Consider the following 136,943-nt stretch of genomic DNA (forward strand, 5'->3'; position numbering starts at 1 on the left):
ATTAATAAACTTACACCAAATGAAAAGAAATGGGAGACAGATGGTGTCTGGTCTCAAGGCCATAGCCAGTCCGCTTCATATTGAAAGTCCACGGACATATAGGAAGTCCCTGGAGTGGTCAAATTTATAGAGAAAGAAAGTAGAATGGTGGTAACGGGGGCTGGGGGTCGGGGGATGGGGTGCTGTTCTTTAATGGGTATAGAGTTTCAGCATGGGATGGTGAAAAAGTTCTGCAGACAGATGGTGGTGATGGTTGCACAACAATGTAACTGTACTTGAGAATGGTTAAAATGGTAGATGTTACGTAATGTATATTTTACAATAAAAATGAATGTTTTTAAAGTCCACGACCACTGGAAAATCCATCTAGCAGTTCACCTAAGTGCACCTTTCTGCACCTATGTTATACTGCAGTGACTTTTAAATTTTTTTTAATTTTTTACACAATTTTTAAAGATTACTTTATAGTTACTACAAAATATGGGCTATATTCTCTGTGTTGTACAGTGCGTCCTTGAGCCTATCTTATACCCAATAGTTTGTACCTTCCACTGCCCCACCCCTATATTGCCCCCCCCACCTCCCCACTGCTAACCACTAGTTTATGGTCTATATCGTCAATGACTTTTATATATATGTATATATGTGTTTGTGTGTGTGTGTGTATATGTGTATATATATTATATATAATACATATTTTTTTTTGTTGGTTTGTTTGTTTTTAAATTTTGGCCACACCGCCTGGCTTGTGGGATCTTAGTTCCCTGACCACGGCAGTGAAAACGCCAAGTCCTAACCGCCGGACCACCAGGGAACTCCCTTCAATGACTTTTTTAAACAGCAGAGAAATACGAGAAGGAGAGAGAGAAATACGCGCAGTGAAGACAATGAAATCAGTTAAAACAACGGAGAATGAAGCAGAGAGAGGCAGGGCTCAGGACACAGGGCTTGCTAAGGCTATGCAATGGATTTCATTCTCTCTCCTAAGAACATCAGGAAGCAATTTTATACTTTTCTTTTTTTTTTCTGGGAGAAATTAGATTGAAATTCAAGTACGTAGTACAGCATGCCAAACAGTTACCGCTCCATAGATTTATCTATTATATCAAAGAGGACAATATTAACTCATCCAGGATAAATCAAAGCCTTCTCATTTATAATTGAAATTCCATTTCAGCAAAATTCAGGGCTTTTTGCTTAGGTATTTTATTTATTCCATTTTTAGTAGCTTTTTTAAAAATCTGGTTTTGTCTGTTTTTTGCGGGGGACGGTTTGGCCACACCACTTGGCTTGCGGGATCCTTGTTCCCCAACCAGGGATCAAATCCAGGCCCTTGGCAGTGAAAGTGCTGAGTCCTAACCACTGGTCTGCCAGGGAGGGAATTCCCTAAAAAATCTGGTCACAAAGTTTTGCATGAAAAACAAATGTGATCAATCTCTGTTAAAAGTTAACTTAAAATATTGACATATATATACGTGTCTACAGATGTGTGTATATACATTTATACATGTCTATGTATGTGTATGTACGTGTGTGTGTGAAAGAAAACAATTTTCCTTAAAATAAAATTATAGGCAATTTTTTTTAAGTTCATGAGCGTAAACTGCTGGATTTTGGCTTTGACTTAGGGCTCAGCTAAAATCAGGCCCAGGTCTTAACTTTGGGGACCGGAAAGGTCAGCAAAAAGTTTGGAGTGAGACCCCAAGGAAGCCAGCCTTGAACCACCATTCAGGGAAAGACAGTTCTCATGACCGCCCTACTCCAAGTTTCCTTGCTTCTCCTCTGTGTTCTGCAACTCACCCCTCTGCCGTAGCTATCATAATCTGGACTATTTTCCTGAGTTAATACTCTCTGGGGAAAAGAAAACATCAAGTGTCTCTCAGGCATCAATATTTCTGCAAGACTGCTCTGAAGTCATTAATTACTGACTTTCAGTCTGCCAAGTGCCTTCTAATACCTTTAATTTATCATCCCCAAAGTCCCCTGCTCGGGGAGGGGTAATATCATCACCCACGGAACTGACAGCCAGACTGAGATAATTGGTCCATCGTCTATCAGCCTATCAGCCTGTCATTGAGGACAAGAAGGAGAGACAGAGAGAAAGAAAGAGAGAGAGAGAGAGAGAGAGAGAGAGAGAGAGAAAGAGAGAACGAGCGCTGACCATGCTTCTGTGGACACTGTTTTAATTCCTCAGGCTCCTGGCTGCTCCTTCCACTTTTACCACTATTTAAAGATGAAAGAAAAGATACTCAGCTGAAGACCCTTCTGATTCCTGGACGGTATATCCTCGGGAGTATCTTTTAACCCACATCCCAAGAGGGCACCATAACACCCTAAAGTTGCTAGAATCTGGGAGGGATAAATTAGGAATTTGGGATTAACAGATACACACTACTATATATAAAATAAACAAGGACCTACCGTATAGCACAGGGAACTATATTCAGTTATCTTGTGATAACCTATAATGGAAAAGAATCTGAAAAAGGATAGATATATGTACATATATAACTGAATCACTCTGTTGCACACCTGAAACACTGTAAATCAACTATACTTTAATAAATAATAATAAAGTAGAATTTAAAAGTTTGCTGGAATCTGTCCCATGGATGAGGGGAGCTTGGAAGAAGAAGGAAAGAAGAAAGGGGGAAACTCAAGGTGTCAGTCTCATGGGTCACATTTCTCAAGGCCTCTGGATGAGCTTTGCAGCCCTAACTTCCATAAAACACAAGTACTTGTCTCTTTAAGGAAAACCTAACCCTGCCAAGAGGTGGAACAGCGGCCAGCAAAGCTTCCGAATGAAGAGTCTTCCTTGATGTCCCAACTCGGGACGGGACGGGGTGTGTGCCCACCAGCGTTGATCACTTTTTATATCCATGTGCTCATCTGTCTGTGTTCCTGCACCCCCCAACCCCCAACCCTGACTGTCAGCTCCCTGAAGACAAGGACTCTATTGGCCTTGCCTGGCATGAAGTAGCTGTTCTATAAATATCTGTGGAACTGAACTAAATTTACATATTCTCCTTATCACATCAACCAAGTCGAGTATGCTCTTTTTTTGCCAGCATTTCGAAAGTTTCTGGGGATGTTTCCAAATAATTAAAGTTGCTCCCACTAGGCCTCAAAACTTGTTATCGTAACACTTTCTAAAATGCTTTGAATATTTCCTTGATTTGTTACCAAAATACAGCAAACGTTAACGTAACCTTTCCTTGATGCCCTGGGTGTATCCATCGGCTTGTGAGTTTGGCTGCTCTAAGAGAGATTTAAAACAGCTTCAACAAGAGAGCTAGTTTCTCTCGCATGTAACAATGCGGCAATGAACGGTCCAGGGTACCCGTGGTGACTCCACAGAGTTGGAGACCCAAGCTCTTTACATCTTTTGCTATAATCCCTGGGTGTTTCCCTGTCCCCTGAGACCGCATCCCAGCCCATGGAGAGGAAAGGCAGAAGGGCAGAGCTTCTATGACCTGGTACATCTCACTTCTGCTCCTGGCCCAAGGGCTACACGGCCACACCTAGCAGTATAAGACCCAGCGGCATGGTCCATGGAAAAGCTGAGGGCTCTATTACTAAGACAGAGAAGGGGAAATTGAATAGCAGGGACAGCTTAGAGTGTCTGCCACAGTCATCTTTATAAATTGAATCATGCTACTCTATCTACTGTGTCTGGTGGTTCCTGCAAGGACAGCTGAAATGTGCAGGACTGACTGCTAGTAAGGACCAGACCGCTTGAGGTTACTGGTTCTCTGTTCCTCAGTCACCACCAGCCCACGAGTCTGCCTCCTGAGGTTATGCATGTGTTTGCTTCTAGTGGCCCCACTCCCTAGTCTGCAGAGAATTAGAAAACCAAATCCAAATATCAGAGCTTTGTAGAATTATATGTGCTAAACACACACACACACACACACACACACACACACTCAGATGGGAGGTGAGTAGAGGTGGTTAATAAGCTAGGCCCTGGAGCCTGGTTGCGTGGGTTCAAATTCCTGCTCTACCACTCACTGTCTGTGTGACCTTAACCAAGTCACTTAACCTCTCTCAGTTTCTTCATCTGTAAAATGGGAATACTAATAGTTACTTATTTCGCTGGGTTGTCATGAGGATTAAATAAGTTACTACACAGAAAGCATGTTACCTGGCATACAGTAAATGCCCGGTAAGGGAGAGCTATCATTATTAATATAAAATAAGTTACTGATTCCACAGACCAAGTGCGTGTGGCAAAGACCCTCCTTTGAATTGAGCCTTTTGAGCTTTACGGCAGCACCTTCACTGCTCAGAGGCTCTCTCCCCTCACTCCCAGGCTCCGGCCTGTGTCCCAGATGGCTAAAGCCGCTGGAAGCCAGAGGACCAGAGAAATGGAGTGTCAGTGTGAATTGGAATCAGCTTGAATTTTGATATGTTTTATCTCACTCACATCCTGCATGCATTTTTAATGGCATCTCAAAGACGAGGGCAGTAAGCTGATAGCAAGTGCAAATTGCATTAATGTTGGGATTCCTAATTCTGTGTTTACTTTTCCACTCTCCAGACATCCTTACAGACAGACAGTGGCCCCATTTCAGGAAGGGATAATGGAAATCTGTGTTAATTTATTAAATACTTATTGCGGAAAGGGCTTCTCATGTGTCTCTAGACCAAAGCCAGAGTGACTATCTCCATCCCTAAAAGCCCAAACGACAAGAAAGAAGGAAGCCGCAGGGAATTCTGATGCTCTCACGAGTAAGCTGATTTGATTCCCAGGAGGCACAGCCATCACAGGATGCCGGCCTTTGCAGCATGTGTTCTAGAAGCCAACACACTTCCGCATCTCCAAATCGCACATATAGGCAGGGGTCTGCCCATATACCTTTGCGAAAGGGTAAGGGGGTGATGACAAACTTACCTGTAGAATACACGCACAAAATACAAAACAAAGCAAAGAGGGGAGTTTCCTGGTGATCTAGTGTCTAGGACTCAGTGCTTTCACTGCCAAGGCCTCTGTTCAATCCCTGGTCGGGGAACTGAGATGCTGCAAGCCATGTGGCGTGGCCAAAATAAAAAAATAAAAATAAATAAAAAAGCAAAGAGAAGTAAAACCAATATCAAAATAATGCACCTTGAAGGCAGAGCCATGTGCACAATACTTAGTAAGACACAGAGTCCCTGATTCTCACAGTGTAGTGCTGGTCTTTATAACTGAAATTCTGATTAATCAGGGAATGCCAAAGCCTTAACATTTCCCATTTTGATGTGTTCCAAGGCACTGGAGAGCATTGTCTCATGTTATCCTATATCCTCTCTTTTTACATTTTACTTACACATTTTTCAATAGGAAATGCATTTATATAGCTTGCAAAATCAAAAACTCTAAAAAAGTGTACGAGGAAAGCCTCCCTCCCACTGCATCCCTGGTTGGGACAGACCCCACCTCCGTCCACTCCTGGCAGAAACCACTGTTCTTCCTTACGTATATCCCTTCCAGAGCACTACAAGCAAATATGGATGTGTGGTTTTTTTCCATCCTTTGTACACAGTAGTAGCATACAATCACACTATTCTTTTCACTTTTGGAGATGTTTTCATAGCATTACATATAGAATTTCTTTAGTCCAGACTCTCTCAAGGAAGGAAAAAACACTCCACAGGAACCACTGCCCTTGGTCAATTCTGATAGGAGAATGGATTCTTTCTCTTTTTAATTGAAGTATAATTGACTTACAATATTGTGTTAGTTTCAGGCATACAGCAAAGTGCTTCAGTTATACATATATTTTTTCAGATTATTTTCCATTATAGATTATTATAAGATACTGAATAGAGTTCCCTGTGCTATACAGTAAATCCTTGTTGCTTTTAGGTATTTTAGGTATAAGTTTGTTAATCCCATACTCCTAATTTATCCCTCCCCCCTTTCCCCTTGGGTAACCATAAGTTTGTTTTCTATATCTGTGAATCTGTTTCTGTTTTGTATATAGACTAATTTGTATTATTTTTTGGATTCCACATGTAAGTGGTATCATATAATACTTCTTTCTCTATCTGACTTACTTCACCAAGTATATTCTCTAGGTCCACCCATGTTGCTGCAAATGGCAATGTTTCATTCTTTTTTATGGCTGAGTAATATTCCATTGTCTACATACCACATCTTCTAAAAGACAAAAACTCTAATTCAAAAAGATACATGCACCCCAATGTTCATAGCAGCAGTATTTACAATAGCCAAGACGTGGAAGCAACCCAAGTGCCCATCAACAGATGATTGGCTTGAGAATGGATTCTTAATTGTGCAGCCCCTGGGAAAGCTACCCAGACACTTCCCCCAGTGAGCACTGTTGGCTAGTCAAGCACACTGCCGAGCCACAGGGCTGGGCTCCTTGACACACTCTCCATACGTCTTACCTGCCCTTCCCTCCCCTCACAGCACCAAATCATCTCAGGCCCATGACACAACCCCATCACTCACAACCACGCTTAAATGAAACTACTTAATCTTCAGCTTTTTTACAATACACATGCTCTTCTTCTGAAATTAGAAAAATGTGTAATAAATACTACTTAAAAAAAAAATCAGTATCTAAATGACGGTGCTCTGTTATACATGGCCTGCAAGTTTTGAGTCCTTCTCCCCACTGTCTAAAATGAATACCTCTAAATTCAGCCTATTTCTGATGCATTTCACAGCCAGTTGCAAATATCAGAACGCTTTAGCCCTAAACAGTTCAGCATGCGTATCATCAACTAGATTCAATATTGCTTTAGTTTTTTTTAAATTATACACCATAAAATGTTTTTAATTGAAGTATAGTTGATTTACAATGTTGTGTTAATTTCTGCTATACAGCAAGGTGATTCAATTATATATATATATACACTTTTTCATATTCTTTTCCATTATGGTTTATTACAGGATACTGAATATAGTTCCCTGTGCTATACAATAGGACCTTGTTGTTTATCCATTCTACGTATACTAGTTTGCATCTGCTAATCCCAAACTCCCAATCTATCCCTCCCCCACTCCTCTCCCCCTTGGCAACCACAAGTCTGTTTTCTACGTCTGTGAGTCTGTTTCAGTTCACCATGAAATGTTTTGACATGAGTTTTGACAAACACCTACAATACCTCGGTTAGCCAAGGTAGTGATGTTGTACACTTTTCTATCTGCCAATCAGGTAAAGAATGCTCTGCTAGGGGCTGCAGCTGAGATGATGAGAGAAGATCCCATCAGATTCAACATTAGTGGTAAGTAGAGTCTTGCTTTAGCTGAAACCAAAAATGCATTTATAGGAACAGAGTGCACAGAAAAATGCCACTCTCCAAGGTATCAAAAATGGTTCCAGGACTTCCCTGGTGGCACAGTGGTTAAGAATCCGCCTGCCAATGCAGGAGACACGGGTTCGAGCCCTGGTCCGGGAAGATCTCACATGCCGCAGGGCAACTAAGCCCGTGCACCACAACTACTGAGCCTGCGCTCTAGAGCCCGTGAGTCACAACTGTTGAGCCCACGTGCCACAACTCCTGAAGCCCATGTGCCTGCAACAAGAGAAGCCACCGCAATGAGAAGCACGCGCACCGCAACAAAGAGTAGCCCCTGCTTGACGCAACTAGAGAAAAGCCTGCGCGCAGCAACAAAGACCCAATGCAGCCAAATCAATAAATAAATTTATTTTAAAAATTAAAAAATAAAATGAAGGGGAAGGAGGAGGAATCATTCTTTAAAAAAAAAAAAAAAAAGGTTCCATGTATCAGCTGGGAAGGGTAAGTGAGAGGCATGAAAAACTCATAGGATTAAAATCCAAACAGAACCCATAGAGATCAGAAACCCTGAACAGGGTCTGACTTAAATAGTCTGGGGTACTTAACAGGTTATTTATCTCTACCATCACCTTTTCTACGTTCTTAGCACCTCCTGCCCCCCAACCACAGGTTATTTTATGTACCTCTGACTGTTGCTACAGGTGGCATGCAAAGGTGTGGTTAAGAAGTCATGGAAGGACCTCCCTGGTGGCGCAGTGGTTAAGAATCCGCCTGCCAACGCAGGGGACACGGGTTCGAGCCCTGGTCCGGGAAGATCCCACATGCCACGGAGCAACTAAGCCTGTGCGCCACAACTACTGAGCCCGTGTGCCACAACTACTGAAGCCCGCATGCCTAGAGCCTGTGCTCCGCAACAAGAAAAGCCATCACAATGAGAAGCCTGTGCACCGCAACGAAGAGTAGTCCCAGCTCACTGCAACTAGAGAAAGCCTGCATTCAGCAACAAAGACCCAACGCAGCCAAAAATAAATAAATAAATAAATATAAATTTTTTAAAAAGTCATGGAAAATAGTCATGGGATAATTGACTTGAGATGTCACAACCTAATCCATTGTGTCATATGAAGAAAAGATCTGTTAATAGAAGATGCATGGCGTCTAGAAGCATAAGGTCTAGAAAGGAGAAGACCAAGGGTCAAGAACGCAAGAGTTGGGACCTCCCTGGTGGTCCAGTGGTTAAGACTTCACCTTCCAATGCAGGGAGTGTGGGTTTGACCTCTGGTCAGGGAGCTAAGATCCCACATGCCTCGCAGCCAAAAAACCAAAAACATAAAAAAGATGCAGTATTGTAACAAATTCAATAAAGACTTTAAATATGGTCCACATTTTAAAAAAAAAAAAAAACTAATGAAAAAAGAATGCAAGAGTGTGTCTCCAGCTCTGTCCAGGGGATAGTATATGCTAAGTTTGGCCCAGGTGAACATTCCAGTTGGATTTGCAGGCATGCATCCAGCCACCCGAGGTCAGTGATGTCAGCCACTAAGCCATCATCCTACTCACTCCCCTTGCTACCTTGTTCTGCTCACCAAGGACGCTTCTAAGACATTTGTTCTCATTCCCACGGGAGACAGAATGCAATGGCCATCTGCCTCAAGTGTCTGATTCACTTGGCAGTTCCATGTCTCTTCGTTCTGGCTTGTGTAGTAATCGCCTGTGAAGTGGGCCAGCATGATCCGGGCACACTCAGTTGTTTTTTTTTTTGGCTGTGCCACATGCCTTGCAGAATCTCAGTTCCCCAACCAGGGATTGAACCCGGGCCTCCACAGTGAAAGCCTGGAATCCTAACCACTGGGCCACCAGGGAACTACCCAGATGTTTTAGTTTCTGGATTTGCAATCCTGAGAACCAAACTGTAAGCCCTGGTGCTATCATGTCATTTGGAAATCCTGCCCAATCGGCCAGCGGACTTCCGCTAGCTCACATTGCTATCTTGATTCTCTATAGCTTTAAGTGCCTAAAACAATAGGAAAACCAGTAATATTTGTAATCTCCTTGTCCATATGGAAATTCAAAGGTGGATTCTAATTGCCTTCCCTCTTTCCCACTCTTCATACCTGGTCCCCTTGATCCTTTTACTCTCTCCCCCTCCCACCCCAAAACACATATATACCTGAAGGGTCCGAATTCCAGGCCAGTTGGTTCTACACAGTTTCCCCTTGAGGGCTCGACATTACTGAAGGGGGTCCTTTCAGCCCTTCGCGTCCCACATTCACTAAAGGAATCTCAGTCCTTCAGAGCAAAACTTCTCCAAGACAAAGAAAATTTCATCCCCCAAAAAAGATTGATTACAAAAATTTCAAACATAAAGAAAAGTTGAAAGAATTTTACAGTAAGCACTCATATACACACCACTTAGATTCTACAATTGTTAACATTTTCCTATATTTGCCTTATCACCTTATCACACATCTATCCCATCCATCAATCCAATCCATCCAATTTTTGGTGCATTTCAAAGTAAGGTACAAATATCAGGACATTTCACTCCTAAATATTTCAGTATGCATATCATCAACAGACTCTATTTGTTTAGGGTTTGTTTTTTTTTTCCTAGCATTTTCCACCCTTACCCTTGTTAACAAAAATAGTTCAACTCTTTTTGCATGTTCAGAAGTTGTTGTTGTTTGCAAAATATATCTTTGGCAGCACATACACTAAAACTGGGATGAAACAGAGAAAATTAGCACAGCCACTGCACAAGGACAACATGCAAGTTCTGTGAAATGCTCCATGTTAAAAAAAAATACTGTGATAACACCTCACAACCCACTAGGATGGCTACTATCAGAAAAACAGAAAATAACAAGTATTGACAAGGATATGGGGACCCTTGGTGGGAATGTAAAATGGTACAGCCATACTGTGGAGAACAGTATGGTCATTCCTCAAAAAATTAAAAATAGAACTACCTTATGATCCAGCAACTCCACTGCTGGGTATATACCCAAAAGAAGTGAAAACAGGGTCACAAAGAGGTATTTGTATGCCCATGTTCATAGCAGCATTATTCACAATAATTAAAATGTGGAAGCAACCCAAGCATCCATCAACAGATGAATGGAGAAGCAAAATGTGGTCTATACGTACAACGTAATATTACTCAGCCCTTAAAAGGAAGGAAATTCTGACATATGCTACAACGTGGGTGAACCTTGAGGACATTATGCTACGGTGTGGATGAATCTTGAGGACATTATGCTAAGTAAAATCAACCAATCACAAAAAGACAAATACTGTATGATTCTACTTATATGTGCTACTTAGAGTAGCCCAAATCATAGAGATGGAAAATAGAATGGTGGTTGCCAGGGGCTGGAGAAAATGGGGGAACAGGGAATTATTGTTTAACAGGTACAGAGTTTCAGTTTTGTAAGAGGAGGAGTTTTGAATATGGATGGTGGTGATGGTTGCACAACATGAATGTACTTAATACCACTGAACCATACATGTAAAAATGGTTAAGATGGTAATTTTTATGTGTTTTTTAACCACATTTAAAAAAACTGGAAAAATTACATACTGGGAAATGTTTTGACATGAATTTTGACAAATGCATACAATAGCATAACCCAACTCCTATGAGGAAAGAACATTTCCATCATGCCAGAAAGTTCCCTCAAGTCCTTCCTAAGTCTATGTCTGCTCTACCCTCAGAGGCAACCACTTTTTTAAAAATCAGATTTAAAAAATCAGATTAAGGAATTCCCTGGCGGCCCAGTGGTCAGGATTCGTCGCGTTCACTGCCAGGGGCCGGGTTCCATCCCTGGTCAGGGAACTAAGATCCCACAAGCCTCATAGCACCACCAAAAAAATATATATATATCAGGTTAAAAAATTATTTTCCCTGTTCTAAAACTTTGTAGAAATGGAATCATGAAGTACATATTCTGTGGAAGTCGTCTTTTTTTTTTCTCTTTTTTAAATATCTTGATCTAATTTATTTTATTTTTATTTATTTTATTTATTTTTGGCTGCTTTGGGTCTTCATTGCTGCACGCGGGCTTTCTCTAGTTGCAGCGAGCAGGGGCTACTCTTCGCTGTGGTGCACGGGCTTCTCATTGCGGTGGCTTCTCTTGTTGTGGAGCATGGGCTCTAGGCACGCAGGCTTCAGTAGTTGTGGCACGAGGGCTCAGTACTTGTGGCTCATGGGCTCTAGAGCACAGGCTCAGGAGTTACGGCGCACAGGCTTAGTTGCTCCGCAGCATGTGAGATCTTCCCGGACCAGGGCTCGAACCCGTGTCCCCTGCCTTAGCAGGCGGATTCTTTTTTTTTTTTTTTTTAATTTATTTATTTATTTGTGGTATGCGGGCCTCTCACTGTTGTGACCTCTCCCGCTGCGGAGCACAGGCTCCGGACGCACAGGCTCAGTGGCCATGGCTCACGGGCCCAGCCGCTCCGCGGCATGTGGGATCTTCCCGGACCGGGGCACGAACCCATGTCCCCTGCATCGGCAGGCAGACTCTCAACCACTGCGCCACCAGGGAAGCCCAAGCAGGCGGATTCTTAACCACTGCGCCACCAGGGAAGCCCTGTGGAAGGCTTCTTTCATTCAGCATGTTTTTGAGATTTATCCATGTTGCATATATCAGTAGTTTGTTCTTTTACTGTGCTAAGTTGTATTTCATCACGTGACCATACCACAATTCTCCTGTTGATGGACACCTGGACGGTTTCAAGTTCTTGGCTAATCCAAGTAAAGTTGTTATGAACATCCATGTACAAGTCTTTTTGAAAATGCATGTTTTCATTTCTTTTGGTTAAATATCTAGAAGAGGAATTGCTAGGTCATGGGATGATGTAATTTTTTTTTTTTTTTTTTTTTGGTTGCACTGGGTCTTAGTTGTGGCAGGCAGGCTCGTTAGTTGTGGCATGCGAACACTAAGTTGCAGCACGCATGTGGGATCTAGTTCCCGGACCAGGGATCAAAACTGGGCCCCCTGCATTGGGAGCGCGGAGTCTTAACCACTGTGCCACCAGAGAAGTCCTGATGATATAATGCTTGATAAGGTTGGATTTAGGTCTACCATTCTATTTGTTTTCTCTGTCTCTATTCCTCTATTTGTTCCTCTATTCCTCCTTTCTTATCTTCTTTTTCCATTTTAACTTCTCTATTGGCTTTTTAACTATACTTTGTCCTCTTTTTTTTTTAGGTAAAATTTACATAACAAAATTAACTGTTTTAAAATGTTCAATTTGGGGCTTCCCTGGTGGCGCAGTGGTTGAGAGTCCGCCTGCCGATGCAGGGGACACGGGTTCGTGCCCCGGTCCGGGAAGATCCCACACGCCGCGGAGCGGCTAGGCCCGTGAGCCATGGCCACTGAGCCTGCGCATCCGGAGCCTGTGCTCCGCAACGGGAGAGGCCACAACAGTGAGAGGCCCGCGTACCGCAAAAAAAATAAAAAATAAAATAAAATAAAATGTTCAATTTGGTGGCATTTAGTACATTCACAATGTTGTGCAACCATCACCTCTGTCTACTTCTAAAACATTTCCATCATCCCAAAATAAAACTCCATACTCATTAAGCAGTCACTACCTATTCCCCCCTCCCTCAGTGCCTGGCTACTGCCAATCTATACTACCTCTACGGATGTACCTATTCTGGACATTGTATATAAATGGAATCACACAACATGTGGCCTTTTGGTTTAGCTTCTTTCAGTTAACAGAATGTTTTAGAGGTTCATCCACATTGTAGCATGTATCAGTACTTCATTCATTTTTAAGCCTGAGGAATATTCCATTGGATGTATATACCACATTTTGTTTATCCATTCTTCTGTTTGATGGACATTTGTGTTGTTTTCACTTTTTGGCTACTGTGAATAGTGCTTCTCATTGCATTATTTTTGAGTGTTTGTTCTACAGCAGCTATTTTCAAGTGTTTTGGTTTCAGGCCCCCTTTACACTCTTAAAAAGTATTGAAGACCCCCCCAGAGAGGGGTCTTTTATGTGGGAGATATAGATAGATAAACTAAAAATTTTATTTATTTTTAATTAAAATAAAAATGAAAACCATTACATGCTTGCATAAAAAACATATTTTTATGAAAAATTTATTTTCAAAAATATATTGAGAAGAGAGGCAATGTTTTACATTTTTGCAACTCTTTAACGGCTGGCTTAATAAAAGACAGATGGATGCTCAAATCTACTTCTGTATTCAATCTGCTGGGATATGTTGTTTGGGTTGGCATATATGAAGAAAATACACCTTACAAACATACGTAGTTGGGAAAAGGAGGACCTTGAAGACCTCCTGAATGTGTTTGGGGACCCCCCAAAGTCTTTGTACCACACTTTAAGAACCACTACTCTAGGCATTATGACATATATCCTTAACTTTCCAGAGTCTACCTAGAGTAAACATTATACCACCTCATGTAAATTATAAGAACTTTGCAACTGTATAATTCTTAGTCATATATATTACATAACATAAAGGACAGGAGCAATTAAAAAAAACTATACAATTGCAAAATTCCTTTGCTTTAAACAGTTAAATGTGTTTTAAATAAACTGAGGGAAAAAGATAGCCTTTTATATTTATTCACAGTCACCATCCCCAGTGTTCTCCATTCACCTAAAGACTCGACTTTCTGTCTGGTAGTACTGCCCTTCAGCCTGAAGAATTTCCTTGTGGTGCAGTTGGCTGACAATAAACTCTCTTAGTTTTTTGTTTTTGTTTTTGTTTGGTTTGGGTTTTTTTTGGCCCTGACGCACAGCTTGCAGGATCTTAGTTCTCCGACCAAGGATCAAACCCAAGCCCAGCAGTGAAATCGTCAAGTCCTAACAACTGGACATCCAGGGAATTCCCACACTCTCATTTTTGTCTTTAGCCTGAAAAGATATTCATCTGAAGTAAAGCATTGTTCCATCAAAAAAACCCCAAAAAACAAAAACAAAAGGGCCTCCCTGGTGGCACAGTGGTTAATAATCCACCTGCCAAGGCAGGGGACAGAGGTTCGAGCCCTGGTCCGGGAAGATCCCCCATGCCGCGGAGCAACTGAGCCCGTGTACCACAACTACTGAGCCTGTGCTCTACAGCCCGTGAGCCATAACTACTGAGCCTGCACGCCACAACTACTGAAGCCTGTGTGCCTAGAGCCCGTGCTCCACAACAAGAGAAGCCACCGCAATGAGATGCCTGCACATCACAATGAAGAGTAGCCTCCGCTCGCTGCAACTAGAGAAAGCCCGCGCACAGCAACAAAGACCAAACACAGTCAAAAATAAAATAAATTTTTTAAAAAAGTAAACACAACAGGAAAACAAAAAGATATTTATGCTGCATATGGCTTTCTGGGTTGATAGTTTTTTTCCTTCAGCACTTTAAAGATGACTTTCCAATGTCTTCTGGCCTCTATCGTGACTATCTCTTTAACATAATTTTAAAATGTTACAGGCTGGGCTTCCCTGGTGGCACAGTGGTTGAGAGTCTGCCTGCCGATGCAGGGGACACGGGTTCAGTCCCCGGTCCGGGAAGATCCCACATGCCGTGGAGCGGCTGGGCCCGTGAGCCATGGCCGCTGAGCCTGCGCGTCCTGAGCCTGTGCTCCGCAACGGGAGAGGCCACAACAGTGAGAGGCCCACGTACCGCAAAAAAAAATAAAATAAAAATGACATAAAATGTTACAGGCTAACACTCTCTTATCTCTTTCTCCACCTTAAACAACAAAGCTTCCGAAGGAGGGAGGGTGGGAGGAGCCATATATACATACATATATTTTCCATTATGCTTTTGTTTAAGGTTTGAGTTTTAAGATTTGCGCCAAGATACTAACCAAGGCTGTTGGATGAGATGAGGGCCTGTAGGGATAGTGCTTAGCACTCGAATACGGGCCAAGGTTCAGGACTTCAAACATTTCCCTGCAAACACCCTTACTCATGCCTGCCCCCCTCCCTCCATCACACTCCGATGGCAGAACTGCAGCCTTAATTACACCCAATAATCCATCTGCTGTGTGCTTGCACCTGAGCAGCTAAGCATGGATGGAGAAAATCCCATTGTGCTGATCAGTCTCAGTGTAAATCGAAACCTCAAATCTTAAATGAGCAGCCAATGCTACCAGCTAATCCTACCGCACTTCCCTAGTAAATCTTCTCTCTTTCAAGACGGCAATTTCACCTCTTCACCTCACTGCATATTCATTAAGGAAACAGATGCTTGAAGGTGAGTCCTCCCTTGCCTTCCCAGCCCTAGATCCACTGACCTATTGCATTTGTATCCAGAGCTCCTCCTCTTATTGTAATGGAAGGAGTGTCCTTGCTTGTGGCTGCAGACTATCCCTCCACTTTGTACTGAATTTTTCAATCCCTTCAAGTACTTAAAAACTCGGCTACTGAAATGATCCTCTCATTCTCTTGCTTTGTCAGTTTCTTCTCCATACTGGATCATACCCATCTGCATACAAACAAGACTTAATGTTGCAGTTCTTAAAAATAAATATGCTGGGGACTTCCCTGGTGGTCCAGTGGGTAAGACTCTGTGCTGCCAATGCAGGGGGCCCGGGTTCATTCCCTCGTCGGGAAACTAGATCTCACATGCATGCTGCAACTAAGAGTTCACAGCTAAGAGCCCGCATGCCGCAACTAAGAAGCTTGCATGCTGCAACTAAGACCCGGCACAGCCTAAAAAAGTAAACATGCTCCCTAGAGCCCACAGCTCCTTCCAGACTCTACTTTTTTTTTTTTTCCTGCTTCTCTTTTTCTGCAAAATCCCTCCAAAGTTGTTTCTATTTCCTGTCTCCACCTTCTCACCCCCGCTTCTCACTCCAGCTGGGCTTTCCATCCAACCATCCCACTGAAACTTCTCCCACTTTGCCCAATCCATTCATTAGGTCTCTGCTCTTATCTTGTTCAGCCCTCAGCAGCACTTGATACAGCTACTCCCTCCTACCTGAACATCATCTTCTCTTCCAGTGTTCCTCCTGACCCCCATGGCTTTCTCAGGCTTCCCTGCAGGGGTCTCCTCTTCCAGCTCCCCAGAATACAGGCCAGGACATGACTCTCCTCTCTTCTCCTCCATCCTGCTCTTCCACTAGGTGCTCTCTTCCAGGACCACCAATGTACCAGCGACTCCCAAATCTATAGCTATAACCCTGATCTTGCTTCTGCACTCCTGACTTTTATATCCAACATTGAGTGACATCTCCACTTGGATGTCTAAACTTAATGTGTCCAAAACAAACTCTTGATTTCCCTTCCACGGACCTGCTTCCCCAGGCTTTCTGAGGTCAGTGAATGGAAACACCACCTACCTAGTTTCAGGTCAGAACTTAGAAATTGGTCTTTTCTCTTTCCCTGCATCCTGTCCATCAGCTACATACATATATATATGCATGTATGTGTGTATGTATGTGTGTGTGTGTATATATATATATATATATATATATATATATATATATATAAATGGTAGCTCTATCTCCACATATAGCCTGAATCCAACCACTTCTTGTCTCCACTGCTGCAGTCCTACCACTTCTTTCTTGGAAAACAGCATCCTAATATGCATTCCTGCTTCCCCTCTTGTCCCCATAGTTCATTCTCTCCCAGGGGAAAGATCTTTCAAAAGCGTAAATCAGATCATGTTGCTCCCTTACTTAAAACCCTCTAATGGAACATTTTATCTGTAAATATATATTCTCCCTGTCTGTGTCCTCCATAAAAACCTAGAAACAATGATTAAACCAGTAGCAATGAGCATCCCCAGCACCCAGTTTGTAGTTCTGAACTGTGGTTTCCCACTAAAAGTAACCAGGATTTTTGGAAATGGCTGATTCCAAGTCTGGGGTAAGAAATGTCTGGGGCTGGCAAACTTTTTTCAAAGGGCCAGACAGTATTTTAGATTTTGCAGGCCAAGCAGCAAAATCAAGGATATTATGTAGGTACTTATATAACCATTTAAATGTAACCATTTAAAAATGCATAAGGACAAACCCGAGCATTGCGACCCTCGAAGGTCCACTAATCCTTGAATTTCCGATCCCAGGAGGCTCCGACCCTTCCACCCCGCCATCTGCTCTCCCAGCTCTAGCTGGGCTCCCGAGAGCGCCGGGCGCCGCTACCCTCCCCCGCCGCTGGTCCTTACCGCCTTCGCGTCTCTTAGCAACAGGCCGACGCAACCGCCACCCTCCCTAGACTCCGGGTGGGGAGGAGGGGAGCGAGCACGCATGGGCCCAAGGAGCTCCCGGCTCCACCCACCCTCTCCGGGAGAAAGAGGAGATCACTGGAGCACCCAAGCCCAAGGGCCTAGTCCCAAGCCAAAGTCTGTGTCCACACTCTTCCCACAAGTCCTCTACCACACCCTTGGCCTGGTAGAGGAGAGGCAGCAACAGCACCACCATGGAGCCTGGTAGAAATAGAGAATTTCAACCTCACCCCAGACCTACTGAATCAGCGTCTGCATTTTTAACAAGATCCCGGGAGATTCCTATGCATATTAACGTTTGACAAGCGTTGCTTTCACAATAAAGCGTTGCTTTATTTAAGGCAAAGCCATAAATAAATACGTCGGGGGGCTTCCCTGGTGGCACAGTGGTTAAGAACCTGCCTGCCAATTCAGGGGACATCCCTGAAGCCGATCCCTGGTCTGGGAAGATCCCACACACCGTGGGGCAACTAAGCCCGTGTGCCACAACTACTGAGCCCGTGTGCCACAACTACCGAGCCCGTGTGCCACAACTACCGAAACCTGCGCGCCTAGAGCCCGTGCACCACAACAAAGAGTACCCCCCGCTCCCCACAACTAGGGAGAAGCCCACACACAGCAATAAAGACCCAAAGTAGCCAAAAATAAATTTATTAAAAAATTAATAATAGGAGTTTCTCTGGTAGCACAGTGGTTGAGAGTCTGCCTGCCGATGCAGGGGACGCGGGTTTGTGGCCCTGTTCGGGAAGATCCCACATGCCGCAGAGCGGCTGGGCCCGTGAGCCATGGCCGCTGAGCCTGTGTGTCCGGAGCCTGTGCTCCGCAACGGGAGAGGACACAACAGTGAGAGGCCCGCGTACCGCAAAAAAAAAAAATTAATAATAAATACATAAAAATAGGAACACCTCTTGTAGGTTGAACTTTTAACCCAGACCCTAAAAAACAGCCTTTATGATTTACAAGCAGAAGTTCCCACAGCCGAGTTCCTTATGCTTAGCAAGGGTGAAAATCCCCTCGTGTCTCCTCTGACCATCCGTCCAGAATGGAATGCATCACTGACCTCAGGTTCCTGCTCTCAAAGTCAATGGGGAAATCAGGAAGGCCAATTTCCATTCCCAGTGTAAAGGCATTACTTCTTATGAATAATGTGGAAAGAGAAGGCTCTAAGAATGGGCTCCTTGGGCTTGCCAAGATAAGAAAGTCAGACAGCAACATAAGGGCAATTCCAGCCCTAGGGAAGGCAGTACCCAAACCTTGCTGAACAGCTCCCAGGAGACAGACCCCATTTCCATTTTAAACCCCCAAACGAAATTTCTTTTATAATTAAGACATACGAGAACTCCTAAGAGAAGTTCTGAGGTCAGTAACTTCCCACTCTGGTGAGTTGTCTCCATATTCATCTATCTTGGGAAACTGCAGAACTTAAATTTAACTTCCTCATCAGATGACAGTGGCAAATCAGAATAAACACATCCCAATCCTAGAAGAACCACTTTGCTTCACTGGGGAATATCAAAAAGAAGAGACTGACTCACCAGAGGACACCACAGTCCAAAAAAAAAAAGAATCATTTTTAATGGCAAGGACAAAATAACAAGATGGGGGGGGGGAAACGTTCTTCAAACAGAAAACAACCCAAAATACCCATTTCTAAAAATCCATGATACGTACTACAACATGGATAAGCCTTGAAAACATTATGCTAAGTGAAAGGAGCCAGTCACACAGGACCATATATTGTATGATTCAATTTATATGAAATGTTCAGAATAGGCAAATCTTTAGAGATAGAAAGTAATTAGTGATTGCCTAGGGCTGGGAGGGATGCGGGAATTGGGGGTTAATAGCTAAAGGGTATGGGGTTTCTTTTGGAGGTGATGAAAATGATCTCAATATTCTAAAAGTTAGATAACAACTCTGTGAATGTACTAAAAGCCATTTGAATTGTGCACTTTAAGTGGGTGAATTGTATGGTATGTGAATCGTATTTCATTAAAGCTGTTTGGAAAAAAAAAATCCATGGCTCCACTCTAGATCCACAATAGTCTAAAAACATGGAGTTCCTACTATAATGCAAAGACTTTCTGGGCAAAATCTGAAGGAGAAAAAAAGGTGACGTCAGTACTGGGTAGAGGACATTACTAGATTTCTCTAGCAAAACACTCCCATCTCAATTTGGGGAAGAATTCCACAGTCTTGTCTCGAGATCATGAATCTCACAGAAATCCCCATCTGGCTTTAGGTTCCTGTTCCAAAAATACTGGAAAAACCAACAGGCAAAACACTTTCAAAACAACACCTTTAATCTACGTGGGCAAGGGAAGAAACAGAGGATCACAGGATAGATGCCATGGGTTCTGTCAGAATACAAAGTCAAGAATTCATCATCACTATAGAAACTCAAGTCCAAAAAAAGACTACACATTTCCCAAGGAAACTGTCTTCAAAGTCCCTGAAAAACATAACTCACAAAGAATGGTGGCCAAAAGAGCTCAGCTGGATGACTGAAGCCTTAGAGGTGATCACACTGACCTCAGCTCTGCTGCCCCTATTGGGCTTTAACCTTATCAAATTCTCTTCTCTACCTGCTTAATTTCCCACACCAAGAGCAGAGGGTATCAAGAGAAGCCCGTGAAGAATCTGGCTCCACCCACAAATGCTTGTGTTGGCCTCATGGTCACAGCTGTTACCATGGAGAGTAAGACAGAAAAGGAGGTGGAACAGGTGTCTCTCTTACCCTAAAGCAAAACACACAAAACCCTAGGGCATTGGGAGGCTCTGAGAGAGAGAGAGAGAGAGAAAGAGAGAGAGAGAGAGAGAGAGAGAGAGAGAGAGAGAAATCTCTTCAGCAATCATCCAACAGCTTCGACCTGCCCTGATGGCCTGGAGTCTCTCTAATCCCCAGGCACATTAAAAGACCAAATGTTATTAAGCAATTAATAATGGAACAGATGCTGCTTGGCTTCTGTCTTCGCTAAACTCCTGCTCCAAAGGGCCTGCTTCACTCCCTAAGAACAAAATGGCCATTTCCAATGCCAAGGGCAAAAAGAACCAGGAAGTACACAGCACACTGTCTGACACATAGTAGTTATCAATAAATATTAGTTGAATGGCTCTTGAATGAATGCTGATATCACCTCCCTTGGCCATCTCTGCCTTCTTCCCTCAGCCTGGAAACACACACACACACACACACACACACACACACACACGTATACATACACCACACAGAGTTGAATCCACACCTTTTCACTGCAACTGTATTTGTAACCTTGCAAAATTAATAAACATAACTGTATAAACAACAAGGTCCTACTGTATAGCACAGGGAACTATATTCAGTATCCTGTGATAAACCATAATGGAAAAGAATATGAAAAAGAATGTATACATATGTATAACTGAGTCACTTTGCTGTACAGCAACTATACTTCAATAAAAAATAAAGAAACATAAAAGTAACATGTAAATGAAAAAATTAAACATAATTATCACTGCTATAATATATATTTCTGGAGAGCAGGGATTTTTGTCAATTTTTTTTTTTTTTTTTTTTTTTTTTGGTCTGTGCCCTGTGGCTTTGGGGATCTTAGTTTCCCTACCAGGGATCCAACCCCGCCCCAGCAGTGAAAGCTCCACAATCCTAACCACTGGACCACCAGGGAATTCCCTGTCAGTTTTGTTACTAATGGACCTTAAGCGCCTAAAATAATGCCTGGCACACAGTTACCTCTCAATGAATATTTGTTGAATGCCAAATGAATTAAGGGCCTACTGTGTTCCAGGCCGCTTGTGTTAGATGGACTCTGGCAGGCGCCTCCTTCCCAATCACCTCCACGCGGAGGCAGAAGCTGCTTTGACTCCTCCTGTAGCCAGGCGTCGCTGTAGGAAACGCCTGGTCTCCTTCTCAAGTTACCTTCTATCCCGCACTGCCCTTTGACCCCGTGAAGTCATTGCCCCGAGTTAAGATGGCGGTGTCGGTGGCAGCTGCAGCCGGGCGACTTCGGCGGGCCATTCGAAGGACGCCGCAATGGCGGGGCCCCAGCCGTCGGGCGCTCTCATCCGAGGCCCCTCCAACCCAGGCCGCGGCCGTGCGGGACGCCTTCCTGAGCTTCTTTCGGGACCGCCATGGCCACCGCCTGGTGCCGTCCGCTTCCGTGAGGCCCCGCGGCGACCCCAGCTTGCTTTTCGTCAACGCTGGCATGAACCAGGTAGGGACTGAGCCACGCTGATCCGGGCGGAGTTTATGACTTGTTCCTGAGAGAAAGGCGTTGCGGGATTGGGCAAAAGAAGCGAAGGGCGGAGCTCCTAGCTTTCGGGGGAAAGAGGGCTGTGTGTCGTTAGGCTTCGAGATAGGGGCGCAAATTAGGGCTTGGAGAGGGCTCCACCGGGCAACTTCTGAGTTGAGGTTGAGTTTTAGGTCCAGGAATGGCGGGTGTGGAGTCCCGTGGGGGAAGTCTGGCTTCATTTATTAGTTCTTTAAATAAAGGCAAGTCATTCATTAAAATAGATGTTGAGCACATGCTACGTGCTAGACTGGGTTCTCTAAGCTTTTGACTTTGAGCACCACTTACCCTCTCTAGACTTGCTCTATTTCCAGCCACCAACGCATTCCTCCTTCTTTTACCTTGCTTATTTTACTAGCAGAGTCTCTGTTTCATGATTTATTTACCCCTTGTCTGCCCAGACACACCAGAGATGGGCGCCCCCACGCTCCCAATCTGCCCCCCTGGCCTCTCAGGGGCACGGTCAGCCTTCACTCTGAACTACCATCTCTCTCCACACCCTCCACGTTTCCCTTCTGCTGAGGGTCTGGGATATCTCTCTCGCCCTTCACCTGTTTCCAGTTCAAGCCAATCTTCCTGGGCACTGTGGATCCACGAAGCGAGATGGCAGGCTTCCGACGTGTGGCGAACAGCCAGAAATGTGTGAGGGCTGGAGGACGCCACAGCGACCTGGAGGATGTGGGCCGAGACCTTTCCCATCATACCTTCTTTGAGATGCTTGGCAATTGGGCCTTTCGGGGGGTATATTTTAAGGTGAGTCTCCAGGAAGCCCTGGAGTTAGGAAAGGGTCAGTGGTCAGCCAAGAAAGGGGTCAAGGTTAGTCCTGTCTCCGCTCTTAGAGTCTGCTTAGGGAGGGCTTCAGACCAGACACAGAGGCAAAGTGCTAGATGAACACTTGTAATAAGAATGTGTCTCGTTTCCCTGATTGGGTTGTAAACTCCTTGAGGGCCAGGACTATGCCTCCTGCCTAATGGCTGGTCAATAATTATTGTATGAATAAATGGTGAGACAGCAATACTAAAGTGCAGGAGTTAAAAATCATCCCAGGCTAGGGTGGATAGAGGATTTCATGGAGAAGGTGGGACTTGAAAGAATGTAGGATTCAGAAGAGGGAGGAAACTTTCTATGCAGGAAGAACTCAGAATTAGAAATAGTCATGGCTTGTTCTGGAAACAGCGTGGGTAGTGGAAATGGTTTTGTCTTAAGCTGAGGGCTGAACTCATGTGGCTTGATTGGAACTTCAGTGGGGCCTTCTTCTCACCCATTTTCCTCTTCCCAATGGGTTTGCACTGCAGGAGGAGGCTTGCAGCATGGCCTGGGAACTGCTGACTCAGGTCTATGGGATCCCTGAGGACAGGCTCTGGGTCTCCTACTTTGGTGGTGACCCCAAGGCTGGGCTGGGCCCGGACCTGGAGAGCAGGGACATCTGGCTTAAGTTAGGGTGAGTCCACCCCCACTTATGTCCACTCCTGGAGCACAAGAGGACTGGAAAATAGAGACTACCAGAGAGTCTCGGCATATCCTGGGATACTGTAGGGTCAGCCCTGTTCCTCCTCCTGCTGAGCGTAATGGAAGGGTTCTCCTGGCAGAGGGGGTCCCAGGTTCTGCCTTTGTCTCCCCACCACCCATCTGGCTTCCTTCCCAGGGTGCCTGCCAGCCGCATGCTCTCCTTTGGACCACAGGAGAACTTCTGGGAGATGGGGGATACTGGCCCTTGTGGGCCCTGTACTGAGATCCACTATGACCTGGCTGGTGGGGTGGGAGCCCCCCAGCTGGTGGAGCTTTGGAATCTGGTCTTCATGCAGCACAACAGGTAATGGGGTGCGAGAGCAGGAGGGAATTCCCTGACTGGAAGTGAAAAAGGCGGCAGTCAGGACACTTTCATCCATTTTTTGTAAAAACAAACACTTAAACGGCATTTACAATGTGCCAGGCATATTTCTAAACACTTTTCAGATCCTCGTCTTTGCCCATAACAGTTGAAACTAGTCACTGCTGCTCTCCAGACTCTGCTCTCTTATATGATGGAGTTGAACTTGATGATCTCTTAAGATTTTCTACCAGCCTTGACATGTCTCTTTCTAAAGCAAAGAATTGTGTCCCAGAAAGGGGAGGCCTGGGTCCAGGCAAGGGCCCAAGCAGAGGGTGAAGGTGGAGATCACTCTTTATGAGAAAGGACGGGACCCAAAGCCATCGTCGTCTGCTTTTGGGGGTGGGGGTGGGGGAATGATACTGCCCTCTGGTTCCTCCCATTGTCAGCCCCCCAGGACCCTCCCCCATCCCTTTATGCCACTTGAGCATCTGCCTCATACCTGTAATCCTGTGGGGGGCCTCACCTTGCATACCCTTCCTGGCCAGAGAGAAAGATGGAAGCCTGCAGCCCCTGCCCCAGCGGCACGTGGACACGGGAATGGGCCTGGAAAGGCTGCTGGCCGTGTTGCAAGGCAGACGCTCCACCTACGACACCGACCTCTTTTCCCCACTGCTCAATGCCATACACCAGGTGAGCCCACTTCTTCCCTTCTAGAAGCCCCTCTGACCTGCTCTCACCAGTGCTCACTGCCATTGCTTTCCATCTTTGTTGAGAACTCAGAATATTTTCTTGCCTGTGGGGACGGTGACCAGCCAAGGATACAAAGGTGTCAGACTTGAGGCTCCGATTCATATTTACTACCTGATGTTCCTCCTAACTCCTTCCTTCCTTCATTTGTTCAAAAAATATGTGTTGAGTGCCTACTTTGTGTGAAATCTTTGTGCTTGGTTCAGGAGATACAGCAGTAAAAAGAAAAGAGATCATGGAGATTACATTCTAGCCTAAGAAATAGGTAATAAATAAATGTATTAAAGAACAAGATAGGGCTTCCCTGGTGGCGCAGTGGTTGAGAGTCCGCCTGCCGATGCAGGGAACACGGGTTCGTGCCCCGGTTTGGAAAGATCCCACATGCCACGGAGCAGGTAGGCCCGTGAGCCATGGCCGCTGAGCCTGCGCGTCCGGAGCCTGTGCTCCGCAACAGGAGAGGCCCGCGTACCGCAAAAAAAAAAAAAAAAAAAAAAAAAAAAAAGAACACGATAGCAGTTTACAGATTGTGAATAGGCAGTACACCTGGGTGATAGTAATTGGCAGGGGACGGGGGTAGAGAAGAATCTTAGATGACATGTTTGGGGAAAGCTCACCAAGGAGATATCTCTGAGCTGAAACCTGAAAGAATCAGCCACAGGAAACTCATTCCAGGCAGAGGCAACAGCAAATACCAAGGCCCTGGTGCAGGAAAGGAACAAAAAGTGGCCAGCCAGCTAAAGTAGAATCCCGTGGGATACAGTTGGAGTGTGTGTGGGTTCGCTCTTGCTGTATAATAAACCACCTAACATTTTGTGGCTGAAAGCAACAACCATTTATATAGCGTACGGGACTGTGGACAAGCAATGTAGGCTGGGCTCAGCTGGGTCCCTCTTGGTCCTGTATGAGCTCACTCATACATCTGTGGTCAGCTGCTAGGCAGCTCTACCTCTGGGAGTTGGCTGGCTGTCAGTTTAGGGCTGTGGCGATGACCGGTTTGTATGTTTATCATCCAGCAGGGTAGCTCGGGCCTGTTCGCATGACAGCTTGGCAAGGTTCCAAGAAGGAGAGTGGAAGCACATGAGGCCTCTTGAGGCCTGGGCTCAGAACAGTGTCATTTCCACCACATTCTGTTGGCCAAAGCAAGTCACAAGTCTAGCCCAGATCCAAGGGATGGAGAAATAAATTCTATTCCTTGATAGGAAGCACCTGTAAAGTCACGCTGCAAAGTGGCATGCACACAGGAAAGGGGAGGACTGTGGCCAGTTTTGCAAACAGTCTACCACAGAGAGGAAGGCAGGAGTCAGATCTTGTGGGGCCTTGAAGTCCAAAGTGAGTTTTTTATTCTAAATGTGGTGAGATGGGCTCCAAGGCAGGAGGGGCACGATCTGACTGACACTCTTAAAAGGCCACTCCTGTTGCCGTGTGAAGGTTAGGCTGGAAGGAGACCAGAGCAGAAGCTGAGAAACCAATCGGGAGCCTATTTCATAGTTGAGGAAAGATAATAGGGTATGGCTTAGGTTGGTAGCAGTGGAAGTGGAGAAAAGCAGGTTGATTTGAGAAATCTCATGGAGGTAGACACAAAAGGCCCCACTGATGGATTGGATGGGGAGAGGAAAGAAAGTCAAGCCTGGCTCCTGAGTTTTTGACTTGAGTAATGTGGTGAATGGCAGGACTGTTTATTGAGAGGGGGAAGCTTGGGGAAGAGACAGGTTTGGAGCTGGATGAACCAAGCACTCTGCTTTGGGGCACAGCTTCATGTATTCACAGCTCACACACTGCTTCCCTGCGCCCATAGAGGCTGTAGAGGCAGGTGTGGGGAATGAAGAGCACCCGGGTGGGACAGTCCTGGTTCAAATCTCGGATCTGCTCTTGAATTGTGTGCCCTTGTAGAACTTAGCTCCTCTGAGTCTCACTTTCCTCTTTTTTTGTTTGTTTTTATTTTTTTCCACTTTTTTTTGGTCTAGTCTTTGTTTTGTTTTGTTTTTCTTCTCCACTTTCCACTTTCCACTTTAACACCTCCCAGAACAGGAAGTTTTAGGGATTAGACACCATATCATTCAAGTACCCACCCGGTTCTGATAATAGAAATTCAGTAAATGATCACAGCTGTGCTCCTTGTCTGTGCTGAATGTGGGCCCCAGGAGGCAGGGACTGGCTCTCTTTCACCTTTGAAGCTTCTCTGGCCCAGGCCATTCCAGATGCGGTCAGCTTTAGGGGTGAGGGCAGATGCTCCAGGAGTGATGGAGAGTGTCCCTCCTGGGCCAGGGCAGGCAGGGCCGGCAGCCATGTCTCCTCTCCTGCTTCCCAGGGTTGCGGGGCACCCCCTTACTCGGGCCGGGTCGGGGCAGCAGACGAGGGGCACACAGACACAGCGTACCGTGTGGTGGCTGACCACATCCGCACGCTCAGCATCTGCATCGCCGATGGCGTCTCTCCTGGGATGTCTGGTGCACCGTGAGTCTGGAAGGGCTACAGCAGGGGCAGGGGCTGCTGGGGGTTGCAGGGGAGAGGAGGGAGGAGATGGAGAGGTGGGTCGGGTTGAGATGGCAGGAGGAGGGGGAAGCGAGCACACACTCTGGACCTTGCCCTCCCCTCTCCCCTCCCTGCTGACCAGGGGCTGCTGGGGGCTCATCTGGGCTCTGAATCCTTCTAGGCTGGTACTTCGTCGGCTCCTCCGTCGAGCCGTGCGGTTCTCTACAGAGTTGTTGCGGGCACCACCTGGCTTCCTGGGCAGCCTGGTGCCTGTAGTGGTGGAGACACTGGTAAGGGCAGAGCTTCCTCACTTCCCTGGGCCTCCCTGGGGTCTCAGGGAGCCTGTCGCTGAGCCCATACAGTGCCCCGGCCTGGGTTCCCCACCCTAAATGTCCAGCCCAGCGTCCTGTCAGTGGGCTTACAAACAGCAGGGAGCCTTCAGGAGGCCTTCCGGCCCAGGCTGCTGAGCCTTTGACCTCGGGACCCCCTTCTGCCCGTATCAGTGCCCCTCCCCCCAGAGAAACTGGTTCCCCATTTGGATCCCTCCCCCGTCCATCAGCCTCTCTGAGTCTCCACGGCAGGTGTCCCCAGGGAGGCCCAGGGTGGAGGTGCAGAGTGGGCTGGTTGCTTCTGACACCTCCTCAGCCCTGTCTGCCGCCCCCAGGGAGGTGCTTATCCAGAACTGCAGAGGAACTCAGCCCAGGTACTGGATTTGGATGGGGGACGGAGGGGCTCCCTCTCAGGAGACCCAGCTCCAGCCCTGCCCTGCCCCCATTCAGATAGCCAGCCTGGTGTCAGAGGATGAGGCGGCCTTCCTGGCCTCCCTGCAGCAGGGTCGGCGGATCATCGAGCGGACCGTGAGGCGCCTGGGGCCTTCAGATGTGTTCCCTGGTGAGCAGGGCACCTGGCCGAGGTGTGAGGGACCCACTTAGGCAAGCCAGGCCCAGGCCTCACATCCCGCCTCCTCCCCCATGTCCCTCTCCCCGTACTCTCTCTCCAGCACCTCCCTGCTTCTCCTCACTTACGTGCTGCCCAGCTGGCCCTGCCTCTGGTCTCTGCTTTCCAAGGCTGGCTTCATGCCGAGAATGAGCTTCTCACCTCCTTTGAAATCACATATGCCAAGGGAGGGCCCTGGGCTACCCCCAGCTCTGGCTTTGGGGCCTGAAGGTGACCCCTCTCCCGGGCCTGCCCGGTGTGGGGAGGGGGCACTTGTGCTTGGCACCCAGTGGCTTCTGTGTGATCAGAAAAGCCCTGGCCCTTACTACTCCCTCACTTCTTCTCCCTCCCTCCATCCTGCCCCTCCTCCCTCAACACCCATTCCGTCCCTCGTCTTCCTTTCTCATAGCTGAAGTGGCTTGGTCCTTGTCACTGTCTGGGAACCTGGGGCTCCCCCTGGACCTGGTGAAACTGATGCTGGAGGAGAAAGGGGTGCAGCTGGACTCTGCTGGACTGGAGCGGCTGGCTCAGGAGGAGGCCCAGGTACAGGCTGGGGCACTCCCACACAGGGCTCTGCTGGGACACGTTGGCCCCTTCCCCAGCCCTGAGTTCTTGTGGGAGGAGCTGCAGCTATTGAGGGAAACAGGAGTCTGAGGTAGGGTCTGTCCCCTCACTCAGGCCCCGCCCACAGTCCATGGAGGGGAACACTAGTTCAGTGGGCCACACAGAGTAGCAGAAGGGGAGAGGTCAGCACAAGGTCCTAGAGAGGGGCCGTCGGGGGCAGCAGTGGGTGAGGGAGGCCTGGTCCTGAGACCCCCACACGAGGGTGGTTCACGAGCCAGCCCAGGGTCTCTAGCAGCCAGCCCAGCCTGAGGGCTTATTCCAGAGGGGGTGTAGTGTTCACACAACTGTGTGGCAGGGACAGGGCTCTCCGGAGACTCAAGTCCCATTGCACTCTCCGTGCACCCCTTCCGTGCACACACGCCTGTCCCGCAGCACCGGGCACAGCAGGCCGAGCCAGTTCAGGAGCAGGGACTGCGGCTGGACGTCCACGCGCTGGGGGCGCTACAGCGCCAAGGGGTGCCCCCAACCGATGACAGCCCCAAGTACAACTACTCCCTGCGACCCAGTGGCGGTTATGGTGAGAGCCTAGACTGAGGTGGGTGGCCACGGGCTTGCCTGACCGTGATTGGGAAGGACATCAGAGACCAGCTACCAGGCCTGTGCCTTCCCCGGGATAGCCACCGGGGTTCTCTGGGGGCCCCAGCTGGAAGTCCCCCCCCAGCCCTGTGCCTGTTGACTTCAAGGAAGGCACAGACCCACCTCCTGCATCCCAAGCCCCTGCCTAACTCTGATAACCATTCTTGGCCCTGGCAGAGTTCGGCACCTGTGAGGCCCAGGTGCTCCAGCTGTATACAGAGGACGGAACAGCCGTGGCCTCCGTGGGGGAAGGCCAGCGCTGTGGCCTCCTCCTGGACAAAACCAACTTCTACGCCGAACAGGGAGGTCAGGCTTCCGACCGAGGCTACCTGGTGCGGGTGGGACTGCAGGTGAGCCCCCCCAGCCGCCGCTCACACACAAAGCCTCCTGCAGGAGGCAGACCTGAGCCAGAAGGGAACCAAGGGGAGGGAGAGGCTGCAAGCACTCAGTGCCTTGGCCCTGCCCTCCCCCAGGACGTGCTGTTCCCAGTGGCTCGGGCGCAGGTCTGCGGAGGCTTCATCCTGCATGAGGTGGCAGCCCCTGAGTGCCTAAAGGTGGGGGACCAGGTACAGCTGCACGTGGATGAGGTGAGGACCCCACCCCTGCTGTTCGTGACGTCCTGCAGCCCCTTTTCTCTCCCCATCCCCACCTACACCCAGGACCCTGGGTGACAAAAGTGTTTCAGGCCTGGCGTCTGAGCTGCATGGAGAAGCACACAGCCGTCCACCTACTAAACTGGGCGCTGCGGCAGGCCCTGGGCCCTGGCACAGAGCAGCGAGGGTCCCATCTCAATCCTGAGTGGCTGCGCTTCGACGTGGCCACGCAGGTGAGCAGGGCACAGAGGGGCAGCCTTCAAGTGAGGCGACGGGCTTAGAGGGAGTCTGGTAGTGTGGGAGTTTGGCCAGTAAGGGGGCCTGGGCTGCCTCTCGTTCAGTCACTGGAGGGCGTTGGGCGGGGGGCTTCCCATCAGGCTCCTCCTGCACCAGTGAGGGTTAGGCTAGCCAGTGTGTGGAGACATCCCTTCACCTCCAGCCACCCAGCTTCCTTGTCCCTGCTGTCACCCAGGCCATTCTTGCTCAGGCTGAGCTGCCCTCTCCCTTTACTGCCATCCTGTCTCCTTGTACCTCTGGCTCAAATCCTCTGGGAAGTGCTCACTGACTAAATCTCGTTCCACCTGATTACTCCTTGCTCCTGCGTCTCCCCCATCCTGTATTTCTCTTCCACTGGCTGACCCTTGTTGTAAGCTCCCTGAGTCCAGAGCCTCCATTTTCTGTCTCTCCATCAACTTTCAGTGCCTAGTGAAAGGCCTGCAGCTTCCGATAGGCCCAACCCCCAGGTAGCTTTCTAAAGAAAAGAATTGTCACCTCTACAAATGTGTATTGAGCACGTTATGTCCTAACCCCTGTTCTAGAACCTGGGGGTAGTTCAGTGAACGCCGACTGCTTCTTCATGCATCACTCCCAGGCATGGGGCTGACTGCCTGTTGGTCTGTCTGTTTCCCCCCAACGCCCCCAGGCCCCATTGACCCCAGAGCAGCTCCGGGCAGTGGAGGGCACTGTGCAGAAGGCCGTGGGGCAGGATGAGGCTGTGTACATGGAGGAGGTGGCCCTGGCACGCACTGCCCATGTCCCCGGCCTGCGCTCTCTGGATGAGGTGTGCTGGGGGAGCCCACGGGGTGGAGGTTGCCTGCCCGCCCCCCCACCCTCCCCTCCCCTCAGGTCCCTTAACAGACCTGTGCCCTCTCACTGTCAGGTATACCCAGACCCTGTGCGGGTGGTGTCTGTGGGTGTGCCTGTGGCCCAGGCGCTGAACCCAGCCTCCCAGGCCGCACTGCAGACTTCTGTGGAGCTGTGCTGTGGGACGTGAGTCACTCCTCTCTTGCCTGCTCTGGCCTGGGGCCCTGGACCTCCTCCCTTCCCTGGTCTTTGGAGCCACCAGCCCCTGGTTTGGAGCTCAGGCTGCTCTTTTCTCTCCCGTCGTCACCACGGCTTCCTCCTCCCTCCCTCTGCCCACAGGCACCTGCTACGCACAGGGGCTATAGGGGACCTGGTCATCATCGGGGAGCGCCAGCTCGCCAAGGGCACCACCCGCCTGCTGGCCATCACTGGGGAGCAGGCCCAGCAGGTCAGCACGCCAGCAGAGCCTGGGAGGCTTCTGGGTGTGGATGGGGGTCAGAGAACACACAGCAGATGCTCTCAGGCCGGGGGATGCCCAGCAGCAGAACCAGTGTTCATACCTGAGCACCAGGATGGCCCTACCAGCTGCTGGCAGCTGGCATCTGTTGTGATTATTTGGTACCTTGATGGGTCCTGATTGTTCAGTGTTTCTAACTTGGTCCTGCCCAGCAACGGGTTGAGAGTGCCTATCTTGGAGAGGGAAGGTAAGCCAAGCAGTCCTGACCATCCGGTTCCCTCCCTGCAGGCCCGAGAGGTGGGCGAGAGCCTGGCCCAGGAGGTAGAAGCAGCCGCAGCGCGGCTGAGTCAGGGCAGCCGGGATGTGGTGGAGGCTCAGCGGCTGTCCAAGGAGATGGGACGACTCATTGATGTGAGGGCCACCCCCAGCATGGAGCTGTCCCCTCCCTCTCCTGGCCATGTTCCCTTCCCCGTGGATTCCTGGACCCTGCCCGTCTCTCCCCAGCATTCCTGTTAGACTTCAGCTGGCCCAGATACTTGTCGGTTGTCTGCAGGGTGGGATGTGGTGGGTGTGGTCTCTTCCCTGGCCTTGCTGGTGGTCCCTGCCTCAGAGACCGTGGCTCAGGGAGGGCAGGGATTGTTGTACCGCTTCTGACCATAGGCCGTGGACACTGCCGTGATGCCCCAGTGGCAGCGGCGGGAGCTTCAGGCCACACTGAAGGCGCTACGGCGGCGTGCCAACACTGCCGTCCGGAAACTGGAAATGGGGCAGGTAAGAGGAGGCCCATCTGCACCCGGGGGGCAGTGCCAGGCACACCCAGCAAGGGCCAGAGGTGCTCTAGCACGCACGCTGACAAGCCTCAAAGCCTGGCAGGGGGGTGGGGGGTGGCAGCTCCCCCCTCTCCTGCCAGCTGAGTGCCATCGTCAGGCCAGTTCCCCACTTCGCTCTCTGCCAAACTGGGCCTCTCCCCCGACTCCCAGGTCTGGCTCAGACTCTCCCTCCAGGAAGCTGACTTGATGGCGCCACTCAGCCCTAACTGCTCCTTGACCGTGGATCCTCCCCCCTCCGCCCCCTCTCACCCATCTGTGCTCCAGCCTTAGTCCTTTCACCTTCAGCGGCCTATTTGTAGGGGCCTGGAGCTATGATGAAAGGGAGGAGGTGAAGGGGGAGAGGAAGGACACAGCGGGGACCCAAAAGAAGGAGGCCATTCTAGGCAGAACCCCTGCACCCTTGCTGGGGGAAGGGGGCCGTGAGAGGGGATTTCTGGACTGGGGCTCAGTTCAGAACTGGGGGCTGATTGCCTCCCAGCCCGACCCCCGTGCTGTCCTTCCTGCCTCACAGGCTGCACAGAAAACCCAGGAGCTGCTACAGCAGCACTCGGAGGGGCCCCTGATTGTGGACACAGTTTACGCTGAGTCCCTGTCAGTAAGTGTTGCGATTGGGGATGGCCCCAGGGTCTGGGGAGGGAAAAGTCCTGGCAGGGAGGAAGCTGGGAGTGTGGGGAGCTGTGAGGTCGCCATCTCCCTTCCCTTGTGCAGGTGCTGGTGAAGGTGGTCCGGCAGCTGTGTAAGCAGGCGCCCAGCACATCTGTGCTGCTACTCAGCCCCCAGCCTCTGGGGCAGGTGCTGTGTGCCTGTCAGGTGGCCCAGGTAAGGAAAGAGGGAGGGCAGCTCCCACCCCACCCGTCTCCTGGTCCAGCTCTCTGATTCCACACCTTTTATTCCTCCCACACGAGGGAGCCACAGCTGGGTAGAGGCCATCTCTGCAGATACCCCAGGGTGGGGATAGGACCACCTCCTTCTCCCTAACCCACCCCCTCCCCCACCCCACCCACGAAGGCACCAAAAGACTCCTTAATTCCCACCACGCCACCTCCAGGCTGCACATTTCTTGCGAACAGGTAGCAGCCATTCATCAACCTCCACTCATTCCCAGCCCGTCCCTCTCCTGTCTCCTCGCCTGATTACCCCCACCATGTGTCCGGCTCGGGAGAGGGTTCTCAGCGCCATGACTCCACTCTCAAAGGTACATTGAGTGGATGGTGGCAGGGAGGGCTGCTCTGCATCACTGCCCCTTCTGTTTCTGTCCCCAGAGTGCCACGCCAGCCTTCACCGCAGAGGCCTGGGCGCTGGCTGTGTGCAGCCACATGGGGGGCAAGGCCTGGGGCTCTCGAGTGGTGGCCCAGGGCACCGGAAGCACTGCTGACCTGGACGCTGCCCTCAGTACAGCCCGAGCCTATGCCCTCAACAAGCTCTGATCCAGGCTCACTCAGGGACTCACAGAGACTAAAGAGACAACAGACAGGCCAGTGCCTGGAGCCCTGAAGGAGCGAGCAGAACCTCCCCGGAAGGTAAACAGAGGACTAGAGCCTGGAGGCCAAGCAGCTGAGCCGAGGAGGGCCGCCCTGGGCTGGGCTCTGAGTGGACACAAGAAGATGTGGGCTGGGGGAGGCAGAAGTGGGCCTGGCAAAAGGCCCTGCTAGTGAAGTGAAGACATGGCTGCCCCGTCTGTGATTGTTCATTAAAAAGTATTTCACAGCGGATAGGAAGCTCCAGAAGGTTCTTTTGCCTAAAAAAGAGCAGGCTTTCTCCTCCCAGCAGCCTGGAATGGGTGCCCCATGACTAGTCTGACCCCTCACGCTGGGCTGAAAGGCCACCCTGCATCCAGATCAGAGCTCTCCTCGTCGCCACGAGTGCTTGAACAGGCCCTGTGTGCCAGCCTGTTCCGAGCGCCCACCAAGGCCTCCCTGGCCACCAAGATCCATTCACTGTCACATAAAAGTCATGAGAGCCAGGTACATCCTCTCTGGGGTCACTTATTCCATTAACAACAACTTCTCATTTTCATGAAGTCTCTGGTGATTTGTTGATAAAGTGAGCTAACAGGTACTGGTCAGTTGCTGAGAATGTGGCAAGAACCAACCAGACTTCCTGCCCGTGTGGAGTTTGCTTCCAGTGGGGAAACAGCAACGAAGAGAAAGAAGAGGGTGTCAGACGGGGATGAGGTCTGCAGAGAGAGCAGAACCGGGGAGTGGAAGGGTGGGGGTGGCATCCGGGGGAGGGTGTGAGCCACGTGGACCTCCAGGGGAAGAGCCGGCGCAGGTGCCTGAGTGGGTAGTGAACAGGCAGGTGGCAGGCCTTGGGGCCAGAAGGGAGCGCAGCCAGAGCAAGCCTACTCTTAGAACAGGTTGCACAGCACCTGCCCCGAGCCTGAGCTGAAGCTGAAGCTGAAATTGCGGCTCAGAGCAGGAGGAAGCCGGGATGGAGCGCAGCCCTCCCCCCCTACCAAAATGAATCCACCCAGGACCAAGCCAGACACGGGGGCTCCACGTCTGTTCGCAGACCTCTGTCGCTGGATGAAAGAAGGGACCTCAGGGGACCCATCTCCAAGTCAGAGGCTCCCTGGCTGCGAAGTTCTGTGGCCATTTAGTCAAAATTATTAGAGCAGAGCAGGCCCTCCTGACAACATTTCCTGCATGATTTCTTATTCTAAGTGAGGCACCAGTGATTCGTTGGTAAATCACTGATGAGGGCTTGAAAGGAATCTGAAATCTTGGACCCTGGCTGCTTGCAGCCCTGAGGAGTTGCAAAGCTTTCCCTTGGGATTGTGGCAACTGCAGCAGTGGCCACTGTTCAGTGGTGCTCAGCAAAGACCTGTCTCTTTACATGTGGACACCAAGGTGAGGAGTTGGGGGTATGCATTTTATTAATGAGTTAACTTCTAAGGTGCTAACCTGTCCCAGGGTAACCAACTAGTAATCAGCAGAGCTGAAATGAAAGCTAAGCTCTGTCTCCAGTGAAACTTCCCACTTCCTTTTCTAACTAACCAGCCCCCATGAAGTTGGTCATTCCTGGTGTCAGGCTTGGGGCTGTGGGAGGGAGCACCGTGGAGGCCTGGGCCTTCCTGCCTGGTGCCACTCTTCAGTCTTGCTGACACCCTGAAGAAAGGCCAAGGGTACCTCTGCAGGGATGCAGCAGCCCACTGCTCCCCTGCAGGGCCTGGAGTCAACCGGGGGGCCTCAGGGGAGTTCAGGGACGCCTACAGGTGCCCTTCCACCCTTCTCCTCTTCCAGAAAAGACTGGCTGCTGATGCTTTTCCGAGACCCTCTTTCCATTCGTCATGCCCACCTCCATTTCCACACAAAAGGCTCCCAGAAGGAAGAGCACTGTAGCGGTCCAGGAGCCCTGCCGCCATCCCCACTCCCCATCATCCCCCTCAAAAGCCCACCCGTTCCTAAATATGTCCCCAAGACGCACAAAGCGTGCCGCACCGCCAGGGTTCCCACTGCCCGCTTGACGGCCCCACACAGCGCCTCAGACGGACACTTCTTTGCGTCGACCCTGGGCCAAGGCGCGCTACAACAGCCTTCCAAGAGCAGAGACCGGCTTGCACAAGTGCGCACGCGCACCCGTCGTCTAGGACCCGGCCCCTAGCGACGCAGGGCGTCCCTAACGACCTGCGCCGCGAGGGCCCTGCGGGAAGGTGAGCGCCCAGGCCTCGGAAGCGGTGAGGCGACCTCGACCCCGGTCTCCCCTTGCGGGCTGAGCTCTCCCTGCCCCGACTCCCACCCACGGGGCGCGAGAACCCTCTAGCGTCCTCCCAATCGTCCTCCCACCCGGAAGTCTGCAGGCTGCCGCAGCCTTGGCTCCACATTTCGCGTGGGGAGGAAGGGCGGGTCTGTACCTACGAGAGGCCCCCAACCCACCCCCATTTGAAGCCCAGGGTCTGCGAGTCAGGGGAGGGAGTCCGTGAGATGGAGAAAGGGGAAAGTGGAGCAAGAATAGGTCGTGGGGGAAAGCAGTCCCAAGCCCCCGGGCCCCAGTCTTCCCATAAAGGCCGACCCCTATTCCCAGCTCCTGCTGGCTGAAGTCCCTCAAGACAACAGACATAAGTGGGCCTGGCCCAAGGGTGTGATAAGACTGTTTCACCAGCCAGAGACCAAGGGTGGTGGGCCAGAGCTGTCAGAGAAACTTTTGTGCCCCTCATTTGTGATTCTGCAAACTGAATTCCCAAATGCGAATGTGCCAGTGACTTGGCCTGAGGTAGGGTCTGATACAGTACGCATGAAAGGGATCGGGGGGAAATGTGGACAAAAGCCCAGGGCCCTGAGGAGAAGCTGGGTGAGAAGGCAGAGGAAGCACCATCAGAGAAGGTGGGGGGGGTGAGGGGGCATCAAAGCCCAGCCAGCCCAGAGGGGGCGTCCAAGGCCACAGAGGTGCTCACAGGCCTAAAGAAGGCCAGGTGCTTCTGCCTCTCAGTTCTGAGAGAGGGAGGTGAGGACCAGGGATGTGGTGAGCAGGAAGGGGAGAGGCCACCCGCTCCCCTAGCATCTTCAACTTTCCCATTTGGGCAGGCAGGAGGAGCCTCTGCACAAAGTGGTTGGATTTAACCAGGGACTTGAGAAGGATGGAGAAGGTCTGAGAACTTTCTGAGAAGAGGGAATGTGCTGGAGAGTCGAGCATTGAATCCTAGGTCTGGGAGGAGCATGGAGGGCCCGGTGTGGAGCATGGGGCAGGAGAGCACAGCTCTGCAGTATCTCTTGGGTCCTCGTGGGGCCTCAAAAGCTTAAGGATACAGGTGATAATCCAGTTTTGCAGAAGGACCCTGTGCCTGGAAGTGACTTAGCGGGTGAGGGAGCCTGGGCTGTTTAGGTCAGCAGCAACGAGGGTAACCCTGGGCTCCACGCTGGAGAGAGTGGAAGGCCCACTGGAAAAGTGCTGTGACGACTGAGTCTCGGGCAATTTAGGAAGCAATCCCAACATCTCATGATTTGTCTCTGCTTTTGTGCAAAAAAGTAAGGGAGAGCTTTGGACAGACATCAGCTCAAAGCTCAGCTTCTCCACTTACTCGCTGTGTGATGCTTAGCAAGTTACTTAAGTTCTCTCAGCCTCTGTTTGCTTTGTTTTCCTGTTTGTGAAATGAGGATAATAGAGTTATCATAATAATAATCCTCAATAATAAAATTGAAGATTTCATAGACTTACATAGGTACAACATCTAACATCTTCGTCATAATATCTAACACAACTACTGAAGCCCGTGAGCCACAACGAATGAAACCCGCACGCCTAGAACCCATGCTCCGCAACGAGAGGCCACCGCAATGAGAAGCCCGCGCACCGTGACAAAGAATAGCCCCTGCTCGCCGCAACTAGGGGAAGCCCGAGCGCAGCAATGAAGACCCAACGCAGCCAAAAATAAATAATGAGGACACTCCTGGCCAAACTGAGGCATCTCAGCACTTTTTAAAAAAATTTATTAGTTTTTAGGCTGTATTGGGTCTTTGTTGCGTGCGGGCTTTCTTTTTAGCTGCTGTGAGTGGGGTCTACTCTTTGTCGTGGTGCTCGGGCTTCTCACTGCAGTGGCTTCTCTTTGCTGCGGAACATGGGCTCTAGGTGTGCGGGCTTCAGTAGTTGTGGCTCGTGAGCTCTAGAGCACAGGCTCAGTAGTTGTGGCACACAGGCTTAGTTGCTCTGCGGCATGTGGGATCTTCCTGAACCAGTGCTCGAACCCATGTCCCCTGCATTGGCAGGTGGATTCTCAACCACTGCACCACCAGGGAAGCCCCTCATCACTTTGTTGCTGTGCTTGGACATGTAGAGAGCAGATCTTAACACCTAACCCTTTGAGTTATGGGTTGAATGTGATTTCAGGACCCTGGACGCTGGTCCTGAGGACACAGGGTTGGGACCAGGGAAGGAGGAGGAGGATTTACCTTTCTTCAGGGATTGTGGCCCTGGGTTGGCACAGGGTTGATGTTAAAGACATAGCATGTGAGGCCCCACAGGCCCATGAGACAGGTGTCAGGAGATGAAAGATCACTGGGTTGTCCCCACTTTCCCATCTGAGGGCAGGGTGCGCCCTTAGAGGGGGACACAGATGGTGGCACAAGAGGCACTCACTCTCGGTGGCACTCACCTTTCTGGAATGTCAAGAGGATTCCTGCCCCAGAGAAGGACAGAGTCTTGAACACCCTTCCGGTCTTCAAACTCTGGGATTCTCTGACAGCCCCACTGGCTCCCCAGGGAGAGAAGGCTCCAGAGGGGAAGGTACCCACTCTGCCACTTCTGGGGCTGTCCTCTATGGGCCCTTGGGGGCTCTGGGAGGCTGGCTAATGGGTGTCTACCCATCCACAGGCTTCTAGGGAAGACAGTGTCACTAGAACCACCCCCGGCTGCAGACTGGTGATGCCCAGGCCAGACTAAGGCTGCCCTGGGAAGTAGGAGGAGTTACCTCAGTTCTCCTGGCTTCTCATTCTCCTGTGAGTCCTCCCCAGTCCCCCTGACTCAGCGGTGCATTCTCCTTGCCCCCTTCCCAACTTTGCTTTTTGGACCTGAAACTCATTCACAAGGAGGTGTGGACGACTGATAAGAGGGGAGATATACCTATATCCCCTTTCTGACTTAAACTGTCAGATAGGATAATATATTGCATGACCTACATTTTTTTAAAGTTTGCTACATTAATATCAGTATATATTTCATAATTTACTATGCTTCTGTTTGACCTAAAATGATGAGATGCATTTTCATAATTTTTTTTTTTTTTTGCGGTACGCAGGCCTCTCACTGTTGTGACCTCTCCCGTTGCGGAGCACAGGCTCCAGACGTGCAGGCTCAGCGGCCATGGCTCACGGGCCCAGCCGCTCTGCGGCATGGGGAATCCTCCCGGACCAGGGCACGAACCCACGTCCCCTGCATTGGCAGGCAGACTCTCAACCACTGCGCCACCAGGGAAGCCCTACTATGCTTTTGTTTGACCTAAAACGATGAGTTCAGTGAATACCCTGGCGGTCCAGTGGTTAGGACTCAGCGCTTTCACTGCCATGGCCCAGGTTCAATCCCTGGTTGGGGAACTAAGATTACGCTAGCGGCATGGCCCAGCCAAAAAATAAAATAAATAAATAAGTAAGTAAATAGCAGTTCAAGGTTAACATAGGGATATATACACACGCATGTATGGACTGTTAAGATTTCATTTCATTAGGGAGGAAATGCATTTTAATATAACAGGGATGAAAGCCTTATGTTAGGGACCTGAAATTCCCATAGTGGGGTCCCAAAACCCAGCCTGAGGAGACTCTCCCTGACAGATCCCTGGGACGCCTGCTTCCCAGGGAACAAGAACAGGCTTTTTCTTTCCTAGTGGAGGCAGGGGAAGTGACTGGAAGAGCAGGGAACTGTGGATAGAGGCAGCCAAGGCCCTGACCCTGGCCCCAGCCCTCCTAGATATCCGGGGGCCCATTACTTCCTGGTCTGGTCTTCAGTTTCTTCATCCATAAAATGGGGGTGAGAAGCCTGCCCTGACTCCAGTATAAAGTGGTTATAAGACTCCAACGAGAGAAGCGTTCTGAAAGAAACCTGTAACTGTTAAGTGCTGATACTGTCCTGTGGTTGGAGAGATGGGAGATGAGGTCGGAGGCTCGGGTGGTGGGGAGAGGAACAGGCCTCCGGAGTTAGACATCAGGCCAGGTGAGTTAATAGCCTGGCGGCCCCTGGCCAACCCATTGAACTAGTTCATCTACCAATTTAGGATTTTTCCTGTAATTTCATTCACCAAATGGTGAACCACCCAAACGGTCAGGACCCTTTGGTCACAAAGGGGCAGAAATCCAACTCTTAGCTTCAGCAAAAGGGACTTGTCAGAAGGCTGTCGAGTTAGGTCTCAGAATTGAAGGAAGCCCTCAGAGGGCCCTCGGGGACGAGGCCTGGGGACCAGAGGTGCCCAGCGTGCTCTGTCCACCTCCCATTCCTACCGGTCTCACCAGGCAGCATTTCCTCCTGCCTCAGAAAGGCCTTTTCCGTGTGCAGGGAAACAGCTTCCAGCAGCAGGGGATCCGTATCCTTCAAGGACATATGTCCTTTTGCCTACCTCCACTTGGACAAATCCCAAGAAGGACTCTGATTGGCTTACATCAGGTGCACCCCTGAACCAATCACTCTGACCAATACAGGGCGCTCCTATTGGCCAGAATTTATGATCAGAAGGAGGTGGGGTGGCCCCAAACACAGCTGCCTCCCCAGCAGACCTGACACGGGGTTAGGGATTAGAGACGAAAATGAGTAAGAAATTGTCCCCACACCGGGAGGAACCCACAGTGCAGTGTGGGTGTGGGGAGAGGGTGGTCAGTCACCACCGAAGTGACACAGGTGCTGGGGTGGGGGGGGTCTGACAAAGGGAAGGTGGGGCACGAGAGAAGCTAAAAGGCTTCAGAGGGAAAATGGTGCTTGAGCCCAGGCTCACAAGACCATTGAGGGTCCGTTTTCCAGGCCAAGACCGTGAGAAAGGCATTCCAGGAAGAAGGAGCATGAGCAAAGGCCGGGCGGCATAGACTGGTCTGCGGTGTTCCAGATACAGAGAGGAGTTTATTTCAAACAGAGCGTCTGGTCACGGAGGGCCTTCTACACGGAGCTGGGGAAGCTGGCCTGCACCCCATGAGTGGCGGGCTTACACGGAGGCCTGCCACGGCAGCTCTGGGAAGGCTAGATGCTGGATGACACACCCAGTGCTGGGCAGCTGCCCCTACAATCCAGGTGGACATTGAGGCCCTGAGCTAAGGCTGCAGCAGGAAGGGAGCGGAGGGACGCTGGGGTGGGAGAAGCAGAACTGAGGGGAAACAGCAGTAACCAGGTGGGGGGGCCTGAAGGAGAGAGGTGGTTCCCAGCTCCGGGGTTCAGGCACCTGGAGGGCTCCCGGTACCCCTGGCCGAGGTAGGGAGCCAAGAGGAGCAGCAGCTCGCAGGAGGCACTGCGTTCTCTTGGGGGGCAGGTTGAATCTGCGGGAGCCGGGAGGCAGGCCAGTGGCCCTGAGTCTGGAGCTCAGAGGAGACGGGAGAGCTGCAGCCCAGCAAGAGGACGGAGTGAGGCCGCCGGGCAGCCACAGCTAAACCCTGAGGGTTGGGCCGAGTCAGAGGGGCCTGCAACGGAGGCTTTTGGAGAATGACCCGGAGGCCCCGAGGAGAGTTGAGAGAGTGGCAGCCGCGCAGTGGTTGAGAAGGGCAGGGTCGGGCATGGGACTTGATATCATCTTTGTAACATTAGTAACTGGGAGGCAAGGAGTTCGTCTTGTTCATTAACCTTTGAAACATACTTTGTTTTATATCTGATTTGTTCTTTTAAGTGTTTTTTTTAAAGCAACTTTTGGAACTAAAATCCTTCTTAGAAGAATCCTCTTTCTGGTAACAATTTGCTTGCCAAAAATATTTTTGTAATGTTGACTTTAAAAAAAAAAAATCAGGAAGTGATGAGTGAAAACTATCAACTCTGACCTAATTATGAGGTTAATGTTGTCAATATTTGCCTTAAAAAATGACATCAGACCTCGTGGTATGGAGTCTCTGTAAACGTTGCAGGACAATAGGGGCTTTTTTCTACCAGTGAAGCATGCTGAGCACATGGAGGGCCGCCCTGCCCCTTCTTTCCGAGGAGGGGGTTCAGGGCCCTGGACCAGCCCTGGGGGGTGTCCTGCAGCGCCCTGCCCGGCCAGAGCGATTAGGCCCGGACCTTAGGAAGGGCTGCCAGGCCCTAATGCCTAAGGCAATAGGCAGTGAGAGCAGAGCCATCCCGTTCCAGAGAGCACCCCACCAGGCCCCAGGTGGGGTCTCCCAACGTGTGGCTTCCTGAGAGGAAGAAGGGACCACCAACCAGGACGGTGAGGCCTGGCAGTGCTGTGAGAAATGCCTGGAGAGCCAGCTCCCCGGGCCAAGCTGGGTTCTGCTCCCTTGGGCGTGGCCCACAGGGTGTCCTGGGATGCATCTGGGACCAAGGGAAATACCGGCATGTCTTAGGCCAGAACTGTGGAGGGAGCCCCAGGCGTCCAGGTGCGGAGCTGGCAGGAACAGGGCTGGCCTGTTGTCCCTTTCCTCCTCCTCTTGCCCAGACTGCCAAGGCCCTCGTCCTTCTATCCAGACCCGAACACCACCACCACCTTGCCCTTCACGTGTACCCTGGAGACAGGGAAGGGCCTCACTCAAAGACAAAGACACCATCTGAGATCGGCACTCAAGAAGCAGGTCTCCAGGGCTTTCCCTCCCCAGCCCAAGACCCCTGTCCCTCAGGACGCCTTTATCCTCCACGCGCCCCCTCCAGTACTCTTGTCAAATATTATCAGTATGATTCAAATACCTCGGGGGAATCTCCACCACAGCCTGCATAGGAAGATATTACTATCCCCTTTTACAGATAAGGAAACTGGAGCTCAGATAAACTAAGTAACTTGGCCGGGGTCACACAGCAAGTCATTGGCAAAGCCAGAAATGCAAAGTCATCTGGTGCTTCCAAGCGGCAGCCCCTCCCAGCCACACCCTCTGAAGGACGTTAGTCAAAAAGCACCAGCTGCTTATTCCACAATTCTGGACCCAATCTGTTTGTCAATTTGCATTTGATTTCCATAAGTGTGCCACAAAAATACCTAGGTATCTTCCTTACACTGCCCCCTCCTGCCTCTACTCTCTCCCTCCTCTCTCTCTCTCTAACACACACACACAGAGCCAGGCTCTTCCTCCTTGAGATGCCTGGAGGACCAGGGAGCACCATCTGGTCCCCTCCATCTGCCAAGGACACCTTTGCTGGTTCAGATTGTTCCTTCCCACCGGACACTACACAGTGCATCGAGTCAGGGAGCAAACCCAGAGCACGAGGTGTGTGCCAGGCCGAGCGGCCCCTGTTCCGCCTGCAGTCTCGGGGCAGGGACACCTGCAGCAAGGGTGCAGGAATGGACAAATGGAGGGGCGGAGGCAGCCCCGGACACATTCTCTGTCTTCTGACTTCAGCCCCAGATTTAGCTGCCTTGTCGCCTCCCACTCCTTCCCGCTGCCGTCTGGAATGCCCGGAGGCTGGGACAACTAGGAAGACTAGGATGGGGAGATTGAAGGGAGGGGGCTGAGCTGGAGCCCTCAGAGGGTAGAGGAAAAGGTGCTGGCACCCTGGGCAGGGCATGAGTCCAGTTCCCCTTCTCCTTCCCCTCTCTCCTGTACCACCCAGAACAGTAGCCACTAGCCATCAGATTTTGAAGGCTTAATATAAATACATATATAATATCTCATTAATAATTTTTATATTGATTACATATTTAAGCGATAATATTTTGTTCATATTGGGTTAAACATAAAACTAATTTCACTTGTTTTCTCTTTCCTTTTTTAATGTCTGTACGAGAAATTTTTAAATAGTATATGTGGCTTGCATTTTGGCATTCATTATATTTCTATTTGTATTTTTCTATTGGCCAGTGCTGTTCTCGACCCCATCCTCCTGGTCAGGCCGTTGCTGTTCCGTAAAATACTTAGTGCAGGGAGCTGTTTTGAACTAAATGGTTCTTTATCATACCTCAGTCTTTTGGCCGAACTTGATAGACTGAGTTTAAATCCACCTGTGTTATTTATAAGCTTTGTGACATTGGGCACGTCAGTTAACCTCTCTGTGCTTCAGTTTCACATCAGAAAAATGAGTCTATCAGTGCCTATCTCAAAAAGGCTTTTGTGAGAATCAAATGAGCCGATATGCATAAAAAACTAAAAAAAGGGTCCAGCATACAGCAATTGCTTGTAATTGCTGTACAGCTATTACTGTCTAAAATGTGGGGCTGTTGCTTGCTACAGTTTTGTGTGTCACAGTATGCTATGCCTCCTTGGATGCATTATTTTTATTCACTCCTCCCAATCAGCTTATTGGTAATTGTTATCCTCATTTCACAGAGGAAGCATCTGAAACTCAGAAAGTTTCAGTAACTGGCCCAAAGCCGCCCAGCTAGTGGGATTTGCACCTGGATTTGCTCTAATCCAGAGACTGACCCTTAACAACCACCCCTGCTACGTCTCTTGGTAAAAGCCCACCGAGACCGTCCAAAGTAACAACTCCATCCCTTCCTCTTGCTCCAGGTTCCCGCCGGCATCCAGGACCCGCCTGTCTGAGAAACTCCCTGTCACAAGGCCATCACCAAGAGGCCACCTGTCCCTGTGTTGTCAGTCCCCAGCATGGAGGAAACCCAGATAACACCCCCACCGTCGGTCCCCAGCTGGTCCTCAACCTCCACCCAGGACCAGTCCTTCACTGCCGGCCAAGCTTCAAGCACAGGCCCACAGCCCTCAAAGTCCTCTGTCATCCCACCCCCAGTGAAGTCCAAGGGCCCGAGTTCCGGGGCTGGGGTACGTCGGATGCGCAGGATCATCGCTGAGGATGCTGAGTGGTCAGTGGCCATTGTGCCCCTCCTCACAGAACTCTGCATTCAACACATTGTCAAGAACTTCCAGAGTGAGTCTGTCCCTGCCTCGGTCGGGAGACAAGGCCAGGAGTGGGGCCCAGTGGGCGGGGACTGCCTGGAGGTGAGGCCTCAGAGCTGGGTCCTGGGGCAGCCCCTGCCCTCCCACACAGCATCCTCATCCCCACTCAGCACCTCCCTTCCCCCCTCCCCAGAGGCCAACACAGTTTCTCTGGCCGTCCCCACTTGCAGGTCCCACCAGGCTCCCCCACACACTGTGCCCTCCATGCCTATGCCTGTTTCTCGACTGTCCCACTCTCTCCAACAAAGCCCAGCCCAAGCCATACCTACCTCCTCCTCCAGAAAGCCCTCCCTGATTGATCGTCCTCCACTCTCTCGGAGTCTTCCATGGCGTGTACAGGTTCTTGGTTTGTTCTGTACTTTAGTCTCTGTAAATGTTCATCCTTTTCAAAGATGAGTTGCCAACCTCTCTTACCAGATGGGGAGCTCTGTGAGGACAGGGCCATCATTTTGTCTACAGCACTTGTCACCACCAGACCTACAATACATTCGTTTGACTTGTTTAGAGTCGCCTCTGCTCATGAGATGGAGCAGCTTCCTCTGTTTTGTTCACTCTTGTATCCTCAGCACTTAGAACAGTGTGTGGTGCATAGTAGGTGCTCAAAAAAACATTTTGTTTTGAAATGAATGAATCAAATCAAACTGGGAGCCTCTGAAGTCAGGGATTGTCTCCTCTACTAGATTAAGGAATAACTGAGGGCTGGACCTGAGATTCTGCCTCAGACTGGGAGCTCCCTGAGACCAAATGCTAAGATATCTACCTTCAACTGGGAACAACCCAGAGTCAGGGGTGATATCTCCCTCCTCAGGTTGAGCCTCCCTGAGAATAAAGTCTGCCTCCTCTCTCAGACTGGGCTTCCCTAAAGACAGGGGTCTTCTCTTTCCTGGGTGCCCCCAGACAGGCTCAGCTCAGGGCAGCATGCACAGCGTCCCCAACACTGTGACTCCTATTTCTGTTCCCAAAGACAACCCTATCCTGAAGCAGCTGCTCCCAGAGCATCAGAAGAAGGTCCTGAACCAACTGTCCCCCGACCTGCCGCTGGCTGTGACCGCCAACCTGATAGAGGATGAGAACTACTGGCGCCGCTGCTGCACGCAACGCTGGCCCGTGTGCCACGTGGACGAGCACGGCGGCAGCTGGAAGCGCATGTTCTTCGAGCTGCACCTGGAGAACCTGCTGAAGCACTTCATCCCCGGCACCACGGACCCCGAGGTGATCCTCAGCCTGCTGCCGCTCTGCAGGAACTACGTGCGCACGATCCGGGTGGATCAGTTCCTTCCGCCCGTGCAGCTCCCGCCCCCACTTCGGGGCGGGGATCAGTCCGACTCCAGCAGTGAAGGAGAGATGGAGGAGGAGCCGGCCATGGGCCACTACCAACTGGGCGACCTGGTGGCTGGCCTGAGCCGCCTGGAGGAGCTGGACCTGGTGTACGGTGTCAAGGACTGTGGCATGAACTTCGAGTGGAACCTCTTCCTCTTCACCTACCGCGACTGCCACTCCCTGGCAGCCACAGTCAAGGCATGCCACACGCTCAAGGTACCACCTGCCATTCTCAGCATCTCTCTGATTTGATTCCCTCTTCCCTTCCCTTCCTCTTGTATCCCCACCTTCTTCTCCTATTTCCTTCTCGCTCATTGACCAAGTGTCCTTTTTCTTTCTTTTTTTTTTTTGGCTGCGTTGGGTCTTCGTCACTGGGCGCGGGCTTTCTCTAGTTGCAGTGAGCAGGGGCTGCTCTTCGTTGCGGTGCGTGGGCTTCTCATTGCGGTGGCTTCTTTTGTTGCGGAGCACAGGCTCTAGGCACGCAGGCTTCAGTAGTTGCAGCACTCGGGCTTAGTAGTTGCGACACATGGGCCCTAGAGCGCAGGCTCAGTAGTTGTGGCGCACGGGCTTAGTTGCTCCTCGGCATGTGGGATCTTCCCGGACCAGGGCTCAAACCCGTGTCCCCTGCATTGGCAGGCGGATTCTTAACCACTGCGCCACCAGGGAAGTCCCTGACCAAGTGTCCTCTTATGCACTCTGCACCAAGCTGGGTTCTGGGGATGCAGAGATGCACAAGGCACTGCCCTGCCCATTCACCAGCCATTTAGTCATCCAACACACATCTGCACTCCAGGCCCTGTCCTAGGTGCTGAAGATTCAATCATGAGCACAATTATACCATTTGTGCCCTCCAGCTAACAGTCTGGTGAGGATAAAAGGCAGTAATCAGCAATCATATAAATGTAAAATTGCAACTCGAACAGAGTTGCCAGATTTACCAAATAGAAATATAGGACATCCAGTTAAATTTGAATTTCAGATACACAACGAATATTTTTTTAGTTTAAGCATGTCCCAAATATTCTGGTTGGAAGAGAGAGAGCCTGCCAAGAAATCAGAGGTGGGAGAGAAGAAGGACACAGCACTGTGTCCCAGAGCCGAGGGATGCTTTTCAAGAAAGGGGTGAGCAGCAGGGAAGTGGGATGGAGCTGAGGACCGGATTTAGCAAACTTGGAGGTCACTGGGTGGAAGCTGTGTCAATGGAATGCCAGGAGCAGAGGCCAGATTGGAGTGGTTTATGGAGAGAGTGGGAAGTGAGGAAACGGAATGACCATGATCAGGTTTTTCAAGAACTTGGCTGTGAATGGGGGAGAAAGGTAGAGCAGTAACAGATGAGGGGGTTAGGTTTTCTTAAGAAGAAATTTGCATGTGTTTAAAAACAATGTATAAAAACAAAAATAAACAAATAATCAAATGTATAGGCTTTTGCACAGCAAAGGAAACCATAAACAAAATGAAAAGACAACCTACAGACTGGGAGAAAATATTTGCAAATGATGCAACCAACAAGGGCTTAATTTCCAAAATATACAAACAGCTCATACAACTTAATAACCAAAAAAACAACCCAATCAAAAAATGGGCAGAAGACCTAAAAAGACATTTCTCCAAAGAAGACATACAGATGGCCAACAGACACATGGAAAGATGCTCAACTTTTCTAATTATTAGAGAAATGAAATCAAAACTGCAGTGAGGTATCACCTCACACCAGTCAGCATGGCCATCATTTAAAAGTCTACAAATAATAAATGCTGGAGAGGGTATGAAGAAAAGAGAACACTCCTACATTCATTGCTGGTGGGAATGTAAATTGGTACAGCCACTGTGGAGAACAGTATGGAGGTTCCTTTAAAACCTAAAAATACAGTTACCATATGATTCAGCAGTCCCACTCTTGGGCATATATCCAGAGAAAACTCTAATTCGAAAAGATATATGCACCCCAGTGTTCACAGTTGCATTATCTACAATAGCCAAGACATGGAAGCAACCTAAATGAATGAATAAAGAAGATGTGGTATATATAAACAATGGAATACTACTTAGCCATAAAAAAGAATAAAATAATGCCATTTGCAGCTACATGGATGGACCTAGAGATTATCATGCTAAGTGAAGTAAGTCAAACAAAGACATACCATATGATATCACTTACATGTGGAATCTAAAATATGATACAAGATATTTACAAGACAGAAATAGACTCACAGACATTGAAAACAAACTTATGGTTACCAAAGGAGAAGGGGTGTGGGAGGGATAAATTAGGAGTTTGGGATTAACAGATACACACTATTATATATAAAATAGATAAGGTCCTACTGTATAGCTCAGGAAACTATATTCAATATCCTGTAACAAACCATAATGGAAAAGAATATGAAAAAGAATCACTTTGCTGTATACCAGAAACTAACACAACATTATAAATCAACTATACTTCAATAAAATAATGAAAAATAAAAAAAACAAAAGTAAAAAATGAAACCAATGTAAAGCTCCACCCAATTGCAAGAAAGGAGCTGAGTACAGGAGAGAGGCACAGGTTCATTGACCAAGGAAGGTTCCTGAGAAGACAGGAAGAATGGGGTCTAGAGGTGAGGTAGGGCGGTTGGCTCCAGGCAGAGGGGAGAGTGGATGTGGTGGGTTGCAGTGGATTTATGTTTGGGATTAGGAAAAGAAAGGGTTCCTACTCAATGGCTGAGGAGACCCACCTCAGGCCGTAGGGTGAGGGGCTGGAGAAGGTTGAAATCGTTGTTGTTGTAGATTATGAGAGAGTATATTGTCCAGAGAAGCAGAGTTGAGCTGGCACTCAGCACTGAGGGCCTATTGGTCGTTCCAGTGATACCAGCCAGTCCTGTGATGTGACGTTTTCCATCATGTCAGTTGCTTGGGCCCAGACGTACAGGAGATAGAGTGGGGTTGATCCACAGTTGGAGCTTTGCCAGATAGAGGCAATAAAAAAGAGGGACAAAAGATTCAGAGCTGGCTAAGAGGGATGTAGAGAGAGGAGAGGACTGAAGGACGGGGAGGCCAGCCACTCAGAGGTCTCAAGGCAGAGGGAGCGGCGGGCCAAGCCAGTGAAAAGCAAAGGGACAGGGGTCCCACCTCCGATATTCATAATGCTAGTCCCACCTCCTTTCTTTTATCTTTTTTCTTCATCCCATCCATTTACTGTTTCTCAACGTTTCCCACGTTCTCCCTGGTTCTTACCCTGGCACTCTCCTTCAAAGAGTTCCTCTCCTTGCCACGGTGGAGCTTAGCTGGCTGAGGAGGGTGCAGTGAGGGGCTGCGGCATCCAACAGGCCTGGATTCAAAACCTGCCTCCACAGCTTAATCGTTGTGCGACTCTGGGCAAATGATGTATCCGCTCAAAGCCTCCATTTTCTACTGTAAAACGGAGAGAACTTGTTCCATCTCACTGGGATGCTGAGGGTTAGGGATATGGCTATGGAATGTTCTAGCAGCATGCCCAGCACATAGTCATTTCTCAATAAGTGGTAGTCTTTTCCCCCTACTAGGTGCCACCAATTCTGCACCACCGTGTCACGCTGGGTAGGCCTGCCCTGCCCAAGAGCCAGCCAGGTGGCCGAACCCCTCATCCATTACCGCTCTACCTTTCTCCCCCTTCCCAGCCAAGTTCTTGAAAGAGAAGAACTCCTCCTCCCTGGGGCTCCCTCCTCTACCTGCAGGAGGTAGGCAGGCAGGCAGATGATTCCTGGTTGCAGGGTGCTGTGGGCCCTCTGCCTGCCCACAGATCTTCAGGCTGACCCGAAGCAAGGTGGACGACGACAAGGCCCGCATCCTCATCTGCAGCCTCCTGGACCACGCGGCCCTAGAGGAGCTGGACCTGTCACACAACCTCATCGGAGACCGGGGCGCGCGCGCCGCCGCCAAGCTGCTGGGCCACAGCCGCCTGCGCGTGCTCAACCTCGCCAACAACCAGGTGCGTGCGCCCGGCGCCCAGTCGCTGGCTCACGCCCTGGCGCACAACAGCAACCTCGTCTCCCTCAGCCTGCGCCTCAACTGCATCGAGGATGAGGGCGGCCAGGCGCTCGCCCACGCCCTGCAGACCAACAAGTGCCTCACCACACTGCACCTCGGGGGCAACGAGCTGTCCGAGCCCACTGCCACGCTCCTCTCCCAGGTGCTGTCCATCAACACCACGCTCACTAGCATCAACCTGTCCTGCAACCACATCGGGCTGGTGAGCCACCGCTTCTGGGACAGGCAGGGCCAAGGGGAGGCCCTGGGGCCTTGGGAGGCGGGAGTGGAATCCGATTGCTGTGGGGTACGTAGCGGATAATTGTTAGGATCACAGCCTTTACCCGGTTATCAGCCCAGCTCTGCCATTTAGCACTTGGTTAAGTTACTTAACCTTTTGGGGCCTCCATCTCCTCCTCTGTAAAATGGGAATAATAATAATAGCATCTACTTCTAAGTGTTGTTACTGGGAGGATTAAATGAGTTATGCTTGTAAAGCAGTTATCCATTGCAGGCACTGGCTAGGTCCTCAGTAATTGCTAGCTGTTACTATTACTCGGGGTTCTATAGTATGGATACTGGGTGCCTATGCTAGGCACCCAGTATCCATTCGTTGTTCTTTAACCCTCGCAGTTATCTAGTAAAATGTGTATTCTTAACCCCACTTTACAGATGGAAAACTGAACCTCAGAGAGGTTAGTGAGTTGCCCGAGAGCATCCAGTCAGGTTGAAAGCCTGGATCCTTTCCAATAGACAATGTCTTTCAAATCTTGACCAAGTCTCAGAGTAACAAATGCAATTAACATGAACACCTAGTGAATGTATACATCAATATAACATAATTGAAAGTTACTTGTACTGCTTGTGATGTATACTGATGATTTCCTTTGTAATGTACACGGCTTCATTAAAAACAAAAATGCTCTGTGACCCATTGAATTGACTTTGCAACACGCTGTTGGATCACAACCTTAGAAGAGCAGCATTCTGCCTCCCAATGTGGAATTTTTCACATTAGGCCTGGCCCACCCAACCCAGAAGGGGCTGGAGCTGTAGGAACTAGCGAGGACAGCCCTCCATGTACTCCAGTTAGGGCCCTGCACCCTCTACCAAACCTCCCCCAAGGACAGTCTTACTCACATAGACACTGTCTCCAGAGGGGGCGCTCTTGGCTACAAGTAACAGAAAGCTTAATCGGGAAATGGCTTAAACAAGAGGAATATTCATTGTGTCCCATAATCAGAAGCCTGGGGGAAGGGGGCTCTGGGGTTGGTGAGATCCTTGGCTCAGCACCGTCCTCTGCTCTGCCCACCTAACCACACAGCCACGTCCTCTCTTGTGCGACTCTCAGGAGCCCAAGACGGTGGCTGCATTTTCCATTGGGCCACGCTCAGAGGCAGAAAAAGGGAGACCACCACTCTCTTTTGTTCTCTTTTATGAGGAGAAACTTCCCAGAAGTCACTCCCTCCAAACATCCTCCTCATATCTCACAAGCCAGATTTGTCTCACGTGCTCATGGCTGAACCAGAGGAGCCGAATCACCATCACTGACATAGCGCCATGTTTTTCAAACCACTGGGGTTGAAAAATCAATTTAGTGAACTTTGAGCACCATTTTTCTCCGGGAATAGGATGGAACAGGATAGAATAGGATAGAAAATGTCAGTGCCACACAAATAGGTTAAGAATTGTTTTGTGAACCTGTTGTTTCAGTCACATCTGTATAAACATGTGTATGTGCGTACACACCCGCGTGTGTGATCCTGGGTAGTGGCGGAAAGTGATGCTTTCCTTTGTATTCCTGAACCAGGATGGCGGGAAGCAGCTTCTAGAAGGCATGTCAGACAACAAGACCCTCCTGGAGTTTGATTTGCGCCTGTCAGGTATCGCCCAGGAGAGCGAGTATCTCATCGGCCAGGCCCTCTGTGCCAACCGTGAAGCAGCCCGCCAGCGGGCCCTGAGTTCCAGCCACGGCCAAGGGCCCTGAGAACCTGGCGGGATAAGATGGGGACAGGGCTGGGGCAGTGAGCAGACCTGGGTCACTGCCCTAGCCCCATCCCTCATTTCATGCCCCTGCCATGCCTGCTGCACAGTGTCACACTGGTCTGGAGGGAGTGGGGAGGGAGACCAAGAATATCTTTGGGATGAGTGATCAAGGGTTGTGCAGATAAAGATGTGAGGAGAGGAAGGGGCCTGGGATAGGGGTAGGAAATAGGACTTAGCCCTGGTACGCAGGGAGAGGATATTACCGGACTCACTGAAATGACTGACTTCTCCCAAGAATGGGGAAGGCAAAGCAGACTCTACGGGACTGTGCCGGCCCAGACTCTCCCACAGGGGTCGCCCATCTCCCTGACCACCCTCCTCCCCACCATTTTTCTCTCTACCAAACAGATCCTTGACCTCTTGACCTTCAAACACACTCTCTCTCTCCACCCCCACCCACCCCCCGCCAGGCTACAGCATAGCTTTGCCTGGCTCTTCCACCATCACCCCTGCCGGTGCCACCTCCCTCTTGCTTAACTCCTGCTTAAGTCATCCAGTTCTACAAGCCACACCATCCCTAATCCATTCCCTTCAACCTGGGAAGGGGGAAACAGAGGTGACAGGAGGGGCTCAGACCCATCGGCCTCCCCAGATTGCTGCTCACGGACGGGCAGATGGCGAGAGAGGTGCGACACTGGGAAGGGAAGTCAGTGAGTCATCTGCAACTTTATTATCCACCAGTTTGATTTATACAATCTTTGCGCTTGGAAATCCACGACAGAAAGGCCACAGTGTGATGCACCCAGTTGACAGAGACCTGTCTTCTCCCCAGCCAGGCCCAGCCCACCCCACAAGCCCTTGTCCCCAGGACACATGAAACCTTCCAGGCATCCTCCATGAGTCCCCGTCACTCTGTGGCCGCCCGCCTTGGGGCCACACCCACGGGAATCACATCTACCCACAGGGCCACAAGAGGCCCTGATGATGGATTCAGGCAGAGCCCCATCTCCCATCCTCCTCGGGCTGAACCTCCAGCCCTGTGTTTCCAGAGGGTGTGTCATGGGCTGCACCCACAGCCTTGGGGCGCTTTCCAGGGACTCCTTCCAACAAGCAGAGCACCAAAGGGGGCTTGGCAGTGACCGCACGTGTGTGCCTGTCTGGGCAACCTTGAGTCCGTCTGTGCCTGACACCCTCTAACAGTTCCGAGTGCAAACGTGTAGGTGTGAGGGTGTGTGAGTGTGTGTGTACATAGCCACAGCTGCTAGCAGAGGGTCTAATTAGAGAAACAAGAACATTCAGTGTAAAGTTTAATTTTAGAGATTAGTTAATTTTCTGGTTTGTTTTCCCTGGCAATCAATAAAGCTACCAAGAAAACAGACCACAGAATTGGTTTCTCTCTAAGTCTGTGCATATGTGGGAGGTGTGAGGCTGTCTGTGTGAGAAGACCTAGGCAGAAATGGTCAATACAGGCAAAAATAATAACAGCCCCTCCCCTTTCCCCCTCCTCCCAGCTCAGGTTCTGTCTCAGGAATGGCCCGGAGGCAGGAGGAGCCGAGTTCCTCCCTCCTTGGAGCCATGAGGTGGCCAGGATGCCCCACACAAGGGCGTGACATCTGGGTGCCAGCTGGCCAAGAACTGGGTCCTGAGGCCACAGCTCACCACCTGTACCTTGAAGATGTCCGTTCAGAGGAAACGGGTGCTCCAACCCCCAGGCCCCTGGAGAGCACAGTGCTGGCGGGTAGGTGGCACTGCTGCCCAGGGAAACCTAGTGCGCAGCTGTTCCCCTCCTCCCCAAGCCTCCTCTTCTCCGGCCTTCTCTCTCTTCCCACTCAGCCATCTCCACCTGAAAGTTAGGCTCAACCCTGATGGGCCACAGGCCGTGGTGTCCCCACAATCTGTGGTCCCCAGTCCCCCAGGAAAGGAGCTTAGGGGAGCCAGAGGAGATGTTGCATAGGTGGAGGCCATAGCCTTGGGGCGTACAGGCCTGGCTAGGCTGGAGGAAGAGGGGAGAGGCTGGAGGAGGGAAAGGGGCAGCTCTGATGGCTCAGGTGACATGAGGAGCATCAGGGGTGAGCCATGTTGGAGGCCTGAGGGTTTTCCTCTCCAGCTGGAAATGTGAGCCCCTTCCCTGGGCACTGTCAGCTGGGAAAACATTAGCCAGGGGATTTGGGAGGGCAGGGGGTTTGCACACAGACATGCACACGGAAGCACATCAGGGTAGGAGTAGTGGGGGAACAGCGCACAGGGCCAGCGCCCTGCGGCCGTGGCAGTTTGCCCCTTTGAAGACCCTGGGACACACAGCAGGGCTTCAGCTCATGGGCTAGGGGAGGACAGAGGGGTCGGGCAAGATTTAGAGAATTCCTGCCTCTGACCCTGCCACTGGAAATGAGTCTTTCTCCAGCTGGGGTTCCTGACAAGGTCCTCAGCCCTGCAGAGGCTCTGCTTGCACACGACCACTCTCCACTCTTCCCCACAAGTTCGGGGGAGGCAAGGGCCGTCCCCCACAGACACCCCGACCTTTGGGGGGTCTTTTCACGACCCTCTCCTCTGTGACTCCCACTAGCTTCCTGAGTTCCCCCTTGTCACCCAGGCCTATCTCCTGCTCTCCCCACTTAGTCATTCATTCACCTTGGTCAGCTTGAAGGAATGCTGCCTGGGTGGTCTCCCACCCTCTCTGAAGGGAGTGCCCTCCCAGAACCCAGGTGACGAGGCTACAGTTTAAAGGACTGAGGTGCACTGCCCTCCACAGTTTGCCTTGCCCCTCACCCCTGGCAACAGCTCTTCAGAGCCAGGGAGCAGGAGGGGAGGGAGAGGTGTGAAATCTGCGTGGTGAGCACAGTCCCCTCCAGGACCCAGCCTCCCAGGGCCCAGTGAGCTAAACAACAGCAGAGGGAGTGGCAGAGAGGAAACCCCGGGCCAGCGCCAAGAAGAGATCAACATTTCCATGGCTTTGAGATGGAGTATCGCGGCTGACACCTGCCCAGGCCTCAGACCCACTGAATTCATTAGCTTGGATGGAAACCAGCCCTGCTCTTCTCCAAACCACTGCCCCCTCGGTAGAGAGAGGCCCCAGCGGAGCCAGGCTGCGGAGGAAGGAAAGCCCCAATTGCCCTTCCCCTGGCCTGTAAACCTCCCCAGCTGCAAAGCGAGGGCCTCTCCCTTGAGGCGAGGCCCAACGCGGGTGCCACGGCTGTCTCCACGTAACAGTCATTAGATCCGTTGAAAGGCGGGACTGGAAATTCCGAGTGTGCGAGTATGCGTGTGGGAAGTGGAGGTGTCCCCCTAGGAACTCAGGGGCGGGGCTGGAAGAGACAACTCAGCCGGGGCGGGATTCCCTCCCCTCCCCACAGCTGTCTATGTTCAGGAAAGGCGGGTGTGGGGGGGTGCTCGAATCGGCCCCTTCGGGGTCTGTCCCTTGCCCCCTCGCCTCCCCCCACCCCACCCGCACCGTGCCCAGCACAGCCTCGGCCACATTCTCGACTCCCCCTGCTACACGCAGGGAGCACCATCCGGCGAGGGGCAGTGAGGAGGCCGTTGGGCCGGACCAGGGCCCCGGGGTCACAGTGAGGTCTCTACGCAGGAGCCGTGGCGGTGCAACGGCCGGTGGCCGTGGCCCAGACATCCCTCCTGCCGGTGCACGATGAGCACGGGGAAGTAGAGGGCGTCGTGGTAGGGCGGCGGCGGCCCGCCCTCCTCCTCGTCTTCGTCGTCCTCGTCGTCCCCCATGCTGGCCTGGCTGGACAGCCGCGTCTGCTCGGTGGGGCAGCTCGCCTCGTTGACGCTCCCGCTCCGGCTGCGCCACAGGCAGCTGCGCCGGGAGCCGTAGAGGCGGCCCAGGGAGAAGCGGCTGCCCCCGCAGCCCGCCCCGCCGCCAGGCCCCGGTCCGGCCCGAGGGCTGGCGCAGATGCTAAGAGCGCTGCGCGAGAAGATGGACGAGCTACTGACGGCGCGCTGGCAGTGCTCGCAGCTGCGCCTGTACGGGGCCAGGCCCACTGCGCCTGGGCCACCCACCCCACCGTAGCGGCACGTGCGCGCGTAGCCGCCCGCCGCGCCCCCAGCACAGCGCGCGCCCAGCCCCGCCAGGTCCATGAGCACCGCCTCCGAGTAGCTGGGCACCAGCTGCTGGTTGGAGCGGATGTGCCACTCGAGCTCCGTGCTGTCCACCGTGTTGACCCGCGGCAGGCGGTGCGTGAGCGGGGGCAACAGCTCGTCGCTGGGGCTGAGGCCGCCGCCCGCGCTGCCGCTGGCCGAGCTCGGGCCCTCCAGGCCGAAAAGCTTCTCCACGTGGTAGTGCGCATAGGCCGTGCGGTACTCGGCCAGCACGCGCAGCGGCCACGACAGCGTGAGCAGCGCCGCAGCCCAGAACGCCGACGAGCAGGCGTACCAAGGTGGCCTGGCCGGGTCGGGGAAGGCCACCATGAATTCGCGGAAGTCCACATTCTTGAGGTGCATGCCCTCGCGCGCCTCCATGTAGTCGTCCAAGCCCTCGTTCTCGGCGAAGAAGCGCGCGCGCTGGCACAGGTACGCGTTTTCGGCCTCCACGCTGGCGAAACTGAAGCACTTGGTGAAGCGCAGGCGCGTGGCAGGCGCGCCCTCCAGCCCCACCAGCGCCTTGGACACGTCGCGGACGCCACAGCGCTCGTAGTCGAACTCGGCCTCGGCCACGTGCGTGTTGACGCGCTCATGGTAGACCTGTGGCGCCGGGGAAGGCGGCAGGAGTCGCTTCTCTCCGCTTACCCTCCTCCGCCCCATCACTGCTCTTGATCAAATCCTCAGCCTGTCCTGGTTTAGCTCCCGGTTGGGGCCAGGTAAGATCTTACCGGGTTTATAGAGACATTGAGGCCCTCAGCTTCCTCAGTGAGTTAGAGATGAGGGCGGGTCTAGGAACTCATCCCTACTTATGTGCCTTCTCACTTTAACTAAGCCCTGCTCCGTCTAGGGGTCAGTCCCAGGCCCTGCATTGTCCCTCCGGCTTGCCTGATCCTTTTGCCACTGCATCTTTTGTCCCACGCTGCCCCCTCATCACCCCAAACAGCCTACCCGTCTTCCCTTTTACAAGTGTGTTTCCAAATGGGCCCCCCAGAGGAGGTCCCTGTGGACCCCCTTTGTCTCTGGTCTCCCTGCTGCCACCTTTAGCTAGTACCCGGCCTCCCTCCTGATCCTCACAGGGCCCAAGCTTTGTCTACCCAGCCCAATCCTGAGACAGTGGAGAGGTCCCCCTTATCTGGGAAAATCTCTTCCACCACGGCTCTAATATGCCTAATCCCAGCAGGTATACGGAGTGCTGCTTGACACCCCCTCCATGCCGCCCAGGCCTACCTCCACCTTTTTGCCAGCTGACCCCCACCTCTGGGAGCCTCACACTTGGGATCCACAGCCCTGAGTTTGCGTCTAGCACTACCACTTAGAAGCTGCAGAACTTGGGCAAGTCACTGAGCTCAGGTCTCTTTAACTGTGAAAGAGGACTTGGTAGCAGGCGCCTCACTAATCAGCCTGTGAGGCTGTGCATGTGAAACACCTCCAACCATTAAGCACTAAACCATACAGACCCTGGAGCCAGACTGCCAGGGTTCAAATCCCAGCTCCACCACACACTAGCTGTTTGACCTTAGGTAAGTTACTGAACCTCTCCAAGCCTCAGTTTCCTCATCTGTAAAATGGGGGTAATAGTTACCTACCTCATAGGGTTATCATGAGGGTTAAATAAATGATTTGACATTTGTAAAGTAGTTAGAGCAGACCCTGGCTGCTAGTAAGTGTTTCCCGTTATAATTACGGTGGGTGTTATTGTCCTCCTGTTGCAGTGCCCACAAGAACTCACTGCTGCCTGTGCTCCTCCCCTTCAGGACAGTCGAGCAGGGTCCCAGCACCCCCTCCCACCTGGACTGGCCTCTGCTCCCCTCCAGTTCCTCACCTGGGTGGTGGTGTAGGCGTCTCCATTGCGGTATCGGGTGACCTGGCGGGTGCGGCGGACATAGTGGTAGCTGATGGCCTTCCACCAGATACATGGCGTGGCCTGCTGCATGCGGCCCACGCGCTCCCGCACGCTGCTCACATCCACGCGGTGCTGCAGCTCGTGGCGGGCTTGGCAATGCCAGCACTCCACCAGGTAGACAGCGTACAGCATGAGCAGGAAAGCCAGGGGGATGTAGACATAGCCGTTGGAGCAGGGGCTGTCGTGGTACATGAGGCTGTTGCCCTGGTAGGCGCTGCTGAAGGTGAGGCGGGTCACCGTGGTGACGTGGCACCAGGCCACGGCCCCCAGGCAGCCGTACATGAGCAGCGAGAGGAGCAGGCACTTCCAGTGGGACTCACGGCAGAGGGACTTGGTGAAAGAGGGCTGGATGGGACGCTGCTGCTCAGAAGGGCAGGCAAAGGGGCCAAGATGAGTGCGGAGTGAGACGGAGTGGCAAGGCCCAGCACAGAGATGGATGGCGGGCCAGAGGCCGACACCGGCGATGACAGGCAGAGACAGACAGGAATGTGCAGAGAGAGTCAGACCAAGATGGGAGGCCAGGACCAGAGATTAACACAGAAGTAACCCAGAGTGAGCCATGAGGACAGGAAAGAGGGACAGAATACCAGTACAGAGAAGTGCAGAGGCAGAGGGATCAGAGCCAGAGATGGAGGGAGAAGGCCCAGGTGGCAGAGAAGACACAGATGGATAGGATGGCACCCAGAGAAACAGAGTCCAAAGACAGACACAGAGATGGCAATGAAACAGGAGAAGGTGTGCATAGGGAAGACAGGGAGGACAGATAGGCATCAGAGAAGGCAGGTCCCCAGCCTGGACCCCTTCCAGGTATTCCAGGAAAGGGGAGAGGGGCCCACTGACATCACCTTCCCACTTCACAGGTGGGGCCCTCCCTTCTTCCAGAACCTAGGAGGAGCCAATTCCTCTGACCCATCCGCCTCCCGGTCCCTCACAGACAATTAGCCTCATACCTCCCAGGAAACCCCAAGCCCTGTCTCCTTCCCATACTCTGGACCCCAGGTCCCCTGTGAGTCTCCCTAACATCTACCCCTGTTCTAAGATAAAAGGCAGGGGGGTTTGTGTCCCTGAGCAGCAAGTGGTCCAGGAGGATATATCCAGAAGGGCAGAGGCATGTGGCTGGGGAGAGGGGATGTGGGACAGGGCTGGGGGGGGGGGCAGGGAGGGAGATGTTTGCAGCCCAGCCATTTGTCAAGAGAAAACGATTTTTGGTGCGGGGGTCTATTAAAGCACTGATCACGCTCTGGCCCCCAGTTGTCCCGGTGAGTTATTTACGTGTGTGGCTCCTCCACTAGACTGGGTGCTCCTGAGGGCAGGGCCTCATTCCCTGTGCATCCTGGGTGCTGGCGCCCACAGCCGCTCAATGATGAGTACTGAGTCGGATTTCTGGTGGCAGCCTGGGCTTTCCCTCTCCTCCCCCCACTGTCTAGCTTTAGGAACCCTCCACACACCCTCCTGCTGAGATCCTGACTTTTTCTTTCAATTCCCCAGGCCGGACCTGGAGGCTAGCCAAGGGAAGGGAGAGAAAGGTGGAAAGGAAGGGCACAGTAACAGACAGCAGGCCCTGGACCCGGTGTGAAATCCGAGGAAAGATCTGGAAGTACAGATAGGTAGGTGCGCTGGGAAACAGTACTCAGCACATGCAAACAAGATTAGGGGACGTGTGCCTTTCAGAGAGCCTTGTCCTGCGAGGGGAGCATATGTGCCCCTTGGTGTGCCTGAGTGTGCACTTGTCCCAGTGAGAGGGCGTGTGGAAGGGGCTCTGCCTGCGGGTCCTGCCTGTGTGCTTCTGCCCCAGTGCCGTGTGCAATGTGTGCACGAGTGTGCATGGGAGATGGAGGAGCCCCTGGTACTCTCCTCCATTTCTTTTGTCTCCAGATTCAGAGGACTGAAGAGTAGGACCCCCAACAAGGGATGTGCTGGTTACCAAAACTGGGAAGGATTCCTGGGCTCAGGGCCCCCTGGAGGGGGGCCTGCATGGATATGGGGAGAGAGAGGCGCACATCCCCCACGCACACACTCCCAGTGACTCCAGGGGGGAGATCGCCTCTGCACACAGTTGACCTTTTTAGGGCCCCAACTCACGTTAACACTACCATTTCCCCCGTGGAACTGGCAGGTACTCTCCTGCCTCCGCAGCCCCTACAAGTCACCCTGCCTGGCCTTCGAGATAGCATCCCCTCCGCGAAATGGGATCCCGGACACCATCCCCACCCCCACCAGCCCGGGATCCGCGAGGCTCCGCCCCTAGGCCCCTCCCCCTGCCCGGGACCCCCGAGCCCCGCCCCCGGCGCGGCCCCTTCCCTGCCACCGCGGACAGCTCCGGCCGCCGGGTGGGGGCAGCGAGGCGGGACTGCGGCTGCGGCGGCCGGCTCGGGGTGCGGGGCGCCGGCCGCGCTGCGGCGGAACCGGCGGGGGCCGCGCGCGGCGGGGGATGGGGGTCAGGCTGCGGCCGCGCCGGGGGAAGGGGCGCCGCCGGCTCTCACCTCCTCTCGGGCGGGGCCCTCGTCCGCCGCCGCCGCCGTGGGCTCCTCCGGGACCCCGGGGCCACCACCGCCGCCGCCGCCGCCGCCGCCGCTCTCGCCCGCGGCCGAGCCAGGGGGGGACATGGCGTAGAGGGGGCGCGTCGAGCTCAGGGCCTCCCGGGGGGCTGCCGGGGGCCGGGGGCATCCTGCGCCGGCTCTGGGGAAGGGGCGGGAGGGGGCGGGGCCCTCGCTGCTCCCCACCCCCCGCCGGGGGGAGGGGGCCGGGAAAGGGCACCACGGGTAAGGGGCTCGGGGATGGGGATGGGGAGGCGGGCTGGGGGGCCGGGCCGGGGGGGGCCGGGGCCGGGGGTGGGTGTCACCTTGAGGCCCTCGCGGCGCCGCTCCGCCTCCCGCCCGCTCCCGCCGCCGCCTTTTGTCTGAGCCGAGCTGGAGCCAGCGCGCCCCCCCCTTCCTCCCAGCGCAAGAGCCCCGCCCCCGGCCCCCCAAACTCCGCCTTCCCCAAGCCTACCTAATGGCCACCCCAAAGGGGAAAAGCAACAGGGGCTCCGCGCACCCCTTCCCCACTCCCAGCCCTGCTCAGCACACGCACACGCACCATCCCCATCCCAGGAAGATCTAAGCCGAAACTCCTCTCGGTCTGTTTGTGGAGGGGGCGCCAGCGGTTCAACCAACATCCCTCCCCATCTTTGGTTCCCGCAAGTTCCCGGGGCTGAGAGTGGGGAAAGGAAATTGAGTCTTGGAACCCTAGGGAACAGCCTTATTCCCAGTTGGATGGTAAAGGGTTAAGGCAGGAGCCAGACTTCAGAGGCCAGACCCATCTGAACAAGGATGGGATAGGGTGAAAAGGAAAGGATTAGAGCTAGATGTGAGAAGGGACTAACAGAGGGCAGAAGAGGGGACTTTGAAACCAGCCTTCACTGAATCATCTTCCTACCCTAGGACAACAGCCCCAGAGAAGCAATGAAGTGTGTACATAGCCCTAGGCTGGAGATCAGGAAACCTGAGTACAGATTCTTAATCCTGGCTCTCTCATTAGCTGTGTGACCTTGGGCGAGTGCCTTCCCCTCTCTGAGCCTTAGTTTCCTCATCTGGGCAGTGAGAAAGTTGACTGGACAATCTCTAAGGCTCTGACTTTCTTCTGTGGGTGTAGGAGGCAAAGTCACAGGCCACAGGCCAGGCTGAGTGACTGCAGGTCGCCTGTCCCTTCATGCCATCCACGCACAGTGTTTTTCCCTGTCCCGCTTAGGGGCAGAAAGGAAACTGCCATTCATTCATTCCTGAATGCATCCATTCAATAAACAGGTATTAAGGGACTTCCCCAGTGGTCCAGTGGGTAAGACTCCATGCTCCCAATGCAGGGGGTCTGGGTTCGATCCCTAGTTTGGGAACTAGATCCCGCATGCATGCCACAACTAAGAATCCACATGCCTCAACTAAAGATCCCGTATGTCCTGATGAAGACCCGGCGCAGCCTCAATTAATAAATAAAATAAATATATATTTTTAAAAAATCACATTTAACTTAAAAAAAAAGGTATTAAATACCTACTGTGTGCCCTGTACAGAAATGCAAACATACAATTTCCTGTCCTCAAGGAGCACAAAGTCTAATGGGGATAGGGAGGACATGGAAACCAATCATTATGATAGAATAGGATAAAGGCTACACTTGATCAATCTATGTGTGCACAGTCACTGCGGAATCCTGTTGTGTGTCATGTGTTACATTAAAGTCTTTGACATATAGTGACTTTCCCCATTTACCCACAAGAAACCAAGGCAGAAGGAGGGTTAGTGACTTATTCAAGGTCACTTGCTAGTACTCAAAGAGTGGTCCTAGAATCCAGACCTTTCCATAGGGATCTTTGGGGGTCAGAAGTCAGCTTGAGGCAAAGCCTGGATATCTGATCTTTGGGAATAGAGGAAAAGGCCACTGATGGTCCTGCCTCTCCTCTGGGACAGAACAGCCTCTGCCTCCACCCACACACCCACCTCCCACTCCTGGTCCTGCCTCCATTTTCCTACTCTTCCCTTTCCAGGGAAGGTGAAGGGGGCTCAGCCTGACTGTCACTTCAGAACTATCCAGCCTACATGATCCTCCCCAGCTCAGTGAGTCCATCCTCCCTGCCAAAACAGGGGGAGGGTGTGGTCCCAAAAGGCATGGTTCTCCTTCATCCCCATGGCAGAGGAAGAATCTCACTTGATGGCTCATTCCAGTGTCTCTCTCCTACCCATGATTTTTGGGAAGTCCTGCCTACAGCTAACTCCAACCCTTCTTCTGGTATCAGTTCACTCCACCTAGTTCAGTGCTTACTGCAGATGGAGAGCAGAGGTCCTAACCCTGGCGTTTCCTAACCCAGATGGGATCTTCACATTCACCATTTAGTTGTTCTAATCTTCCTCCTGTCCCCCAGCCCCACTGCCTTCCTGACTCCATTTCAGGGGGCTTTGGAAGAGAGGTAGCCCAAGTTCTTTTGGCCAACCCCAGAGCTCCCAAGAGATAAAAGACCACCTCCCCTTTCTCCATACACACACATGCCCCCTCCTTGGAAGCCCCGAGAAAAGAGGGGTGAAAGGAGGGGGCTGTGGAAGGAGCCAGCTAACCGGCTGGTCACCTTGGCAACTGGGCCTGTTTCCTGAAGATGAGCCTGGCTGGAGTGGGCATAGATGGGAAGTGAGAGCACCACAGAGGGAACCAGAAAACAGAGAAGAGGACTGGAGGGGCCCAGCCTTGAAGATTGGAGCTGAGAGAGTGAAGTCAGGACCCTGACCATGCTGTGACCTGAGTCAAAGTCCCCAGGTCATCTTTCCAGATGACACTGCCATGGTCCCTGTTCCCATTCCTAAATTTTCCCCACAAGGGCTTCCTGTCCTAGTACAGGCTACATTCTAGAAGTAGTCAGCGACTCAATGCTGACCTCATGTGGCCAGAAAAGGGGCTGCCAAACACCTGTTACGGTTTAGAGCCAGACACTGGACTGGATTGGGGTATGTTTTTCCTTAAAATCAGCCTCTGTACGTATGAGAGAGGCGGTCCCTGCACACTCCTGAGTTCCTGTGTCCTTGCAGAGAGCTCAGATGTCCCCAACCCCTTAGACCTTCAAAAAGGAAAGAAAGTTTCACTGAAAACATTTTTAAAGTTTTGGATTAGGAACAGGAAAACGCAGCTCTACACTTCAGATTGTTTGACCTTGGGCAAGCCAACTCACCTCTCTGGGACTCAGCTTGCAACTTTAAAATGGAGGTGATTTTGAACCCAAGTGGTTAGGGTTGTACTTTTTGCTCCAGCCTTTGAGGTTGGGAGAGGAACAGGTCAGGGGAGGAAGTTGAGAACATCTGAAGTCACACTGACTCCAAGGGAAGGAGATGCCTCAATTTCCTTGGGCTTTCCCCTCACGGCTCCTCACTGCCTCATGCTCAACACATCCTCCCCACTCTGGTCATCGGTGGGGATGGAGAGCAGTGGGTCATCTCCTCCCTTCTGCCCTTCCCCCTCCCTTCTCCATCCACTCACGCCCTCCCCAAACAGAGACTAGGTACTTCTCCCAGCCCGCTTCCCTTCCCATCTCCAGTTCAAATGGAACCTCCCCTTCCTCTCACCCCACTGGGTAGTTGGCCCCATGCTGTGCCTCTCTAGCACCCTGTTTTCACTCCTATCTTAGCCCAATCACTCTGTGTTGTAACTTTGAGGGGGCTTTTTGAAGGCTGGAACCATGGGAAAATTTTTTTGTTGGGGAGGGGTGTTGTTGGTTATTACTGTTACTGTGATACTCGGTTTTGCTTCCAGCAGAGAGAACGATGTCAGGCATTTAGGAGAATCTCCATACATGTTTTTCAAGTGAATGAATAAAATGAGGTTTCATGGGGATGGTGGTAGGGAAGCTGCTTAGCAGCTGCCCGTGCACACCCCAGCTTCCTTCCCCCAATGCCAGAGATGGAAAAGGGAGATGTTTTCTTGGGGATGACCTTCTCAGTGCATTGCTGGAACTTGGGGTAGAGGATAAATCATGGGGCAGTGATCACCACGTGAGTGGGGTTTGCCTACATCCTCCTTAGCCCCAGGGAGAGTAGGGATGGGGAAGGAGGAAAGATGTGCTGGGGCTGGGGCTGCTGAGGGAACCTCAGCAGAGTGCTGCCCAGCATATCTCGGGCTTCCCCATCCTGGTCCCACAATAAGGAACTAAACTTCCCTAACCGGATGTCACCACCCGAGGCCACTGTTTCATCCCTGTGAGGAATGACCCCTCTGCTTTTTTAGACAACAGTTTTCCTGAAAAAAATCACTTTCAAAAAGCACATCCTGGGCTTTCCTGGTGGTGCAGTGGTTAAGAATCCGCCTGCCAATGCAGGGGACACGGGTTTGAGCCCTGGTCGGGGAAGATCCCACATGCCCCGGTGCAACTAAGCCCGTGGGCCACAGCTACTGAGCCCGCGCACTTAGAGCCTAGTGCTCCACAAGAGAAGCCACCGCAATGAGAGGCCTGCGCACCGCACCGCAACGAAGAGTAACCCCTGCTCGCCGCAACTAAAAAGCCTGCGTGCAGCACAAGACACAACGCAGCCAAAAATAAATAAATTTTTTTTTTTAAAAAAAGCACATCCTCATGTCCGATTCTATGTGATCTGGGAAGTTGACACAGGAGACTCTCTATCCAGGACCCAAAGGGAGAAGTTCTCCTTTAAAGACATGGGTGTCCCCTTTGTCTCCTGGAAAAGCAAGAGAAATTGAGAGCAATGGTCAGGAGACAGGTAGCAACGCTTCCCCGTCCCACCTCCCACGTGCCCTCCCCAGAGGATGCCCAGCTTGTGCAGATGATTAATAAATATTCCTTTAAAAACAAACTAATGGGGTCTTACCTGGTGGTCCAATGGGTAAGACTATGTGCTCCTAATGCAGGGGGCCCAGTTCGATCCCTGGTTGGGGAACTAGATCCCGCATGCATGCCTCAACTAAGAAGCCCGCATAGAGTCGGCATGCCCCAACTAAGAGTCCGCATGCTGCAACTAAAGACCCCGAGTGCCACAACGAAGATCCCGCGCGCCGCCACTAAGACGCGGTGCAGCCTAAATAAATAAATAATTAATTAAAAAAAAGATCCTAGGAAGCATTTAAAAAAAAAGAATAAATGAATGAATGAGAAAAATGAATGAAGAAACAGGAAGTGAAGGAAAGAAAGAATGCATGGAATTAACAAATGGAATGAAGAAGGAAGGGGGAAAGAATGAATGGATGGTTGGATAAATGAATGAATGAATGAATGGGTGAATTAACGCACGAGTGAGTCAGGACCGGGGAACCCCTGACTCGGAGCCAACGCAGAGGGCGGGGTAAGGGGGATTCCGAAGGGCGGGGCCTCGGTCCGGAAGCGCGGCGCCTGCCGGGGGCGGGGCCTGAGGGCGGGGCGAGCGAGCGCCTCAGACTGGGCTACCCAGCTGCCCGGAGTAGCGGATGCCGAGGACCCCGCCAGCGTTCCAAGCCTCTCCACGCTTCTCGCCGACCCCTCGGGCCCCCGCAGCCCGGGAAGAAGGCCACTCCGGGCCCAGCACCCGCTCTGCAAGGCGGACCTGCAACCCGGAAAGGCGGCGCGGAGTCGGATTCTGCTCGGACCGGGCCCCGGCGGGCCGGCGCCGCGGGGATGTCTGAGGCGCGGAAGGGGCCGGACGAGACTGATGAGAGCCAGTATGACTCGGGCATCGAGTCTCTGCGCTCTCTGCGCTCTCTGCGCTCTCTGCCCGAGCCCACCCCGGCCCCAGCCTCTGGGCCCTCAGACGGAGGGGGACCCCAGCCCTGGACTCATCCTCCGGGAACCGCCAAGGAGCCAGAGGAGAAGGAAGATACAGATGGGGAGCGGGCTGACTCTACCTATGGCTCCTCATCGCTCACTGAGCCCCTGTCCTTGTTGGGGGACCCCAAGACCGAGGACCCAGCCCCAGACTCGCGGCTTCCCGCCGCGGGGGCGCTGAGCCCTCAGCAGCTGGAAGCACTCACTTACATCTCCGAGGACGGAGACACGTGAGTATGGGGGCTAGGCTAAGATAGGATCCCTTCCTCCCTCCCAATGCTAACTCGGGATCTCCCCCAGGAGCCGCAACCCCCTATGTGAGAATCCCTCAAGGCACCAGCCCTGGAAGGGGCCGTCCCCACTCTCTCTTTCAAACTTAACTCTCAACCCACTTTCTGTAGCCAGGACCAGTCCGGAGGACCTGGCATCATCTGCATGCCCCACCTTTTGGCAGGGCCCTTACCAGGCACCTGGAAACACAGCTAGCATCTTGGAAATCTATCAGTAACCCATCCCTAGGAAGAGAAAATTCCCCTGACCAGCCCAGTTTTGTTTTGTTTTGTTTTTTCCTTACTGGGGGACAGGGCGTCCTTGTTTGCTCAATATCTGGGATTCCCGGCCTCTGACCGCAGAATGCCCTGTCTCAAGGAACAAGAGGGGCCAGTTACAGGCTGCCAGTGGGCCCAGGAAGCTGGGGTTGGGGGTGCTGCCAGGGTGCATTGCTGAGGCTGGCCCTAAGGAGGAGGAGGTGAGCCAGGCTGGGGCACTCTTGCCCCAGCAGACAGACAGGCGGCTGGCTGCCCCAGCTAACTTCCTCCTCTGCTGAGAAAGGGGAAGTGAGGGCTAGAGTCAGCCTTACCGACACTCTTCACCTCCTGAGCCCCACAAGTCCCCCTCACTGTCCTGTGTGACCCCTTTACTTCATCCTTCCTCCCCAGGCCCAGGTGGAGCTTGGTGGAGACTGGGCTGGGGGGCAGTTGAAGTAAGAGACAGTTATGTGGCAGGGACTGGCCAGTTGAGGATTTGCCCCTCGGGGAGAAGAAAACACCGACAGGAGAGGGGGTGGCTGGGATTTGGGGGGGTGAGAAACAGAGTGGAGGGGAGCTGGGGTCCCAGATCTGGGATGCTGGAATGAACGGGGCTGAGGAGGCAGGAGATATCTGTCTTGACCTGCTTTTTTGGAGATGCAAGGGTCCTGGGTGGCCTTTGAGAAAGATAGTCTCTTGACTCAGTGGGTGACCCTAGGCCTTTTTGTACTCTGTGTCCAGATCACCAGCCCTCAGGCCCACAACCAAGATTGTGCGAGCTCCGTGCAGAATACCTATGGCTGACCTTTGACCCAGGGAGTGGCGGTTTCTGAGCCCGCCCTCCTTTGTTAACCTCCCAGCCCCTGCCTTGACCATCTCTAGTAGAGACAGATGTGGTGTCTAGACCCTAGGGAGGTTGGGGGGAGAGGTGTCAAGACTCCCCTGGGGGTTCCCTGAGAGGAGGGGGCACCTTCTTCCCTCCAGAGGTGTCTGGGCTGTGGGACATATGGAAATGGGAAGAGGAAGTGGGAGGAGGGGAGACTGAGGGAGAGAGGGAGGTGGCTGCAGGAATGTGACCAGAGAGCAGGCCCTGGCCGAGGGGATTTCCATCGCGGTTCCTCCCTCCCTCCGTCACTCTCTCCTGGGCCTCGCCTGCCACCAGAGCCAGCGCCCCTCCCACCCGAGCAGCCCCCTCCCCAGCCCAGACGGGCCTTTCAGCTGAGCTACCCGCCTGTCGAATGCCCCGAGGCAGCTGTCCCTGGCCTAGATCCTCCAGCTCCGGCTTTCATTTTCCCCACCTGATGTGGGGAAACCCCAAGGCTGGAACTTCCCCTCCTAGCCACCCCCCGCCCCCCAGGTTACGGCTCTTTATCCCCCACCAAGCACACATTTTCTGCACTGCCAGACCTCCCCTCGGAGGCGCGCACGGGAGCGGGGGCCCTAGGTCAGGCCCCTCCCACGCCCCGCCGTCTGAAGAGTGGCCCTCTGGCCGCCCCGTGGAGGGCAGCAGGATAGGGTTCTGCCCTGCTTCCTGCTCCTCTGCCAAGAGCTTCTGTCTCTTGGAATGTGTTTCTGAGGGGGGCGGGGAGTGATCCCACCCCTGCCCTCTCTGTCCTCCCCGCTGAGGCGGGCAGAGATGGGGAGCCCAGCCCTGGAAACCCCCTCTGCACCACCCCAGCAGCTTTCAGTTTGGCTTTGAGCCTGCAGCTGCCCGGCAGGGCCCTGGAGCCAGAGGGGAGCGGGGTGTGGGCAGGCTGGACAGGAAGGACCTTGTCCCGTCAGCACCCTGCCCGCACTCTCCCTCAGCCAAGGCCCTCCTGAAGGCCAGAGATGGGAACTTGGAGCTCCCACCCCCAGGATCCTGGCTTCCCGCACCAACCCTCACTTCCTGGCCCAAACTCTCACTTCCCGCACCTCCCGTATGGGTGGCAGCTTAGACATTGATGTGTTCCTTCTAACCCCAGGACCCCAGCCCACTCTCTGTGGCCTGGGCCCTGACCCCAAACCTTGGCTCTTCCTCCCAGGCTGATCCACCTGGCGGTGATTCATGAGGCCCCGGCTGTGCTGCTCTATTGCCTGGCTTTGCTGCCTCAGGAGGTCCTGGACATTCAGAACAACCTTTACCAGGTGGGTGGAAAGAGTGGGCTGAGCCCAGATACCTGTGTCTGTCCCAGCAGCCATCCCCAGCAGCAGCACAGCATCCTTAGGCTGCTCTCTCAGGAAATCATATGCCAGACACTGGGCTAGAAGCTGAGGATGCAGAGAGGAGTAAGAAACAGCCTCTGCCCACAAGGTGCTCAAGCCTGGGCTAGGGGACTCGTGTCAATACCTAATTACACAGCATGGTGACAAGAGTTGTGATGGAGATGCGTGCCAGCTGCTGTGGGAACCAACGTCTGTGGGAAGCAGCCAGGGAAGGCTTAATATGAGAGGTGACTCTTCATAGAGCATTCAAGGAGGAGTTTGCCAGGTGGAGACTGCCTGGTGCCTCTGTCTCCTCCCCCCAACCTCTCCCCATCACCTAAGGTAACAGAGGTCTCCCCAGAAGGTGAGATACTAGACACTGCCCCCCACTCCATCCTTTCTCCAGGGGCTTAAGCGACCTAAAAGGAGAGCAGGGGGCCACTCCCCTCACCTTGCCTCCAGAATTGGGGTCCCAAGAACTTGGTGGGGGGTAACAGAAGGAAGACCAGGACCATAGCCTTTATAAGCAGTCCTCAAAGAAGGTGCTGGCCTCTGGCAATTTCTGTGCCCAAGCTAGCATGTTCCTGGAAGTGGGAGCATGCTGCAGTGGCCCTGTGACCCTCTCTCTGTGCCTGCAGACAGCACTCCATCTGGCCGTACATCTGGACCAGCCAGGTGCAGTTCGGGCCCTGGTGCTGAAGGGGGCCAGCCGGGTGCTACAGGACCGACACGGCGACACGGCCCTGCATGTGGCCTGCCAGCGCCAGCACCTGGCCTGTGCCCGCTGCCTGCTGGAAGGGCAGCCAGAGCTAGGCAGAGGACCGCCTCACTCCCTGGACCTCCAGCTGCAAAACTGGCAAGGTGCGGGCAGCCTCAGGGCCCATGAGATGAGGAGGGGACAGGAGACAGGGACCCCACTCTTGGGGAAGGGAGGGTCACAGCTTGTCCATTGATGATGCATCTCCAGTTCTAAGCACATAGGTACTCAGAATACCTTTGCTTAAAGAAAGAATGAATGGACAAATGAGTGAATGAATGGGTTCTATTTCGAATTTATTGAGAACTTACTGTATGCTAAGCAGAGAGCTAAACTTTTCCCTCAAGATATTCAGTTTAATAGAGATTAGATGAACTCATTAATTTATTCAACAAAAATGTACTGAGGGCTTTCTATGTGCCAGACACTTGTAGGAGCCAGGCTTGCATCTGTGAGAAAAACAGAGAATGTCTGAGGCAAACAATAAACATAAGAAGTGAGTCCTCTAGGAGGTTAACGGGCAGTCACTGCTGTGGAGACAGTAGAGCCGAGTGAGGGGACTGGAGTGGCGGGGGGTGATGTGATTTTTAAACAGGGTGGTCAGGGAAACCCTCGTGGAGCCCAGACATTTGAGCAGAGATTTGAAAGAGGTGAGGGGTGTGAATCTGAATCTACTTCTCTAAGCAGAGAGGGGCCCAGGCCAGAAAGGAGCTAGCAAAAAGGCTAGGGGAGCTCACGGGAGGAGGTGGCCCCTGGGGAGGGGCTGGGGGCCTGAGGATCCAGAGAGCTCTCAAGAAGGTGGCTTTTGGATGCGGCCTGAAGGCAGGTAGAGTTTTAGGAAAAGTGAGTGAGTGAGTGAGTGTGTGTGTGTGTTGGGGGGGGGGGGAAGTGTGTGTATGGGGGTGTGGGGGGGCAGGGGGGTGTGTTGGGGAGGGTGTATGGGGGAGGGTGTGTGTGTATGGGGGGGGAGTATGCGTTGGGGGAGTGTGTGTGCATGGGGGAGGGTGTGTGTGTTGGGGAGGGTGTGTGCATGGGAGAGGGGGTGTATGTTGGGGGAGAGTGTGTGTGTGTATGGGGGAAGGGAGTATGTGTTGAGGGAGTGTGTGCATGGGGAGGGGGTGTGTGTTGGGGGAGGGTGTGTGTGTTGGAGTGTGTGTGCATGGGGGAGGGTGTGTGTGTTGGGGGACGGTGTGTGTGTGGGGGTGTCACTCAGCAACCTGACCCCTGAAGCGTGAAAGTTTCAATAACATGACACTGAAAAGGTGGAAACTTTGAGTTCCTTTCCCCCCAGACTTTTGAGGGGGTTTTTGGGTTTGTTTTAACAGTCCTGTGATCAGAGGCACTGAGTGGGCAGGGGGTCCCTTGGGACTGAGGGGTAAGGGAGGCCCCTGAAGAAGGGGAGAGAGAGCTAGCTGGTGGATGCAGCCCCCACCCTCACCCCATCCCAGGTCTGGCCTGTCTCCACATCGCCACCCTGCAGAGGAACTGGCCACTTATGGAACTGCTGCTGCAGAACGGAGCTGACATCAACGCACAGGTGAGGCAGCCAATCAAGGTGCTGTCCAGCCCAGGGCCCAGGCCCGGGATGCTTTCTCTTGAGGGCCTTGGCTGACACCCTTCTTCCCCGCCAGGAGGGCACGAGCGGGAAGACAGCGCTGCATCTGGCCGTGGAGACCCACGAGCGGGGTCTGGTGCAGTTCCTTCTCCAGGCTGGGGCCCGGGTGGACGCCCGCATGCTCAACGGGTGCACACCCCTGCACCTCGCCGCGGGCCGGGGCCTCAGAAGCATCTCATCCACCCTGTGCGAGGCAGGTGCCGACTCCCTGCTGAGAAACGTGGAGGACGAGACTCCCCAGGACCTGGCTGAGGATGTAAGAGGCAGACACTCAGCTCTGCTGTCCAGGACCTCCCTTGTGGAGACAGGCGCTGTAATAGCTGAAAGGGTCAAGGAGTTAGGAGCCCAGGGTGTAAATCACGGCTCTGCCGCTCACCAGCTGTGGGACCTTGGGCAAGCCTCTGCCCCTCTCGCAGTCTGTGTTCTTAATTGGTCAGGACCAGGGGCCCAAACTTGGACTCCTACAGGAGCCGTGCAGCTAAAGCGCATCAGAGAAGCAGGCTGGGTGTAAGAGAGCCAGGTGGTGGGGCCTGCGGGAGACCAGACAGTCTTTTGTCTGAAGGTCACTCTACTCAACTTCAGCAGATACTTGTAGAGGAGGAATGTGGGCCCAATATTCCCAGGTCTTGGAATTTTTTAAGACAGATGAAACCTAGGTTTTCTGTAGAATCTTTCCCATTTTTAAATGTTTGATTTAAAAAAATATTCAAAATGTTTTGTGAGTACCCTTTCCCAACACCCTCCTCCCAAAACAAAAACAGGCCCTAGAAGCCCTGGGGGACCACTGTTTTGGGGGTTAGTAGGAAGATTTGTTCCCTGATGTCCTTCAACGACACTTGGTGGGGAGGAAAGGGCCCAATAGGTCTCCCAGCCCCCTTCCCCCACCACTGCCTTTGTCCACAGGCCCTGATCTTGCTTCTCTCCATCCTCTTCCTCAGCCCTTTGCCCTTTTGCCCTTTGATGACCTGAAGATCTCCGGGAAGCCACTGCTGTGTGCTGACTGAAGCCGGGACAGGCTCTAGGGCCCCGGACGCTCCTCCCCTTCCCATCTGAAAGCTGGAGCCACAGCTGCTACAGTCTGGGCCCAGGCCATGTGCCCTGGGGACTGCTGAGGCCAGAGCCTGGGGCCAGCACAGTCCCGAGCTGAGAGGAGGGACCGCAAATAAGAGAGCCAGTCTGGAAGGAAGAGCTTCCAGGTGGATGGAAGGACCCCCAAAGCCCCAGGCAACCTGGGCGAAGCCTGTTTACCTCTGTTGAAGATGGCGGGGCTCTTGCCTCTACCCACGTGGGGTCAGCTTGAAGCTGCCAGCCGGTAGGCAACATGGACTCTCCTGAGTGAGGAGAGACACTGAACTGTGAGTGAGCAGGGCCCTAAAGGGTTCCATCTCACTGCTGAGGAGGACTTTGAAACACTGTTGTTTAAAGACTTCACACAGAAGGCCCTGAACTGAGCCTTTGGGGATGGGGAAGTTTCAAGAACATGACACTAAAACAGCAGAGACTTAAACACACACCCCCCGCCCCACTCCCGCCCCGAGTTGTTTTGTGCGTGTGCCTGTTTGTGTGCATTGGGGATTTTGAGACAGGCCTGCCCTGTGACCTTGTGGTGGAGGCAGAGAGAAGGAAATTGTCACTTGAGCAAGGTAGGGCCTTGTAGGGAGGGTAGGGAGCCTAATGGTCCTCAGGCCTCTCTGTCCAGCACAGTCTCTTGCCCTTTCTGTGGAAATGCAGTTGGATGGAGGAAGAGAAAGAGGAGTGAGAAGATGCAAGTGGGAGGCCTCACCACGGCCCTGGAGGACCCTGGAGAGAAGGGCTAGCCTGTGGAGGGTGACACGAGGGAGCGTGGCTTCGTATGTTGTTTTCTCTCATTCCACATATGTTTGAGGCACCTGTTAGGTCAGGCCTATGCTGGGATAGAATATGTGGGAATAAAACCGTTTCTGGCCCCTTGGAGACCTAGTCTAGTGAGGCAGCCATTAAAATCATAAACATCCAAATAAATATGTAATTGCAAGTCGCGATGGAAGGCAAAGAATCGTGGGAGGGAGAGCAGTGGAGTGGGTGTAGGGCCGTACTTTGGGTGGTCAGGGGAGGCCTGAGTAGGGGTTTAGGGGAGAGCTTTCAGGGGAAGGCTTTTGGTGAATTAGAAGAACTGAGAGCAGTGGGGCTCTGCAGGGTGGGTGAGGGGGCAAGGTAGACGGGGGCCAGGTCACGCAGAAAGAACCTCCGAAGGTCATGAGGATGCGGGGACAGAACTGCTGCCCAGCCCCCGAAGGAAGGAGACATCTTCCTGCCAGAAAACGGGGAAATGGTAACATAAGGGGATGTGCCTGGGATGCAGAAGCTGTGTCCCCGTTCCTAGGATGGCAGTGGTCAGCACCACCTCCGGGCCGGTGGTGAGGGCTAAGGGCGATGACGAAGCAGGGGCGGCACCGGGCTGGAGCTCCCACTCCCCCGACCCCACCCACCCGACCCCCCCCCCCCCCCCCCCCCCCCCCCGCCCACAGAGGCAGCCTGCCTCCTGCGCGCCGAGCCGCGTCTCCCGCCGGGCCGCGAGGGGGCGCTGTGGCCCGGCGGCGGCCCGGGGCGCTGCGTGGTCGCGGCCGGGGGCGGAGGGGCGGCCGCGGGGAGGGAGGCGGGAAGAGCGCGGCATTTCCGCTAGCCTGCTGCTCCTGGAGGCGACTGCGGGAGTGGTGGGAGCGCGCGGCCCGGGGACCCGCATTCCCCGGCCCCGCTCCGCCCCACGCGGCCGGGACCATGGACGCCAGGTGGGGGGCTAGGGGGAGTGGCGAGCCCACGTGACCGAGCCCCGCGCCACGTGACCGCCGCTCCCTCAGCGCGGGGGGACGGGTGGGGTCCCATATGCCCGGCAGGAGGCCAGCCTAGCGCTGCCCGGACCCGGCGTGGGGGCGGGGGGTGGTGGTGGAGGCGGGCGCCGTGGCGTTGTGCTCTTCGGGGGCTCCGGGAGTGTCGGGCGAAGAAATCGGGGGACCCTGGGTCTCCGCGAGCCCCGAGGGCGGGGTCAGGGAGCGCTGGAGGGAACAGAGAGAACCTGTGTGGCCGGAGGGGCGGGTCCGCTCTCGGGGATGGAGGGATCCCTGCCTGGCTCGCGCCGGCCACCCCAGGAGAGAGAGAGGCTCTTTGTCCGCGCCGGGCTGCAGCTGAGGGGGGCGGGGAGGAACTCCGGGCCCTTCTCCAGTGTCGTCCCCTCCGGAGGGCCCAGAGGGTGAGGAGCTGGACCCTGATCCTTCTGCCCGCGGTCCCCGCAGGTGGTGGGCAGTGGTGCTGCTGGCTGCGCTCCCCTCCCTCGGGGCAGGTGGAGAGAACCCCGAAGGCCCTCTGGAGTCATGGACCCAGCTATGGTTCTTCCGCTTTTTGGTGAACGCGGCTGGCTATGCGAGCTTTATGGTACCTGGCTACCTGCTGGTGCAGTACTTCAGGCGGAAGAACTACCTGGAGACAGGTGTGTGGGGAAGTTTGCTCAGTCTGTATTACGAGTGTTGGCCAGCAGTGCAAAGGGGAGGTGGCGTGGCACGGGAGGAAGGGCGGCCAGCAGGGCGGGCTGGCAGCTGTGGGAGAGATGAGGTGCTAGGGAGAAGTTTGGGGTTTCACCTTGTGTGCTTTCTCCAGGCAGGGGTCTCTGCTTCCCCCTGGTGAAAACTTGTGTGTTTGGCAACGAGCCCAAGGCCCCGGATGAGGTTCCTCTGGCTCCCCGGGCAGAACCAGCAGAGACCAGTCCCACTTGGCAGGCCCTGAAGCTGCTCTTTTGTGCTGCGGGGCTCCAGGTAAGTAGGCAGGCTCTGCGGCTCTTCCTGGGTCGGTCCCCGCGGACAGGGACTTTGTGGAACCAGAGCTTTCACCCCGCCGGTCCCAACAGTTTGCTGGTGGTTGTGTTGTGTGTCCTCCTCCTCCCCGAGGCACACCATCTTCTTGGGGGTGGTTGGAGGAAACGCTGTCTTTTCTGTCCTCCTGTCTCTACCCTCTGTGATTTCTCCCATCCCTTGTAATGATGTCTCATATACCATAAACCCACTGTTAAAAAAGTTTCAGCCTTACCCACTACGGCGTGTGAGAGGGGTGCTTAGATGCTGACCTCATGGCATTTTGGAGTGGGCACTTCTGGTTCCACCTAGTGTACCATGTTGAACTAACAGGTGTGCAGTCTTCTTTAAGAACTCTTCCTCCCATGGGCTTCCCTGGTGGCGCAGTGGTTGGGAGTCCGCCTGCTGATGCAGGGGGCGCGGGTTCGTGTCGCAGTACGGAAGGATCCCGCATGCCGCGGAGCGGCTGAGCCCGTGAGCCATGGCCGCTGGGCCTGCGCGTCCGGAGCCTGTGCTCCGCAGCGGGAGAGGCCGCGGCAGTGAGAGGCCCGCGTACTGCAAAAAAAAAAAAAAGAAGAAGAACTCTTCCCCCCACAGTTGGTTGAAAATAGAGAAGAAAATACTTGGGATGGAGTCGGCTCTAACATCCCTACTGTGGGGACAGACAGGGTCTGGTCAGTCCTAAAGCATTTGTTGTTGGCGTTTCACACACACTTGATTGCCTGCAAGATGAATCCAGATTTGGGAGAGAAGAGGAAAGTAACTTCTAGTTACTACAGATATTTACGCTGTCCATTCTCATCATTTTCGATATCATCCTGAGGAAGGAGGAGCTTGTTGCGCTTTTTGGCCTGCCTTTTCCTTCTCTTGCTTATCTCCTCTCCCTCCGCCCTTCCCCATCCAGGTGTCTTATCTGACGTGGGGAGTGCTGCAGGAAAGAGTGATGACCCGCAGCTACGGGGCCACGGCCACATTGCCAGGTGAGCGCTTCTCGGACTCACAGTTCCTGGTGCTAATGAACCGCGTGCTGGCACTGATGGTGTCTGGCCTCTACTGCATCTTATGCAAGCAGCCCCGGCATGGGGCACCCATGTACCGGTACTCCTTTGCCAGCCTGTCGAATGTGCTCAGCAGCTGGTGCCAGTATGAAGCTCTCAAGTTCGTCAGCTTCCCCACCCAGGTGCTGGCCAAGGCCTCCAAGGTGATCCCTGTTATGCTGATGGGAAAATTGGTGTCTCGGCGCAGCTATGAGCACTGGGAATATCTGACCGCCGGCCTCGTCTCCATCGGGGTCAGCATGTTTCTCCTGTCCAGCGGACCGGAGCCCCACAGCTCCCCGGCCACCACGCTCTCAGGCCTCATCCTGTTGGCAGGTTACATTGCCTTTGACAGCTTCACCTCCAACTGGCAGGATGCCCTGTTTGCCTATAAGATGTCATCGGTGCAGATGATGTTTGGGGTCAACTTCTTCTCCTGCCTCTTCACAGTGGGCTCCCTGCTAGAGCAGGGGGCTCTCCTGGAGGGCGTCCGCTTCATGGGGCGACACAGCGAGTTTGCCGCCCACACCCTGCTGCTGTCCATCTGCTCTGCATGTGGCCAGCTCTTCATCTTCTACACCATCGGGCAGTTTGGGGCTGCCGTCTTCACCATCATCATGACCCTCCGCCAGGCTTTTGCCATCCTCCTCTCCTGCCTTCTCTACGGCCACACTGTCACTGTGGTGGGGGGCCTGGGGGTGGCTGTGGTCTTTGCTGCCCTCCTGCTCCGAGTCTACGCCCGGGGCCGTCTAAAGCAGCGGGGAAAGAAGGTCGTGCCAGTCGAGTCATCTGTGCAGAAGGTTTGAGGGGCCTGAGCGATGAAGTGACTAGGACCCTCTCACTGTACCAGTTTTCCTGTCCTACTGTAACTTCTCGGAGGCGGCAGGCTCTAGGGCAAAATGCAGGTTTCTCAGTATCACAGACCAGCTCTGCAGTTGGGGGTAGGGAGCCCAGGAGGCAGCCTTCCCCTTTGCCTTAAGTCCCCCATCCTCTAGTGGGCAGGATTCTTCCCAGGGTGGCAATGACAGTGGGAAGGGGCAGGGGGCAGTATTGAGAAGGCAGAGGCACCTTCCAAAGCCCCTCCCTCCTCCAATTCCCTGAAGTCTTGCCCTGTAGGCTCGGCCAACACCTCACCTGTGCTTGTCCTCTACCTTGAATACCCACCCTTTCAGACTCTGAGGGACCTGCGTTTCTTACTCTGGAGAGAGAAGCACAAGTGTTGTAGACTCCAAATGCTGCTTTCCCAGGAGAGTAAGTGAAAGACGGTGCTGTGCTGCGGGAGGGTGTGGGGAGTCCCGCCCAGCACCACCCCCGCCCTCTGCTCCTGGATCCCTAGGCTCTGCTCCATGAGCCAGTTGCAGGTTTTGGTACTTTGGAAATGTAACTTTTGCTCTTATAATTTTATTTTATTAAATTAAATTGCTGCAGCGGGCTCGGTCCTGTGTTTTGGTTGACTGAAGTACAGACTTTCAACTTCAGATGGGCTATGTCCGATAAACCCATCAGAAGCTGAAAATGTGTTTAATACACCTGACATAGCTTACCCTACCTAAAACTTCCATCAGCTCAAAACATCCTACAGTTGCTGTTTAACAGGCGTCAAATATCTCATTTAACTTGTTTAATACTGGAAACGAAAAGACAGTGGTGGTTACGTCTACCACTTGTTTGTGGCCAGGTGGCTGGGAACTGCAGCTCAGCACCCAGCCACACCAGTGAAGGTACCTCATACTGTCAGGCCAGGAAAAGATCAAAAGTAGTTCCTGCTGCATGTGTGTGCGTTTGTTTCAGCACAGTAAGTCAAAAAACTTTGAGTGGAAGACCCTCTACGTGCTTTAGGAAAGGGACTTTTTAAAGTGTTATATGGTAGTTCAAAGATACCATTTATACCTTCAGCGTTTTTCTTTTAATCAATATTTTTTAAAATTGAAGTATAGTTGATTTACAGTGTTAATTTCTGCTGTACAGGAAAGTGATTGTTACATTTTTTTAAAGTACTGTTTTCCATTATGGTTTATCATAAGATACTGAATATAATTGTGCACTATACAGTAGGACCTTGTTCATCCATTCTTGTTCATATAAAAGCTTCCATCTGCTAACCCCAACCTCCGATTCCATGCCTCCCTCATCCCCCTTGGCAACCACCGGTCTGTTCTCTCCTTGATTTGATTCAGAGGTTTATTTGTGTCATATTTTACATTCCACATGTGATTATCATATGGTATTTTTTACTTAGCATGGTAATCTCTAATTGCATCCATGTTGCTGCAAATGGCATGATTTCATTCTTTTTTATGGCTGAGTAGTATTCCCTTGTATATATGCACCACATCTTATCATCTGTCAACAGACGTTTGTTTCCATGTCTTGGCTATTGTTAGTGCTGCTGCAGACATAGGGGTGCATCTATTTGAATTAGTTTTGTCTGGATACATGCCCAGGAGTGGATTACTGGATATGTAATTCTATTCTTAGTCTTCTGAGGAACCTCCATACTGTTTTCCTCGGTGGCTGCACCAACCTGCATTCCCACCAACAGTGTAGGAGGGTTCCCTTTTCTCCACACCCTCTCCAAGCTTTTGTTACTTGCAGACTTTTTTGTTTGGTTTTGGTTTTTGACCACGCAGCATGCAAGGATCTTAGTTCCTGAACCTGTGCCCACTGCAGTAGCAGCACAGTCTTAATCGCTGGACTGCCAGGAAGTCCTGTTATTTGCTTACTTCCCCCCCCCCCCCCGCGGCACGCAGGCCCCTCACTGTTGTGGCCTCTCCCCCTGCGGAGCACAGGCTCCGGACGCGCAGGCTCAGCAGCCATGGCTCACGGGCGCAGCCGCTCCGCGGGATGTGGGATCTTCCCGGACCAGGGCACGAACCCGTGTCCCCTGCATCGGCAGGCGGACTCTCAACCACTGCGCCACCAGGGAAGCCCTGCTTACTTTTTAATGTGAGGCGGTACCTCATCATCATTTTGATTTGCATTTCTCCAGTAACTATGTTGAACATCTTTTCATGTGCCTATCGGCCATGTGTATGTCTTCTTTGGAGAGAGGTCTATTTAGGTCTTCTGCCCATTTTTTAACTGGATTTTTTTTTAATTAACTTGTATGAGCTGTTTGTGTTATTTTGGAAATTAAGCCCTTGTCGGTCACATCATTTGTAAATATTTTCTCCCATTCTGTAGGTTTTCTTTTTGTTTTATGGTTTCAAGTTTCATTAGATCCCATTTGTGTGACTTCTAAACTTATCAGTAACCTTTTAAAAACTTTTAAAGTCCTACCATGTATCGCGTTATCTATACTCGGGATGATGGCAGGTTAAGACTTGGGAAACAGAAACTAGGGAAACTCCAAAGGCAGCATTATACATACTTGGCGGGGCGGGGGGGGGGGGGGCGTCCACATGATTTGAGAAAGAAGCGTATAAAAAACCTGCATCATCTTTATTTTGCATACTTTAATTTCAGAACAAAACAAACAAAAAAAACACAATACACAACATTCAAACCCCATGTCAAATGTGGAAAGGAACAGGGCTTGAGGCCCTTATATCCTGCCTTAGACAGAAGAACAGAAATAAAACCTCTAGACATCAGCAGAAAGAACCAAGTGGGCCAAGGCCACTGGGGCTGCTGCTGGGGGAGCCATGGGGACACTATACAGAGGGAACAAAGTCTGCAGGTAGAAATTCCTAATCTACTTCTTCCATGCGAGAGGCATCCTCATCACCCTCAAGGGGGGGGATCTCATCAGGAACAGCAGTACTGGGCTCCTCTGCTGTCACTTCATCTTCATCAATGCCTAAAAGTAGGAAGAATGCCACTTGAGATCTGACCCAAAAAGCAGTCCAATCCACCCACCAGACCAGTTCCTCATCTCCTTGCCACACTCAAGAGGACAAGAATACTCACCCAAGCCTAGCTTGATCATGCGGTAGATGCGGTTGGAGTGGGTCTGGGGATCCTCAAGCGAGAAGCCGGAAGAGAGCAGTGCAGTTTCGAACAGCAGCACCACCAGGTCCTTAACAGCCTTGTCATTCTTGTCTGCCTCTGCCTTCTGCCGCAGGGTCTCCACAATGGGGTGGTCAGGATTGATCTCCAGGTGCTTTTTGGCCATCATATAGCCCATGGTCGAGTTGTCCCGAAGTGCCTGGGCTTTCATGATGCGCTCCATGTTGGCAGTCCAGCCATAGGTGCTTGTCACGATGCAGCAGGGTGAAGACACAAGCCTATTGGAGATTGTCACCTGTGGACAGTCACAAAAACCTTGGGTTCATATTAAATCAAATTGCTACCTTGAGGCAAACGTGATACTTGAAGTTCTGTTCTTGGGGGAAAAAAATACCTCATCTTTGGTTAAGTTTAATAGAAACAGCAACCTTAAAATCTGCCTGGTCAAGAAAACAAAGGGTAGGATTGGCGCTAAACAAATTATGCTGCCCCAAACCACTAATTGTATAGCAACCAGAGACTGAGGTAAATAGCCCTGAAGGCATCTGTTACAAGTAACTTAGTTCCAGAGTTGCTTACCTTCTCCACCTTCTTATCCAAGATCTCTTTCATGAGTTTGCAGAGGTTCTCAAACTTAGCCTTGCTCTCCTCCATCTTCTTCTTCTCCTCCTCATCCTCAGGCAGCTCCAAGCCCTCCTTGGTAACTGAGACCAGACTCTTCCCATCAAACTCCTTGAGCTGTTGCACACAGTACTCATCTATCGGCTCTGTCATGTACACCACCTCGAAGCCCCGCTTCCGCACTCGCTCCACAAATGCAGAGTTGGCAACCTGCTCTTTGCTCTCACCTGTAGGATTACTTAGTGTGACTCAAGGGCCAGAATGCCTCAACCTGCCAGTTCCCAGGTATCCTCGAGTGCCCTCCCCTTCTCCCCACACCTCTAAGGAGAGGCTTTGATCATTGATTAGATGCAGACTCCAACGCACCAGTGATGTAATAGATGGACTTCTGGGTCTCCTTCATGCGAGACACGTATTCTGAGAGAGAAGTCATCTCATCTCCAGACTGGGAGGTGTGATAGCGCAGCAGCTCAGAAAGGCGTCGCCGGTTAGTGGAGTCCTCATGGATTCCAAGCTTTAAGGGTGGAAAGAAAAATACAATCTTGCTAAGAAATCATTTATCCTCTATGTGAGTAAAAAATAATCCATCATAATTATTAAGTAAAAAAGTACTTGCTGCCTCTTTACCTTTAGGTTCTTAGAGAACGCCTCATAGAATTTCCTGTAGTTCTCCTTGTCTTCTGCCAGCTCCGAGAAGAGCTCAAGGCACTTCTTAACAATGTTTTTGCGAATGACCTTCAAGATTTTGCTCTGCTGGAGCATTTCTCGGGAGATGTTCAGGGGAAGGTCTTCAGAGTCAACCACACCACGGATGAAGTCTGAAATCAAGTACATAAGCTCAGTTTAAAAAAGGGGAGTGGAGAGGATAAAGATAAAGGTATATAGACAGGGTTATCTGGATCCAACAGGACCAATTTTCTCACTGAACCTTCACTTGTTATGTTGCAGAGGATCCTTAATCTATGATAAAGACTTCAGTCCCCATGAGAATGCTGAACGCAAGTACATTAGGCCAAAAAGATACTCACTGAGATATTCTGGTATTAATTCATCACAGCTGTCCATGATAAACACACGGCGGACATAGAGTTTAATGTTGTTCTTCTTCTTTTTGTTCTCAAAGAGGTCAAAAGGAGCCCGACGAGGGATGAACAGCAATGCTCTGAATTCCAACTGACCTTCTACAGAGAAGTGCTGAAAGAAATCCAAGATAATCCAACTGTGTATTTCAAAATAAGGGTGGCTTTTTGTCCCAACCCCAAACTACCCAATATTTGGAACTAAAATCTTCCCCCTAAGCACCAGGAATAGAGTGGACACTAAGGCAACTGTTGAGAAAATTTAAGCTCTAACGCCCTAAATGAACCCAACGTGGTACAAGCTCTGTATAATCCCTGGGTCGATGAGGAAATCGTCAAACCAGGACCCCAGATGGGTAAAGCTGCCACAGAACAAGTGAGGTAACTGGGAAAAATGTCATTTCTCCACCCTGGAAGGGTCCATTAGCAACTGAACTCATGGCATTCACAGCTCCCAGCTACCAACCAGTTGGGTAAGTTGCATTTGCCCATTATTGGCTCCTCCTATTGAGCCAGCAAGCAAGGCTTCTTACCTTCACTGCCAAGTGATCTTCCCAGTCATTGGTGAGGCTCTTATAGAACTCTCCATATTCCTCCTGGGTGATGTCATCAGGGTTTCTGGTCCAAATGGGCTTGGTCTTGTTCAGTTCTTCCTGATCAATATATTTCTCCTTGATCTTCTTCGTCTTCTTTTTCTTATCTTTGCCACTATCATCCTCCTCATCTGAGCCCACATCCTCAATCTTGGGCTTCTCCTCATCATCTTTATCTTCCTCTTCTTTCTCACCTTTCTCTTCTTCTGCCTCATCATCACTGATTTCCTTCTCGCGTTCCTTCTCCAGCTAAAAGTATCAAAGATGATAAATGCAGAATACAGAAAGCAAAAAATCAAAGTTCCATTTAGATTCTCTAAAGTATCTTCACTCGAGTTACCAGTCCATACTTACATAGAGTGTGATGGGATAACCTATGAACTGTGAGTGCTTCTTCACCACTTCTTTGACCCGCCTTTCTTCTAAGTACTCTGTCTGGTCTTCCTTAAGGTGGAGAATCACTTTGGTACCCCGCCCAATGGGCTCACCTAGAAAAAAATCAATCCAAATGGAATAAAAAATGAAACTAAACGCAAAACTATAAAAACAACTGCTTTACAGATAAAATGCTCAAGATCTTTGTTACTGTTTCCCCAGAATTCTCACCCAGACACCTTAAGAGGAAAGCTAACTTACCATGGTCAGCACGTACAGTGAAGGAACCCCCAGCAGAAGACTCCCAGGCATACTGTTCGTCATCATTGTGCTTTGTGATCACAACCACTTTCTCTGCCACTAGGTAGGCAGAATAGAAACCAACACCAAATTGCCCAATCATGGAAATGTCTGCACCAGCCTGCCAAAAAGTTTAAGGAAGTCGAATGCAAGTTTCAAAGAAACAGCAAACCAAATACCAAAAAAAAAATACGAATGGAGTGTGCCCAGCTAAAATACCACATACCTGAAGAGCCTCCATAAATGCTTTAGTACCAGACTTGGCAATAGTTCCCAAATTATTTACAAGATCAGCTTTGGTCATGCCAATGCCAGTGTCTACCAGAGTCAGGGTGCGCTCCTGGGGGTTGGGGATGATGTCAATTTTCAACTCTTTACCACTGTCCAATTTGGAAGGGTCTGTCAGGCTCTCATAACGAATCTTGTCCAAGGCCTGGAAATACAAATTCCAATTTTACAATTCTGCTTCCTTAAAGCCCATTTCACCCAAAAGAGAAAACTTTTTTTAAATTCCTAAATACCCTCAATCTGATTACCCATTTAACTCGTAGTTTGACCACCACATCAAACTATAGTCTCTATCCACCTACCCACCATGGAATAAAGCAAACCTTTTTGTAACTGCAGCAAATTTATATCCCCTTCAACACTGAACACCACAAAATGCCAAACCACCCCTTCTTTTTTGTATGTGGACTACTTGAAAAACAAGAAACAAACGCCAATGAAAACACCCAAGGCACTCACATCAGAAGCATTACTGATCAACTCCCGAAGAAAAATTTCCTTGTTGGAATAGAAGGTATTGATAATAAGAGACATGAGTTGGGCAATTTCTGCCTGGAAAGCAAAAGTCTCCACCTCCTCCTCTCCATGGTGCACTTCCTCAGGCATCTAAAATAAGAAAACTCAAAAATTTAAGTCTACTAGAGTTCACCCCGGTTACAGTAAAAACATTAAGAGATTCAATTCAAACTGTTTTGAGCTGTGTACTGAGACAAAATCCTTTCCTGTAAAAATTTCAGGCTGCATCCTTAGACGGAAAACAATGGGGAGAGGGGGTGCGCCTAACACACTCGATTAAACGTGTTAAGGTTTCTTGTACTTTGGAACCAAACCGCTGTTAAAATGATCCCTGGATCAGCATCACCTGGTAATTTGTTAGGCATGCACAGTATCGCCCCTAACCCAGGTATGTCGAATGCAAGTAATAAGCCCGGTTAATTCACACACACACTTAAATATGCAAATCACTACAGTTCTACCATTTTGGGTCGGGGGGACCTCCAACATGACTAGTTTTACATTAAAGGATAATGACTTGAAACTGCTCTCCCATGAGGCATCTCCAAGCAGATGTAGGATTACTGCCTCACGTGGTAGGGAAAGCTAACTCGATAAATCGGTGGGATGCCCACCCAGGGTGGCTATTAAGACAAAGAACCGATAAAGCAAAAGCTCCTCCTTGACTCCTGAGCACACGTGAGTGAAATGCAGGTCCAAACCAAACACAACTAAGATGGTGGCCGTAATCGGCTGGGGCGACTCTAGTCCTTGCCGGACATGCGTCGGCCAGGACCGCGCGGGAAGGGGGCGCCACCGCGCAGCCTCCCTTCGCCCCAGCATCCGGGCACCAGGGCGGGGCACTGGGCTCCAGAAGCTTCCAGAACAATCTCAGCTCTCGAGAAGGGGCGGGGGAGGAATAAATCCATGAATCCCAGAGCCTGCCCCCTCCCCTCTCCCATCCCTCCTCCTGCACCAAGACCGCAGGCCAGAGGCGACGGAAAACATCTCTCGCCGCAGACCCTCCCGGAAGGCACCCGAAAAAACTTAAAAACCGCGTCCAACAGAAGAGATGGCAAAACCTGATCAGGACCGGGCTGTGCTGAGTCACACCGAGCGCGCACACCCACAACCCTTGGGGACCCTCCGGCGCCCCGTAGCCGCGTCCGGAAGTGGAGAGACAAACATGGCAGCGTCCCGGGCCGGCGCGGCCACCACGTGCAGCTGCCCACTAGCCCAGACCCACTCCGCGGCCCACCTCGCCCATGGCTAATACCTGCCTAGAAGCAGCCCCGCCACCAACACAGAAAAGAGGCTGAACTCAACAGCTCCCTCCCACCCTCAACAAAAAATGGGAGCGTTATCCCCAAAGCCGCCCCAACACAACAAAATGTGGGAGTCGGAAAGGACACGAGAGACGAAAACAACTCAGAAGACCAATCTAACCTGAAAAGCCCGAAGACTGCAGCCTTACCTTGAAGAATAAGAATCGCAGACACTAGAGAGCTGAGCGGGCAAGGACTGCCTCAACCGCACACGCCGCAACAAGGGCGCACGGGGGTGACTCAAGAGAACGGCTGTGCGCCCCCAGTCGCCTTATATAAGACGAAGCACAGCCTAGCTGCCCGCCCCCGGATCCCTCCGCCTTAAAGGAGGATGCCTGTCAGCACCGCACCTGCCGCCGCCCGCCCACCTTGACGTCATGGTCCAAAATAGGGGAGGGGCGGTGAAGAACGCGAGCAGCCGGCGTCAGTCTGCACGGGGAGCGCACTCGTTTTCATAGCCCCGTCTCTGCGCTTCCAAGACAGGACACCATCAAAAATAGATGTTGGGAATGCTCTCATGACGTAAGCGGCGGATCAGGGGAGAGGATCCCCACTGACCTCCGTAGAAACCTGTAGTGCAGGCATCTCCACACCCAAGAGTCCCGGCCTCGAAGGACGCCTAAAAAGTGGCCAACCACTCCCACCTACGCTCCCAGGCTCGATCTCCCTTTAGAATCTTCGCTACACATTCCAACAGCCCGATAAGGGGAAGGGGGTCTTTTCCGCGGGCGGTGTGGAATCGGAAGCCCAACTCTGGGCAGCCCGGGGAATCCCGGGCAGCCCGGGGAATCCCGGCCCTCCCGGGGGCAGGGCCAGCGTTTCGCCGCGGGGCGTGGCTCCGGCTGCTGGAAGGTTGCCGGCTCCGGCTGGCGGGGGACTCTTTGCCTGCATGCGGCGGAAGGAGCCACGGCGGCGGTACTGCGATGCTTCCAGCAGGTTCCAGGCCCGCCTAGGCGGTCCCGCCCCGCCCCCTTCCCTCGAGGCTCCGCCCCTCCCTCTGCGGCCTGGGCTGTGCCTCTGCGGCGGCTCCGCCCCGCGACCATTCTGCTAGGATCCTGGGGTTGAAGTGGGCTGCTCTAATCCCGTTTACTGTAGGAAACTGCAGGGGGCACCCTTTACCCCACCTGCCAGGCCCAGCTAGCCCAGCACTGCGTCTGGGGTTGGGATTGACCCCACTTCTACCCCATCAATCACACGGGCTGTTGGGGCAGCTCTAAGGGCGCCGCCTTCAGAGAGCGGAAACTGGGGATGGGGTCGCTACGCGACAGACCCTCCCCAGCTTCTGCAGCCTCCCACAGGTGTGGAGCGCAGAGATGTGCACATCGAGTTCTCAGTCTGGTTTCTTTTTTTTTCCCCCACTCTTCTTTCTGCAGCTGCTTAGATCTGGGGAGGGTCTGGTCTCCAAGGACCCCTCTGCGGGGTGGCAGAAGTTCTTGGAAGCAGCATGAAGACTCTGGCCAGAGTGTAGCCCGCTCCAGGCGGTTGGAACCACGTCGTTCCTCTTCAGCGGTGGCGCCGGAAGCTCCAAGCCATGGGCCTGCCCAGCGAGCTGCGGGACGCCGTGCCTCTTCTGGCTCTGCCCCTTTTGCGTTTCCTCCGGCTGGTGAGCTGTCCTTGCCTTTCCAAGGCCTCATCTTGGAAGCCTACTGGACCCACAGACCCTCCAGGAGATAATGGCCACCCCCTACGCTGTGACCTTGTGGATGTCCAACAACTCCCTTCGTGGCCCACTTTGTCGGCCCCTGGCTTGCTGTGGAGGGCTTCCCCCACTACCACCCGCGGACCTCCCTCAGCAGCCCTGGTGCCCAGTCTTATTCTTTCGTATCTTCTTGGTTTATGTGTTCAGTTTCAAGGAACAAAGGACCCTTGCTTTCTTTTTCCTCGTCCCACACTCCAGACCTCATCAACCCTGCCATCACTACCTCAATTTCCTCTCCTTACACTTCCACTCCCCTTCTTTATGGTCTGGGAGGAGTCAGTGAGTGGGGGAAGGGCCGTGGTGCTGCTGCTAGGAGGCCCCCCGATGCTGTGTTCCTGATGGAAACCTCAAACCAGGAGCGTCACCCCCCAACACACCCTCCCTCCCCCTGGGCAGAAGGGGGCTAGTTAATTAAACACCTGCTCCCTGGTTCACAAAGAGGATTCACAACATCTCACAGTCCTGTGAAGAGGTGGGAGTGAATCTGCACATTCTAGAAACTGGGCGAGGAAGGCTTCAGTGAGTACCCCAGGATGGGTCAGCTCAGAGCCTTTGTTCCACTAACTCCCTTGCTCCCTGAGCCAGAAATGGAGTGGGAATGCTGTTTCTTCTCCCAGGACTCAAGCCCAAAGCAGAGCAAGAATCACTCCTGTGGACCAGTGTCAGGACCAGAGATTCCTTGGGGGTTTCCTAATGGGAAAATCTCAAATCTCGCACCAGCACAGAAATTCTGCTTTCTCTTCCAGAAATCTTCAGGATGACTTCTCCAGCTCATTGACACTCACTAATCCCCTGTGAGCCTTGTCTGAGGATACAGAGATGCATAAACAGGACAAGGAGCCCTTAGCCCACTAGGGGGAGCTGCAGCAGACCAAGTGCGAATCAGAGCAGCTGGCAGCGAGGGAGAAGCCTCAGTTTCCCAGCTCAGCCTGGGCAAGGGGGCAGGCTCAGGGCTACGTGGCACAGGTCTACTCCCCAGCAAAGGGAAAGCATGGGAAAGGCACAGCCCTGCCAGAGGGACCACAGCCCAGGAACCCTCAAGGGAGGCAGGAGTCACTGAAAGTGGCCCTGCAGGCAGGGATTAGGTCACAGAGGGCCACAATGCCATGCTAAGTAGTTCTGACCTTAACTTAGGGTCAGGGAAGCCACTGAAGGCTATTCAAGATGACTTAACCCCCCCCCCTGAATCCCCAGAAGCCTATTCCCAGCAGCATTTGCAACCCTTGATGTTCCCAAGATACCCTTTATTCCCGACCAGGCCTCAAAGACCCAGCCCAACCTTCTGCTGTTTGGAGGGCAGCCGGGTGAAGCAAGGACTGATAAACTATGGCCTGCAGTTGGTGGGCTGATCACTTGTTTTTGTATGGCCTGTGGATAAGAATGGTTTTTACATTGTTTAATGGTTGAAAAAACATCAAAGGGAAGATCATATTCTGGCATGTGAAAAGTATAGGAAATTTGAATTTACGTCCGTAAAGTTTTACTGAAACAAGCTCTACTTATTTGTTTACACGTTGTCTTTGGCTGGTTTCACACTGTAATGAGGGAGTTGATAGTTGTGACAGAGACCATGTAGCTTGCAAAGTCTAAAATATTTACCCCCTTACCTTTTACAGAAAAGCTTTGCTGACCCCTGATCTAGCTAAAGCTAAGTAGGGCCTCGGAGGGAGCACAGACTCAGCCTGGACAGAGAGGCCTCCGGCTGCCGCTCGGACTGGGACTTCTAGTTAGGAAGCACCACTGGCCTTTCAAGGAGGTCAGGGGGCCACTGAGGGGAGCTTAGATAAGGGGCCATGGATGAATCAAGCAACCGGAGGCATCAGGACGTCAGGGCCTATTTAAGCATGGGGAGTAGCTCTGGCTCCTTAACCCCCAGAACAAGCAGCCTTCCAAGCTCAGGGCCTGCCAGGCGTGCCCTGTCAGTTCTGGTCTTCCCAGTTCCACCAGGCTTACATCTCTGAATTCCTGAGCTGACATCCTCCTGGGCCAACAGACCTGACGTTCAGATATGTTGGACAGCTGAGCAGGTCTGCATGGCCAACGAGGGCTCCATCTCTTTGCCTCAGTTTCCATGTTCTACGGGGACATGTCTCTCTGCACCACTTTTGCTCATTTGATTGTTAGTATGTTATTTTTTGATGCAATGGCACATGGAAATTTGCCTTCATTTTCTGTTTCCTGGAGAGTTTGAAAAACGATTGTTGTGTATCGATCCCACAACTTGGTAGGCTACCTTACTAATTTTTAATTTGTCTGTCAGTCTTTTGTTGTTTTCTGGTACAACCCTAGCTATCATCTGAGAACAATGATAGCTTGGTTTCTGCCTTTCTAACCCTTGTATCTCAGATTTCTTGTTACACTGCAGCAGCTAGGACCAGCAGAACAATGACGTGTGGAAACAGTGATTCTGGGCATCCCTGTCTTTCTTTTTTTTTTTATTTTATTTTTTTCATCCCTGTCTTTCTGATCGGAAAAGGAACACTTCATCATTGAGCATATTTTCTTTCTGCTCCTAACTTGTTATACATCTTAATCTGAATGGGTGTCAAAATTATTTTCTGCATCTATTGAGAATATTGTTTTTAAAATTTCCTTAATCTATTTGTGTTTAATTTGTTAATAGACTACCATTAGACTGAAATTATCCATTTCTTTAAAGTTTTGTAGAACTCACCTATAAAAATGCCTGTTTCTGTTGTTTCCTATATGAAAATATTTTAACTAGGAACTCAAATTTTTTAATGGCATAGGTCCATTCAGGTTTTCTACTACTCCTTGAGTGAATTTTAATAATTTTTCTGGATGTTCCTTGAAAGCTTTAAAGATTATGGCATACTATTTCCTTTGACTATCTTTTTAGTCTCTGTTCTATCTCAAGTATGTCCCCTTTTTTCACTCCTAAAATTGTTTTTCATGTCTTTTCCCTTTTTTCCTGATCAGTTTCACCAACGATTTATCTATTTTATTACATAATTTGTTTTCTGCTTCTTTAATTCTTTAATTACTTTATTCCTTTCTTTTTTTTTAATTTCTGCTAAACTTTTTCTCATTATTTCTACTTTTTGAGGGTCAGGTCTGTTGTTCTTTTTCTATTTTCTTAACTTTAATACTTAGCACATTAAATTTCATCCTTTCCCCTTTTCAGACATAAGGATTTAAGACTATAAATTTCTTTTCAAGTACTATTTTAGCTATATCCCACAAGTTTCAATATGTAGAATTTTTTATTATAATTCAGTTTTAAGGATTCTGATTCCCCTTATGGTATCTCTGTTGATCAGAGATCAGTGGTATCTGTTTAAAATGTTCAGTTATTTTTCTATTATCTTTTCATTATGTTGTAGACATACAATGGTGTGTATGATACTGAACTTTTGTATTTGAGACATCCTTTGTAATCTAGGATGTGGTTAATATTTATAAACACCCCATGTGCGCTTGAGAAAAATATCTATTGATATTACCTAGTTGTTGGATAGCTCTAAATATGTTAAATCTATTAAATCAAGCCAGTTAATTGTGTTGTTCCAAACAAACAAAAATCCCACTTGGAGACTCCTCGGGACGAAGCTTGGAGAAGGGAGAGGCTGGAGGTGTGGAGCTCACACAGGGGTGGGGAGGCACGGTGTACACATTCTCTGAGGTAGGATGATAAAAGTGGGGCTGAGGGGAGGGGAGGACCACTCTGGGCTGGAGGGGTCAAGAAGTCTGTTTTAGGCATTGTGGGGCACCAAGGAGAGATGTCCAGGAGGCAGAGGCTGATGGCTGAAGTCATGGGCAAGAACAAAATCTCTCAGGGGAGTGGGGTGAGAAAGCCAGAAATTGTGGTCTAAGCCATTCCGGAATTGTAAATGGAGTACCTTTGGTAACCTCCTCTTTAATACCCATATCAGCGTGTCTTGACTCTAATGGCATAGTATCTGTGGCCTGGGGGTGTGACTGAGTCCTGCCTACCTGCCGTTGTCAGCCCAGCCCAGAAACGTCTGTCCTCCTCCTGCCGTCACACCCACCAGGCAGCGCTTTCTGTCTTGGGCGTTATTTAGTGTTCCAGGCCCCCTTTGACTAAGAAGCTAAAACGTAACCCTAAATTGGTTCAGCCCAGAGCAGATTATAGGCAGAGAAAGGTGCAGGGGGCGGGTGACACCACAAACAACCCTGACCTACTTAACTGTTCTGCCTGCCACCTGTCCTGCCCGAGGCACAAGTCACTGCTCAATGTGCAGGTCTCAACTGGCTGGATTTCTAGGTCATCCACTGGGCCCAGTGCCTGCCTGGCCCACCTGCACCAGATAAAGGACCGGTAGGGCTGTGGTACTTACTGCTGGTGGGTGGTGAGGAACTCACGAACAGGAGGCACTGAGGTTACACATCAGGAAGGACCTTGCTGGTTTCAGCTGGGAAGGATGTCAAGCGAGTTCAGGATCCTAGGAGGCTGGGATGTGAAAAGAGAAGATGCCTCTCTGGAATGTTCTGGAGGCTGGGAGGCAGGTGCACCAAGCCTGCATTACAGGCCCCCCTATCTCATGTACCTTTCCATGCTCTTCACTGCCTGGGAAGTCGTGTGTGTGTGTGTGTGTGTGTGTGTGTGTGTGTGTGTGTGTATGTGTGTGTGACAGAGGGAGGGAGGGAGTGTGTGTGAGAGAGAGAGAGGGAGGGAGGGGTGTGTGTGTGTGTGTGTGTGTGTGTGTGTGTGTGTGTGAGAGACAGTGGGAGGGAGGGAGGGAGACGGAGAGGGAGAAAGACGAGGACTGAGACACACAGAGAAACAGAGACTTAAACTTACCTGGTGCTTTGCAGTTTACAAAATATTTTTCTATCCTTTAAACTTTTCAGCCTCGGTTTTCTGGACTAAAACAGGCATGGCAATAGTCAGCACTCCATAGGATTATTAGATCAGTGGAGTCAGTATATGTACGAGTAGCGACAGGTGAACGTTATTCATTAACTCAGTGGAGTTTCACAACCGGGAGAGGTAGGCAAGGCAAGTAGTATTACCCCTGCTTTACAATTAAGCGGCTCCGAGATGGAAAGTGCCTGGCTCAAGGTCACCCGGACTTAAGGGTCAGTAGAGTCTGGACCCCCATCTGCCAGGGGTCAGATGAGAGGGGCTGCGTGGATAGAGGCTGCGCTCCGGCCAGGGGGAGCGCGCGTCACGGGTGACGTCACTTCCCCCTCTAGCGGCGGGCGGGGCTGAGCAGAACCCAGGTTCCCCTCGTTCGCGCCCCGGTCCTGAGGTTCTCGGCTGTCCCGCCCGAAGGCTGTGGCCGTTCGCACTTGGCTGGGGTGAAGGAAATGAGGCCTGGTTCTCGAAGCTTTGGGGGCTGAAGATGCGGGGGAGGGGGCTGAACGGCATGCAAGGGGAGCAGCGAGCCCACCAGGCTGAGGTCATCCTAATGACTCTTGGCACCACGTGTCTCTAGGGTCCTCATCTCCTGCACCCAGGCTCTGCCGCAGACCCCCTTAATTTCCTTAGCAAGCCGTACATGTTACCCCGTTTAAAGAACAAGGGATCTGGGCCACAGAGGATATAGGTGGCTCGTGCAAGGTGACACAACTGGTACTTGGCAGGCCCAAAATGGAATCCTAGGCTCTGAATCTGAACCATCACCCAACCCGCAGGAAGGCATGGGAGGGGGTAGCTGTCATGAGCAGAAGCCCCTGCTTTGTGGGGTCCCGCTGACTCATTTAGCACTTGCCCGGCTGTCTGGAGCCAGAACGTCAGGGGCTGACTGGCAGGTAGCACCAGGACCGCCGAAGCTGTGAGGGGCTCTAGTGAGCACATGTTCTCCCAGAGGGCACCCGTGCAGGAAGCCAGGTCGGGCGGAGATGAGCTGGAGAAGCCAAGCTGCGACAAAGGCCCCTGATGCGTTGGGGGGCGGAGCAGGGGGAACGCCGGCTTTGCCCATCTCCACACTCACTGCCAACCTGCCCCAAGAACCAGCCTGGCCCCTCTCCCTCCGACTGCCACTCTTCCAGTGTCAGGACTTGGGTTTCAGGCGGGGCCTGCCGGCCACAGCCGGGCTATCTCTTTAAGGTGACTCTGCACTTCTCTGCTCACATCCATTTTGAATCCCTATCAGAGTTTAACATCCTGAGGATAATTTTCCCAATAATTGGGGGTTTCCTGTCAAGCACCTGCTCCCACCATACTCTTTCCATGTTCACCCCAAAGAATACAAACACAGGTATATTGCAATTCATCCGTTATACCCGACGCTTCACTTCTATTTTTAAGGACGACTGCTAATTTTACTGGGGCTCTTAGCTTTTCAAGTTTCAAGCTGCAACAATTCACCATATTAGGATTAAACAAGAGGGAAATTTGTGTTGCAGTGACAGCCACTCCAGGGAATACAGCCGCCTAATACATGGGGCAGAAATGTCGCACGGGAGGAAGGTGACGACCAGCACAAGTTTAGCCCTTGCCCACCTTACAGGGGAAAAGTGGTGAGGCCCCAGAGCGGCCTGCTTCCCACAGGCGGTGTTGTCTGCAGAGCGCCCCCCTGTGGCCGGGGGCTATCACTGCAGTTGGGTCGGCAGGAGCTACTTTTTTTTTTTTTTTTTTTGCTGTACGCGGGCCTCTCACTGTTGTGGCCTCTCCCGTTGCAGAGCACAGGCTCCGGACGCGCAGGCTCAGCGGCCATGGCTCACGGCCCCAGCCGCTCCGCAGCATGTGGGATCTTCCCGGACCAGGGCACGAACCCGTGACCCCTGCATCGGCAGGTGGACTCTCAACCACTGCGTCACCAGGGAAGCCCTGGCAGGAGCTACTTTTCCTAACCCCTCAGAGCTCCCCATTCTCAGGTGAGGACACTGAGGGCGTGAGTGACACGAGTGAGACTCATGTTTTTTGGCATTTGCATTAGAAAAAAAATTGGAAGAGTCTAGTCACTTTCTTCATCAATTCCAGTTCAGAAAGATGCGACTGTAATCTAAATTTGTCCTTCAAGCCATTGCTGGAGTTGTGAGAAACCTACTTAACACTCATCTCTATCTCATGGGAACAGGCATTGAAATGAGTGCTACCACACAGCTGGAATCTGGCCTGTGAAGACTGTGAGTCTGGACAAACAGATGCAAGGAAGCAAACATCTTCGAGTACGTCTGGGAGCTTAAAGAGTGAAAACAGAGAATGTAGACCCAAACCTGAAAAACATGACAGTCTGGTAACTGGAGTTAAGAGCATAGTCACAGTTACAAAAGTTCTGAGGTGCAGAGGGAGAAGCAATGGTAGAAACTGGCTGTCGCTGGTGGTGGTAATCAGGAAATGTTTGGCGCGCCCCAGGGAGAGACCCGCCTGTGACTAAATATGTTTTCAGCTTATTCTGCTGCCGTGTGTGGGATGGGCTGCAGGAGACCTGGCAGGAGTCCTGAAAGGCCAGGCAGGAGGCAAGAAGCGACCCAGGGAAGAAGCACAGGGTCCCTGAGGGGCTGTGGTGCTGAGGAAGGAACGCAGTAGGACTCTCGGAAGTTGAGATGGAGTGAGAGGGAGCAGAGCAAGGGTGCAGTTGTCTCTCCGCCTCGTGGGCAAAGGGCACCGCAGGGACGAGAGAACACTCAGGGCGCCCTCTGCTTTTGAAACTGATAGGAAAGAACACCTTGTTTTCCACCAACCTCAGATTCTGTACCCTGGTTTGGCGTGTACCCTGGGGTATTTCTGTGGACTCCAGTTCCCCCTATGATGATATATTTAACTCCCCTGTTAGGACTTCAGAGCTCATCAAAAGCCCTTAAAAATGTGCTAACAGCCCTTAATGAAGCCTGACGCCTTCAATTAAACTGTCAGAAATAAAGCCCGGACAGCAGTGCCAAGGGTGTGGGGGGTGGGGGCGGTGGCAGCCCAGAGGCCAGAGCTCCGGTTTCATTTCCTATCTGCAAGAGTCCTTTTTGAGAAGGGGGACCCAGCAGTATGGCCCCCTCCACCGATGCCTCTCATGGTCCCAAGCCACCGCACACCTCCCTTGGCCAAAGTTTGGGAAGAGAAAGGGGGCCCAGCTTCCCTGAGGACACACAGGCCCCTTGTTCGCCAAGAAGTCTGCCTTGACTTCGGTGTCAGGGCCGAGTGCCAGGCAGGGCAGAACCTTTGGGCTGCAGCCTCTTCCTGCTGGGAAGGTGGGAGCGCAGCCAGGAGCTTGGGGGGACAGGGTGGTAGAGCTGGTCATTTGTAGAGAACTCAGTCCCCGGGCTGCGGGGTGAGGACAGAGTAGAGGGGGTGACACTGAAGACAAAAGGAAGATGGGGCACTGTCTCCACCCCCAGGCCTATGAAACAAGGGATGAACCGGCAAAGGAAAATGGCCTTCCTCTGTCTCGGCCAACAGTCTGGGTGTCCTGGCTCCAGGCCTGTCCCTCCTCTGCGGCCCCAGCAGGAGGTACTGTAGTCACTCTGAAACTAAGAGGACCAACACCCACCCTCACCCCCCTGTCTTGGACCCCGGCCCAGTGCTGGCCAAGGCCCATCTGGGTCAGGCTCATCCCCCCAGACTCTCCAGGGCATGAAGCCATGGCTGGAGCACACAGGGAGCCATGGAGAGGGGGAAAAAAAAAAAAAAAGAGTTTATTTAATCAGAGAGCCTTTGAAGGCACCTGGTTTGAGTGTAAAAAAAAAAGTCAGTAAAATGGCGACTGTACACGGTTCATGATGGGCAAGAACATGGGGAGGTGGAGGGAAGAGGCACATGGGGAGAAGGGGGCAGAAGTATCAGATAAGACTTCAGAACAAGCAGTCCTGACCCCTAGCCACCCCTGGTACAGGCAAACAGGTAGACACATGACACACACTGAGACTAGGAGCCTCTGCCGCTCTGCCAGGCAGGGATTGATCAGAGCCAAGTGCGGGGGCGGGTGGGGGGAGCACATGAGCAGACACAGAGGCCGTGTCCCCTCCCTCAACTCTGACTCTCAGGCCCACACTGTCCCCACCGTCCATCCTCAGAGGCTCTCTCCTCCAGGCCTGGATGCTGGGCCCAGCACAGGCCGTGAGACAGCAGAAGTCGGCTAGGAAAGAAAACCTCCAGAGGACCCCTGCCCATCCCTGAAGGAGAAGGAGGGCAGGAGCAGGCGGCCGGTGCCATCCTTCCGTCCATCCTCGGTCACACGATTGCCCGGAACAGGAAGGAGAAGACAGCCCCCAGCGCCAGGCCCAGAGACAAAAAGAAGGCCATGATGGCTCCGGCCGTCTCTGCCTCGGCTGGCTTCACTTTCCTAAAGGAGGGAGGGCGAGCCTACCTTAGGATGGCCCCTACCCCAGCTCCACCCAGAGCATCTAATTCTGCTTACCCACCTGTCGTACTTCCCCTCTTGGGGGGATGTGTACTGGGGCTGTCTCTACCTTTCCCTGGGAGCCCCTCCCTCACCCGACCCCTCTCCTACCCACCACTGCCTGGGACCCTAGGGCCAGCGGGCTCCTCTCAGCCTGGAAACCCTGAGCTCCAGGATCAGGAATCTTCTTTTGCCCTCTCTCCCTCTACTGAGTGTCCCCCATTGGAGCACTAGCCCCCTCCTGAGACCACCACACTCCCCACTCACTTGGGCCCAAAGCACATGCAGAGACTGGCGAGATAGCCGTTGGAGAAGGCGAAGGCAGCCATGAAGAAGATGAACCAGGCATCGTGCTCAAAGACCACGGCCAGGTTGTGGCGGGGATGGACGTTACACAGCAGCAGCAGAGGCACGAAGGCCAGCCGGGCCAGCACCAGGATCGGCAGCCAGCGGCTGTCCTTCCCAGGCTGCGGAGACCAGGCAGTGTCTCAGTCAGGCTGCGCCAGCCCCCAGGGCACACCCAGGCCCCCAACCAAGGCCCCCAGGGCTCCATTTGGGGTCCCTCAGGATCTGAACTGAAATCTCAAAGCCTAGTTACCCTTCAGGGGTACTGCCTGGGAGGGGGCATGACAGAGCCTTCTAGAGTGCTGGCCATGTTCTATATCTTGACCTGGGTGGTGCTTATCAGGGGGGTGTGTATGTTTGCTTGTGTGTGTATATACAGTCATTAAACTGTACACCTACAACTTGTACGCCTTACTGTACGTAGATTGTGTCTTGGTTTTTAAAAAAGCATGGTCGCCTTTCCACCATACTTTCTTGGTTCCCTCTCTGGGTCTCAAGCTGGACTCTCCCCTCTCACAGGGTCTTGGTGCCCCCTTCCTTCACTTACCCACATGGTGAAGGCTGTGAGGCTCCGGCCCAGCCAGTCAAAGATATTGAAAGTCAGGAAACAGGACACAGGAATGAAGTAGTCTCCTGGAAGAGAAAGAGTAGATTAGGGAACCGTTAGCAGGTCCAAGAGAGGCAGACTCTACAACCCTGACCCTCACTGGGACTCAGTTTTCCCAGCTATAAAATGGAGAAGATGCTTCCAGCCCAGGGAAGGGCAAATGGACCAGGAGAGCCTGGCTGGGGAGACAGCAGTCCAAGCTCCCCTTCCCTGGAGTCCTAGCCCTGCTGGAGCCCCTGTCCTTCCCCATCCTGGGAACCCATAGGGTCCTCACTCCAGGCGCTGGTGCCCGCAATGCTGGACTTGACCTCGGCAGCCACGGCAGGAAACATCCCAATAGTGATGGTGAAGACGAAGCAGACGGAGAGAGCCGGGACTAAGATCTGGAGGAAAGGGACTCAGGTCTGTGTCTTCATGGCGGTTGTGCGTCATGAAAGAACCAAGATTCCCCAACACACACACAGACACACACACACACAGACACACACACACACACACACACACACACACACACACACACACACGAGAATCCAGGAAAGTGGCCAGTCTCCAGTCAGAAAGGGAGGGGATGGGGTCTTCCCAGGTGGTCCAGTGTGTAAGACTCCGCGCTCCCAATGCAGGGGGCCCGGGTTCCATCCCTGGTCGGGGAACTAGATCCCGCATGCATGCCTCAACTAAGAAGCCTGCATGATGCAACAAAGATCCCATGTGCCGCAACTAAGACCCGGAGCAGCCAAAATAAATAAATAATTAATAAATTAAAAAAAAAAAAAGAAAGGGAGAGGATGGGCAGTGCCGGGAAGGGGGAGGGTGGGGTGGGGAAAGGAACAAAAGGGGAGAAAGAGGGTGAGGGGTAGAAGGCAGGATGCCCAAGCCCCACATACGTTTTTGAGGATGGCGCAGACAGAGTGGCTTCCGTCGGCGGGCTGAGAGTTGGGGGCTGAAACTCCGGCCTCCTCTTGGCCTGCTTTTGACTTGTCTCCTGGGGGGTGACAGGTGGTGGAAGGATCTTCAAGTTGTGGGAAGGACAGGGCAACAGATGACACAATCCCCGAAAGGGCTGGGGTCAGCTGAGGGTGGACATTCCCTTAACCAGTGCACAGCCGCGCCCTGACACTTAGCCCAGACGGCCTTCGAACTCCCACTGTGCAAGTCCCCTGACCTCTCCCAGGAGCCTCAGGTCAGGTTACGCCCTGTCCGAGAATCTGAAATTGCTTCCCAATGTCCTCAGGCGTTCAAGGCCACCCAGGATCTCCCCCCAGCTTCTCTATCCCAGCCCCTATTTACTACTGTGACCCCTCACCCCTTCCCTGATCCCTCTCGCCTCTGGCATCACTGCAGCACGCTCATTCTTGCCCTCAGCTCATGCTGCCTCCCTGCTGGGCAGACTGTCCTCCACCCCAGCTTCCTCAGTCTCTTCAGACCTTTGCTAATGAGGTCCAGCTTGGTCTCCTGCTCCCCGGGCCCTTCGAGCTTGAGTTGCTGGTAATAGCGGTAGAATTCCTATCAAGTGAGGGAGACCAGGAAGGTGGATTCAGAAGCGGAATCTCCAGAATCTCCACCTCCCCCAGGTTTCACACCCATAACACCCTTGATCTGGAGTCCTGGACCCGCCCTAGACCCCAAACCCAGTGTTGTCCAAGAGCTCACCAGCCTCGGCAGGCCCAGATAACAGGCGATCGTCAGAATGATAACCCCACAGGCTGTGATAAAATAGCCAAAGGCACTTTCCGACAGCTCCGAGCCACCTGGGGTGGAGGGTGTCAGCGATCAGAGACAGGCCCCCTCCCTTCTCCCCACAACAACAACCAGGGCGACAGGCAGACAGATGGCAAGACTTACTGGCGATGGCGCAGATCATGGCCACAGAGGCAAAGAAGCCTGCCAGGCCCTGACCACTCATGATGGGGGCTGTGTAGCTGGCGGGCAGGAGGCCGGCCAGGCCAAACAGGCTGCCCTGCAGGATGGCACCGAACGCTGGGGAACAGGGTGGGCATCAGCAGGGGAGGGAGGAGCCGGGTGGGTGGCCGGGGCCCCTGCAATTCCTGCTTTACTCCCAGTAAGTCTTGACGCTGAGCGGCCCTTCTCTCCCCACTCCCAGGGCCTCCTCTCCCACACCTGGTCCATGCCCGCTCAGGCTTCTGAATCCTGACCACCCAGAGGGAGGAAGAGATGTCTCTCTGGCCAACTGTGGGTGTGAAAGAAAGGGCAGGTATGTGGGAAGATCTCTGCCCCAGGTCCCCACCCAGCCCGGCTTACAATTAATGAGCATGATCTTCATCATGGTGACGACAAAGAAGGGCAGAGCATCCATGGGCACCTTCACCAGGATGGCAGTGATCAGGAACACCAACAGGATGGCCACCAGGCTGCCCAGGATCCGCACAGCCTGGGGGATCCTGCCAGAGAGGCCACGACGGCAGAGACGGGTGGTAAAGCCAGGGGCTCAGCCCAGGGAGGGCACGAGGCAGCGAGCGGTCAGGGTGGGGGCCCGGGCACTCACCTCTGATGCAGGAAGGAGTTGAGGCAGGTGAACAGCAGTAGGGGCAGCATGGCACATAAGGTCATGACGTTGTTGAAGATGGCGCTGAGATAGTTGCGCTCTGGCAAGGGTGCTGAGGGGCCGGCCGAAGCCTGGACGTCCTCGCTCGGTTCAGCAGGGACCAAGGACGCGTTCTGGGACATGTCCAGGCGGTTTGTGAAATACTGTGAGGGTTGCACAGAGGAGTGTTAGAACCTCTCTCCCCATGACCACAGCACAGATCCAGGCCCTACGTGCCCAGTGGACATGCCCCTGGGAGCCCATCCCCCACATCTCACCGCAGTGGCTGTCATGAAAAAATTCCAGGGCAGCAGCGTCCCCAGACCCAGCATGAAGAAGATAAGCCAGACGGCTTTGTACCTGGGGATGGGAGAGGAAAGTGAGGCCAGGTGACTCACCATCCCACCCTCCTTCCCAAATCAAACCTGGGGCAGCCCCCTCCCCTTCCATCTCTCCAGCTGTCCCAGGGCACAGGGCATGCGTCCTCCTATTTGTGTATGTATGTGGAGCGAGAGGTGGCCTGGGATGGGGGAGAGGGCACAGATGAGTCCCGAGAGGGAAGGGGACCAGGGACATAGGACCGAAGGGCATGGCCCAAAGGACCATTCTCAGCCCCAAAGACTCAGGGGACGCTGCAGGCTTGGGAACCAGTGTGACCCACACATCCGGAGGTGGTTTTGGAAATCCTGCTAAAGGCTAGGGGTGGGAGGGTGAGTGAGAAAGCAAACACAATTCTTCCACCCCCGCCAGGCAGGCTGGAAGTGATTACACTGTCAGGGCAGGGCTGCGTGGCTCTCCAAAGAGGATTCTGAGGTCAGGAAACTCCCAGACCATTCTGGATCTAGGAGGGCAGGCAGGCAGGGAGCCTTGGGACATCTGGGAAGTGAGGGAGCTGTTTTTTCCTGGCCTAGACAGGACCAGCTTTGTAGTTTGCACCACGTAGGAGAGGCCAGGAGGGACCAGGCCACTGGACATCATCTGGGCCCCCGAGGGTAAATAAGCACCACCCAGCCTAGGCCAGGTCACTGCCCCAAGCCCCACCCCTCAGGGCCTGTTTGCGACGGGACAGCTTTCCCCAGACAGCCCTGGGCGCTCCCACTGTGGTCTCCACCTGTGTCTGCCATACTTTCCCCAGAGCCCACACCCGCTTTCTTCACAGAGCTGGCAGGGACAAGCCCAAGGCAACGAGCAGACGGGTCTAGCCAGAGCGCAGGGCCTGGCCGCACCAGCTGGAGGCCTGGGTAGGCACCCCAAGTGGGCAGGTCTGAGCCCTGACAAGTTCAGCCCCCCCAACTCCCTCATATATTCCCCACCTTGAGGAAGAGAGGTGAGGCCTTGATCGAGAGGCCCAAAGGAAGGGAGCATTCCCAGCCAAGGTCCCAGAGGACAGAGGGCCAGAGTGGGGCTGGGTGAGTGCCACAAGGCCAGTGGAGAAGGGGAAGGGGTTCAGAGAGCTGCCACCAGATGGGGGTGCTGGGATAGGGCGGCAGGCAGCCTGGGAACAAAAGACACTGCGGAGGGAATCAACCAAACAGCTTGGGGCCTGTACTTACTATGTGTCCTTAAATTCCCTCCCACCCAAGTAAACCTCACGTCTCTTTTACAGGTGGGAGATGGTTTCAGAGACATAAAGCTAAGTGCCCAAGGTCCCACAGCTAGAAGTGGCCTAGTTCCATGGCCTTTGGCACAGGGGGACAGGATGGGCAGGGGAGCGGTGATGGGATTGGGGGGCCCGGGTGGAAGGCTGTTTTGGACCCCAGGCACGGCTTCATCAACTTTTTGGGGGCCTAGACTCCTGGGAGAACTTGCATCCAGCTACAACCTCTTCCCCCAAAACACACATGCGTGATCATGGATGCAGGTCTAACCGGAGGGAACTCCTCGGCTCCGGAGGTGGGGAAGTGAAAGGGAGGTCAGAGTGAGGATCAGGGTGAGGCAGAGGCCAGCTCAGAAACGAGGGGTGCTGCCAGATATCTCCCCACGGTGCTGGCAGGAGCTGGAAGCTGCTGAGCACTGGAAACTCTGACAGGCCAGGGAGGGGCTGCTGCCCCCATCAGCACCCATCAGCACCCAGCCACAGCACGAAGGGCCCCCACCCCTGATGCAGACCCGACTCATAGCTACCTCATAGCCGGAAGGCCCGCCAGTGGTGGCAACCCCAAATTCCAAGGCATATGGCATCCAGCCTCCTGGAGACCCCTTTCCACTCCCCTGGATTCACAGCCCAGGTCCCCCAGTACCTGTCCTGAGGCTGGTGACTGGTTGTCATGGTGACGGTGTTCTTGGTTATGCCTGGCTGATAGCCTCCTCCCTCGGTGCTTGCTGGGGGCAGAAGCAGTATGAGGTCCTGTCTCGGCCCTGCTTCCCCACAGGCCTCTTCAGACTCTTGGTTGGGGGGTGAGGAGGGCAGGGCAGACAGAACGGGCAGGCTGAAGAGTCCGGAAAGCCCCACTCCCGGCCCTGCCTCTCAGGACTGCTCCCTCTGACCCCTTGGGCCTGGCCCACTGGGCCCCCCTGCCTGCTCAGGCTCTACCTGGCTCCCGGCCTGGCCTGGCCGCTGCCACCGCTATTTTTATCCAGCAGTTGAAGCAGTTTGTAAGCAGGGAAACAGGAGGGTGGAGCGCAGGAGGGAAGGAGGAGGAGGTATGGTTGAGAGGGAGAGAAGAACAGCTAAACGCAGGGGAGACAGCGGGAGGGGTCAGGGACAGTGATGACAATGAAGTGGGGACAGAAGGAGGGAAACAGAAAGGAGATAAGAGCGAGAGGATAGGGGGAGGGAAGAGGGAGGACACAAAACAAACAGATCCGCAGAAGCAGCAGCCTCAGGGGTGACGACCGAGGCCAAACCAGCGAGGCCTCCCTCCCCAGCTCTCTCTGCAAGTCTGACCTCTCTGCACTCCCAGGGAGCCCCTGGGCTCATGGTTAGGGTGGGATTTGGAGAGCCTGTCCCCTCCTGGGGGCACCCCAGACTCCAGCCTCTCTGCTGGTGGCACCCTAACCATCCTTTCCAGCCACTGCCCAGAGGCTCCCTGGTTCCTGGCCAGTCTTCCAGGAACATACTTCAGGATGTGTGTGGGGACCCAGCCTCTCCCCTGACCCCCAGTCCTGGCCACAGGGTCATCCCATCCCCCCCGGATTCCTCTCTGACTCACTCCCATGTCCTCTTCCCCTTTCTGAGAACAAAGTTGGAGGGAAGACTGGAGGGATGGGAGCAGAGGCTGCCTAGTCCCCAGGCATCCAGCCTCCTCCCTCAGTATCCCTTCCCTGCTCAGGCAGGGAGAGGCTCCCTGGCACCAGCAGAGGAAACAGCTTTCCCTCGGATGGCATAGAAAGCCAGGCAGGCGTGTGCTGGTGTGTCCCCAACGTGTGGGCCTAGCTCTGGAGCCAGCTCTACCGTTCTGGGCGAGGACTGGCTTCCTTGCCCACCAGGACCAGCACTCAGACTTGCCCAGACTTGCCAGCAGAAGGGTGGGGGCAGAGGGGGCCCGGGCGGTCTGTGGGAGGTGGTCCTAGCTCAGGCTCAGGCAGCAGGCCTTGTCCATGGGCTCCTCCAGAGTAAGGGTCTAGAATGAACGTGGCGGCACAGGGCATATCAGGAGAGAACCCCCCAGGCCTCACTGTGGGAGGGAGCAGCCCCATTCTGAGAAGCCTCCCCACAAACACAACCAGGGAGATAAAACCCAGCCCTGTAGCTTGGGAGATAAGACAGCCAGCAGTCTCGGCAGGGAGCTGAGGGGGTGGGTCAACTCACAGGTGCAGCCAGTGCTCCAGGCCCCAGCCTGAGACCACAGCCCTGGGGACCCCAAGAAAGGACCGCGATGGGCCTTTCTACCCCCCCCCTCCAATAATTCCTCTCAACCCCTCCCTGGGTAAACTCCAGCCTCTCCAAGGCCTTCCTCAGCCCCACAGCCCACATCTGGGCCATAGGACAAGGAGGGGAGGGGCAGACCCACATAGCTCCAGATGGAGGCGCTCTTCCTTTTCACAAATATTTACCGAAGACCTCTGCATGCCAGCCAGGCACTGTTCTAGGCACTTGGGACAGTGGTGAATGACAGTTTATACATTTTCCAGAAGGATGGGGACGAGAGGGCTCTACACTGGGGTGTGGGCAGAGGAAGTGAGGGGAATCCCCAGCTTCTCACCTCACCCTAACCTGTGCTCCATCCTCACCCTCCACAGGCAAGATTCCTGGCAGTAAAGAGCACGTGCAGCTTCAACGCGCAGGCGGGAGATGGGGGGGAGGGTGCGGAGAATAGAGTATCTCCCCTTCCTCAGTAAAATCTCTCTAGGCTCAGAGGAGTATTTCTTTCTGCTACACCCCTGCTCTCTGTTCTCAACTGTCCTCACCCCAGTCCTGGGCACAATTCAACTCCAGGGGCAGCCCGCTGCCCCTGCCCACATCCTGACGTTCAGCCCACCAGCCCAGGTATTTTGTTTTTGTCTGCCTTTGCCCGGCAGCAATTGGGGATTTGAGACCAGCTCAGAGCATCTGGTGCTCCTCAGCCATGCCTTGGCCTGCCGAGATGAGGCCTTGACAGCAGCCACCAAACTGAGCACCTCCCCAACCCCAGGCCCCAAACACCTCTCATGACCCCAGCTTCCAGAGACACCCGTGTGGTGGCATCAAATTCCCCACCTCCTTGGATCCCACATGGGGCCACCACCTGCAGATACCTTTTCCTGCCCTCGGCTGCCCTTGCAACCACCACAAGCTAGTACAAGACTGTCTCCACGAGAACAGACGAGGACAGCTGAAGTTCACAGAGGTTGAGTCATTTGCCAAAGGTAACAGAGCTAGTGAATGGGTGAGCTGGAATTCAAACTCAATGTGCAGCTTACCCTAGGCTCCTTCCTGGGTGGGGAGGAAGGTATAAAGGCTGTTTCCCAGCCAGCCTCTTATACTGGGAGACAGGGTAACTCTACTCCAAGTAAGGGATTAAAAATAAGGTAGGGGTCGAGGTCACCTCCAGCCTGAACTAAGTGTCAGCTGTAAGGCACTCCCCCACCCCATTACACACACATCCTGGCCAGGAGAGCTTACACTGGCAGGAGGACAAGGCAGGAAGGTCTGGAGGTGATTGAGAGGAATGGGCAAAGGGACGGCCCCAAGAGGGGTGAGGGGCAGGGGTGGGACCAGCCCTCCTCCACCACAGCTCTCCCCTGGGAAGAAAATCTGGGGTATGTCTTTGTTCTTTCTCTGAGTGAAGCAAGGGTCCTCTCTCCGGGAATAAATGAGGACGCGCCCAGGAAGGGAGGCCAGGTACACGAGTTCGGCCAATAGAAGGCGGTGGTTAAAGAGACAGCTCCTCCACTCCCATTCCCTGCACCCAACGCAGTTAACGGCGCGGCCCCTCCCCAGTACCAACGACAAGAATTGATCGAGATTAACCTTCAACTCGCCCGCCCCTTGCAGAGGTCAGCTCCGCGACAACCGGTTTCAGGCCCGGGAGCCAAGTCGTCCACGCCCGCTCGGGTCCGGGTCCCCGCAAGGTGCCCCTGCGCCCGTGCCTCGGCGCGCCACGTGCTGCGCGGCTCCGCACGCTCAGCGCGGGGGCGCGGTGGGGCTCAGGTGGGGCCCACCCCGCGTCCCCTCCCCCGGCCGCTCAGCTGCCAGGCCCGGCCTCCCTGCTCTCGTGGCAGGCGGCAAGCGGCGCCTTCCAGCCCGGCGACCCCCGGCCCCCGGTTCCCCGGCCCCCAGTCCCCGGGTAGCACCTGCTGGGAAGGAGTCCTCCCGCGTGGGGTTTGCGCGCTTTCCGTGCCAGTTCCCGCGCCCGCCAAAGCACATTGAAACCCGCCCTCCGTTCGCCCCGCCCCGGCCCGCGCCCGCTCTCCGGCGTCCGCCGAGGCCCAGCCCCCGCCCCCGCCCCCCGCACGCCGGCTGCCGGCTCAGAGGGACCCCCGACCCGAGACCCTCCGCCGCCTGGCCTACACCTTGCACTATTTCTGTAGATAGGACCTCTGGGGGGCGCTGCCACGCCAAACCCTGCCCCATCACGGAGCACGTGGGGCTGGAGGGTATAGCAGCGCACTGGGTACCCCCGGTCTCCGCGCTGGGGTTACACAAACTCCTACACAGCTGTCTCGAGACTCTCCCAGCGACAAACCCGCTCAGACAGATCCGGTCGGCCCCCGCGTCGCCCCTACACCATCTCAGACGTTCTGTTATGGCTCCCCAAGCCCCCTCCCACACCATCTCTTTCACACTGCACCGTTTTCCTTTCCAGCGCCCCCTTCCCTTTTCAGTGCCACTTTCTTCGAGTCAGACTTTCCTTTCCTCTCCCCAGACCCCACGCCGGGGATCCCTCCGACGGAATCAGCATGATGTGTGACCTGGGTTTTCCCACACAGATCCGCTCACCGACAACTTTGACTTAGCGATGTGTGTGGCGTGGTGGGGGGAGCCACAGCCCTGTAGCCCTCTCATGATTCACCCTTTCTAAATCCAGAACATTGGAAAAGCTGAGGCACAGCTGGCAACGGGAAGAGAAAAAGCCCGTAACAGCTTTATAGCCTGAGTGAATCCTATGGTCCTGATACTCAGAGGTGGAAGCCTTGCAGAGCCCCATGTCCTCCCTGGCTGAGGAGGAAGGGGGTGGGCATGCTGAGGAATGATCAGTCCTTCTTGTACCTCCAAGGGAGGGGGAAGGATTCCCTCCTTTTTCGTTGGTCAGTAAATCTAGGGGATGGGGGGATCACTGCCCCTACAGCAGCCCTCACTATAGGAGAACAATCCAAAGGCTAGAGAGATGCTGAGGACAGAAAATCCAATTCACCCCCCACACCCTTGCCCCAGTTACCCAAGAGGCCTGTACCCTGGAGAAGCCATAGGCACTAATTAACAATTAGCAGTACTAACATCGTAGGGATAAGGCAGAGTCACGCCTTCTCTGCAGAGAACAGACTGGGCTCTGACGGGAAGGGTAGTTTTTCTACTTAGGATTGATCCGTGGATGCACCCCAAGATACTCAGAAGGGCTGTTCCCAGCCTACTGGCTCAGGGACCCACAGAGACATGACATACCAACATCTGGTCTTAACCAAACAGAGGGCAGGAAGAGGGGTATGAGTGGTATTTTTCTAGGCACTGCCCCATGCCTTGAGGGCAGCTTCATGTCTGGGTCTCCCTCCCCCCATTCCTACCCTGTGTTTGTCCAGCCTCTCTCTTCCTCTCCTGGCCCTCTTCTCCCCTTTTGCTCGGCCCCTGCCTCTCTCCCCATCCTCACTTCCCGTCTCTAAGTCTGTGGAGGTGGCAGGCCTTCGTGGTCAAATGGATCCCCCAGGCTGGTGGCCATTGGCTGCAGCTGTGTGCAAAGGGGGCTGGAAGTGGAAAGAAACTGGAGGGAAGTGGTGAGGGTCACAGGCCAGACAGCGGAAGGCTGGTTTCCCTCCCCACCCCCGCTGAAGCTCAGCCTGCTCGCTAGATGGCAACAGCCAGGGCTGTTATTGCTGGACAGAAGCCTGTCTGGCACTCTCCCTGCCTGGGCCCCCAGCCAGCACCCACACCCCTCCAGAGCCACCTCCCTACGCAGAGATGGTTGCTGGGTGCCAGGGCCCTCTGCTGGACAGCCCCGACTCACAGTGGCCTGTGCCCTCCAGGCCCAGCCAGTCCTTGTCACCCTCTGCCCAATCTTTTGGCTCCCTCAGGTCCCGGGTACAGGGGTAGGGTGTGAAGGGCTGATCCAGCTGCACCCCACCCCCACTGGATCCCCCACCTATTTGAGCCTGTGGCTTGCCCTGATTCCCTCCTCCCCCTTCCAGGCCCCAAGCCTTCCTCATCACCTCACACAACCAGTCCTATCCTTCCCCAGCCCTGCCTCCATCTGTGTTTGCTGGAAGTGGATTTGCTTGGCTCCGCAGTTTGTCACCAACTCGTCTCGTGACTGTTATGTTCTTAGTCCTGTTTGCGACTCTATCTCTGTGGCCCTCTGGCAGGCTGGGACTAGGGAGAGGCCAGAGAGGCAACTTGCCTGAGTTGCAATATTTAAGGGGGCGCCCAAGTATTCCAGAATCCAGATAAATAACGTTTAAAGGCAATATTTTTTTAAATCAAAGTTAATACAAAAAAAAAAAGAGAAAAAAATCCATGATGAACAAAACATCAACTAAACTAAAGCCAGAATCCGGCCCTCTCAGGGTCGGACACCCTCAAGTCCCTCACCTCTCTTGTGGGTGTGTACGGGGATCAGGGTTCAGGAAGACTGGGCTTGGTTTTCCAGCTTCATTTCTCAGACCTCTGCCCCTATCCTCTGCTCTGGGAAAGTCTCCGACCTTGGAGACAACTGAATGTGGTTAGGGTAGGGTAGTCATCTCACCACGGCCTCCAAAGTCTGGGAAAATGATCTCCTCCGCCACAAACCTCAGTTGCAGACTCCGTTGATTTCCCCCGCCCCACAGCGCAGACCCCGCCCCCTCGCCGCGGCCCCGCCTCTGCTCCCAGCGCACCTGCAGGGACTGCGGAGGGCTCATCCAGAGTCCGGGAGCGCGGACGGAAATTCACAGGCCTCCATTTGGCCTCCTCACTTCGGGACTGGGGCCGTCGTCGTGGCCGGAAACCGCAGTCCGCGCCGCGTCTGACCGGTCTATACCGCCGGGCGGCAAAGGGGCTGCAACGGGCGATCCCGGCGCCAGCCCCGCGCCTCGCGGCTGGCTCGGTCCCGCCGGCGCCGCTCGGGAGTGAGGAGCGCTCCGGAAGGCCGGCGGGAGGGGAGGCCCGGAGCGGGCGAAATAAATAAAGGCGCCCGTGACCCTGGAGGGGACCAGGGGTTCGAATCCCCTTCACCCCGCCCCTCCCCCGGGCCACCTTCCCGAAGAGGTCGAGCACGTGCACTGGCTTTTCAGGACTCCGGGAGGAAGCAGATGGTGCCGGGGTGTGGGGAGGCGGGGGTCTGGCGGAAAAGCCCGCTGGGCCGGCTTGGGGGCCCACAGCTCTGGTCTCGGTTCTTCCCCCAGGCCAACTTTCTGAGGGGTATGCTAACGGGGTGAGGGTCCTGAAAGGAGCCTGTACTCCTCACTTTCCCACTTTGAACCGAGAGCCCAGGACTCGCTGGAGGAGGGTGGGAGGGAGGAGTATTGCATGGGAACCGTAAGCAAATTATCCGGAGGCTGGCATGCAAATACCTCTGACAGCTCTTATTTGATCCCCGAGGGGCCTCCCACTGGGGAGGGGAAATAGGTGAATTCCTCAGATCACACCCCACCCACCCGCTACCCCTTAGATCCCATCCTGAGCAGAGGACCCCTCAGGGGTATGCATTTCTACACTGCTCCTCTGGGCGGCTGCCCACAGGGTCCCTCAGCAAACAAATCTCCCTCTTCCCACACCACTAGCTGCGAAGAGTGTCCACGCTTGCTGGAGGACGTTTACCTCCTTACCCTGAGCTGGCCAGGCAGACCCAAGACTGCTGGTTTACAGTGTAATATACTCAAATTAGGCAAGTGGACGTACAAACCGAGAGGGACAATGGAATAGGTAGCAAAAGGAAGCCTTGAATTGTTTCCCCATCCCACCCTCTGGACAGGTTCGACTGTCATGCAGTGCAGGAGTGTGACAAAGACTGTCAAAGACATCCCAGGCATTCAAAGCAACAAATATTTATTGAGCACCTGCTGTATGTATGCTGGGCTTTGGAGGCAGGACTGACTCCCTAGGGAACCAAGGTCTTACTACTTGGTAAATCACGAGTCAAAGACAGACAGTCTGGATTAGCTAGGTTAAGCATTGTCCCTCATTGGACCTCATGTCCCCATTTGCCTGCGGGTGGGGGTGGCAGAGGGAGGAGAGTCAGTTCCTCTCCCCTCACAGGCCAGAGGTAATTAGAAACGTTCTTGGAAAAAAAATTAAAAGGATGGGACTTCCCTGGCGGTCCAGTGGTTTAAGAGTCTGCACTTCCAATGCAGGGGGTGCAGATTCGATCCCTGGTCCGAAACTAAGATCCCACATGCTGTGCGGCCAAAAAAAAAAAGAAAAGAAAAGTTCTTGGGAAGAATGCAGGGGCAGGGAGGGAGGGATAATGATGGGTTTTCTGCTAAATGCAGAGCATCCTTCCAATCATCTCTGCTGGGAGTCGGGGGCGTGGGGAGGCATGTCCTGGCCGGACCCCTCTCATGCTCTGTCCCCCACCATGTCTTCTGCCCACTGGGCAGGCTGCAGTCAGTGATGGGGCCAGGACTGTCTTACTCCAAAAGAAAGCGTTTCAGTGGATACAGCTGCTACCAGGATTCATGGCCTCATTTTTGGGAGGCTAGCCTGTCCCTCCTCTCCAGGCGGGCCACTCTGGAGGCCTCCCCAGCATCCGGCGGGTGTCTCTGGCTGAGGACAAACAACAGACAGCCCAGCAAAGCCTCTCGCATATCCTGAGAGCCCAGGCGGTGGACCAGCCGGCGCAGCAGGGGCAGGAAGTGCCGGCGGGCAAGGCGGGCAGCAGGCAGCAGCAGGCGGGCCAGCAGCGTCCGCAGCAGCAGCGGGAGCAGCAGAGTGGGCATGGCCAGTGACTTCCAAGGCGATCTAGACTCTAGGCTTGCCTTTCCTGCTCCCTCCTCACCTGGCAAAGACATGAGGTGGGCAGGATTTAACCCCCGCTTTGGTTTATACCCTCCTGCCCCCAGATACCAATTCACGGGTCATTTTTGCTTTCCAGATGCCCTTGCTTTGGGAAGGGTGGCTGGGTCAGGAGGACACTCACCATAGCCCAGATGGAGACAAACAGCGAAGGCAAGAGTAAATTCGGGGCTGGGACCTACAGCTCTCCATTCCCAGCCTCCAGGGGCTCTTACTGTCCCTTAAACCCTCCCTTCCTCTAGTCACCCCCTACTCCTGTGCACTCTCAGTCACCTGACATTCCCTAACCCCTCTCCCTCAATCTAACAGGAGTTCTTCCCTGGGCAATTCTAAGTTTTCTTTTCAGGGACCTTGATCCACCCAAACCAGACACTTCCTACCCTCCCAGTGCCCCACCGCCCACAGCAGCCCAGCTCTCACCAGCAGGGACTGCCGCTTAGCATCAGTGTCCAGCTGAATTTGCCTGCAGGGGCTACAGTCTCACTGGACACTACCCAGGGCGGCCCCACCCAGCTCGGCCCCACCCAGCTCAGCCCCACCCAGGACAGCTTGCCTGGGTTGGGGGAGCAAGGAAGAGACAGCTGTGTTCTGGCACCTGGTATGTGGAGGGATGGGGGCAGCTGGGCTGGAAGAAGTGATGCAGGAATTCCTCCTGCTGGGTGCAGACCTCAGAGTCTGCACTGCACTTTCTAATGGTGTGATCTGAGGCACGTTGATTCTTCTGGGTTCCAGTCCCCTCGTCTGTTACCTCAGTAATTGGGAGGAGTGACTGGAATGAGACAATGTATGAGACCCACTGACCCAAACCTCAGAAGCAGTAAGGTTGCAACCCACACACCGGGCATGCTCAGAGTGGCCGAGATGGAGAATGGATCGGGGCAGGCATTGTGGGCCCTCTCCTGGAATAGAGGCGTGAGGTCACAGTCCATATCATAGCTGGACACAGCTGGGCAGCACTCCCACTCAGGGACGGGAAGAGAGATACCCACGTCAGGACCCTCTTCACCCACGTTTTCTCCCAAAGATTAAATGGAGTTCCATGAGATAGTGAGGGAGAGATGGCCCAGGTTTGTTTTATTTTGTTTTTAAATACCTCATTCTGACATGTACACACTGCTATATTTAAAATAGATAACCAGGGACTTCCCTGGCAGTCCAGTGGTTAAGACCCTGCGTTTCCAATACAGGGGGCACGGGTTCGATCCCTGGTCGGGGAACAAAGATCCCACATGCCACACAGTACATCAATCAATCAATCAATCAATCAATATTTTAAAATAAAACAAAATAAAATAGATAACCAGCAAGGACCTACTGTATAGCACAGGGAACTCTGCTCAATATTCGGTAATAACCTAAATGGGAAAAGAATTTGAAAAAGAGTGGGTACATGTATACGTATAAATGAACCACTTTGCTGTACACCTGCAACTAACACAACATTGTTTATCAACTATACTCCAATATAATATAAAAATTTAAAAAAATAAATAAATTTTTAAAAATACCTCTTTTTTTTGTTTGTTTGTTTTTGGCCGCCCAGCATGTGGGATCCAAGTTCCCTGACCAGGGATCAAACCCGCACCCCCTGCATTGGAAGCACAGAGTCTTAACCACACCCTCATTCTTCTACTTCATAAAATGGGTATAATTTCTGCCTTGATGGACTCACATGAGATAATGGCCATGAAAGGGTTTTATAAGAATAAGGACATGGGAATATGATCGTTTATCATCAACCCACCACCATCCCCCATTAGCATCATCACCATCTCCTAAACCATCAAAGGCCTTGAAGAAAGAAAACTTCCAATTTTGTCGAAAAGGTCTGTCCCCCTTCTTCCTGGAGGAAGCTGGGCCGGGAGAGGAGCCGAAGTACAGATGTGTGGGTTTGGTCTTCCTTTCCCTCCTGTCCCTTCCTGAGGAGCTGTGATGGTCATCCCTGGGCTGTGGGTGGAACGTGTATTGAGTATGTATGTGCGTCATGCCTGTGAGTTCATGATCTCACTCAATTCTCACCATCACTCTGCAGGGGAATGATTATTATGACCTTTGTACAGATAAGGAAACTGAGGTTTAGAGGGGTTAAGCAACTTACCCAGAATTACAGCAAATAAATGGCCGAGTCTCCCCCTCAGACCTGCCCCTCCCTCAGGCTTTCCCCTTATCTGTAAGTGGCAACTGCCTCTTTCTAGTTACTTCTGGCCCAAATCCTGGAATTTATCCTTGACCTCTCTCTTCTTATCACAGTTCACTACCCACATTCGTAAATCCTGGTGGCTCTGCTTTCAAAATATTCAGAATCTCCCCACTTCTCACGAGTGCTGCCCTGACTACCCTCGACTGAGCATTTGTCATCTTTCATCTGAATTATTGTATTAGCCTCCTAATTGGTGTTCCTGTTTCCCTTTTCCACACAGTGACCAGAATGATCTTTCTAAAACATGAGTCAGATCCTGTCCTTTTGGCTCCCTTTTCATTCAGAGTTAAAGCCAAAGGCTTTAATTGTGACCTGTAAGGCCCTCGGTGTCTGACCTCCCCCTGGCTTCCTGATTCAACTTCTAGTCCTTTCCTCTCTCACCCTGCCTGCCCCGCTGGCCTCCTGCTGCTCTTAACTGTCCCCCCTGGCTTCCTGATTCAACTTCTAGTCCTTTCCTCTCTCACCCTGCCTGCCCCCGCTGGCCTCCTGCTGCTCTTAACTGTGCCAGACGTGTTTCCGCCTCAGGGCCTTTGCACGTACTATTGCTCCTGCCTACAAAGCTTTCTCCAGGTATCCACATGTGGCTCCACCTCTCACCTCCTTTAAGTCTTCACCCAGATGTTACCCATCCATCCTATTTAACAGTACATTCCCTCCACCCCATCTCCTGCTGCCTTCTCTCCATCCCCTCCTCTGCTTTATTTATCTCCTCAGCAAATCCTTCTGACAGGCTGTGTATCTTCCTTCCTTACCTTGCTGATTATCTGCCTCCCTCACTAGAATGTAAACTCCATGAGAGTAGGGACTTATGTCTATTTTGTCTGCTGCTCTGTCCCTAGTGCTCGGCAATAAACATTCCTTGTCAGAATAAATAAATAAATAAAGGTTCTGTGATGGGATCCAAACCCAGGCCTGCTTGTCCTAGAGCCTGTGCTACTGAGCCCCAGAACTCTGTGGATCCAAACACATTCCTAGGATGTGTGTGAGTCCTGTGGGCCACAGTCAGCTGGAGAGAGGCATTTGGAGAGGAGGAACTGACCACCACACTGAGCCTAAGGGAGGGGAAGTCAGGTTCCCCCTGGGAACCTACAAAGTATGTAATCTCGAGAGAACCGCGGAGGCCCCCCCCAAGTGCTGACCCAGATCTGCAATGCTGTGACCTTGGGTAAGTTGCACCCCATACCTCCCAGGTCAGTTTCCATTGCTGTGAGATCTTCCAGCTGTGAGATCCTTGGACTCTGCGTCTGGGGCCAGACCTCTGTCCCACCCCTGCTCCCTGAGACAGTAGGGGACGCCAGGGGCCTGGGACAGTAAGGCAGGTAAAGGAAACAGGATGTCGTCTCTGGTAACAATAGGAAACCCCAGAGGGAGTTGGGAAGGGAGGTGGGGGAGGGGCAGCGGCTGTGTCCAGGGCCTGGATCTGGTTTTAGTTTATTCTCTACCCCTCGTCCCCCCCTGGGATTAACTCACTTCTTCATCTCCTTCCCACCTTCACCTGGGATTAATCCCATCCCCCGGCCCGCCCCAAGGCAGAAAAGGATTTCCTCAGCCTTTGCTGGAAAGATAACCACCCCTTCCGGCAACAAAGCTACCAGAGAGCAGCAGTTCCTTCTAGTTCCTGACTTAGCCTTGTGTAATGGATCTTTCACGCACGGTTCTGACCCCTGCCTCCAACACTCTGCTGGCCAGGGAGGAAACTGGTCAAACCTCCTGTTCCTCAAAGGCAATTAAAAAAAAAAAATGTGTTTGGGCGCCAACTTGTGAAGTTGAGGCCTGTGGGCTGAGCAGTAAGTGACCCCTGAGGTCCTCCTTCATGGTCCTCTCCCCAGATCCTCAGGGCCGCACAGAGGTGTCCTGGGGACCCCCCCTCCATACATAGACATCATTTAATTGGGTCATTCATGTCAACAACAAGTGTGTACCTGGTGACGAGGACACAGGACTCACACACCAGCAGTCAGCAGCGTGACAGACAAACAGATGGGCAAACAGGAGGCGGTGGTGAGAGCTGTTAATAGAGCTAATAGGTTCTCGCGAGACCTGAGAACACTGGGCCTTCCACTCCTCCCGCCCCTTTCTGCTGTCTCCATCCAGGGGTTCAAACCATTGTACCGCACAGCCACTCACTCTGCCTGGACCCAAGCAGGGAGGTGAAGAGTGCTTCTGATGGTCACTCCAATCTGGATTCACGTGCCAGCTCTGCGACCCTCTCCGGGCTACTCTGGAGGCTGGAGCACGGACTGCACGCTGTGCAACTGGGGGCAGGAGTGACCCCCCTGGAGTTGTGCTGTGCAGCGGGCCTCCTCCCTAGAATGCGAATCATCATAGAACCTGCCTCTGACAGGATCAAGAGATGGGAGATTACCAAGTCCAGAGCTTGGCTTCTAGAAAGTGTTCAATAAACAAGAGTTTCCTTCCTGATTGGGAGTTTGGGATTAGCAGATGCAAACTATTATATATAGGATGGATAAACAACAAGGTCCTACTGTATAGCACAGGGGACTATATTCACTATCCTGTGATAAACCATAATGGAAAAGAATATGAAAAAGAATATATATATATGTACTGTATAACTGAATCGCTTTGCTGTACAGCAGAAATGAACACAATGTAAATCAACTATATCTCCATAATTTTTTTTTTTTTTTTTTTTGCCACACTAAGATGTGGGATCTTAGTTCCCCAAACTCACACCCCCTGCGTTGGAAGTGTGGGGTCTTAACCACTGGACTGCCAGGGAAATCCCAAAGATTTTTAAAAAATTTACAGAAAACAAGTTGCCTTCCTTCCATATTTTTGGGTTGTCCCTCCCAGCACATCCTATGTCTGAGCCCAGCCCTACTGGCTGCTCCTTGAAGACCTGCTATGAGGCACCCTGACACTCATGAACAGCTACTGAGAGTGGGTGCTGGGGCTCAGGTAACGCCTGAAGAAGCAATGGAGGTGTGCGTCCTGGCTCTGCCATGTTCCAGTGCCCTGTCATCACCCCTGGGGGATCAGCACTGGCTGCAGCCCTTCCCTGTTGTGGGAGGTTGAGGGCAGTGCTGACCCCCCAACAAAGATTCTGAGAAGAGGCCAGGGAGGCCTCATCCAGGGCAGGCAGCACTGCGGGGAGCAGGTGCCGGGGAGCAGGTGTGGAGGCCAGCCAGGTATAGAACGTGTCTGTGGGGAAGGGCAGAGTGCCAGCCCTATCACCACACCTCTCTCCCTGGGACTGTAGTCATTAATCTACCTGAGTGGGGCAATTTTAGGATTTGAGGCCTGAACATGGTGACAACTAAGAGAAAACTGTGGGAACGGCAGGTCCTCTGAGGTTAGAGAGGGACGGTCCCTTCCCATGACCACCATTCCGCTGCCCACCAGTTCCAGGCAACGACAGACCCATGAACAGGCAATTGGGCCGTAAGACGCACACTAGACAGGCTCATAAGACACAAAGAAAAGGGGTCAGGGAGTTGGATGTTGCCTGAAAGAGTAACTAGAGCTGACAGGTGGGGCCCTTCCTTACCCACAAGAACAGCTGCTCTGGCCGGGGAGAGGGAAGCCCAGAGAGGGGCCCGGACAGAATGGAGCTCATTGCCCCCACGGAAACAACTGTGCCTTGCCCCAGACTCAGCTGACGGGCCCCGAGGTGGGAGGTGGGAGCCGTGTCCACTTTGCAAGCCCTCACAGGACTAGTCAGCTGTTGGAGCAGGACAGCTGCCCCCTGGACAGTGGGAGGGGAGGGCGTGGACCAAGGGGCAGGGGTAGGGGGTGAGGACAGACGCGCCTGGCGTAGTTGATGTGGGCACAGTGAAGGGGGAGAGCAGTAAACCCCCCAGGCCCCAGGAACAAATCTAACAAAGACTGAGCAAAACCCTCATGGAGAAAACAGATACAAATTCTTACATAGGGACCAAAAAAGAAGACCTCGTACATGGACATGCCAAGGTAATGGTCAGGAAGGTATTGGGTTAAAAAGATGTTGGTTCTCCCCCAGATGAATCTGGAAATTCGACACGATTCCAACTAACCCAACAGTGTTGTGTTTTTCCTTTCTGGAATTGGGTAAGCTGATCATAAAATTTATATGGGAAGAAAAAGGGCCAAGAAGAGCCGCGTGATGTGAAGAAGGAAAAGAAGGGATACCAATTTGGCCTGAGAGGTACTACTCTGGCCAATCTGGTAATATGGGAATTAAAACCGGCAAAATGTAAGAATCGACGCAGTGACTAAGGAACAGAATAGAGAGCATAGAAACAGACCTAAGGATATACGGTGCAGAGGAGAAATTTCTGGTCAGAGGAGAAATTTCTGGTCAGAGGAGAAGGGAAATACAGGATCAGAAATAGAACTGGGACAGTTGGCCATCTATGAGGGAAAGATAATATTTGACTCTGGCACACCGACTACAAAAATAAATTCCAGTGGCATTAGAGACCTGAATGCGGAAAGTAGAACTATGAAATATAGGACATGATCTTTAGGAATTTGCGATGATAGGGAATTATTTGTTCTATAGATTTTTACAAATCTTTTTGTTAGGGTAATTTTCAAAATTATACAAAAATAGAGATAACAGTATAATGAACCCCCCTGTGTCAATCACCCAGCTTCAGTAATAATTAAAAACTTTTAAATAACAAAAGACACCACAGAGTGAAAGACAGTCCCCCACAGACTGGGAGAAGAGATTTGCAATCCACATAACTGAAAAAGATTCAGTATCAATCATAAATAAAGTACTTTTATAATCAGTAAGAAAAGGACACACACACACCCCCCACAGAAAAGTGAACGGAAGATATGGGCAGGTCATTTCCTGAAGAGGAAACATGAGTGGTCCGTAAATGTGAAAAGCTACTTATCCACATTAGCTCATGGGAAAGTTCAAATATATCCAGAAAGAGCTCTCATTTCACACCCCTCAGAAGCAGAAATTCATGGAGTATTGGACACAACTGTTTTAGAGGGCAATTTGGCAATATCTGGTAAAGCTGGAAACACACATTTCCTTTGGAACTCAGCAATTCTACTTCTAGGTGTGACTCTAGTGGAATTCTCACAGATGTGCACGGGGAGACATGTATGAGGATGTCCCTTCATGGTTTTTGTAATAACAACAACAAAAACTGGAAACAACTTCAATGTCTACCTACAGGAGAACAGAAATGCAAACGTAATCAAAGTGGAGTACTATACAGCAGATGAAATGAATGCACTAACTCATGTATCAACAGGGATATGTTTCAAAAATGTGATGTTAAAGAAAAAATGTGATGTTAAGGTAAAACCAAGTGGCAAAAGAATATGGGTCAAATCATACCAGGTATGTAAAAATGCAGGACACACGAGCAATAGGATATGTTCTTGTGGGTACATACCTACGTATGCCCGTGTAGTAAAAGTAAAAACATAGATGGGAGAGACAGGACTCCAGAGGAATAGCTCCCTCTAGGGGAGAAGGGACAGGAAATGATAGGTGTGGGGAGGGGATTATAGCAGTGTCTCTAATGTATTATCCCTTTAAAAAAAAAAAACATGAAGAAAACTAGGGACTTCCGTGGCGGTCCAGTGGTTGAGACTCTTCGCTTCCACTGCAGGGGGCATGGGTTCGAGCCCGGGTCAGGAAACTAAGAGCCTGCATGCTGCACAGTGCGGCCAATAAATAAATCAACAAACAAAAATTTAAAAATGAAGAAAGCTAAAGGAAATACGGCAAAATGTTAACACTGTCTAATCTTGGTGGTGAGTACATGGTTGAATTCTGTTACACTACAGAATTGCTGTCCTCTGCATCTTTTTTTATTCTCCATATCTATCATTTAATAATGGAACATACATTGGTCCCCTTCACCTCTACCCTTTTTCTCTGGACCTCTCTAAGTCTCTTCCATCTTTTGCCCTCTCTTTCCCTCCCAACCTCCCACAAGTTTCTGGCCCCCCAGAAGTAAAGGCTGTGCGTCCTGGCAGTTAGGGGGCATGGTGCCAGGAGGCAGGCCTCTTGCTTCTAGCTGTCCCCTGGGGGCGGGCATCCTCTTTTCTGTCCTCAGTCTCTCCTTGGGTATCCAGCGCTGGGCTCTTTCTGCCCCCTCTCCTTTCTCTGGCTCCCATAGTGCTTTGTGTCAAGGATGAGGCTGGCATCAGGGGAGGGGGAACAGGACGGGCAAAGGAGGAGGGCCAGGGAAACTACGTACATGGATGTGAGCTTGCTATGCCCGCCCCCCCAAGGCAGTCCAGGGGAGCAGAGCCTGTCCCCTGAGCCACAGACACAGAAGGATCCACCAAAACTCTGTCTCTCTTCTCCTGTACCCAGGGTGGCCTCTTCCCTCCCCTTCTTCATCCCCATCTCTCTCTTGGTGAGGAGATTCTGAAAACAAGGGAAGGGAATGGAAACCTCATCCTCAGAATGCTTGGAGGGCCTGGAATGGTGGGATTGGGGATATATATCTGTCAGTACCACTGAAGGTAAGTCCATGTCAAGTATGACAAAACAGATGCCTTTAAACTTCTCTGTGTTTAATTCAGCTGATGAGTGTTTATTCTATTTGAATCTGATAATACAAATGTCAAAGAACAAAAAATATGGGCGTGATTCTTTTTTTTTTGGCCGCACCGTGGAACATGTGGGAGTTCCCCGACCAGGGATCTAACCCATGCCCCTTGCAGTGGAAGTACAGAATCTTAACCACTGGACTGCCAGGGAAGCCCCTAGGCATGGTGCTTTTTAAAGAGCTACATTTTGAACATGTCTCCATCCTTGGGAGATAAGTGGTTATCTACACAAAGATCTACATACAGATTTACCATTGGAGTTAGAATCACGCTGGGAGAACGTGGTTGTATGATTGGGTCACAAAACCCAATTAATTAATGAATTGAATAGGGCAGCTGTCAGACCAAATGATACTATTATTTAATAGACAGACAATATAGGGTGGTGGTTAGGCAAGTGGAGCTATGTGGTCTGGATTCAAATCCCAGCTGCTCTACTGCTAGTGTGGAATCCCAGGCAAATAAGTCATTAACCGCTCTGTGCCTCAGTATACTTCTCTGTGAAAGGGGAGCTAATTTGTTTGCATGAAAGGCATTAATAGTTAGATGTTAGAACAGTGCCTAGTATAGAAAACACGCTGAGTGAACGGTAGCACTCTTTTTTATGATGTACCCACACCTCGTATTCATGCCTCACATTGCCATTTACAAAGCATGTCATTCCTTTGGTCCTCACAGTTTTCCCGAGCGTTCTCTTCTCTAGACAGATGAGTAAACTGAGGTTCAGAGATGGCCTCGGTGACAATCAGAAAAGGGTGATAGGAAGACTGTCAGTCGAGATAGAGGAGTTTGCACATCAGACCTAAGAGGATGCCAATTCCAGCTGGGCCACGTTGGCCCTCCAGGAGGCATCCTGGATGGAGAGCTTTGAAGGTTCAATGTGGGAGCGGTCACATTAGCTGGGAGAGCCACTCCTTTCCTTGGTCAACAAACTTATTTAATGTTCATACGTGCGGGCATTCAAAATGCGTCAATGAAAATGACAGTCCTGCCCCCAGCGTATGGTCAGTAGGAATAAACAGGAAATGACAATAGAGATAAATGGTCTGCCAGGGGAAGTGACTGGCACCTTGGGAGTCCGGGGCACCTGGCCAGCAAGTGGCCTGGGTGTGTGCGTGCAGCTTCTCAGAGGAGGCCTCCTGGAACACAGAGCCAGGAAAGGGGGAGGACTGCAGGGGGAGACTCAGGAGGGAAGGGAAGGCGGGGCTGCGCTGGGGCAGAGGATGGGCAGAATGTGACGAACAGGTCGTGGGGAGACCTGCTGCAGGAAGGGGACGGCGAGGAAGAGCATGAGTAAAGACAGGAGACCAAACAGAGCACGGCGAATTCGGGAGATGTTTGGTGCACGCGAGACAAGACGTGGGCCGGAAACAATGCTTGGGGGAGTCTTGGACGTTCCACTTGGCTGGTTTCACCAGCAGAAGGAGGGAAACTAGCATCTTTTGGGGTGATGGGGTGATGATCCGAGGTTTCCACCAAGGTGGGTCTGAAGACCCGATGAGACCAGGAATTTGACGTCTCTGGCAGGAGTGAGGGCAGTGGTTAAGCTGGGAGGGGGTGGGGGATGGGGCAGGAGAAACGTGGCCAGGGGTCCAGGAGAGAGAGTGAGGCTGCTGTGGGGATGGGCAGGAGGGAAAAGTTCCCCCCACGTCAGCTCCTCGAGCTTACCTCCTTGTGGAGACAGAATAGGGACAAGGAGATATCCAAGAGGGAGGAAAGTGCGGTTATACACTCCCAAAGGAACTGGGTAAATGTAAGAAATTTATTTTGTAAATAAATAAACATATACGCAATTAAAAACATGCATAGGCACTGATAAACAGGAAGTGGTTATCCTAAGGGATGGAATATAAGGTGTTTTGATTTTCTCCTGTGTGCTTTTCTGTGTTTTCTACGTTCTACTGAGAATGTGTAACCCCTAAAGTCGATAAAGGACAGAATAAATGTTATTTACACACAAGAGGAGTCTTCAGTATAGAGTCAGATGTCACCAAGAGGTCAGATGTCACCTGGAAGAGTGAGGAACTAAAGGGGCTTTGGGATGTGGCTGTGAGAGGGGCCAGGTGGCCTGGAGAGGGAGGTTCTGCTGGGGCGAAGGGCAGAGTCTATGGGCAAGCGTTAAAAACCTAGTGGAAACACAGATGACAAAGGAAAATATTTGCAGCCCCTATGCAGAGAAAGGTCAAATCTTCCTAAAATATAAATAGCTCCTAGAATTTTATAAGGAAAAAACACAAAAGCCCAGTATAAAAATGAGCAAAGAATATGAAGCGCTCACAGAAAATGAAATGAAAGGAAAACATGAATATTTGCTCAGCTTCAAATGCAAAAAAAGAAATGCAAATTACAAGGACAGTCAGAAACCATTTTTCTTCTATCACATTATAAATATGCAAAAGTTTGACGACACACTGCCTTGATGGGGAAATAGACACTCTTATATTGCTAGTGGGAGCGTAAATTGGGATTACCTTTATGGAGGGGAATTTAATATGTATCTGAATTACTGATGTATACACTCTTTAGCTCAATATCCCACTTTCAGAAATTTATCCTATAGAAATATTTCCACTATATGAGATGACATATGTGCAGTGTTATTCACTCTAGCATTGCTTACAGTAGTAAAAGATTGGAAACAACTCAATAAAGAGCTCATAAATAAATGTCGAGACTTCGCTGCAGTGGAATACTCTGCAGCTATAACAAGTCATAAGGAAGCTCTCTGTATACTAATAGAAAAATATCTCCAAGGTATGTATATCACCTTTCTACCCTCTAGCAACCACCTGTTTGTCCTCTGTATCTATACATCTGTTTCTGTTTTGTTATGCTTGTTCATTTGTTTTATTGTTTAGATTCCACGTATAAGTGAACTCATGCAGTATTTGTCTTTCTCTGTGTGACTTGTTGCACTTAGCATAATACCCTCTAAGTTCATCCATGTTGCCGCAAGTGGCCAGATTTCATTCTTTTTTGTGACTGAGTAATATTCCACTGTGTGTGTGTGTGTATACACATACACACACACACACACACACATATATATATATATCACATCTTCTTTATCCATTCATTTATTGATTGGCACTTGGGTTGCTTTTAATTACTTTTTAAAATAAACTATTTATTTTCAAATAGTTTTAAATTTACAGAAAATTGTGAAGATAGCCCAGAGAATTTCTGTATATCCACACCCAATTTCCCCTGTAATTAATATCATATCTTAGTACAGTATATTTGTTACAATTAAGGAACCAATATGGATACAATAATATTACCTAAAACCCACACTTATTGAGATTTCCTTAGTTTTTACTTAATGTCCCTTTTTCTGTTCCAGGATCCCATCCAGAACACCGCATTACATTTAATTGTCTTACCTCCTTAGGCTCCTCTTGGCTGTGACAGTTTCTCAGACTTTCCTTGTTTTTGATGACCTTGACAGTTTTGAGGCGTATTGGTCAGGAGTTTTGTATAATGTCCCTTAAGTGGGATTTGTCTGATGTTTTTCTTATGATTAGACTGGAGTTTGGGGTTTTGGGGAAGGAAACCACAGAAGTAAAATGCCATTCTCATCACATCATACCAAGGGTATATTCTATCCACATGGTTTATCTCTCTTGTGTTAACCTTGATCACCTGCCTGAAGTCGTGTTTGTCAGGTTTCTCTACTTTTTCTTTTTTTTGGCCACACCGCGCAGCTTGTAGGACCTTAGTTCCCTGACCAGGGATTGGACTCGGTCCCTCAGCTTTCACTGCTCGTGGAGTCCTAAGCACTGGACCACCAGGCAATTCCCAGGTTTCTCCGTCTTGAAGCTACTCTTTTCTCTCGATTTCCACACTGTTCTCTTTGGAAGAAAGTCACTATGTGCTACCCACACTTAAGGGGAGGGGAATTACACTCCACCTTTGACATAATCTCATCATGCTTTTTGTTTTTACTACTTTTTTTTTAGCATTTCCGGCACTACAAGACGCTCTAGGTTCATCCCGTATATTTCTTGCCCCAGTCCTAGATTCAGACATTTCCTTCTCATTTTTCTTGTGATGAGAACTTTTAAGATCTACAGCCTTAGCAACTTTCAAATATGCAAAACAGTATTATTAACTATAGTCACTGTGCCACATACATTACATCCCCATGACTTCTTTTGTTGCTGTTGTTTTGGGCCACACCACGCAGCTTGTGGGATTTTAGTTCCTTGAGCAGGGATTGAACCCAGGCCCATGGCAGTGGAAGCGCGAAATTCTAACCACTGGACTGCCAGGGAATTCCCCCCATGACTTATCACTGGAAGTTTGTTCCTTTTGACCACTTTCACATATTCCACTCAGCCCTCACCACCACCTCTGGCAACCACCAATCTGTCCTCTGTATCTATGAGTTGTTCTTTTAAATTAATTAATTTATTTATTATTTTTGGCTGTGTTGGGTCTTCGTTGCTGCACGCGGGCTTTCTCTAGTTGTGGCGAGCGGGGGCTACTCTTCATTTGTGGTGCAAGGGCTTCTCATTGCGGTGGCTCGTCTTGTTGCAGAGCACGGGCTCTAGGCGCGTGGGTTTCAGTGGTTCGGGCACGTGGGCTCAGTAGTTGTAGCTCGCAGGCTCAGTAGTTGTGGCGCACGGGCTTAGTTGCTCCTTGGCATGTGGGAGCTTCCCAGACCAGGGCTCGAACCCGTGTCCCCTGCATTGGCAGGCGGATTCTTAACCACTGGGCCACCAGGGAAGTCCTATGAGTTGTTTTTAAATTATTAAAAAAATTTTTTTAGATTCCACTTGTGAGATCATAGTGTTTGTCTTTCTCTGTCTGAGTTATTCCATTTAGCATAGTGCCCTCAGGGTCCATCCGTCTTGTTGCAAATGGCAAGATTTCTAGCACATTTTGACCCCACTTTCTCAGAGACCAGAGGACGAAGCTCTGGAGCTATGTATTCTAAGGGACCTCCGTTCCCTGATGTGGCCTCGTCTTTGCAGTGCAGGTGGAGGGTGTAGAGAGGGGTCTAAAGGAAACGGGGGCAGCTGCTGTGGACAGTGGCAGTGAGTCATCCAGAGGTGAGCTCTAGATTACCATGTGCCCTCAGTCAAGGGCACCCAGCTTGGGTTGTGCAGGGTGCAGGCAGCATGGTCTAGTGCCCTTGCCCAGCAGAACCCCACCTCTGTGAACAGAGGAAACGCCGCATGCTGAGGACCAGAAGAGCAGAGCAGAAAATGTGGTTACACACCACTGGGAGACGGCAAGGACGTCACGAGAAAGGTCTCCCAAGCATTAGGCTGGGGAAGGAGGCAAGTGAAGTTGAACGAGATTGAGTCGGAAGGGGCTAGTGAGGGTGTGTGTGCAGAGAGCAGACTTGACAGGCAGGAGGAGGGAGCAGCCAGGCCTGGCTGTAGCTGGGGGGAACTTTTGTTTTAGAGTTTGGATGTGGAGGAAGGTGATGTAGGCATGTTTGCATACATGTTGGATGCATGCATGAAGTAGATATGTTTATTAAGTGTATGCTAGTTCATCTCACTTTTCCAATACAGGGCAGTCACGTGCTAAAATCCTGGGATGCCCCTCACATCATAATCTGGGTGAATGATGCCCCTTTTAGTTGTTCAGAGCACAAACTATACATGGGGCTCTGCTAAGTGTGGTGACGGTATAAGCAGAAAGGGTAGGGGGATCCAGATATAGTTTTTTTTCCTTAAGATTTTATTTTTATTCATTTATCTATTTATTTTGGCTGCGCAGGATCTTATTTTGGCATGCGGGACCTTTTAGTTGCAGCGTGCAGACTTCTTAGTTGCGGCATGTGGACTCCCAGTTGCGGCATGCATGCAGGATCTAGTTCCCCGACCAGGGATCGAACCCGGGCCCCCTGCATTGGGAGCGCGGAGTGTTACCCACTGGACCACCAGGGAAGTCCCCAGATATAGTTTTTGGACGTCAGAGAAGCCATTTAAGCCTAAACCATTTTGTGATCTAAGCCTGGCCACAATGCTTGCCCTTGAACAGGTCTCAGTAATAATGATCGTGAGGGAACAGAGGAACGGAATGACTTAGGCAAGAGAAGTAAGAATGGCAGAGATGATAAATCAGTTGTAAAGACTCCCAGTTCTGGTTCAGCAGTAGAGATTAGCCTGAAGCACTCAACCACCAGCTCGACTGGAACCTAAGAGATGGTGATGTTGACCTTTTCTGGCCCTTGTGACTTCAGTCAACTGAAGCTTGGCCTCTGTTGACTTTTGCCCAAATTCCATGCTGAATTCTCCTCTGCTCAAGCCCCGTCATGAATATGCATGTACCCTTAGTTTAGAACGTCCCCAGTTTGGCTGTTGGGGACACACTGCTTTGGGAAAGATCTCCAGGGTCCTCCTTACTCGCCGCAAGTAATAAATCGTCCCTTCTCCTGCTCTTTGGCTTGGTTGTGTCTTCTGGCTCGACACCCAACAAGAGGGGAACCCAATTTTTAGGTAACAGTAATGAGTTTACCATCTGTGGGAAGCACAGTACTTCACCCTCATAACCTCAGTCGTCCATACAGCAGCCCCCTGAGATAGGCACTGTCACCCCCATTTTTTTTTGGCCGAGCCACACGGCTTGTGGGATATCTCAGTTCCCCGGCCAGGGCTTGAACCTGGGCCATGGTAGTGAAAGCCCAGAGTCCTAACCTCTAGGCCACCAGTGAACTCCCTGTCACCCCCAACTGACAGATGAGAAAAAGGAAACTCTGTTAGAGAAATAAAATAATTTGCCCAAGGCCATCCAGCCAGAAGTTGGCAGCATCTTCCGCTAGGGCAAGGGACAAGGATGGGGTGGGGTCAGCATCTTGCTGGGCTCCCCAGAACCAACTGGGCACTGCCGGGTTCTCTCAAAACTCAAAGGACCTGCTAGTTTTCTGGCCTCTCCCAAAGGATCCCTGACCCACCCAGGGACCTTTGCTCCTTCGCTGCTCTGAGGAGAAAAGGTGGTGGTAGAAAATTAGGGTGGAGGAATCAGTCTTAAGACCCTCATTAACAGAGTGTGACCTTCTCTCTCAGACAAGACTGCAGAGGGGAGAGGATGGGAGAAGAGAGTGGCAGGGCTGGAAATGATTCCTCGGGAGGTGGTGGGGGAGGCAATGGAGTGACAGTGATGGGCAGTTGTCACAGAGGAGGCAGGGGGCAGGGCTGGTGCAGGGAATCAGTCACCAGACCCAGGAAGGCTGGAAGCCCCCCACGCCCCCAAGCATAAGAGGAATGGGCGTGTTTAGTGCAAATAGAAGGAAGTCTTTGAGTCCTTACTGCAGGAGGAAACGAAGCTAGCTACGCTGGGAAGCTGAAAGTACACAGACCCAGGACGGATCCCAATTCTTTTGGGGTTTAGATTTATTCGACCCTAATCTAAGGGAATTTGGAAGTGGTCTGTATGCAAGAGGCTGAAAAGCTCGCAGGCACAGTTCCCCAGAGCGGGAAGCCACGGAGCGATCTGGAAGGACAGGAGAAGTGCAGTTGGGGGACACTGCTGGTGGTCTCAGTTTTCGCACTGCAGCAGGAGGCTGGGGGCTGGAAACGGGGCATCTGAGGCAGAGACTCCAAGGTCAAGGACTGGTGAACCAAGGATCCCTCCACCCTTCCGGTGAGGACCATAGCCTGGCAGTCAGCAGTTTTTTAACAGTAAGAATGATTTGAATCTGAACACCTTTAAGGCAGGAATGAACTCACCCACGGCCACTGTCCCCCACCCCTCTCAGCCACACATCTAAGAGGGCCAGTTCCTTTCTATGACTGGCTGACTCCTGCCGGTGCAGGATTTTTGACTTTTGCTAGACCAGTAGTGTCACCTTTGGAGACTCCAGTTTGAGGAAGAAGATGGGAGGGGCGGTTCTGGGTCCTGCGGCTCAGCCCTCCCGTCGGATGCTGCTCTGGGTACCGCGCTGCGTACGGTTAACAGACAGGGACTCTTATGCCTTTAGCATCCCAGCCGCTGCCCATAAATGACAACAGCGCCCTCTAGCTTCTGTGACAACCACACATTTCCAAATGCTCCCTGGATAGGGGGTGGTATCACCCCAACTGAGAGCTCCTGGGTGTCCCCTCTTTGGTACTGAGGAAATGACTTACACCCCTGCCAGTCTTTTTCTGGCATAGAAACACAAGAGACACAGAAGCCAGTGGCATGTGTTGTTCATTATAATAATGCCCTTGAGTTGGGGGGAGAAGGGAGGAGCCATGAAACAGGCCAGCGTTGAGTAGGGTAGGAAACGTGGACAGCCTCCCCAGCCGGGGACACCGCAGAAGTGTCACTTAATCTTTAGTGAAATGTACTCAGAGAGGGAGGGAGACTGTGGGGGAAAAACACTTTGCGCTGGGAGGGTGGGCCTGGAGGTCCTGCTGCTGGAATAAGCACGGCATCTCGGCCGTTCCATCAGCAGAGGCCGCAGAGTTGAGCGCCACAAGGAGCACCCCGGCCCCCAGGCCAGAACCCGGCGGCGGGGTGGTGGGGGGGCGGGGCGGGGCAGGGGGCGGGGCCGATGGCGGTAGGAAGCCAGGCTCCCGCAGTGACTAACCCCACATGGTTATCTGCAGCCACTGTGGGGCAAGAAGAACATCAGAGGATGGGTGAGGTGGTGGTGGGGCATGACGTCTGGGGAAAGGGAAGGGCCAGTGGAGCCGCGGGGGTGGGGGTGGGTGCCTGAGGATCCTTTCCATGTACCTGGTTCAGGTTCAAGCAAATCTGGCCAGTATTGTTAGGGTCCATGGTTAGAAAGTACGCTGTTTCAAGGAGGAGACAAGGGAGAAGGGTTGGGAGCTGAGTCAGTGGTCTGCAAGACCCCTTCCCGACTAGGGAGGATGTCAGAAAGGGTGTAAGAAGCCGTTCCTTCCCTCTTCCCAGCCAAACCCCCAGCCCAGCAGGGAATTAATGGTAAGGACTCCTACAGCCTTGCTCTGAACCAGGGCCTGTTCTGAGTGCTCTCCAAATACTATCTCATTTAATCTCCGCCTCCATTCTATGCAGGCTGTACTGTTATCTATATTTATAGGTAAGGCAACAGAGGCACAGAGAGATAAAGTGACTTGCTCAAGGCAACAGAGCCAGCAAGTGGTGGAGCTGGGATCTGAGCCCAGATCATCTGTGCCTGGTGGAGGGGAATGGTTCTGGAGCAGTGCTCTTCGTGTGGGTATGTGGGGAAGGCCGGCGATCCCCTGGCCCAGGGTGGGGAGTGGGCAGGTGCCTGACTCACTGAACATGGCCTTCAGCCTCAGGAAACAGCTGATGAAGCTGTCAAAATCCACGATCATTTCGTCATTTGCATACCTGGCCACCAACACTTGTGTCACCTTGTTATTCAGTTTGATGCCTGGGAGAGAGAGGAGTGTGGAGGGGGAGAGTCCAGCCCTCTGACCGCCGCTGCCTCCCCCGTCCCTGCCCCAAAGCCCTCTCCTGCCCCTGGCCACCTGCTTTCTCAATTGCCAAGCGCATCTCATAGGAGTTCAAGGTGCCTGAGTGGTCCTGGTCACACTCTCGGAAGATGTCCTGAAGCGACAGGACAGATGTGGTAGGGCCGTGTGCATGGCATGGTGGCTGAAGTGATGAAATGCTTCACGACTGCTACCCAAGACCCCGGGGGCCCCCTACGCTGGCCCACCCGCTGAGCTCCAGTATTCCTATCACCTGGTGACTGTGGGGTTACTTCCTGGCACCCTGCCCGGGGCTCTCTGCCTGTATCCTTTACGCTGGCTGATACCTGGACTGTGCTGGTTATTGAATATTTTGACTAGTTAATACGCCAACACATCAACGGCTCCATCCTGGTGTGTGTGTGTGTGTGTGTGTGTGTGTGTGTGTGTGTGTGTGTGTGTGTGTGTGTGTGTGTGTGTGTGTGTCTAGTCAGGGGCTCCTGTTCCAGCTCCATCCTTACTAGTCCTCTTCCCTCCGGAGGACCTCTCTTTCTTACCTCCATAAACTGCCCCCTCAATGCCCTTTACCGTCCATTTCTTGATTTTTCTCCACAGGATCTGGAACTCCTGAAGCCCCAGTTTGCCAGAGCCATCTTTCTGGGAGGTAGTCAAGGATATAAGAGGAGGGTGGGGAGGGCATCCTGGGGGCTGGGAAGCAGAGGGACTCACCGAGGTAGGGCACAAGACCCAAGGGGCCTGTATGGTAGCCATGGTAACAGCCGGAAGACCTGGCATCTTTTGTTACCCCAGCGCCTAATCCCCACCCGGAAGGAGGGCATGGCTGGTCAGAGATGGCCACCTTAGGGCCAGGCTCAGGGGTAGGGGGCTGGGGCAGGAGAGCACTGGACAGGACTGCCCACTGGACAGGAAGATACATCCAAGAGGTTGACCATACAGCGGCACACGTCCAGGCTGAAACCCTTGGTTTTGAGGTTTTTGACTGTGAGGGAGGGAAGGGGCAGGAAGAAGGGGAGGGATGAGCAGGGTGTGGTCGGGGTTTGCGGGGAGAGGTGGGGGGTGATTAAGGGTGGGGGGAAGGGTTGTGAGTGGGGGATGGAAGACTCACCTTCGGAGAACACCTTGTTGAGCAGCTTCTGTAGCTCATATATGCCCACCTCCTTGTCCTAGGAAGGGGGACCGTAAACCCCGGCTCTGGCCCCTTCAGCCCCAAACCACCTCCTTTCAATCCCCCAGCCCTCTGCCTCTCACCTCTCCACCGGCCACTATGTGAAACAAACGTATGAAGTCCTGGTCTATGTCATTCTCAGAGATGTTCTCCTGGAGGGAAAGGAGTGGGAGAGGGACACAGTCCAGAAAGTTCTTCCACACCCCTACATGCCGCCCCCAAATCCCACCCCCCACAGCCTCCCCTCACCTCTTGGAGAAGCTCAGCGATGTTGGCTTCATCCAGTTCCCTGGGCAGAGGTGGATGAAGGTTCGGAGTGAGCAGGGGTCAGGGAGACAGGGATTCCAGTGGGATGGTCAGGGAGGTCGTGTTGTGTGTCTGCAGCAATACGGAACGGGCTCCGTGCGATCTGGCTTCTGATTCTGGCTCTGCTACTACCTGGGACTTCCCTGCCTCATGCCTAAGTTTCCCTGACTGTACAATAGGGACGGGGGCGGGGGGACCCAGCTGACTGCCCCCTGAGCTTGAATCTTACAGCTCTGGGGCAGGTGGCCTTGGAGCAGTGAGGTGGGGCCCCTCACCAGGACTCGCTGTGCTTCTCCGTGAAGACCCGGAGCAGGAAGTCAGCATCCTTGTGCGGCTCAAGGGTGGAGGGAATGATGATGTATTCCCCCGGAGGCAGCCGGAGGTGGCTGCTAACCTCCCGTGAGTTGGTGAAGATCTCTGAGAAGCCCAGGTCCTGATACTTCACGAAGAAGTCCTTTTTCAGGTGGACGTCCTGGAGGTTCTGAAACTGTACGTGCCCTGGAGGTGGGTACAGGGCCCACAGGGGAGGGCAGGGAGGGAGGGACCCCCCACGGTGATGCCCAGCTGGGCAGGGCTAGGGAGGGCCTGGACCCTGCCCATCTGGCAGGTAACCCCAGTGTGGTCGTCTCCTTCCCTGACCCTCACTCAGGGCCCAAGGGGGCTGGAACCCTGACCCAGTGGGCCCCAGAACCCTTCCCCGAATTCCACCCCTTGCCCATCCACATGCCAGGAGTGGGGTGGATGTCTGCCCAGAATCAAGCCCCACGTCTTCTGTACCTCCTTTGGGACCTGGGAAGGGAAGAGAGAGGAGGGTCAGATCCCCAGGATGGTGAAAGGGCTCAGGCCTGTGGAAGCCAGGGGGTGCTAAGGGCACTGGGATGCTGGTGGTGGGGAGGGGCGTGGGCTCTAAGAGCTAAAAGTCCCAGCGTTAATAACATTTCCGCTTTGAATCTAGAAAAATGGCACAGATGGACCAGTATGCAAGGCAGAAATAGAGACACAGATGTACAGAACAAACGTATGGACACCAAGGGGGGAAAGGGGTGGTGGTGGGATGAATTGGGAGATTGGGATTGACATATATACACTAATATGTATAAAATAGATAACTAACGAGAACGTACTGTATAGCACAGGGAACTCCACTTCGCTGTACAGTAGAAACTAACACAACATTGTAAAACAACTACACCCCAATAAAAAACAATAACCCTTCTGCTTTGGATGGCAAAGTACGGTTTACACAAAGTTTTGCGAAGGGGAGATTTTTGCCACTGCAGGTTAAGGATGGGAAAGAGAACCCCCCAGAGGTGAGATAACTTGCCCAATCTCACACTGCTGAACAGTTGAAGAGCTGGGATAAAAAACTAGGAGAGCATTTTCCATGGAGCGCTCATGTCTTGCAGGAAGTTAATAGGAGATTATTGAAACCGAGGAATGAGCACATAGAAGTTTGTAAAAAGGTGAGATAAACCAAGATAAATAGGTTGGGCTCCTCCAGGGATGACCAGAACCTTTAATATACTGATGGCCCCGTGGAGCTCTGGGTTGGGGTAGAGAATACAGCCTTTCCGGGCAGGGCTGTGTCTAACCTTGGAAATGGCTTCAGGTGTGTCTGTTAACCTGGGGGACTCACAGCCTAGGAGGAGGGCAAGGCTCGTGTCTGCTTCTGTTCACGATTGAACCTCTGCAGACTGACTGGGGCCTGGCATGCAGTACGTGCTCCGTGAATATCACTGACTATGTAAATGAATGGACAAACGGGCATTTCTAGGATTTTGCAAAGCACCGTTTGGGAAATGCTTGTCAGAGGTTTCTCTTGGCCGGAGTCCATGCTCCCATGTGGGGAGGCTTGGGGGCCGTGGAGAAATCTCCGAGTGTGTGGGAACTGGTGTGAGTTAGGACAAGTGACCTCACCTCTCTGGCTCCCAATCTCCTTCCTCTTCATTAAAGGCGTTACTATTCGAAAGGCCTTGGGAACAATGCCTGGCACAGAGGAAGTGCTCCCTAAGTGTTTTAGATTTTACAAATCTGAAAAAGAAAACTGTCAGCCCTGCCTCAAAAGCGCAAAGCACCACTCCAGAAAGAGACAGGGCCGAGATGGGCAGCGAGGATTAAATTGGGAGATTGGGATTGACATATACACACTACTATATATAAAATAGATAACTAGGACTTCCCTGGTGGCACAGTGGTTAAGAATCCGCCTGCCAATGCAGGGGACACGGGTTCGAGCCCTGGTCCAGGAAGATCCCCACACGCCATGGAGCAACTAAGCCCGTGTGCCACAACTACAGAGCCCACGCTCTAGACCCCGCAGGCCACAACTACTGAGCCCGCGTGCCACAACTACTGAAGCCCGCGCGCCTAGAGCCGGTGCGGCACAACAAGAGAAGCCACCCAATGAGAAGCCCACACACCGCAACGAAGAGTAGCCCCACACTTGCCGCAACTAGAGGAAGCCACGCGCAGCAACGAAGACCCAACGCAGCCAAAAATACATAAATAAATAAACAAATAAATTTTAAAAAAATTTAAAAAATAGATAACTAATAAGGACCTACTGTATAGCACAGGGAAAACTACTTAATACTCTGCAATGACCTATACGGGAAAAGAATCTTAAAAAAAAAAAAAGTGGGGCTTCCCTGGTGGCGCAGTGGTTGAGAATCTGCCTGTCAATGCAGGGGACACGGGTTCGAGCCCTGGTCTGGGAAGATCCCACATGCCGCGGAGCAACTAGCCCCGTGAGCCACAATTACTGAGCCTGCGCATCTGGAGCCTGTGCTCCGCAACAGAGAAGCCGCGATAGTGAGAAGCCCGCGCACCGCGATGAAGAGTGGCTCCCGCTTGCCGCAACTAGAGGAAGCCCTCACACAGAAACGAAGAGCCAACACAGCCATAAATTAATAAATTAATTACTTTTTTTAAAAAAAGGCAAAATTCCTTAAAAAAAAACTGTATATATGTATAAGTACAACTGATAAACCTTGTAAATCAACTATATTCCAATTAAAAAAAAAAAGGAAAAAGGAAAGAGACAGGGGTGTGGAGGCAGTTGGAGGGTGTCCTGGTCCCGGGGCAGGTGGTGGGGTGGGGTGTGCAGTGGTCCCAGGGGTGAGGCCATGGGGAGAGCAAGAGTGGCTGGGGGACCAGCTGGGCACGCACAGAGTAGATGACAAAGCCGATGGTCTGCAGCTGGGCTCCCTGGGGCCGTGCCCGCCTCCAGTTCTTCTGCATCAGGGCCACCAGGCAGGTGCAGACGGCTTCGTCGTCTTCTGGGGCATCATCCTCCTCGGGGAGAGAGATCTTAAACTGTGGGTTGGTCCAGAATGTGTCTGTGGAGGAAGCAGGTCAGGATGGCCCTGCCCTTCCCAGGGTGGACGGGCTTCCCAGCCAAGTGCCCGCCTCCTCAACGGGGCCCAGGTGTGCGGTGAGTCAGTGGCCCAGCCCTTGCTCCCTGCTCCCCTGAGTCCCCTCGCCCACCAATGTAGCTCCGGCAGCCCCCTGCAGTGCTGCCCCTCCTCCAGCTGCCCTCGTAGAAGGTGGTGTGCCAACACCTCTTGTAGTCCCCACAAAGCGTGTCGGGTATCAGGTTGCAGATTTCCAGGAGGGTGAAGTTGTCCAGGAAATCTCCGTAGGACATCCTGTGGTGGAGGGGAGCGGCAAGAAGCCCGCGCGCCTAGAGCCCGTGCTCCACAACGAGAAGCCACCCAATGAGAAGCCCACGCACCGCAATGAAGAGTAGCCCCCCACTTGCCGCAACTAGATGGGCCAGAGCCCATCAGCAGCACACCCACACCTGTAGGCGACCCCCAGAGCCTCCCCATCCAAGGCACAGGTGGGACAGTGGCAGGAGAGATGAAAGGACTGGGTATGGGGACAGAAGGTGGTCCTTCTCAAGCGGCGCTGACCAGAACTCTCCGTCCTCCTTCCTGTGCAGCAGCTGCCTCTGGACATCTGGGGCCACCTCTTCCCACTCCTTGGCACTGGAGCAGAGACAGGCAGTGGAGGGGCAGGGGGTCGGGAGGCACCTCGGTCCTCCCCCAGGGATGCCCTTACCCCTGAATGTCTGCCTACTGGGGGTCCTGGTTAGATGGAGAATCTAGAGGGGAAGGGCTCACACTGGGCGCAGGTGACTGGATGCCAGTCGGTCCCTCTGTGGCATGGCCTTGCTCGTGGGCCTGCTCTGTGCTCTGCCCCTCCCCCCAGAGGGCTGCTCTGGGCACCTACTTGTCACTCCAGGCTCCATTCCACTCAATCCGGCCCCAGGGATTCCGGACCCGAATCAGTGTTTCCATCCTGCCGCGGTACAGGACCTGGGTGGGTTGTGGGCAAAGGTTAGGAGTGTAGGGTCACAGAAGTCCTCCTCCTGTCCCTCTGGGTGGGGTGTAGTGGTCAGACTCACATCCTGAAGGCCGGTCACTGAGTAAGCATGTCCTTTCACCAGCATCCTTTCCGTCAATGACTCCAAGTCACTTTGGCTGTTGATCTACGCAGAACAGAGAGGAAGGAAAGGAACTCAAGGTCTGGTCAGAGGGATGTGGGGGCACCTGAAGTGAGGTGACAACTCTCTGGGTTCATTTTTTTTTTTTAATTAAACTTTGTATTTTCCAATGATTGTAGACTCACACGCAGGTTTCTTTTTTGTTTTTGTTTTTTTTAGTTGTGGCATGGGGAATCTTTTAGTTGCAGCAGGCAGGATCTAGTTCCCTGACCGAGGGTTGAGCCCGGGACCCTGCATTGGGAGCCCCGAGTCTTACCCACTGGACCACCAGGGAGCTCCCTCACATGCAGTTTTAAGAAATAATACAGAGAGATACGTGCACCCCATATCCAGTATCCCCCAGTGGTAACATCTTGCAAAACTATAGCACAATATCATGTTTTTTCTTTTTTGGCCATGTCACGCACATGCAAGATCTTAGATTCCCAATGAGGGATCGAACCCTTGCCCCCTGGCAGTGGAAGCGCTGAGTCCTAACCACTGGACTGCCAGGGAATTCCCTATAGCACAATATCAAAACCAGGATGAAGATGTTGACACAATTCGTCAGTCTTATACAGATGCCTCCACTTTTACTCGTACTCATTTGTGTATGTTTTATGCATTGTTATCATACGTGTAGTTTTCTGCATCCACCACCATCACCACAATATAGAACATTTCCATCACCAGTAGCATCCCTGGTGTTGCCCTTTTGTAAGCAACATCCACCTCTTATGACCCTCTTCCCTAACCTCTGACAACTCCTAATCTGTTCTCCATTTAAAAAAACTTTGTCATTTCAGGACTGTCATATAAATGGAATCATACAGTATGGAATCTTTCGGGATTGGCTTTTTCCATGCAGCATAATTTCCTTGAGATTCATCCAAGTTGTTTTGTGTGTCAATAGTTCATCTCTTCTTATTGCTGAGTAGTATCCTCTGGTATGTACGCACCTGTCCAACTATTCACCCTTTGAAAGACATCTAAGTTGTTTCCAGGTTCTGGTTATTATGAATAGAGCTGCTTTGAACACTTGGGTACAGGCTTTTGTGTGGACATAAGTCTTCATTTCTCTGGGATAAATGCCCAAGAATACAATTGCTGGGTCTTACAGTAGCACTCTGGGTTCATTTATTTATTTGAACAAATATGTGTTGGGTATCTATTGCATGCCAAGTACCATCTTAAGTCCCAGGACCCAGCAGTGAATGAGACAAATAAAGTGACTGTCTTCATGGAATATGAAAACTGTCTGGAGAAGATTTGTTGTGAATATACACGTCGATAAGTAAGACAGTTTCTGATCATGATAAATGTTGGGGAGAAAATCAAAACAGAGTAGAGAGGAAATGGGGGGCAGGAGCGGCTAATTTAGAAGGCTAGCCTGAGGAAGGGCCATTTGAACTAAAAGATGAATGAGAAGGAGCTAGTTATGCAGGTATTTGGAGAAAGAACTTTCTAGGTGAAAGCAACAGCAGGTGCAAAGGCCCTGAAGCAGGACCAAGCACGGCTTACTTCGATGGAGCACCCCATGAGGGATGATCGCTCTATGGCCTTTCTAAGCATCCTCAGCAGGTTCGGAGGGGGCTTCCGGAGTTGGAAGCTCTGGGTCACGCCCCCCGTGAAGTCCTCAAAGCCCTCCACCGTGTTGCCCCCTGACAGGGCTTCATAGGATCCGTTCAGCCTGTGGGCACAGAGAGGGCACCGTCTGGGCTCTGGGATGCAGTCGTGAGCTTGGACCTCAGAGGGTGAGGTGAGGGAAGGGAGGGATGCCCTGCCGTCCCCCTGCCTCTTCCCCTGATTCCAGTTGCTCCCCTACCCCCCGTCACTGCCGACTGTCAGAGCAAGCCTGGAGGCCAGGCAAATCGCCAGGCTGGGGCACTCACTTGGCGTACGCCTTCTCCAGCAGGGCACTCCAGAACTCGGTGCGCTCGGCTGAATGCACGAACACCAGCTTGCCATTCTTTGTGGGCAGCCGGTCATCCACCACCACGTCCATCCACTGCCCAAACTGCCAAATCTGCGGGCGGCAAGGTGGGTCTCAGCGGGGCGTGGGGCATCTGTATGCCCCAGGCCCCCTTCCGAGCTCAGACAGACATACATGCGCGCACGCGCGCGCGCGCGCACATCACCCTCCCTTCTTGCATGAAGACTCTGTTACACGAGCGCCTCCTGGTGTCAGGTTCAGTGACACACCAGTAACAGAGGGCCCCCCACCCCTCCGCCGCCGCCGCCGCCGCCAAAGAAAGGCAGTGAAAGGCCTGAACCTCCCCCCAGCCTCACCTCCAGGTTCTGCCATGGCCTCCAGAGGGACCCACCCACCTTTTGACCTTGGCTGGACTTTTAGGACTTCTGAGGTCTTAAAAACTCTTGGGACTTTCAGAAATATTTTTATGACATGAGGAATTTGTCCACATGTTGAATAATTTGAAGAGCAGATTACAAAAATTACATGACAGAAACTCCCAATGTCATATGCGCACATGCACATACACACACGTATACGTGCATATACATATGTGCGTGTATCTACCGAGAGAAAGACACAGAGGGAGAAGCAGGAGGAAGAGGAGGAGGAGAATGAATCACAAACTGATAACAACTATTTCCTTTGGGGGCTTTAAAAAATTAGCTTAGGGCTTCCCTGGTGGCGCAGTGGTTGAGAGTCCGCCTGCCGATGCAGGGGACACGGGTTCGTGCCCCGGCCCGGGAAGATCCCACATGCCGCGGAGCGGCTGGGCCCGTGAGCCATGGCCGCTGAGCCTGCGCGTCCGGAGCCTGTGCTCCGCAACGGGAGAGGCCACAACGGTGAGAGGCCCGCGCACCGCCAAAAAAAAAAAAAAAATTAGCTTACACAATTTCTTTAGTGAGAGGATATTTCTCTGATAATTAGACAAAAATCCACCCTAATAAATGTTGTTTTTTTCAAAAAGGAAAGAAAAAAGGTAAACTTCAAAGCATGTACTAATTCTTTCTCTCTCTCTCTCTCTCTCTCTCTCT

The 136,943-nt window shown here is 52.5% G+C and overlaps 9 protein-coding genes across 18 annotated transcripts in view; 4 read left to right on the plus strand and 5 right to left on the minus strand.

The window, feature by feature from the left end:
* Positions 1 to 21,023: 21,023 nt before the first annotated feature.
* Positions 21,024 to 33,838, plus strand: AARS2 (alanyl-tRNA synthetase 2, mitochondrial). Of its 3 annotated transcripts, XM_079932784.1 has the most exons (22): positions 21,024 to 21,672; positions 22,309 to 22,500; positions 23,043 to 23,188; positions 23,393 to 23,560; positions 24,106 to 24,250; positions 26,616 to 26,761; positions 26,961 to 27,069; positions 27,444 to 27,482; positions 27,559 to 27,670; positions 28,125 to 28,258; positions 28,712 to 28,856; positions 29,093 to 29,265; positions 29,389 to 29,502; positions 29,601 to 29,741; positions 30,431 to 30,568; positions 30,668 to 30,777; positions 30,931 to 31,039; positions 31,337 to 31,459; positions 31,709 to 31,819; positions 32,390 to 32,473; positions 32,587 to 32,697; positions 33,141 to 33,838. In XM_079932784.1, the coding sequence occupies exons 1-22, from the start codon at positions 21,430 to 21,432 to the stop codon at positions 33,303 to 33,305; spliced, it is 2,958 nt and encodes a 985-aa protein (XP_079788910.1). In that variant the 5' UTR covers positions 21,024 to 21,429; the 3' UTR covers positions 33,306 to 33,838. The 3 variants fall into 3 exon arrangements, with proteins under 3 accessions (XP_079788910.1, XP_079788909.1, XP_079788911.1); XM_079932783.1 differs by having other exon boundaries at positions 30,431 to 30,777; XM_079932785.1 differs by lacking the exons at positions 21,024 to 21,672; positions 23,043 to 23,188 and having other exon boundaries at positions 22,311 to 22,500; positions 30,431 to 30,777.
* Positions 33,839 to 43,301: 9,463 nt separating this feature from the next.
* On the plus strand, positions 43,302 to 51,739 carry DRC5 (dynein regulatory complex subunit 5). The gene is made up of 4 exons (XM_079934923.1): positions 43,302 to 44,298; positions 45,292 to 45,863; positions 49,408 to 49,857; positions 51,445 to 51,739. The coding sequence occupies exons 1-4, from the start codon at positions 44,022 to 44,024 to the stop codon at positions 51,619 to 51,621; spliced, it is 1,476 nt and encodes a 491-aa protein (XP_079791049.1). The 5' UTR covers positions 43,302 to 44,021; the 3' UTR covers positions 51,622 to 51,739.
* A 767-nt stretch (positions 51,740 to 52,506) lies between these two features.
* Positions 52,507 to 60,281, minus strand: TMEM151B (transmembrane protein 151B). Its single transcript, XM_079934924.1, has 3 exons — positions 60,099 to 60,281; positions 57,535 to 57,975; positions 52,507 to 56,312 (listed from the first exon to the last, which is right to left on the minus strand). Exons 1-3 carry the CDS (start codon positions 60,219 to 60,221, stop codon positions 55,179 to 55,181), a joined length of 1,698 nt encoding a protein of 565 aa, XP_079791050.1. The 5' UTR covers positions 60,222 to 60,281; the 3' UTR covers positions 52,507 to 55,178.
* Positions 60,282 to 64,991: 4,710 nt separating this feature from the next.
* Positions 64,992 to 72,948, plus strand: NFKBIE (NFKB inhibitor epsilon). The gene is made up of 6 exons (XM_079935288.1): positions 64,992 to 66,111; positions 68,433 to 68,535; positions 69,231 to 69,453; positions 70,798 to 70,886; positions 70,981 to 71,220; positions 71,903 to 72,948. Exons 1-6 carry the CDS (start codon positions 65,735 to 65,737, stop codon positions 71,966 to 71,968), a joined length of 1,098 nt encoding a protein of 365 aa, XP_079791414.1. The 5' UTR covers positions 64,992 to 65,734; the 3' UTR covers positions 71,969 to 72,948.
* A 644-nt stretch (positions 72,949 to 73,592) lies between these two features.
* On the plus strand, positions 73,593 to 78,495 carry SLC35B2 (solute carrier family 35 member B2). The gene is made up of 4 exons (XM_079934073.1): positions 73,593 to 73,732; positions 74,234 to 74,427; positions 74,595 to 74,749; positions 75,690 to 78,495. The coding sequence occupies exons 1-4, from the start codon at positions 73,722 to 73,724 to the stop codon at positions 76,626 to 76,628; spliced, it is 1,299 nt and encodes a 432-aa protein (XP_079790199.1). The 5' UTR covers positions 73,593 to 73,721; the 3' UTR covers positions 76,629 to 78,495.
* Positions 78,496 to 79,242: 747 nt separating this feature from the next.
* On the minus strand, positions 79,243 to 85,126 carry HSP90AB1 (heat shock protein 90 alpha family class B member 1). Its single transcript, XM_079934032.1, has 12 exons — positions 84,996 to 85,126; positions 83,486 to 83,632; positions 82,965 to 83,171; positions 82,700 to 82,859; positions 82,418 to 82,551; positions 82,004 to 82,312; positions 81,420 to 81,585; positions 81,019 to 81,209; positions 80,758 to 80,905; positions 80,350 to 80,618; positions 79,732 to 80,065; positions 79,243 to 79,621 (listed from the first exon to the last, which is right to left on the minus strand). The coding sequence occupies exons 2-12, from the start codon at positions 83,630 to 83,632 to the stop codon at positions 79,512 to 79,514; spliced, it is 2,175 nt and encodes a 724-aa protein (XP_079790158.1). The 5' UTR covers positions 84,996 to 85,126; the 3' UTR covers positions 79,243 to 79,511.
* A 9,917-nt stretch (positions 85,127 to 95,043) lies between these two features.
* SLC29A1 (solute carrier family 29 member 1 (Augustine blood group)) lies at positions 95,044 to 108,144 on the minus strand. Of its 8 annotated transcripts, none has more exons than XM_079935328.1 (13): positions 107,745 to 108,144; positions 101,540 to 101,621; positions 99,578 to 99,659; positions 99,261 to 99,463; positions 99,017 to 99,156; positions 98,600 to 98,734; positions 98,408 to 98,505; positions 98,182 to 98,260; positions 97,642 to 97,739; positions 97,032 to 97,140; positions 96,698 to 96,783; positions 96,073 to 96,272; positions 95,044 to 95,748 (listed from the first exon to the last, which is right to left on the minus strand). In XM_079935328.1, the coding sequence occupies exons 2-13, from the start codon at positions 101,566 to 101,568 to the stop codon at positions 95,637 to 95,639; spliced, it is 1,371 nt and encodes a 456-aa protein (XP_079791454.1). In that variant the 5' UTR covers positions 101,569 to 101,621; positions 107,745 to 108,144; the 3' UTR covers positions 95,044 to 95,636. The 8 variants fall into 8 exon arrangements, with proteins under 8 accessions (XP_079791454.1, XP_079791452.1, XP_079791453.1 ...); XM_079935326.1 differs by lacking the exon at positions 107,745 to 108,144 and adding an exon at positions 107,615 to 107,632; XM_079935327.1 differs by lacking the exon at positions 107,745 to 108,144 and adding an exon at positions 107,461 to 107,476.
* Positions 108,145 to 109,529: 1,385 nt separating this feature from the next.
* Positions 109,530 to 110,469, minus strand: MYMX (myomixer, myoblast fusion factor; the record flags this gene model as incomplete). The annotated part of the gene is made up of 2 exons (XM_079933511.1): positions 110,456 to 110,469; positions 109,530 to 109,843 (listed from the first exon to the last, which is right to left on the minus strand). Exon 2 carries the CDS (start codon positions 109,782 to 109,784, stop codon positions 109,530 to 109,532), a length of 255 nt encoding a protein of 84 aa, XP_079789637.1. The 5' UTR covers positions 109,785 to 109,843; positions 110,456 to 110,469.
* A 16,380-nt stretch (positions 110,470 to 126,849) lies between these two features.
* CAPN11 (calpain 11) overlaps positions 126,850 to 136,943 on the minus strand; it is a gene marked incomplete at its 5' end in the record, with an annotated part of 12,741 nt that continues 2,647 nt past the window's right edge. Inside the window, 17 exons of the mRNA XM_079934306.1 lie at positions 126,850 to 127,149; positions 127,274 to 127,332; positions 127,803 to 127,919; positions 128,017 to 128,095; positions 128,548 to 128,616; positions 128,895 to 128,959; positions 129,086 to 129,143; positions 129,229 to 129,297; positions 129,395 to 129,434; positions 129,727 to 129,949; positions 132,616 to 132,789; positions 132,938 to 133,098; positions 133,366 to 133,440; positions 133,685 to 133,770; positions 133,860 to 133,943; positions 135,459 to 135,627; positions 135,830 to 135,963. Of these exons, the coding sequence (XP_079790432.1) occupies positions 127,123 to 127,149; positions 127,274 to 127,332; positions 127,803 to 127,919; positions 128,017 to 128,095; positions 128,548 to 128,616; positions 128,895 to 128,959; positions 129,086 to 129,143; positions 129,229 to 129,297; positions 129,395 to 129,434; positions 129,727 to 129,949; positions 132,616 to 132,789; positions 132,938 to 133,098; positions 133,366 to 133,440; positions 133,685 to 133,770; positions 133,860 to 133,943; positions 135,459 to 135,627; positions 135,830 to 135,963 (1,689 nt within the window). The 3' untranslated portion in view covers positions 126,850 to 127,122. The remainder of the gene's footprint in view (positions 127,150 to 127,273; positions 127,333 to 127,802; positions 127,920 to 128,016; positions 128,096 to 128,547; positions 128,617 to 128,894; positions 128,960 to 129,085; positions 129,144 to 129,228; positions 129,298 to 129,394; positions 129,435 to 129,726; positions 129,950 to 132,615; positions 132,790 to 132,937; positions 133,099 to 133,365; positions 133,441 to 133,684; positions 133,771 to 133,859; positions 133,944 to 135,458; positions 135,628 to 135,829; positions 135,964 to 136,943) is intronic.

Source organism: Stenella coeruleoalba, assembly GCF_951394435.1.
Source record: "Stenella coeruleoalba genome assembly, chromosome: 10".
Lineage (NCBI taxonomy): Eukaryota > Metazoa > Chordata > Mammalia > Artiodactyla > Delphinidae > Stenella > Stenella coeruleoalba.

Coding starts and splice junctions, on each gene's coding strand:
- NFKBIE (XM_079935288.1), top strand. CDS start 65,735: ATGTCTGAGGCGCGGAAGGGGCCGGACGAGACTGATGAGAGCCAGTAT. Junction 68,536..69,230: donor TTCAGAACAACCTTTACCAG/GTGGGTGGAAAG, acceptor CTGTGCCTGCAG/ACAGCACTCCATCTGGCCGT. Junction 69,454..70,797: donor CCAGCTGCAAAACTGGCAAG/GTGCGGGCAGCC, acceptor ACCCCATCCCAG/GTCTGGCCTGTCTCCACATC.
- TMEM151B (XM_079934924.1), bottom strand. CDS start 60,221: ATGTCCCCCCCTGGCTCGGCCGCGGGCGAGAGCGGCGGCGGCGGCGGC. Junction 57,976..60,098: donor AGGGCCCCGCCCGAGAGGAG/GTGAGAGCCGGC, acceptor CCTTCTGAGCAG/CAGCGTCCCATCCAGCCCTC. Junction 56,313..57,534: donor ACGCCTACACCACCACCCAG/GTGAGGAACTGG, acceptor CCGGCGCCACAG/GTCTACCATGAGCGCGTCAA.
- AARS2 (XM_079932783.1), top strand. CDS start 21,430: ATGGCGGTGTCGGTGGCAGCTGCAGCCGGGCGACTTCGGCGGGCCATT. Junction 23,189..23,392: donor GACATCTGGCTTAAGTTAGG/GTGAGTCCACCC, acceptor CTTCCTTCCCAG/GGTGCCTGCCAGCCGCATGC. Junction 31,820..32,389: donor GGAAACTGGAAATGGGGCAG/GTAAGAGGAGGC, acceptor CCTGCCTCACAG/GCTGCACAGAAAACCCAGGA.
- SLC35B2 (XM_079934073.1), top strand. Junction 74,428..74,594: donor GAAGAACTACCTGGAGACAG/GTGTGTGGGGAA, acceptor TGCTTTCTCCAG/GCAGGGGTCTCTGCTTCCCC. Junction 74,750..75,689: donor TTTGTGCTGCGGGGCTCCAG/GTAAGTAGGCAG, acceptor TTCCCCATCCAG/GTGTCTTATCTGACGTGGGG.
- SLC29A1 (XM_079935328.1), bottom strand. CDS start 101,568: ATGACAACCAGTCACCAGCCTCAGGACAG. Junction 99,660..101,539: donor AGTCACCAGCCTCAGGACAG/GTACTGGGGGAC, acceptor TCCCATCCCCAG/GTACAAAGCCGTCTGGCTTA. Junction 97,740..98,181: donor GCTGGACCTCATTAGCAAAG/GTCTGAAGAGAC, acceptor GTCACCCCCCAG/GAGACAAGTCAAAAGCAGGC.
- HSP90AB1 (XM_079934032.1), bottom strand. CDS start 83,632: ATGCCTGAGGAAGTGCACCATGGAGAGGAGGAGGTGGAGACTTTTGCT. Junction 82,552..82,699: donor CACTGTACGTGCTGACCATG/GTAAGTTAGCTT, acceptor ATTTTTTTCTAG/GTGAGCCCATTGGGCGGGGT. Junction 80,906..81,018: donor CGTTCTCTAAGAACCTAAAG/GTAAAGAGGCAG, acceptor CCACCCTTAAAG/CTTGGAATCCATGAGGACTC.
- DRC5 (XM_079934923.1), top strand. CDS start 44,022: ATGGAGGAAACCCAGATAACACCCCCACCGTCGGTCCCCAGCTGGTCC. Junction 44,299..45,291: donor CATTGTCAAGAACTTCCAGA/GTGAGTCTGTCC, acceptor CTGTTCCCAAAG/ACAACCCTATCCTGAAGCAG. Junction 45,864..49,407: donor AGGCATGCCACACGCTCAAG/GTACCACCTGCC, acceptor GCCTGCCCACAG/ATCTTCAGGCTGACCCGAAG.